The 139,228-nt window shown below is 52.5% G+C and overlaps 3 protein-coding genes and 1 non-coding gene across 5 annotated transcripts; 3 read left to right on the forward strand and 1 right to left on the reverse strand.

The window, feature by feature from the left end:
- Nucleotides 1-32,821: 32,821 nt before the first annotated feature.
- TRNAE-UUC (transfer RNA glutamic acid (anticodon UUC)) lies at nucleotides 32,822-32,893 on the reverse strand. Its single transcript has one exon. It is a non-coding gene; the product is annotated as a tRNA-Glu (tRNA).
- Nucleotides 32,894-33,505: 612 nt separating this feature from the next.
- LOC128972776 (ras-related GTP-binding protein A) lies at nucleotides 33,506-46,032 on the forward strand. The gene is made up of 10 exons (XM_054388890.1): nucleotides 33,506-33,551; nucleotides 34,143-34,176; nucleotides 36,100-36,199; nucleotides 37,165-37,231; nucleotides 37,901-38,123; nucleotides 38,922-39,017; nucleotides 40,083-40,205; nucleotides 42,350-42,441; nucleotides 43,304-43,419; nucleotides 45,502-46,032. The coding sequence occupies exons 2-10, from the start codon at nucleotides 34,150-34,152 to the stop codon at nucleotides 45,597-45,599; spliced, it is 942 nt and encodes a 313-aa protein (XP_054244865.1). The 5' UTR covers nucleotides 33,506-33,551; nucleotides 34,143-34,149; the 3' UTR covers nucleotides 45,600-46,032.
- A 7,928-nt stretch (nucleotides 46,033-53,960) lies between these two features.
- On the forward strand, nucleotides 53,961-58,347 carry KLF8 (KLF transcription factor 8). Its single transcript, XM_054388475.1, has 7 exons — nucleotides 53,961-54,033; nucleotides 54,261-54,292; nucleotides 54,549-54,552; nucleotides 54,660-55,211; nucleotides 55,955-56,057; nucleotides 56,158-56,291; nucleotides 58,166-58,347. The coding sequence occupies exons 1-7, from the start codon at nucleotides 53,961-53,963 to the stop codon at nucleotides 58,345-58,347; spliced, it is 1,080 nt and encodes a 359-aa protein (XP_054244450.1).
- A 10,829-nt stretch (nucleotides 58,348-69,176) lies between these two features.
- LOC128972469 (Krueppel-like factor 5) lies at nucleotides 69,177-100,156 on the forward strand. 2 transcript variants are annotated; one of them, XM_054388472.1, is made up of 5 exons: nucleotides 69,177-69,341; nucleotides 84,472-84,519; nucleotides 89,099-89,996; nucleotides 94,250-94,309; nucleotides 99,978-100,156. In XM_054388472.1, exons 1-5 carry the CDS (start codon nucleotides 69,177-69,179, stop codon nucleotides 100,154-100,156), a joined length of 1,350 nt encoding a protein of 449 aa, XP_054244447.1. The 2 variants fall into 2 exon arrangements, with proteins under 2 accessions (XP_054244447.1, XP_054244449.1); XM_054388474.1 differs by lacking the exon at nucleotides 84,472-84,519 and having other exon boundaries at nucleotides 89,099-89,632; nucleotides 89,690-89,996.
- The last annotated feature ends 39,072 nt before the right edge of the window (nucleotides 100,157-139,228 follow it).

Here is a 139,228-nt window from a genome sequence, read left to right on the forward strand (position 1 = left end):
TCATATTTCCCATTCTGGTTCCTCTGCAGGCCCCTTTCTGCAGTCTTGAGGGGTATGCTCTGCTCAGTAAGAGCTGGGTAATGGAGCAACCAACTTGGCTGAAGATTTTTAGATGCTTTCAATTTGTCTCTGGTAATGTCAATGGGGATTTGATTCCCATTATGGAATCATGGAATTATTTTGGTGGAAAGATACATAAGGTTCATAGATTCATAGAAAGGTTTGGGTTGAAAGGGACCTTAAAGATCATCCAGTTCCAACCACCCTGCCATGTGCAGGGCCACCACCCACTAGACCAGGTTGATCAAGGTCTTATCTAATTTGGCATCAAACATCTCTAGGGAGGAGGCATCCACAACCTCCCTGGGCAACCTGTTCCAGTCTCTCACCACCCTCACTGTAAAGAATTTCTTCCTAATCTCCAGTCTCAATCTCCCTTCTTCCAGCTCAAAGCCATTTTCTCTTGTCCTAGCATTACAAGCCCTTGCAAAGAGTCCCTCCCCAGCTTTCTTGTAGCCCCCTTCAGGTACTGGAATGCCACTCTAGAGTCTCCCTGGAACCTTCTGTTCACCAGGCTGAACAGCTCAGGATCATCAGGTCCAACACTAACCCAGCACTGCTTGGTCCTCGGAGCCCTGTGGCTGTGCTTGGCAGTTTGTAAATCACAGATGTATGTCAGTGGGCAGGAGTGGCTTCCTTCTGCCTTCATCTGCAGCCTCCTACGCTCCTGCCTCCTTTGTCTCATCCCTCTATTTCCATCAGAGGGCAAAAATGCCTTCCCTCAGTAGCTGCACGCAGACAAATGTGTTTCATTCTCAGCAAGATCCAAGGAAGGCAATTTACAAGGGTTCTGTGCACTCAGGACACAGGAGCACAGGGACTTGGGAAACATTCCTTGTGTATGATGGATGGGATGCATTATCTAAATGCTAATAAATACCCAGCCACAAATTGGCTCCATTTTTCTTCATTCCTCTGCTGCCTCTGCTTGTTGAATGACACTAAATCTAGCCTCAGACACATCACAGCACTAATTAGTTCTGATTTCTTCCTTTGTTCTTTCTTCTTTTTGGTAGGACAATATGGATGTGCTGCCTCTGGGTGTATTTATGTTACAGCCTCCTTGGCTTGGCTCCATGGAGAGCATGTAACATAGTTAGGTGTGAGACAGACAAGGTGCAAAGCTGGTGTAAATCTTATCTGGCACAGGACTCTCCAGCCTGATTTAAAGTAGTTGGTTTGTATTTATGACACAACTCTCAGGATTTTCCTATAGGGATGATCATAGAATCATAAAATGATTTGGGTTGGAAGGGATCTTAAGGGTCATCTAGTTCCAACCTCCCCTGCCATAGGCTGAGATGCCTTCCTCTAGACTAGGTTGCTCAAGGCCTCATCCAACATGGCTTGGAAAACTTCCAGGCTTGCAGCCTCCACAAGTTCTCTGGGCATCCTGTTCCAGTGCCTTGCCACTCTCATGGGGAAGAATTTTCTCCTAATGTCTGATCCAAATCCAGCTTCTTCCAGTGTAAAGCCATGATCTGCATCTGGTCCCTACCAAAACTCTCCCTGACTCCAGATGCAAGCTTGTTTGGTGTCCACTTACAGATACACAGTCACAGATTGCATTGGGTTGGAAGGGAACCTCAAAAGTCATCTTGTCCAACCCCTCTGCAGTGAGCAGGGACACCTCCAACTAGATCAGGCTGTCCAGGGCCACATCACATCTGATCTTCAGTGTCTCCAGGGAGCAGGGCCTCAACCACATCCCTGGACAACCTGTTCCAGTATCTCACCATTCTCACTGTGAAGAACTTCCTCCTTATGTCCAACCTACATCTCCCCTGCTCCAGTTTCAAACCATTGCCTCTCATCCTATCACCACAAGCTGTCCCCAGCTCTCCTGTAGCCCCCTTCAGGTGCTGGAAGGCTGCTCTAAGGTCTCCCCAGAGCCTTCTCTTCTCCAGGCTGAACAGCCCCAACTCTCTCAGCCTGTCCTCGTAGGAGAGGTGCTCCAGCCCTTACTGCCCAAATCCCTGTGTTCTTGCTGTTGTCTCTAATTATTTGCTGAGAGCTAAATCTGGACTCTCCTGATGCTGTTGATTTCTGTAGGATCAAGCTCAGGCCAACCTGGCTTTGGGTTTTTTTCCTTTTCCTTGTTCGTCTTTTCTAGGGAAAGCTGATAAAAATCAATTCAAAGGTGCCCAGTGGCTGCAGAGATGCAATCTGTCAGCACTGTCAGTGAGCAGTGATGGCACGACCTCAGCAGTCTTGAGGTTTGATCATACTCATCCAAATCCACAGATGAGACAATCTTGCTAAATAATTGAAGTGGTATGAAGTTCAGGCCTCTCACATTTAGTGCTTTTCAACTCTCTTGCCACTTATTTCATTGCTTTTTGCAGGGAAATTGCACTTTTCTACTTGTAGCATTTGCTCTCCTCTGTGCCACCGGCTCCCAGCAGCTCCTGCAGACCTCCCGACCTCCTTGTGCAGCTGTAATATCATGGCTTGTTTCCATGGAGACCAGAGGAACAGGATAGGGAAATCTGGCTCGGAATAGCAAGCTTCCCCCTTCTCTCACCAGGAGAAAACCAGGGGGGGAATGGTGGCCTGATGGTGTGGTTACACAGAGAGGACAGCAGAGTGCCCACTGCTGTCCTCTTCTCCCTGTCACCCAGAGGCAGGGTGATGTCTGCAGTGCTGAGTCTCTGGGCTTTGTGTGGCCTCAGCATCTTCAGCTGGATGGATGAGGCAGCCCCAACCCATGTTACTTGTCAAGAAACCACCATGCATCTTTTAGACTTGGTATTAGGAGGAAATTCTTTACAGCGAGGGTGGTGAGACACTGGAAGAGGTTGCCCAGGGACGTTGTGGAGGCTCCAAGCCTGGAAGTGTTCAAGGCCAGGTTGAAGCAAGTAGTAGGTGGTCTAGTAGAAGGTGTTCCTGCCCATGGCAGGGTGATTTGAACTAGATGATCCACAACATCTCTGGGCAACCTGGTCCAGGATCTCACTACCCTCACTGTAAAGAATTTCTCTCATACATCTGAGTAAGTGAACTTTGTCAGACCATTGTTTGAAGCTATGGTAGGTTCAGACCATAAATTCTAACCCCAGATGTTCCTCACTCCTGGTGCAATGAAAAGCTGAACCCAGAGCTGAGTGCTGGAGGTGGAGGGGTGTTGAAATAAGTTAAAAAATAAAATCCAGAACTTTCCAATTGGGAGTGGAAAAATTCAGCTGTATCAGACCTGAGCTGGAACCTGTTCATGTTTCCTTCACCATCAGCCCCCTTCTGCTTTGTCACATTTATTAATTAGTACAAACAGCACGTTTGTCTGTAAGCAGGCAGACTTCTGCAGGCCTTGTTACTACTCATTATTTGAATCACTCTCTCTTTATCTTGTTTCATTCTGCTGGGACACCCAAGCAATTTTCCAAGGCTGTGAGCACAGGATTGTGTAGAAATCATTCCCAACATTGATGCATCAGCTGAAGATGCTCTCTCCTGTGACTTACCAATAAACCTGCACAACACTTTGCTGCTGGCAGCCTTTTTCTGCTGAAATTTGGGTTTTACAGGTGAGCTGGTAAAGGATGGTCTTTCTCTTTCTGCAGGCATAGATGTCTGATAGAACTAGTTTTGGTGTCTCATGCCTATAGTCATACTGATAGTCCCTGTGCTTTCCCTCCCTCAGCTTCAGAAAACAGTCAGTTTGTGTTCTGTGTTTGGCTGAAGTGGTTGCATTGCCTGAGCATTTCTATGTGCAGCATGGATGGGGCATGGAGGAAATACCTTCTTTCTTCTCTTCTTGTTCCAAAGGCAGCCAGAACACCTGTGCCACTGATGTGCTGGGTACTGGAGAAGAGCAGCCCCAGAAGGGATCTGATCAATGCTCGGGAAGAGATGAAGGGTGGGGGCAAGAGGATGGGGCCAGACTCTTCTCAGAGGTGCCCAGGGACAGGACAAGAGGCACCAGGCACAAACTGGAACCCAGGAAGTTCCATTTGGAGATGAGGAGAAATTTCTTTGGTGTGAGGGTGCTAGAGGCCTGGAGCAGGCTGCCCAGAGAGGTTGTGGAGTCTCCTTCTGTGGAAAGCTTCCAAACCCAGCTGGCCATTGTGATCCTGGGCAAGCTGCTGTGGGTGCCCCTGCTTTAGTGGAGGGCTTGGACTGGATGATCTGCAGTGGTTCCTTCCAAGCCCCACCATGCTAGGATGCTGTGACTCTGTATTGTGCTACACTCACATCTAGACCTCGAAAGGCATTGCAGCCATTTATGTGGGTGCCTGTTTTCTGTAATCCAGTCTACTTCTTCTGAGGTTATGTTCTAGTGGGATACAATTCTGATGGCTTAAGGGATGGGACCATTTCTTCCATCAGCTTTTGGCCCTTTGAAGTTTCTCCTGTCACACTGCCATTAGGTCACTCATTTTGGGTTGTTTGCTGTGACTGAGTGCTTCTTTCTCTCTCTACACCCTCTGGTTCCTTCCTTCGATGTTTGCTAGATTTATCTTTAGGATTCCTCTTAATTACAAGTTCTAAAGTGGCTTCTGATCAAGCATCACCTTTGAATGCCATTAAATCAATGCCAAAATCATCTTTGGACTGTCATCCATTGTTTTTCTGCTCTGATGGGACTGAAGGGAGGTTGTGGATGTCCCTTCCCTGAAGGTGATCAGGGCCGGACTGGATGGGGCCTTTAGCAACCTGGTCTGGTGGAAGGTGTCCCTGCCCATGGCAGTGAGGTTGGAACTAGATGATCGTGAAGGTCCCTTCCAACCCAAACAAGTCTATGAATCTATGAATACCTAACTATGAAAAAGTAAGAAAAAGTAGAAGGAGCTCTTCTGTCCTTTCTAGAATCCTCTTTGACAGTCTGATTATGCTCAAGAAGAAAGGACAATTCTGGTGCAGTCCCAGGGGAGAAGGATTAACAACCCTGGAAGCAGTGAAAGAAGATTCACACTGATGCAAAGAAGACAGATGCGTGTGTAGTCCAAGTTCAGCTTGGCAGAGTCGTGCTGAAAATGCCAATCCAACAATTTTAATGCTGGCAAGAAAAAGAAATTTATGATGAGGCTGGGGAAGTGATGGCTCCTTCCAGCTCAGTGTGAGCTACAGTAGGGAGCCTGCTCTCCCAAACAGCCTCCCATGTGCCCAGGGTGGCTTTTTTCCTGCAACCACATGTCAAGGTGTCCAAGGACACCAACCCAGAGATGTTCATTCACCTTGAGATGTTACTGCTCAGTGCTGAGAGAGTTGTGGGCTGAGCTGTTTTTGCCCCAAGCAGCAAGGTGTGCCTTCAGGGAAGGCAAAGATGGAGCTATACCTGTATCTTCTGTAAACTCACCAGCATGGGTACTGTTACTGCTCTCTGCAGCTCCCTAAAAGGAGCATGGAGCCAGGTAGGGGTTGGTCCTTTCTCCCAAGTAGCAAGTGATAGGACAAGAGGAAATGGCCTGACGTAGTGCCAGGGGAGGTTTAGGTTGGACATCAATGTCTTTCCTGTAGTGAGTGGCCCAAAACTGAACCCAGTATTCAAGGTGTGGCCTCACCAGTGCTGATTACGGGGGCACAATCCCTGCTGGCCACACTATTCCTGGGTATTCCATCATTCCTTGGGTTTCAACTTTAAGAGAGGATTTTAGCAGCTGAGTAGAACCAGGTTTGGTTGGTGTTGCTTTCATTAACATCAGTCTCACTCCAATGTAACAGCTGCAGGCTGTTGGCAGCTTGGAGTCAGCCAGGACAGCTGAGCTGAGGTGGCTCCAGGTGTACCCCAGACCATCAACATCACACTCAGTATAAAGAGGGAAGTTTGCCAAGGAAATTCTTCTGCTAGACCCTCCTGCTTGGGCTCCTCTTTCTTCTGCTCTTGAGGACTGCCTTCCTGTTTGGTGTGACTGCTCTGCCTTCTCTGGGCAGATATAACTTCAAATACTTTATATTGACACTGGTTGGCTGTTTAACTAAATCTATTTTCATTTCAGCCCATGGTCTCTTCTCCTTTTTCTGATCTCCTTCCTCTCCTAGGGAGGGATCATTGGGTGATAGAGCAGCTGCTTGAGTTCAGCTCTGGATATGGGTGAAACATTCATCCAGACCGTGAGCTTGAAGAATGGCGCAGGCAGCAGAAATTCCTTGCAGATGCCACCATAACCATTCTGGCTTGGTTGTTGTTAACAAACCCTGCTCTCATAGCTTTTGATTCTTACTCTGAGTTGTTTTTCTTGCCCTATCATGGATTCACAGAGATGCTCCAGGCCCCTCAGTGTCTTTGTAGCCTCCACTGGGCTCTCTCAAGTAGTTCCCTGTCTCTCTTGAACTGGAGAGCCCAGAACTGGACCCAGGACTCCAGCTGTGGCTTCACTAGGACAGAGCAGAGGGAACTACTTCTCAGGTCAGCTGCCTGATGTCTCACATGTCATGGATGCCATGGAAGTGCAGCACCTCTGCTGGGCCAGCTCTGTCTCAAAAGACAGTGTGAAGTTTAACAAATCCAATTCATTCTCCTGATTCTCAAAAGATTCCCTTCATTAAGGCTGTGATCTTTGCTAATCTCTCACGTGGCTACTTAGCACAGGTTTGTCTGTATTGATTTTCTTCTGCAGCTCTTGAACACTTTGAACTCCTCTCGTGCTCGGTGTGCTTTGCTGCCTCTGGATATACTGCAGGATGCACAGAGTCTGAGGCCAGGAAATTCCTAGGTCTTCTCTTATCAAGAGTCTGGCAGGCAAGAGCAGCTTCTGGCTGAGGTGTTTTGTAAATTTCTGCCTGATTTCTTCCCATAGTGTCAGCAGGAAGCGGGGGGGAGGTTTAGACTGGAGATTAGGGAGAAATTCTTTACAGTTAGGGTGGGGAGACACTGAAACAGGTTGCCCAGGGAGATTGTGGATGCTCCCTCCCTGGAGGTGTTCAAAGCCATGTTGGATGACACCTTGAGCAGCCTGGTCTAGTGGGAGGTGTCCCTGCCCATGGCAGCAGTGTTGGAACTGGCTGATCTTTAAGGTTCTTTCCAACCCAAACCATAAACCACACCATGATTCTATGGTAATGAAGCATCTGTGCATGGGTCCTTTCTGAGGTGGAGTGGCATGTAGATGACTGCCACAAAAATATCTGCTCAAGTAAAAAGAGGATTTAAGTTGTGTCCTGTAGGTCAGCTCCCTTCTCTACTTCTCAAGTGTAGATCCAAAATGAACCTGGGAAGGAAGAGAGCAGAATGCTTTCCTCTCTGTCTGTGGCAAGCTTTGCTGCTATGAGATAAACTGATTGTTAATGCCATCAACAGAGCTGCAGGTGAGGATCTGACCTGCTGGAAAGCAGCTCTGTGGAGAAGGACCTGGGAGTGCTGGTAGACATCAAGTTGCCTGTGAGCCAGCAATGTCCCCTCATGACCAAGAAGGTTAATGGTCTCCTGGGCTGCAGCATATAATTTAGTTATCATAGTTCCAGGTGGAAAGCAGTAATTGGTACTAGGGGAGGTGTGTCAGGACAGGGGCACACTGCCTGCCCTGCAGTAATTGTGCAGGTGGAGAACTGATGGCATGCTCCAAGTCCCTATCATTTGAAGTTGTAGAAAACTTGGAGTCACATTATCTAAACAATAGAAATTGTTCTGTTACCTCTGTGACAAGTCAGAAAACACAAGTGATGAAGAAGCTCAATGATTGTCTTGGAGAGGTGGCTAAAATTGCTCAACAAACACCACTTGCCTTGAGGGCAAGCTGAGAGGAGGTGGCAAGGAAGGAAATAATTGGGACTCTGTGAAGGCAAAGGAGAGACAGGCTGGTGGTGGGACACATGGAGGAGCCACTGGGGTCCACAAATGAAGTAAACAGCAGGAAAAGAGACAAAGTAAAGCCTGTTGCCAGCACTGCCACTCATCTCTGGAATGATTTTCAGTGAGTTCTTTTATTTACCTGGCTGTCATTTTTTGTGCACAGCACTGAAAAGTTTTTGCTGTAAACAATTTTTAGGTGGGAGTCCTGAAACCAAGCTGTGCTCAGAGAATGTACAGCTGAGTCGTTGCTGCTCTGTCATCTTTCAATGCTAAGGCAAAAATTTAATTCAGAGGTTGTTTGTTTTTTTTTTCTTTCTCTGTACATTAAATATTACTCTGATGAAAAAAAAATGTTCTGATGATGATACATGCATGAGATGCTTTGAGCTGTCTGGATGAACAAAGATTTTTATGTGCTGGTATCGTGGTTTGAAGTTACTGGAGTGTTTGTGGTCTGAGATTGTGCCAGATGACAAACACAAGGTGTGGTGGTAAAACGTGCCTAGGTCTGAGGAGAAGGACCTGGGAGTGCTGGTGGACAAGTTCCCCATGAGCCAGCAATGTGCTATTGTGGCCAAGAAGGCAAACAGTGTCCTGAGGTGTGTGAAGAAGAGTGTGGCAAACAGATCGAAGGAGGTTCTCCTCCCCCTCTACTCTGCTCTGGTCAGGCCAAAGTTGGAGAGAGACAGGGAACTACTGCAGAGAGTCCAGGGGAGGCCACAGAGGTGCTGAGGGCCCTGGAACATCTCTGTGAGGAGCAAAGGCTGAGAGCCCTGGGGCTGTTGAGCCTGGAGAAGAGCAGCCCCAGAGGGGATCTGATCAATGCTCAGCAAGAGATAAAGGGTAGGAGGCAAGAGGATGGGGCCAGACTCCTCTCAGTGGTGCCCAGGGACAGGACAAGGGGCAATGGGCACAAACTGGAACCCAAGAGGTTCCATCTGAACAGGAGGAGAAAATTCTTTGGTGCGAGGGTGCTGGAGTGCTGGAGCAGGCTGCCCAGAGAGGTTGTGGAGTCTTCTCTGGACAGCTTCCAAACCCAGCTGGCCATTGTGATCCTGGGCAAGCTGCTGTGGGTGACCTTGCCTGAGCAGTGGGGTTGCACTGGAGAACCTCCAGAGGTCCCTTCCTACCCCCACCATGCTGGGATTCTGTGTTCATCTCCCTGCAAGGTGCTGATGCTGGGAAGCAGTTATTGGTGCAGTTGAGATTACAAGGGCAGAGAAGAATTGTGTGACAGGCAACAGCAATCCTGTTCTGTTGCTGAAACTCCTGATGGCTGGAAGAGCAGCAAATGCAGAACACCTGCCTCCCCATCCTCTCAGACTTGCTCCAGCTTCCAGTGTACTCAGCTGTTGAACTCTGCCTGGCTGCCATCTCCCTGCTTTTGAGGAATAAGTGTTTAGGCAACCCATCAGAGAAGGCAGGCAGGGTGTATGCACTGCAGGAGCTGTGATGGTCTGCTCACAGCACTCAGAGAAAAGCCTCCACAACATCCCAGAGGCTCTGCTGAGCTTAACTGGATGTTTCAAGCTGTTGCTGCAGACTTTCCAGGAGAGAATGAGTGCTATGGATTAAAATCAGCAGTTGGATGTTGCCTGCCTGTGTGACTCTCAGAGGAGCACTGCTCTCTCTTGAAGTGTAACTTTCAAACTGGCCAAGCTGGAAGGGAAGAGGTGAAGGACCATGTGTAGAGCTGCTGCCTCTGGGATTCACAGGTTCTTTAGGGTATCCTAAATGAGGCCAGCAAGCTAGGAGAGATTCCCCACAAGGTCAAGCAGCAGTCATGGGGACTTTTTTTGCAGCAGGCAAATTCAAAATCTATGACAGAGTAATCAGAGGTGGTGGCAGATAGGTCAGAATATAAAATAGCAAATTATTTCATATTTACAACTGTTTGGTGATAGAACACATGGAAATAGCCTGAAATTGCCCCAGGGGATGTTTAGGTTGGAGATTAGGAACAATTTCTTTGCTGCAAGAGTGGTCAGGCACTAGAACAGGCTGCCCAGGGCAGCGGTGGAGTCACCACCCCTGGAGATATTCCAGAAACATGTGGCCATGGCACCTGGGGACATGGGTTAATGTCCATGGTGGTGTTAGATTGATGGTTTGACTTGGTGATATTGGAGGTCTTTTCCAACCATAACAATTCTCTGCTTCCATGAAGTTGCCCCTGAGGAAAGGCCATTTTCTGAGCTGCCCAGCCAAGATACAGGACTGTCAGACCCACCAGAGAAGCTTACAAGCCCGGGCAGCCCAGCGCTGCCGTGTGCTTGCAGGCACAGACACCCATGCCTCTGCTTTGTGTCTGGCAGGCACAGAACTGCTCTGAGCAGGCTTTGTGACAGAGCCTGCTGTTGTGTAAGGCTGGAGAGAGACATCTGCAAACAAAGTGCACCCCAGGGGAGCTCGTGCTGCCGAAGCCTCAGAGATGAGCTGGCGGTGCTCCAGGCCCTGGAATAAGGAGATGGAAAACCAGCTCTGACAGGTTGGGTGGAACACTGCAGGGCTGCCTGTGCCAGCCACCAGTCTGGGCGCTGCTGTGCAGAGGGATTACAGCTGCAATGCCCTGCCCAGGGAGAAACACTCATCCCACTGCAGGATGGGGAGAAGGACAGCACAGGTCACTGCCCAGCGAGGTGGTGGAGTCCTCATCCCCGGAGGGCTTTCAAAGCCACAGAGATGTGGTGCTGAGGGACATCTTAGGAAGAACAGCTGAGGGAACTGGGGTTGTAAAGTCTTCAGAAGAGGAGGCTGAGGGGAGATCTCATCATCCTCAAAGGAGGTTGGAGTCAGATGGGTTATGAAGCATTGGAACAGGCTGTCCAGGGAGGTGGTGGAGTCACCATCCCTGGAGGTATTTAAAAGATGTGGATGTGGTGCTGAGGGACATGGTTTAGTGGTAGTGGTGGGATTGTGAGCTCTGGGCACGTGGTTGGACTTGATGATCTCAAAGGTCTCTGCCAACCCCAATGATTTTATGGTTCTATGGAAGTAACAGCCTCTTTGGGTGCTGGGACCTCTTTGAGGGCTGGATCCATACAGAATCACAGAATGGTAGGGGTTGGAAAGAGACCTCTGGTGATCAAGTCCACCCCCCTGCTAAAGCAGGATTACCTAGGGCAGAAATTCTTCCTGATATCCAACCTGAACCTCCCCTGGCACAGTTTGTCCTGTCTCTTGTTACTAGGGAGAAGAGACCAACCCCCACACAGCTCCAACCACCTCTCAGGGAGTTGTAGACAGCAATGAGGTCTCCCCTCAGCCTAGTAAATTTTCATATGCCCTCTCTAGTGGAAGCTGAGAAGATGGAAAACTGATCCCTGATTTCTGTGCTAGTGTATTTCTCACTCAGGACTTCAGAGAAGACTTCTAGCCCTTCCCAGGTCTCTTCTAAACTTGAGAAGAATTTAAATAGATCACCCAAACACAGCTTGGTTCCAAGCAAACTTGTGATTTAGCTTGTGAAGTGTGGTGGCAGTGTTTGGTACCATCCAGGAGCAGGAATGCTGTGGTGTGGGTCCAGCTTGGCTGTGCTGTCAGGCACTGGCTTTTAGCAGAGGGGAGGTGAAGAGAAATCCTGCCATCCCCTGTGAAGACTTCTGCCTGCATGCAGGCGGGAGAAATAAATCAAAGGTTGGAGCTGGTGCAGTGGTGGAGTGCTTGTAGACTGTGCTATGTGTGGATGTGCTCCAAGGGGGAATGAGGGACCATGAGTGATTTTGTTGTGCTCTGTTGGGGAGAAAACAGAAGATGTGAGAAGGGCCTTGAGCAACCTGGTCTAGTGGAGGGTGTCCCTGCCAATGTCAGGGGGCTTGGAACTAGATGATCTTCAAGGTCTCTTCCATTCCAAACCGTTCTGTGAGTTTGCAAATTTCCACAGCACCAGTGCAGATCTGTAATCCAAGTCTGGATAAACCAAGACCCAGGTGGAGGGTTCTGAGCCTTGTTTTTAATGGCTTCTATCCTACTCAGCCCTCTGACAATCATCTTGAGCTTGAGCTTTGTGACACTTGCCAAGAGAAACTGAATTTACAGCTAGTTCTTAGTGTTTGGTGATGGTGGCTGTGAGTATGGTTTGCATTCCTCATTTGTAAAGTGCTGTGAAGACAGATTTGGTTCATCTTCACCATCCCTGGAACTGCCTGATTGCTCATGCCAGCTTCTAGCCTCAAAATAATTTATAAGTTCTTCTGTATCCTGCTCTCAACACCCTCTACGTGGATTAATCAACTTTTCTAAATTGATTAATGCACGTAGAGGGTGTTGAAAGCTTGAGGGTGTTGAAATCAACTTTTCTAAGTTAATTAATCAATAGTTTGGCAGGCAGCAGGTAAAATAACTCCATGGAAACCAGCTCTTATTCTCACATCACAACTCCAAACTGAGGACAGTGACCTTGAGTTCCTCTCTTTTCTCTAAAATAAGGGAATTCTGTCCTGCTGGCCCCATGAAAACAACAGCTTCAAAGGAACTCTTCCTTTCCTTGCCACCAGATTCAAACCACTCAGGAGAAATGGATAAAAAAAAAAGTACTCCCCCACCACCCCAAAATCCTGAACAAGATTTTAGTCAAACCAGCCCTGCAGATAATCTTGCACTGAGTCTTTCAGCCTTTCTTTGTGTTATTCATGATGCAACTAAAGCAGGTTTGCAGCTCAAGGAAATTTGGCTTTTGATGTGGGCACAAAGGGAGCTTTTCCTGACTTTTTAGAGCTGTTTTTCTCTAAGAAAATGGATTCAAGTGCCTATCCATCTTCCCTCAGAAGGTGTCATTGTAGTTACATCAAAAAAATAAAGGGAAAAAACCAAACAAACAACAAGTAAACCCAAGACTTGCAGCACCCTGTGAAAAAGAGCTGATGCTTATCTCACAGATTGGGAAGAGGAAATAATAAAAATGAAAGGGATTTGCTAGCACTGACGAAGAAAATCCATAAATCCATGAGGAAGCTGAGATTAGAATCTTAATCTGGTTCGTTCTTTACACCTTGCTACAGATTTAGGTCAGCTGTTGCTGGGCTGAACACTAGGAGCACTGAAAGTAGTGGCAAACCTTCCAGGAACTTCAAGCAAAACAAAAATCATCCTCAAATCCATCTGAAATAGTCACAGAGAAGTTTCATGATCCTCCTTCTGCCTGGTGAGTGCTGGCCACCACTAACTGGTGTAGGATTTCCCCATGGCATTTCTCTTAATGCAGTTTTCAGCATGGCAGAGGTTGAGTGGGAAGGGACCTTCAGAGGTCATCCAGTCCAACCCCCTGCAGTCAGCAGGGACAGCTGCAACTAGAGCAGGTTGCTCAGAGCCCCAAACAACCTGACCTGCAATGGTTCCAGGGATGGGACATCTCCCACCTCTCTGGGCAGCCTGGGCCAGGCTCTCACCACCCTCAGTGCCAAACATTTCTCCCTCCTCTCCAGTCTGACTCTTATTCTTTTAGTTCAGACCATCACCCCTTATCCTGTCACAACAGGTCCTGCTCAAAAGTCTGTCCCCAGCTTTCCTGTACGTCCTCTGGAAGTCCTGAAAGGCCATCAGAAGGTGTCCCTGGAGCCTTCTCTTCTGCATGCTGAGCAACCCCACCTCTCAGCCTGGCCTCACAGCAGAGGACTTCCACCCCTTCCATCACTGCTGTGGCCTCCTCTGGCCCTGCTCCAACAGCTCCATGTCTCTGCTGTGCTGAGGACTCCAGAGCTGGCCCCAGCACTGCAGGTGGGGGCTCAGCAGAGAGGGGCAGGAACCCCTCCCTCCACCTGCTGGCCTGGGATAATTTTTCATCATTTTGGGCACAACCTGATATTGTGTGAAGGGAGAACAGGAGAAAGGTGCAGAACATGGAGTGGGGGGAAACTGCAGAAGAGCAGGAGGAGAGAGCAAGGGGGGACAGTGGATGTGCAGAGCAATAGAAGAGAGGTCGAGAAGAAGCGGAAGCAAAGTGTCTGTGCAAGCAGATGACAGAAGTATGATCAAAGCCAGGGCAGCTTGGCCGAGCTGGATGGGTAACAGGAGGAAGGAGTTAACAGCACTTGCTGCAGCACTTCTGCTGTTGGCCTCTCATGATGATCCTACAACGACTTGGTCCATGTCAGCCTTCAAAACACGCTGAGAAAATTGCAGTTCAGCCTTCAGTGATTTCGTCTGTTTCCCTGCTTCTGACTCTGAAGTCTCCAGGGGGACCAGAGGGCAGGAAAGGGCTTAAACAACAACTTTCTTTTGGATTTTTTTTTTTTTTCTTTTTAAACTTTCTCTTCACCAAAACACAGGGGCTCGTCCAGCATTAGTCTGAAGCCTCATTTAGGAGAGGAAACTTTGCATTTAATCCACAGGGCTATTAGGGCAAGAGCACAGCAGGAGACTAGTTAGGCTGTTGAGTAGAAAATGGACTTGCTAATAAACCTCTTGTTCTCATTACAGTCCCAAGATGCTGAATGCTTTTTGTTTTAATCAACAGAAGCTGGTGAGTTTGGATGACATCTCTTTAAATTAATGCCTTGCAGTCTGGTTTAAAAGCCTGAGAATGGAGCATTTCAGGCAGAATTGGGTATTTCTTGTTTGCAGCTCATCTTTTTCTTGGCACTCTAATCACAAAGAAAACAGAAAAAATTTTTTTTTTCTCTTTTTGAATTTTTTTTCCTTTTTTATTTTTTTTGTATCAGTGTAACTTTGTCTGGTCTGTCTTTGTGGGGCATAACTAAAAGGAGGACAAGGCCCTGTGATTCTGTGAATGGTAGGGGTTGGAAGGGACCTCTGGAGATCGAGTACAACGCCCCTGCCAAGGCAGAGTCACCTAGAGAAGGTCACACAGGAACACATCCAGGTGGCTTTTAAAAGTTTCCAGAGGTGGAGACTCTACCACCTCTCTAGACAGCCTGCTCCAGGGTTCCATCACCCTTAAGTTAAAGAAGCTCCTCCTGGTGTTTCGCTGGAGCTTATGTTCACATTTGTGCTCCTTACTCCTTATCCTGTCACTGAGCACCACTAGACAAAGACTGGTCCCATCCTCCTGACACCCACCCTTTAAGTATTCATCAGCACTAGTAAGCTCCCCCCTCATTCTTCTCATTCCCAGACTAAAAAGCCCCATTTCTCTCAGTCTTTCCTCATCAGAGAGGTTTTCCAGTCCCCTCAGCATCTTTGTAGCCCTTTGCTGTGCCCTCTCCAGCCAGTCCCTGTCCTTCTTGAACTGGGGAGCCCAGAACTGGACCCAGTACTCCAGATGTGACCTCACCAGGGCAGAGCAGAGTGGAAGGAGAACCTCTCTTTACCTGCTGGCCACACTCTTCCTGATGCACCCCAGGATGCTCTTGGCCTTCTTCCTCCACTGATTCTGCTCCAGTCCTCCTGTTCTGCCCTTTCATCTTGTCACCCCTAGTTTTAGTGTGTCTGTCCAGAGCCAACTTCCAGCTTGTCTCTGCTGTTTGTTTTTTTTAGAGACCTGGGAGCATCTCTGTGACTGTTGGTGCTTTCCTTTGGCAGGAGTTGTTCATCTCCTTTCAGAGCTGCCATGAAAGGGCAGAGAGTAACACACCTAGGAAAATTGCATGGAGCTTTCTGCAATATCAAGGCCAAGAGGTAAAACCACAAACACCACAACCAAACCACAATCGATCAAACAAACAAAAAAACCCCTAAACTCCCAAAATGTACTTACAAATTATTTCATCTGCACACTGCTGTGAACTGGTATCTGTGGGAGCAAGAGGAGCTTGGCCATAGGAGCTGTTACAAGTGGTAGTAAAGCCCTGACAAACATCTCTTTGTGCTTGAAAATTGCACAGGTTTGAAAGTCCTCCAGATGTTTTATCCCTCTCCCAAGGACATGGTAAAGTCTGTGTCCAGTTTGGGTTTGGAACCTGGCTACCCTCATCCTCAGATCTCAGCTTAGTTTCTTTCCATGCTTTTCCTCCAATATATGTTGGATGTAGCTGCAATAAGTGGGAAAACTCTTCATACACATTGAAAAGTAAAGGCTAGGGTAAAGCTATTGAGTTCATAACTCATCCCTCAGACCTGTGTCAGGGGCTTGAGGGCACTAGCAGCATGTCAAAAAAGGGCAGCAAAGCTGGTGAAGGGTCTAGAGCACAGGTCTTGTGAGGAGCAACAGGAGTTGTTTACTTTGGAAAGATGCTGAGTGGAGACCTTCTGGCTCTCTACAACTCTCTGAAAGGAGGTTGGAGACAGCTGAAGGTCAGAACAAGTGATAGAACAAGAGGAAATGGCCTCAGGTTGCCCCAAGGAAGGTTTAGGCTGGACGTGAGGAACAATTTCTTCCCCTTGAGGGTTGTCAAGGCATGGCTCAGGCTGCCCTGGGCAGTGGTGGACTCCCTGTCCCTGGAAGGCTTTCAAAGCCCTGGAGATGTGGTGCTGAGGGCCATGGTTTGGTGGTGACCTGGCAATGCTGGTTAAGGGTTGGTCTTGATCTGAAAGGTCTCTTCCAACCAAAACAATCCTATGATTCAGCCCGTAGAGGAATTTTCTCTTCTACAGTGTTGCAGCCCAAACTTTCTTTTGAAGCCCAAGGATGTGACTGCTTAGGCTGGAGAATGTGAAAGTCTGAGGAGAAAAGGAGGCCTGCTTTGTACTGCTGAGGGTAAATGAATCTCTGGTGATCAATAATGAACTGTGTCATTTGTCGGACAGGCTCTGTCTCGGGGGGCACTGGGGTAAAGGCTTTGGCAACAGCAAGGCAGAGACAAGCACATTTATATAACTTAGGGAAGGGAGTTCTCCAAGGAGACATAACCAGAGGCTCTAACTGTCTTCAAGGTAACCTAGACTATATCCCTTACTGTGTTAATTCCTTTCCTGTGGGACTGGATAATCCATTTCATATGGTGATAGGACAGAAAATGATGACCTGAAGCTAAGGCAGGAGAAATTTCAGCTAAACATCAGTCAAATTATTCAGAAGCTCTGAAAGTTAGCACCAAGAGGAAAAAAGGATAAATGGGAGTGGGATTAAGTACAGCTTCTGAAGGGAACAATTAAGGAGGGCACTATCACAGCAGTGTTGTTTGGAGCACATTTAGCATATTAGAGAGCTTGTCTAGTTTAGAGCCAAAGGCCTCTGTGCATTTGCTGGGATGGAGAAAGCATTACCTATCTGGGGGGTGTGAAGAGTGTGGCCAGCAGGTCAAGGGAGGTTCTCCTCCTCCTCTACTCTGCACTACTCAAGCCAAATTTGGAGTCCTGGACACAGTTCTGGGCTCCCCAGTTCAAGAGAGACAGGGAACTCCTGGAGAGAGTCCGAGGGAGGCCACAGAAATGCAGAGGGCCCTGGAACATCTTTGTGAGGAACAAGGCTGAGAGCCCTGGGGCTGTGGAGCCTGGAGAGGAGCAGCCTGAGAGGGGATCTGATCAGTGCTCAGCAAGAGATAAAAAGTGGGGGGCAAGAGGATGGGGCCAGAATCTTCTCAGTGGTGTCCAGGGACAAGACAAGGGGTGCTGGGAACAAACTGGAACCCAGGAGGTTCCATCTAGAGATGAGGAGAAACTTGTTTGGTGTGAGGGTGCTGGAGCCCTGGAGCAGGCTGCCCAGAGAGGTGGTGGAGTGTCCTCCTCTGGAGAGCTTCCAAACCCAGCTGGACATAGTGACCCTGGGCAAGCTTCTGTAGATGCCCTTGCTTTAGCAGAGATGTTGGACTGGATGATCTCCAGAGGTCCCTTCCAACCCTCACCATGCTGGGATTCTGGGACTCTGCAATAAATTCTTTGATAGAGCTAGGTTAGAAAGTTAACTTGACTTCTTCGGCCCTGCTCCAACAGCTCCATGTCTCTCCTGTGCTGAGGACTCCAGCACTGCAGGTGTGGTCTCAGCAGAGCTGAGCAGAGGGGCAGGATCCCCTCCCTCCACCTGCTGCCCAAGCTGCTGGGGATCAGCCCAGGACACAGCTGGCTCTGTGCTGTGAGTGCAAGGCACCAACTCATCTCCAGTTTTTCACTCCTCAAATCCTCCACAGGGCTGCTCTGAATGGTGACTCCTGGCAATCTTTCCTTGGGAATACCTGGGAAGAGGATACCTGGACCTTGATGGTAATCCCTTTCCTTTGGAGACCTTGTCAAGCCCTTGCTGCTGAGCAGCAGAAGCAGAAAGAAGCACCACAAGGTTTGCCACCACACTTTGCTGTCCTTTGTTGGTTGCACAGATCCATTTACCACCAGCTTCAGTATTTTCCACTGGACCATCCTTAGCCAGTCAAGTCCCAGAGTCTGCTGAGGGACTTTTAGCACCCCTGCCTTGCAGTTATTAATTTATTGGCTGCATTAGGGAAGGTGGCAGCTGTTGTTTTTAATTTGAGCACAGAGCTGAATTCTCTCAAGGAGTCTTTGTCCCCACGTTAGGAGGGAACAAAGAATGCTGCACTGCAACCATCTCCTGATATTTTTACTACGTCCTACTCATCTCTTTTTTCCTGACAGAGGGTTATATATCTTAATTATCTTTTGGCAAATTGTTATTTTTCCCAGTTTATCATTCAATATGTTAGAAACTGAAGCTATTCATAGCCTTCCCTTTTGCTTGCTTCTGTCTAAATCTATTTTGGGGTTGCTTGCAGGGGTTAAGGACACACACACAGAGAGCCCCTTTTGGGAAAAATGGGGCAAGACATCCCAGACTCCTCTTTTATTCTTTCCTCTCAGCTGTAGTCACACACATCTTACCATTAGCTGTTGCAAGGACATGGCTGGTTTGGTTTATGTTCTTGAGATGTTTTGTGAGCCAAGGTTGGACAAGTCCCACTGAAGCTCAGAATTAGCAGGAGGGGAATGAAGTGAGTCTGAATTCTCCACCAAAGGCGAGGAGCCAGACCCTGGGCTCTGCTTCACCAGAGTCAAACATGCAGGGATTTCAGTGCCATCAGCAGCCTTGTTCTACTTTTGCACTCAGGTAATAGACTTGGGCCCAAAGAGAGTGCAAAGAACTGATCTATCACTTTGATTTAGTTGAATATAGCTGTGGTGCTCTGCTCAGGAGAATATTTAATCAGGCCCCACATAATATTGCCTGTGCTCTGTGACTGATTCCTACTACAATGCCAATTTAATTCTGTAGCAATTTATTGACTTAAAGAACTAAAGTGCTTGGCAGGATAAGGGAGAGAAGCAAGAACCTGGCAGGAGGGTTAAGTATGGCAGATGTCACTGACCACAGCAGTAACTTGATGAACCCTGGGGAATCAAGGGCACCCCTCAGTGAGTTTGCAGATGACACCACATTGGGTGGGACTGTTGATCTGCTGGAGGGTAGGAAGGCTCTGCAGAGGAATTTGGACAGGCTGGATCAATGGGCTGAAGTCATTTGTATGAGCATTAACAAAGTCAAGTGCTGGGTCCTGCACTTGGGTCACAACAACCCCATGAAACCTGCAGGCTTGGGGTGGAGTGGCTGGAAAGTCACCCAGCAGAAAAGGACCTGGGGCTGCTGGTTGACAGCCATCTAAGCATGAGCCAGGGTGTGCCCAGCTGGCCAAGAAGGCCAACAGCATCCTGGTCTGGATCAGTAATAGTGTAGCAAGCAGGACCAAGGCAGGGATAACCCGCCCTGGTGAGGCCACACCTTGAATCCTGGATTCGGTTTTGAGCCCCTCACTCCAAGGACATTGAGGAGCTGGAGCAGGTCCAGAGGAGGGCAATGAAGCTGGTGAAGGGTCTGGAGAACAGGGCTGGTGAGGAGCAGCTGAGGGACCTGGGGTTATTCAGCCTGGAGAAAAGGAGGCTGAGGGGAGACCTTCTGGCTCTCTACAACTCCCTGAAAGGAGGTTGGAATGAGGTGGGAGTTGGGCTCTTCTCCTTAGTATCAGGTGATAAAAAAGAGAGGAAATGGTCTGGAATTGTGCCAGGGGAGAGTTAGGTTGAATATTAGGAAAAATATCTTTCCTGCAAGAGTGCTCAGGCATCGGAACAGGCTGCCCAGGGAGGTGGTGGAGTCACCATCCCTGGAAGCATTCAAGAAATGTGTGGACATGGCACTTGGGGACATAGTTTAATGGCCATGTGGTGTTGGGTTGATGGCTGGACTCAATGATCTTAGAAGTGTTTTCCAGCTGGAACAATTCTATGGTTCTATGAAAATGTCCTGTAAGAGCATTAAGAAGCTTAATATCTCACCAGCAGGTAGGAGCTGCTTAATCAGCTGGAAAACATTGGGCTTTTGCCTTCTTGGAAGCCAAGCTCCATCTCGCCTATCATAATAGTTTCAGAGCCTCAAGCCATTAGCTCATAATAAAGAGCACAGAAAATAATGTTGTTATTGTGGTGCTTTGGCTAATTTCATCTCATATCATTGCCTTCTGAAGTCAGAAAGAGGATGTAGATTGCTCTTAAGATCAAGGGAGAAGAGTTTGTCTGGTTTTATTGGTGTTGGGGGTTTTCTAAAGGTTATGGATGATGTTGGTAAACTCATATTAAGTGGCAAGTGGTTTGCTCCTTCCCCTGCAGGTTGTACAGTTATTAAAATCCAGAGGTTATCATCTAATTTATTTAAATCTGCTCTGAGCAATAAAATACTCCAGGTGACTCAGACCTGCTGAGTTTTTTTTTGGAGGATCCTTTCAGAAAGATTTCTAAGTGTCTGAATGAAGCCAGGAAGATTAAGCATCAGAAATCCTCTGCTTAAATAATGAGCTTGTAATTGCAGCTTTTATGTACTAGGCACAGGCATCGTGGTCATTTGCTCTCCTTGGCTGAGATGGAAACTACCTCCTCTTAATTCACTTCCACTCTACCATGGAAAAAGTTTACACAGAGCACTGAAGCTCTGCTTGCTTAAATGATGAAGCTGGAATATCAGCCTGGATCAACAACCACTTTGGTTTGCATTAGGATCATTCTGATTTCACATCTTAATTTGCCAAAGGAGAGAACAAGACCAGTGTGCTCAGGTGGCCAGGAAGGCCACCAGCATCCTGGCCTGGATCAGGAATAGTGCAGCCAGCAGCACCAGGGAAATGACTGTCCTCCTGGACTGGGCACTGGTGAGGCTGCACCTTGAATCCTGGGTCCAGGTTTGGGCTCCTCACTCCAAGAAGGACACTGAGGGGTTGGAGCAGGTCCAGAGAAGGGCAGCAAAGCTGGTGGTGTCTGGAGAACAGGGCTGGGGAGGAGCAGCCGAGGAAGTGGAGCTGTTTAGTCTGGAGAAAAGGAGGCTGGCAGGGAGCCCCAGCACCTTTCTGGGTCTATAAGAAGCTGAAAATTTGTCTCAGTGTAGATGAAAATAGTGGTTCCATTTCACCTGTGGGCTCCATCCTGTGACTGGAAGAAAGAAAGAAGGTTTCTCAGAGCTTGCCTGGTTGTTGGAGGGGACAAAGAGCTAACAGCTCATTACCTGGCCATAAGAATGCACTTCCTGTACAGAATGTGCCAGATCCTTTCCCTGGGGTGACAGTGACTGCTAAGGGGATTGTCAGCCTGGGATAAACAACCTTGAGGTGCTTGAATGCAGCAGCATTCAGCTGAGGTTTTACCTTTGCTTTTAAGCTGGAAATGGAAGCTGCTTTGCACCTTGGGATGTTGCAGCTCCATTAATCAAGGGAGAAGCTCTGCCAGCAGCCTTGGGAAATCAAACTTCTTTTTGTGATCTCATCTCAGTGTGCCTTAGCCCCAAGCTGGGGAAAAATCTAATGGTGCCAAAGAAGCAGAAAGTGACTTTTAAGCTGTTCAACTCCCTCAGCCTCTGCCATCCCCAGAGATGATCCCAAGAGCCCGTTCCAGGGCTGTCTGATGCTGACATGCACGAAGAAACTCCTGTTTGATTCCTATCACCCAAGGACACGTTTGCTTCTTCTGCAGCAAAAAGGGCTGACAGGAAAAGCTTTGGTTTTGTTTCTTATTTCTAAATATCATTTCCAGTCCTCTCAGCCTTAGCTGTCAGCATCTTGCTTCAGTCCTGGAGTGTTTATTTAGATCATGTTTATTCTTTTCAGCTCTTGGCAGCACCAGCACTCATCTGTAGCAGCTTCCTCCTCTTAACTCACCTGGAGTCAAGCATGGAGTGAACCTGGTGCAGTTCTCAAATTGAGAAAGGGCAACAAAGCTGATGAAGGGTCTAGAGAACAAGACCTATGAGGAACAGCTGAGGGACCTGGGGTTGTTCAGCCTGGAGAAAAGGAGGCTGAGGGGGGAGACCTCATTGCTCTCTACAACTCCCTGAAAGGAAGTTGGAGCCAGGTGGGGGTTGGGCTCTTCTCCCTAGCATTAGGTAATAGAAGAGGAAATGGCCAGAAATTGTGCCAGGGGAGGGTTAGGTTGGCTAATAGGAAAAATTTGTTTCCTGCAAGAGTGGTCAGGCACTGGAACAGGCTGCCCAGGGAGCTGGTGGAGTCACCATCCCTAGAAGTGCTCAAGAAACGTGTGGACATGGCACTTGGGGATATGGTTTAATGGCCATGGTGGTGTTGGGTTGATGGTTGGACTCAATGACCTTAGAGGTCTTTTCCAACCAAACAATTCCATGATCCTGTGATTACATAAAGGAGTAGGAGAGGGGCTGCTGTTACTGATGTTCCAGGCTCATCCTGTATGTGTGAAGTGCTGGATGAAAACTGTGGTGTAGAAGCAGGCTGCTGATAGGGTCTGTGGTGCAGCACATAAGAAACTGAGCAGGCAGGGTTTAGAAGCAGGTCCTGAGTGTCACACAGAACTTCTGCAGAACACAGCCAGCCAGGATCTATCAAAGGGTGGAGGAAGGAAAATGTTAGTACTAGGAAGATGTTTCAGTTGGAGAAGACTTCTAGATCATTGAGTCCAACCTTCAACCCAACACCACCATGGCCATCAAACCATGTCCCAAAGTCCCATGGCCACACACTTCTTGAACACCTCCAGGGATGGTGACTCCTTCACCTCCCTGGGCAGCCTGTTCCAGTGCCTGACCACTCTTGCAGGAAAGAAATTGTTCTTAATCTCCAACCTAAACCTCCCTGGCACAATTTCAGGCCATTTCCTTTTGTTCCATCACCTGATACCAGGGAGAAGAGACTGACCCCTGCCTCACTCCAGCCTCCTTTCAGGGAGCTGGTGAGAGGGAATAATGGACCCAGGAGACAAAACTTGTCCACGCTGCTGGTGGTGCATGAGAAAAAACAATACCTTGTGTCCTTCCTGCCTGTTTTAATGCTGCCATCCCAGAAACCTGTTTACAACCAAACCATCCCTAAAGAAAAGGCAGGAGCTTGGTTAATTCTGCTTGGCAAACAGCATGGCCGGAGCGTCCACATCATGGTCTGATCTCTAGGCAACAGCTTCTCCATGCTGCTTCTCTTTCTGAAGTGGGAGGGCTAAAGAGCATTAATAAGAAGCCCAGCAGGCTGTGAAGACAGCACATGGCTCAGGGAGAGGGTGCTGCTGGATCTCCACTCATAAATCAGAATCATTATCACACCAGGGGAGAGAAAGAGAACCCAGAGCAAAGGCATCTGGGGTGAGTTATGTCTAGGAGCCTGCTGGAGCTCTCCATCTTCCCCAAGCACTTGCCTCAGTGAAGCCATGCAGCCTGCCAGAAGCCATTAATCCCAGCCACACTGCCAGCGAGCTGATACTGGGCTGAGGGAAATATTTCTTGTCTGACAGTTTAGGTTTGGGGTTTTTTGTCTTTTTTTATACTTGCTGTAAGGAACAAGAGAACAAGTCTAGAGAACAAGCCTTATGAGGAGCAGCTGAGGGTCTGGAGAAAAGGAGGCTGAGGAGAGATCTTCTGGCTCTCTACAACTCCCTAAAAGGAGGTTGGAGTAAGGTGGGGTTGGGGCTCTTCTCCCTAGTACCAGGTGATAGGAAAAGAGAAAATGTCCTGAAACTGTGCCAGGGGAGGTTTAGGTTGGATATTAGGACCAAACTCTTTGCTGCAAGGGTGGTCAGGCACTGGAACAGGCTGCCCAGGGAGGTGGTGGAGTCCACATCCCTGGAGGTGTTCAAGAAATGTGTGGGCATGGCACTTGGGGACATGATTTAATGGCCATGGTGGTGTTGGGTTGAAGGTTGGACATAATGATCTTGGGGGTCTTTTCTAACCAAAACAATTCTATGGTTCTATGTCCTGTGTGTTGCTGCACCTCTGCTGCAAGTCTGGAACCACAAGAGGGGATTCCTGACAATCATCACCAGGAGCTGGGTCTCCTCCAGTTGTTTGTTTGGAGGGAGCCTGACAACTTGGCAGAGCAAGGGTAGGTCTCAGCACCACTTTGTCTCCTCTGTGGAGACTCTGTGAGACTAATTGTTTCCAAATGAACACAGCCAGCAGCTGGGCAGGATCTGAAGCTCTGTCTCTCAAGCTGCTCTGGCTCTCGAGCTGCTCTGCCTTGCATGAAGCACGTTTCCATCACCGGGGGTGGGCAGAGTGAATGAAATTCTCATCCCCAAAATGTTGCTTTGCAGTATCTCATGCCAGTGCTCTTGAGAAGCTGGGGTAGAGCTGTGAGCTGGATGTTTACCAAGTACTGAATTATGCATCCTGGTGAATCACACAGACCTCCCTTCCTTCCTACTGAAATTATTGGAAGCAATAATACAATTGACCCAGGACAAAAGTAAGTCCAGTTCTGGGCTCCCCAATTCAAGACAGGGAACTACTGAAGAGAGTCCAGTGGAGGCTGCTCATGAAGATGCTGAGGGGCCTGAAGCATCTCTGTGAGGAGCAAAGGCTGAGAGCCCTGGGGCTGTTGAACCTGGAGAAGAGCAACCTGAGAAGGGATCTGATCAATGCTCAGCTAAAGGGTAGAGGGCAAGAGGATGGGGCCTGACTCTTCTCAGTGGTGCCCAGGGACAGGACAAGGGGCAATGGGCACAAAGGGGAACCCAGGAGGTTCCACCTGAACAGGAGGAGAAACTTCTTTGGCATAGGGCCTGGAGTGGGCTGCAGCAGAGGGGTTGTGGAGTCTCCTTCTCTGAAGAGTCCTAACCCACCTGGATGCAGATTAGGGGACCCTTGATGTCAGCAGAAGCTCCTCCAGAATACCAGCATGCTGGGGGTTGGAAGGCACCTCTGGAGATCATCCAGCCCCAGCTCAAGCAGGGGCACCCAAAGCAGCTTGCCCAGGATCACAATGTCCAGGTGAGTTTGGAAGCTCTCCAGACAAGAAGGTTGTTCATACTCCTACTTTTAGTGGCCAGGGTAACTGGTCAACAATATTTCTTTCTTTCCTGCTACTCTGGTCCCTCCAAACAGTTTCTGTCTCCACCTTTACTAACATTAGGCTGTATATCTTGACAGAGGTTTCATTGAAGTCAGCAGGTCTGGGATTATTTGTACTTTCTGGGCAAAGCACCATCACAACTGCTGTGTTTTGTGCTTGTTGCATCTGGGTTTTGCTCTCACAGGTTACAACTGATCCAAACAGAAAAATAGCTGTGTGCCAGCTGAGCCTTGGCATTGCCCCTACAGCAGCAGCAGTGTGGTGGCACACAGCAATCTAGCAGCCTGCAGCACTCACAGCACAGTGATTGGACAGAAGCAGCCTTCCACCACCCGATCTGTTACTGAAAAGTTGTTGTTCTCACTTTAAAAGCCCCCAAATGCCACTTTTGATGTGCTGCTGTTATGCACCTGAGCCCTTTCCTGAGCAGCTGTATGGAACAGCAAGCTCCTTTGTCTGGAGCAGGGGTTTCAGCTTCAAAGCACTATCCTCTCTCTGTGAAGCTGCTCTTGGTGTTTGTTCCTGGCTCAGGAAAATGCTTCTCAGATCAACAGATCTTCCTCACCAGGACAGAGAGCTGCTGCTGCTGCTACTGCTGTTGTCCCCAAGACAAGAATGCTGTGGCTGCACATCTTTGCTATTTACTCATCACCTCGATAACAAAAGTCTTTGTCATCAGCTTGGTGAGTAGGTATCAAACCACAGCTCCTCGCAATGCCAATAGTTGAGGGACCTCTGGCTTCCACTGAGTGTAATTTTCTCTCTTCCAAGGCAAGGATGGGTGCAGGTGCCATCCTCCTGCTTCCCAGGCTGGAGAACTGCACCCAGGGTGCTACAGAATCACAGAAAGGTAGAGGTTAGAAGGGACTTAAAGAGATCATCTAGTCCAACCCCTCTGGTAAAGCAGTTTGCACAGAAACACGTCCAGGTGTGTTTTGAACGTCTCCAGAGGAGACTTTACAACCTCTCTGGGCAGCCTGTTTGTTAGATTGCTTCTGTACTCAGATGCCTGCCTCAAAGAAAATGACTAAAATGAGCCAAACTCTACTGCTGGGACCAGCAGCTTCTCTCTGAGTTGTCCTTCCTCAGGGAGTCACCCATCGAGGAGGAGCACTGAGGCTGATACCATGTCAAAAGGCACAGCTCCAACCCTCAAGGTGCCACTGCACCCTACTCAGAGATGCATCACCCTCATGTTTACTTTACATCGGTTCTCAGGCCTTCTTTTGTTCACCTTTTTGTGTTTCAACTTTACACATGCTCCACAGTGTGTCTCTGTTGCAGGACCCCAAGTCCCTGTCAGCTTTTACAGCACTTTTGGTAATAAAAATTGGTAATTAGAAGCGTAATTCTCCTAGGGGCTGGAGTAGCATTTTTGTCCCCGCTGCCATCGCAAAAGCCAGGTCGTTACTTACAGCCCTCAGCCTCCTCTGGAGGCTGGATTTTTTTTTTTTTCCCCTTAGGCTATTGCTGAAATTTGGTATTTGTGCCCCATTTTTGCACCGCTCAGGGCGCTGGCACCGCCACGTTTCAGAGCAGCACCTTCCCCCTACGGCGGCTGGCTGCCATCCATGCCTCGCCTCATCCCCTTTGTCATCCGAAAGTTTACCCTTTTTTTGTTAACATTGACCAAATTTCGCGACGCAGGGCGCTCCGCCTGCGCCCTGGGGGCTGCGGTGCGGGGAATCACCCAGCAGAGGGCGCCAGGCATACGTGCATGCGCCGATCTGACCCGCCGTGTCTGACGGCCCAGGGCTCTCACACACGGCTCCGATCCCTGCGAGACCCCACAGCCTGCTTTAGTGATACTGCTGGCCTCGAAGAGGCAGCGCCGAAGGTCTGGGAGTACCGGGAGAGCGGCTGCCCCGCACTCGTGAGCCCGGAACCGGCGCTGGCCGTGGCTGGCAGCAGTGCGCATGCGACAGCGCGTGCGGCCAATCGCGGCCGGGGCGTGTTGCGTCACAGGTGTACGCCGTGCGCGCGGAGGCGCGCGGCTGGCGGTAGCACCGGAAGTGCTGCGCTGCCATTTCCGGCAAGGGGCTCCTAATAGAGTCGCAGGGTAGCGGTGAGCGGCTGGGATGTGCTGGGTGGAGCCTGAGCGAAGGACTCGGAGCTGGCGAGGGTTTTGGGGAGGCCGAGAGGCGGGAGCTGTTGAGTACCGGGCGTTAGGGATGCTGTGGTGCCGGCCCAATGGGGAGTGCGGCCCGCAGTAGCTCTGGGCAAGGCTGGGGCTTCGCTGTGTGTGTTGGGGCAGGTGAGGTGTGCAGTGTCCCTGTGTGCGTGGGAGCTGGAGACGCTTTGCTTGGCTCTGAGATGTCTCGCCGAAGGGTCAGTGTGTCAGAATCCAGCTCTCTTGAGTATGAGGCTGGCCGGCTTGTGCAGCCCTGAATCATCCACAGGGAGATTGTCTTCCCTGTGAAGAGACCTCAGACCCCGTCCGCAGTGCTGGGGCTAGTTCTGGCAAGGGCGATGGATTGAACTCGAGGAGGGAGATTCAGGCTAAAGAGAAGGGTGAAATTTTCGATACTGAGGGTGGTAAGACCCTGATCCAGGTTGCCCAGAGAGGTGGGAGATGTCCCATCCCTGGAACCACTGCAGGTCAGGTTGTGGCTCTGAGCACCCTGCTCTAGTTGCAGCTGTCCCTGCTGACTGCAGGGGGTTGGACTGGATGACCTTTAAAGCTGCCTTCCAACCCAAACCATTTAATGGTTTGATGATTTTAAGAGTAGTATGAAGTTTTGTTTTGCTTTTCAAACACCTTTACCTCCTTACTATAAAGCATAGCAAGAAGTTTTCAGGTGGTTTCTGAGATGGAGGGCAATGTTGAGTCTTTTTTTTTGTGGGAAGATGAAGTCTCAAAGATCAAAGCTTGGGTTGTCACTGACTATGAGAAAACCAGTTGGGTGAACATCTATCAGTGCTGAGCTTGAGCTGATGACAAAATTCAGCCCTCAAGCCCAGCTGAATGTTCTTAAGAGGCTAACATTGTGCTGGTGCCAGTTGTGGCTTTAGCAGAGATGATCTAGTTGAGGAGCATGGGAGAGGTGGCTGCTGAGGGGGTTCTGGGCTATGGTTCAGTTTATGGTCAGACCTTAGATGCAGCTGCAGAAGAAGGGAGACAACACAAATGGCCACAATTACTTTTAACAGGCAAAGTTGGAGGTGTGTCAAAGTGGGACTGTGATAATCCTGGATGAATTGCTCTGCAGAAGCTACACTGACTTAGGTGGCTGAAGGAAAAGAACTGTTTCAAGGTGTGGTTTTATCCAGAAGGTCATCAACAGAGGAGCTTCCTTAAGTCACAGCATCATAGAATGACTTTGATTGGAAGAGACCTGTTCCAGTGCTGCTATTTGTACTCTTACTGTCTTTTCCTGCTGTCTGGCATGTCCTATTGGACTGATCAGACTTCCCAGGACAGTTACATGGTGAGAGGAAGAAAACTCCTGTTCCTACCCATGAGTTAGAGTCTGAGCATTGTGTTGATGGAAAGCTAATTGGACATCTCTCAGCTGAAGCAGGGATACTTGCTGTCCCAGTTTGCATTCTCAGCCCTACAAGCTCATTACCAGCTTTGCTGCTTGCTCTGTGTAATCCTGACAGGTTCTAGAAGGGATTTTACCCTCAAAGCCGTGGCAGCAGACAGCAGTGTGACAACAGCAGGAGTCTGAGAGCAGCAAAGCCTTCAGACAGGCTGCACAACTTCAAAAGCAAGGGCAGCTTCTGGCTCTCAAATGAAGATGAGATCAGAAGAGGGAAGCTCAGTGTGAAGCTGGAGGATGCATGATACTGGGCTCTTCTGGGCAAACATGTCTGAGCAGTCATGGCTTCTTTTCTCTACATGATCATTTTAAGTGATCACAGATGAGGCAGAAAACAACTAAGCTGGGAAGTTGATAACTCAGAGGCTACAGGGCCTCTGTGATAGGTGCTGCAGCAGGTGTGCATAGGGCAATAAAGCTGGCGAAGGACCTGGAGAACAGGCCTTGTGAGGAGCAGCTGAGGGACCTGGGGGTCTTCAGCCTGGACAAAAGGAGACTGAGGGGAGAGCTTCTGGCTCTCTACAACTACCTGAAAGGAGGTTGGGGCCAGCTGGGGGTCAGTCTCTTCTTCCAAAAAGCAAGTGAGAGAACAAGAGGAAAAGGCCTCAAGTTGTGCCAGGAGGTTTAGGTTAGACAGGAGAAGAAACTTCTTACTGAAAGGTTTCTGAAACACTGGAGCTGGCTCCCCAGAGAGGTGGTTGAATCCCCATTCCTGCAGGTGTTTAAAAGCCATGTAGATGTGGTGCTGAGGGACATGGTTTAGCACCAGCCTTGACACAGGTGCAGAATGGTTAAATTGGATGATCTGAAAGGTTCTTTTCCGACCAAGAAGATTCTGTCATTCTATGGCAAGTGACGGAGCAGTTCTCAGGAAGGAGTTGTCCTTTTTTGTCAGCTAGAGTTACATGCACAGCTCTGTGACGTCCAGATGTCCTTAGAAAATACTAAAGTGGGCTGTTAACCTTGCCCCCCCAGGCTGAGGGGTGACCAGCCTTGAGCCCAGGTGTGACCTGACCCTAACCGAGGTGGGTTCCAGTAGGGAGCTGAGCGCAGCCTTGCCTTAGTCCGAGCACAGAATTAGGATGAGCTATGGCAGCAAGCTGTTGTTGGAAGCTTTCACGACCTTTGGGAAGTATTTTGCTTCTCCTTTCTTGCTTTATCCTAAAAATCTATGTGGCAAATCCCTCTGGGACTCTTGAACTTCTGTGTTGTGATTTCATTCCAGTTTCATTCCATGGCATGTGGCCAGAGAACTGTGGGTACTTGGAGACATGCTCCTCAGCGTGGTGGAGGAGAGGTCACTGAATCTCTGTGAGACTCTCCCAAGTCATTTTTTCCAAGTGTTGTATATTTGCTTTATTTTTTTTTCCTTACAGGGTGGCTGCCACCTGAAGAAGATGGAACAGCCTGTTCAGAGCAAACCTAGCAAGTGCTCTAGATCTCCACTGCCTTCATGGAGTTTTGGTTGAAGCATTTGGTTGAAGATGTGGGTTCAGGTGTCTCTTCCCTGGCAGAGAATAAGTTATTACCTCCATAGAATGATAGAATTGTTTTGGTTGAAAGAGACCTCTAAGATCATCGAGTCCAACCATTGACCTAACACCACCATGGCCATTAAACCATGTCCCAGAGTGCCATGTCCATATGTTTCTTCCACACCTCCTGGGACAGTGACCACCACCTCTCTGGGCAGCCTGTTCCAATGCCTGACCACATTTCATCCCTACTCAACTCCTCCATGTTGTAGGGAAGCCCCTGTACACCTCCTGATCCTCCTGTGGGTTGTCAGCTGTATCTCAGCTCACAGATGTCCTCTTGATGTCTGCTTCCAGAATGAGGAGCTGCTGAGTTGTGCTGCTCTGGTGCTTCAATGTTGCTCTGAGTGGACCTGCCAACACCATAGCTCCCAGCTGAGCACCAGTAGCTCCCAGGCTGAGGTGGTTTTGTGGTACTTTGTGGTGCAGCCTCACATCAGGCTTCTGGGAAAACAAACACAGATTTCTGTGTGCTTCGTGCGCAGTAAATCAAGAAGAAGAGTCACAGAGCACTGGAACAGGCTCCCCAGAGAGGTTGTGGAGTCTCCTTCTCTGGAGGCTTTCAAGACCCATCTGGATGCATTCCTGTGCAACCTGTGCTGGATTCCATGGTCCTGCTCTGGCAGGGGGAGCTGGACTTGATGGTCTCCAGAGGTCCCTTCCAACCCCTAACATCCTGTGAGCCTGTGAATGGCTGAGTGGCTCAGTTCCAATTTTGTCTTCCCTGCATTTCTTTTTCTTACTCCAGGCTCACCCTGGAAAGAAAAGTCTTCCTGTGGTGTACTGCAGGCTAGGAAGGTGCTGAGGGGCCTGGAACATCTCTGTGAGGAAGAAAAGCTGAGAGCCCTGGGGCTGTTGAGACTGAAGAAGAGCAGCCCCAGAGGGGATCTGACCAATGCTCAGCTAAAGGGTAGAGGGCAAGAGGATGGAGCCAGACTCTTCTCAGTGGTGCCCAGGGACAGGACAAGGGGCAATGGGCACAAACTGGAGCCCAGGAGGTTCCATCTGAACATGAGCAGAAAGTTCTTTGGTGTGAGGGTGCTGGAGCCCCAGAACAGGCTGCCCAGAGAGGTTAGGGAGTCTCCTTCTCTGGAAAGCTTCCAAACCCAGCTGGACATTTTGATCCCAGACAACCTGCTGTGGGTGCCCCTGCTTTAGCAGAGATGTTGAACTGGATGATCTCCAGAGGTCCCTTCCAACCCCCACCATGCTGGGATTCTGTGATTGTGTGCTCACAAGCTGCTTTTTCACCCTGGGGAGCAGGGAGTTCTCAATTTTAGACAAAACATTTTAAAGTTTTGGCAGCTCAGTCTGAAGAAGGTGGGAAATGATTGACAACCAGCATCTTGTGGAGTCACTGATTTATTTGTGCTACAGCTGCAGCGACCAAGCCAGCTGCACAACACATGAGTCATGAAGCATTTTAGTCTTTTTTTCTAATGGTAATACAATGAGAAAAGTCCAGATACTGAAAGTACAGAGTAAGATTAGTACCACAAAAACACAAGTAAATTATCTCACAAAGGAGTGCTGCTATTTCTATATTATCCCCAAGCTGCTATTTTTTACAGTTTTGGAGCCTTTTTGGATTGTTCAAGTGAAAGTTTTGTCCATAAAGCTTCTGGGCCTCATGATTTGAGTGTACAATGAACAAAATCTGCGTGGCAGAGGACACTTGAAGGCTCAGTTTGAGTGCTGATAGTGAGTGAACATTGGCATTGTGCAGTTAAATGATAATCTGTTTCAAAGTTTGATACAACTTTCTCTCCTGTAAGAATATTGGGGAATAAACAGGACTTCAGCAGAATAATCTGATTTGGTCTATTTTTCTTTGGAAGTGTGCTTTAAAAAGGGGAGGTATATGGGTGACTTATTTAAATAGCATCAAATCCCAGCAGCAGGAACTTGCCACCTTTATAGATGTTCCCTGGGCAGCACGCACCACACCCACACAATCTCCACAGTCCTCAAGAGGAGGCACACAGAATCCTTTCATGGGACACCCCAAGGACACCCAGCCATGGACCCCCTGCCCTGTTCATCCCATGGGGCTGCCATGAGTGCTCTCCATACCCAGCCCCCATTTCCCCCTGACAGCTGCCCTGCTGAGGTGTCGGGCATCCCCCAGGAAACACCAAACAGAACCCTTCCTGCAAGGCTGGTAGCAGCCCTCAGGTGTGGAGGTTTTGAGAGGAGAGGTAGATGAGGTGACAAGGCTTTAGAGGGTGGTACATGAGGTGACGAAGCTCGGGGAGGGAATGTGAAGTGGCAAGGTTCTGAGGATGGGGTATGTGAGGGGATGAGGCTCTGGGTGGCCAATGTGTGGTGGCAAAGCTCTGGGGGATGGGTGTGAGGCGATGAGGTTCTGAGGAGGGGGATATATGAGGTGGCAAGTCTCTCACTTTGTGCGGGCTGCCCCAAAACCTGCTGAAACCACCACCTCTGATACCCCAGAAGCCACAGCAGATGGGCAATGGGCCCCTCTGAGTCCTTCAGCTTCGGGTGGTGGGGTGGCAGGAGGAGCCCAGCTTCCCCATGCAGACAAGGGCAAGAGAGCTGCGTGCTCTCGCTGGGACACAAGCAGGGTTTTTCTCCCCTGGATTAGCGAAAGAGGTGATTAACTCCGTGTTACCAGGTTCTGTGTTGTCAAATTGACTTGGACCTTTTAAACCCAGGAGGCAAATATGGACTGGCAGGGCGCTTGCTGCTGAGAAACGGTGAAAAAATGCGGTCCCAAAGAGTCAGAAGAGGACTGTGGAACCAAAAGGCGTGCGGAGGGCCGCGATTCTCCCTCCCAGGCACGAAAGAGGGAAGAAAAAACCAAGCTTCCCATACCGGGAGTCGAACCCGGGCCGCCTGGGTGAAAACCAGGAATCCTAACCGCTAGACCATATGGGAGGCACTGAAAACTGTTTTCTCGGCTCGCCTCATATTACCAGTGACGCATCTATGTCAAGCTCTTCCGTAGCTTGCTTTACCAGGAACCCCCTGCTAGGCCAAAACCGCCGCTCAGGGCCGTACGAATCTCCGGCGCGCTCCTGTCGCCCGCCTCACCAGGAGCCCCAGCCCCAGACGCCGCTCAGAGCGCTGTGAGGCTCTGCCAGGCCTCGCCCCCCTTTTCCCGTCTCCATAAATCCCGCCCTGCCAGTCAGCGCCTTGCCCACACCTAAGATGGCGGTGGAGACCTCCTTGCCGTCGCGCACCGCGTCCTTCCCCCTCCTCACTCCGCCTTCCTCGCCGCATCATGTGACGGGAGGGGACGCGCGGGAGAGGGCGGGGTGAGCGCTCACGTGACCGGCGGCGGCCGTCGAGCCCTGGGTCTCGTGAGCGCCGCTGGGGGGGGGGGCGGGGCGGGGGGTCCCGGGCGGCGGCAGCGAGTGGGACCCTGGCGGGGTGGCGGTGTCACGCCAGCCCCAGGCTTTAAGGCCTACCCCGGAGCTCCGGCGGCTGGGTAGGCCGGCAGCACACACTCACACCCTATCCCCACCCCGAGCCCTGCTGCCGCCGCCCGTGGGCACTGCCGAGCCGGCCCAGGAGGTGTCTGTCGCGGCTAGAGGTAGTGGGAAGCGGTGGGGCTCGGCGGCGTTGGCTGAGCCGGGGAAGGGGCGTGGGGTCTGAAGCTGCTGTCGGGCCCCGTGGCTCTGAGGAGAGCTGGTGGAGGACCGAGCTGGGGACTGTCCGAGCCTGGGGCGGGGGGTATGGAAGCGGGGTGTGGGGACGTGAATGCTGCGATCACGGGTTGCGTGGTGCGGGCTCCGGAGCGTTCTGGCGGGGAAGGGGTGGGAGCGAGGCCAGTCCTGCATGCCGTATGTTGGGAGAGCCCCTGTTGCCGGTGTCTCCCGCTGTCTTCCAGCGCTGACCGCGTTCATCCTGCTCAGGCCTGTTTTGGCCGGGTGATCACGGAGCGTTGCTCATCACGGGCCTGTTGGAGGGGTTTCTAGCAGGAAGAAGCTTCTGCTAAAGTTTCCCCTTTTGCCGTCTGGCGCAGGAGCTGTCAAGTGCCTGCTGAGGTGGAGACTGGGGGGAATCGTGTTGGTGCGGGAGTGTTTCCCCTTTTGCAGGATACTTCTGTGGGTGGGATTTGGGTGTTGAAGTGAAGCTTGTGAGGCAAGTAGAGCAGTGTAAGAAGATGCTCTTCTCTCTGTAGGTGGGTGATGCCAAGCACAGCCATGAAGAAAAAGGTAAGAACCATAGGGAGAGTCCTTTGTGGTTGGATTTTCCTTCCCCCTCTGCTTTTGCTGATGTCGTTGTGTGTTTGTCTGTACCTCGCTGTGTTCTTTGGCTGTCAGGTGCCTCTTCAGACTCCCAGAGTGAGCAGACACATCCTTTGCTTAAAGAGATGGGAAGTAAAATTGTGTTTGGGTTTATTTGCTGGCAAGAGCAGTGGGGCAGGCTCACTGCAGAGCTTTCCACCCTTACTGCTGTGTGTTTCTGGTACGTGTTGCAAAACGCTTTGCTTGCTGCATGCCTCCTGCAGCAGGAGGGAAGAGGATGTGCTCTGAACTACTTCATTGGCTGGTGAAGGCTGATGGGTCACAGAAACTTGTGAGGGGTGCCTGTAATTCACAGGTGGCTGCTGGGAGGGTGGAATTTAACTCACAGGAAAGGAGCAGCACTTTTACTGAGAACTGGAAGGGTTACACCATCAGGAATTTGGGGGCTATTCCAGCAATAAGCATATTCTAAGCCATTATAGTGGCTTTATAGAGAATATGCTGCTGTGTTGGTTGTGTTTTTGTGGTGTACTAGGTTTAGGGTTTCCTGCCTGGCCCTTTGTGCTGGTGTCTGACCCCTTTGAAAGGCCTCTGCAGCCTAAACCTTGGGCTTGCCTTGGAGCTGGGTTGGGTTTCTGCCTGTGTTTTTTCTGCAGGTGGTATGAAATAAGAGATGCTGCTGTTCTCTTTCTACTCTGTGTGTGCTGAGGGAAGAAGACAGCGTAGCTCTGTGGGGCTTTGCTCCAGAAGGTGTGACTTGAGCAGTCTCCTGTTAGAGGGACAGGCCTTGTTACAAATCCTGGGGTCAGCCCCTCTTTGGAAAGGGCTCTTGCCAGCCTCTGAAGTTTTCAGTTGCTCTCAGAAAGAGATGGTGCACTCCTGCCTCTCGTGTTTTGCTCTGAGATTCTGCTAGCCATTGCCATGCAATTGCAGAGCAAGGATGGGAATGGAGCAAACACCTTCCCAGCAAGTGTCTGGCACTGGTGTGGGCTGGGCAAGCAGACTGGGGCCAGTTGCATTCTTGTTAAACCTAACCTTGATGATGAGTTTTCAGAGCTGTTGCCAAAGGCTGAGTTTGTAACTGCAACTCATTTGACAGCTGCTTTTGTGAGCCAGTTCCTGCTGGATGTCACTGTTGGGGCTTTAATTTCTGTTTTCAGATCACAGTGCAGACTCTTTTCTTGAGTGACCATCTCCCCTTTTTCCCACCACAATCATCCCCTAGTCTTTGGCTTCCAAAGGTTCTGGTTCTCCTTCAACCTGATGTTCTACAAAAAGGAATCTGGAGTCAGGTGTCTTCACCTGCACAACAGCCTGGTGTGCTTGGTCTGGGCTGTCCCATCTGCTTTTCACTTTGTGCTGATCTTCTGACACCTGAAACATAACTTGTATTTCACTTCTATCAGGGAAGAAAAAAACAGGTGAAGAAGGAGAAAGGCATGAAGGAATACAGGAGGAATGGGTGGACAAGATGAGTATGAGTGCTGATAGAGCCAGGGGTTGTTTCCAGCCTGGTCTTAAAGGCTTGAGATAAAGCTGTTCCTTTTGTCATGGAAAAGTCCTTTGCTGTCATCAGAACCATCAAGTCTTTGCTTCTTTCTGGGTTGAAGGAAGAGGAGTGTGGTGTCTGGAAGGGCAGAGATCCCTGAGAGGATGGGAGGATAGTTTAAGGATACAAATGACATGGAAAGGTTTTCAGCCAGGCCAGGATGGGTATCAAGGAGGTGAGGACATCTGCCTTCTGCTTTCCCAGGCACATTGTCCTTCGTTGCCACTCCTGATGCATTCACATCTGCAATATATTGCTCCTGTGTTCTGGTGACTTGGGCAGCAACTCGTTAAGCCCAGGGGCTTTGTAGGAGCTAATTCTTTCTTCATTTTCCTGGCCAGGTGCTGCTGATGGGTAAAAGTGGGTCTGGGAAGACCAGCATGAGGTCCATTATCTTTGCCAACTACATCGCCAGGGACACACGGCGCCTGGGTGCCACAAGTAAGGCTTGGCTTATTTGAACTGCCAATTCTCAGGGCTCAGCCCCCTTCATTAAAGGGGTGAGGCCATTCCCTCCAGCAATCCCTGCCTCTCCTTTGCTCTGGAGCAGGTAGGTGGCTGCAGATCCTCCCAGCCACCACACCTCCCAGGGAGCATCACTCCTGAGTTCAGCTGAGGGCAGGTAGGAAGCTAGAGTGAGAGGGGAGGCACCGGAGTCCAGTTTTGCTGCTAAATTGTTGTTGGACTTTTCTCCTTCACTGTGGTTTTGACACAGGAAGCAGCCTTTGCTGCAGCTACATTTGTTACTGGAGGAGCATTCGGAGCCCTCCTCATGGTCCACTTTGCTGGAGAAGCTTTCCCATTGTTGGCCAGCTAATGGGTTACCAGAGCTGGACACCCAGAAATCTTCCTGTCTCCTGTGGCTTTGACAGGGTAGTGCACAAGACTTAACTAATATCTTGTGCCCCTTTTTTTCCCCTTCTGCCCTCTTTTTCCCCCTGATCTGCCAAAGCAATAAAAAAATTCTTTTAACACAGGGATATGAACTGTTGGCATCTAATGCCCCTCACTAGGAAGCACCTATGAGCACTTAATGTCATGGATTTGTGCACTCTTTCTCTTGGCTGTAAATTTGGCCTGCTCGTGAAGTTTCCATTCTTTGTCCTGCTGATTTATTTTTTTAAGTCCTTGCAGAGTGTGCTTGGAGCCACAGCAATTCCTAAAATCCCACAGAGAGCAGAGATGTTAAAGGGAACCACTTGAGCTTCTCAGGAGAACAGTATCCTCAGTGGAGAGTAGTAAAGCTGGAATTACACTGGGAACTGTCTTTCCTTGGTGCCTTCAGCTACAGATGTACCCACAGGGGTGTTGTTTAGATGGGATTTAACAAATTATGGGGTTCCTGGAGCGAGAGCTCTAATCTGGGAGTGTGGGATGACAACTAAACTCCTGCTGTCTCTTTCCAGTTGATGTGGAGCACTCCCATGTTAGATTCCTAGGAAACCTGGTGTTAAACCTCTGGGACTGCGGAGGGTAGGTGCTCTTTGTTTGCTTCTAAGACTGTTGGGGGTTAGCTCTGGGGAGGTGACAAAGCAGAGGCCTTCCTGCCCAGGAGGGATGAGGAACCTGCTTGTGTCTGAAGGGAACAGAGCAAGCTTCATGGAAACAGAATTGTTTTGGTTGGCAAAAACCTCTAAGATCATCAAGTCCAAACTTCAACTTAAGACAACCATGTCCATCATCTGTGTACTCACACTGGTGAGACAGCTCTGGGAAGAGTGGATGCCACATCTTAAGTCTGTGCATGGAGATGGATGGAAGAGGTTGGCACAATTATGTTGTCTCTTGAGCTAATGCTTTGTAAAGCTGCAGTGTGTCTACCCTTCCCTTGTGGGCAGAAAGCTGAGCCTTTCACCTGGAATTTCTTCTGAGGTGGTGGGAGGTGGCACTGGTTTCAGAATTGCTCCTCACCAGTTTGATCCAAATGGAGTGATGCTGAAGGTTGGGAGCAATCCTGGGGCTGTTGGAAGAGGCGTCCTGATGAACACTCTCTCACTGATGAGCCTCAGCAGAGCTGTCCAACTTTGCTCAGCCTCAGCTCAAAATTCAAACCTTGCCTTTCTGGCAGGAGGTAGTGATGCTAAGCAAGACCTGGTTGCTCTAACAGGAGGCTCCTTGCTTTGTTGCTCTGCTCCTCCTCAGCCAGGACACCTTTATGGAGAACTACTTCACCAGTCAGCGGGACAACATCTTCCGCAACGTAGAAGTGCTCATCTATGTCTTTGATGTAGAGAGCCGAGAACTGGAGAAGGACATGCACTACTACCAGTCCTGTTTGGAGGCAATTCTGCAGAACTCTCCTGATGCAAAGATCTTCTGTCTGGTGCACAAGATGGACTTGGTGCAGGAGGATCAGCGGGATTTGGTGAGAAGCTGATGGTTGCCATAGAAAGGGTTCCAAATAGAGCGTCTTTGGACTCCACTAGTGCATTGTGAGTGGAGCCCCATCAGAGCTGTTTCTCAAAGGCTTTCTCAGATGTTGAGAGTTCTCAGAGCCCTCTGAGCTTTCTCAGCCTTCCCTGTATTGTATTTCATCTCTGTCTCTAATCTAGCGGGGAACAGAAGGAGTGGTATGTAGTGACAATTGCTCCAAAGCTTTCCTTTCATAGCTCTGATCATAGAATTACAGAACAGTTTTGGTTGGGAAGGACCTTTTAAGATTGAGTCCAACTGTTACCTAACCATACCAGGTCTGGTGCTAAATGTATGATTCTAGGGCTTTTACCAGAGCTTGGCTTCCAAAGGGAGGTAGGACTGGAGGTGAGGAAATGACCTTGAACTTGCTGCTCACCATCCAAGGGGCAACAGCCACAAACTGGAACCCAGGTGGTTCCACCTGAGCATGAGGAGAAACTTCTGAGAGTGGTCTGAGAGTGCTGGAGCCCTGGAGCAGGCTGCCCAGAGAGGTTGTGGAGTCTCCTCTGGAGAGCTTCCAAACCCTTCTGGACATTTGAGTAGGTGCCACTGCTTCAGGGGGTCTGGACTGGATGATCTCCAGAGGTCCCTTCCAAACCCCACCATGCTGGGATTGTGTTTCCAGGAATGGGGCACCTACCAGAGTCCTAGAATGGTTTGTGTTGGAAGGGACCTTTAAGATCACCTTCCACTAGATCATGTTGCTCAAATATTTACACTGCACTGCTGATCTTTTTTTATTCCCCAGATTTTTAAGGAGCGTGAGGAAGACTTGAAGCGCCTTTCCCGTCCCTTGGAATGTGTTTGTTTTAGAACTTCCATCTGGGATGAAACGCTTTACAAGGTTTGTGCATCTTCTTTTTCTTGTCTGGCTTCCCTTCACACACTGGAAAGCAAGAGCATGAGGAAGGAGAGTGGATAGTTAGAATCACAAAGTGTTTGGGTTGGAAAAGACCTCCAAGACCATCGAGTCCAATCCTTAACCCAGTGCTGCCAGGTCAGCACTAACCATGTCCCTCAGCACCACATCTCCATGGCTTTGAAAGCCTTTCAGGGATGGGGAGGAGCAGCCCCCTGCACCAATAATGGTGAGGAGCTGACCTGCTGCAAAGCAGCTCTGTAGAGAAGGATGTGGGAGTGCTGGTGGGCAATAAACTGAAGTTATCTGTGGGATAGCAATGTGCCCTTGTGGCCAAGAAGGCCAGTGGTCTCCTGGGGTGCGTGAGGATGAGTGTGGCCAGCAAGTCAAAGGAGGTTCTCCTCTCCCTCTACTCTGCCCTAGCAAGGCCACATCTGAAGTACTGGATTTGGTTCTGGGCTTCCCACTTCAAGTGGAACAGGGAGCTGCTGGACAGAGTCCAGCAGAGGCAACCAATATGCTGAGGGGCCTGGAGCATCTCTGTGAGGAAGAAAGGCTGAGAGCCCTGGGGCTGTTGAGCCTGGAGAGGAGCAGCCCCAGAGGGGATCTGAGCAATGCTCAGCAAGAGATAAAGGGTGGGGTGACAAGAGGATGGGGCCAGACTCTTCTCAGTGGTGCCCAGGGACAGGACAAGGGGCAGTGGGCACAAACTGGAACCCAGGGGGTTCCATCTGGAAATGATGTGAGGGTGCTGGAGCAGGCTGCTCAGAGAGGTTGTGGAGTGTCCTTCCCTGGAGAAATTGCAACCCACTTGGACACTTTTCTGTGAGGCCTGCCCTGAGAGATCCTGCTTTAGCAGAGGGCTTCGCCTCCATCTCCAGCTGGGCAAGCTGCTGTGGGTGCTCCCACAGCAGAGGTGTTGGACTGGGTGTTGGACCTCCAGTCTGTGATCAACACCCAGAACTGCAATTAATCTATTTTTGCACAACAAGAGGACAAGGCAGAGTCATACTAACACAGCCCTTCTGTTGTGTCTTTCTTTGTTGGCAGGCTTGGTCCAGTATAGTCTATCAGCTGATCCCCAATGTCCAGCAGCTGGAAATGAACCTGAGGAACTTTGCTCAGATCATCGAGGCAGATGAAGTGCTTCTGTTTGAGAGAGCCACATTCCTGGTGAATACAGCAGCTCTGCCCTTTGGGGTTCCTCTGCCCTTTGGGGTTCCTCTGCCCTTTGGGGTTCCTCTGCCCTTTGGGGTTCCTCTGCCCTTTGGGGTTCCTCTGCCTGGCCTAGGACCCGGTTCCCGGGATGCGAAGTGCTGATGTGGCAGTGGCCCAACGAGAGGTGCTGGTGCCAGATGGCAGAATGCCACCATCCAGGCTGTCTGATACTGAAAGTAGCTGACATGACTCTCTGGCTCACAGGACCTTCCCAAAATTTCCACTCCTAGCAGCTGAGCTGAGGGCTTGATTGGTGTTTCCCTCTCCCAGGCACAGAGGAGGTTTCAGATCCCATTCTGTTGTTGGCCGTGTTTTGAGAGTCTGTTTTTGCACAGGGGGCAAAAAACCACCTTCTTCAGCTTGAAATGAGCCTTTTCAGTTCCTCCTGCCCTGCTGTTTTTACTGGCCTGGATTTTTGGTGGGGTTGGTTTTTGTCTGATGCTCTACAGATTCAGAGCATGGATGGAGGATCACAAGCAGTTGGATTGCAACAGTGTTTGGAGTTAGCACCTGTGTGGTAACTCTGCTTCCAATCTGTTGTCTCTGTGAAGTAAAAGGTGTTGGTTAAAACCACCATTTGCTGCTTGTCCATCCATACTCTGGGCTTCTGGTTTCTCATCAGCCTTTGCACCAAACTTGAAGGAATGGGTTTGAGTTTTGAGTGCATTCCTTGACAGCCAAATCTCTGATTTGGACGTGAAGGAAGGAATGTGGAACAGGAGTCATCACTTTTCTCAGAGGTTTCTTCTTAACCTCTGAGGAGTAGACACTCACCATTTCTCCAGATTCTGCTTTTTGACCTTTTGTAGGTGATAAATAGTTCCACCTTGGTGGTATCTAACAGCACTTTCATTGTAAGTATATTTTTACTGAGGATAATCTTGATGATGACTAAAAGGCTCTTCTCTTTTTTCATGTGTTTAAGCTTCCCCCAGGACTCCTTTTTTTTTTTTTTTTTTGACTCCTGGAGTGAAATGTTCTTTTGAAATTGTATCCAAATCACAGTAACAGAAAATCCTACCTGACAAGTTAAGGAATGAACTTGCAACTGGTGAAGGTTTTGGTATAAATGTGGGCCCTGACCTCAATTCCTAGGAAGAGTTGGGCAGGTTTAAAAAGTAGGATGTAGATGATCATTTGAAGGTGCTCAAGGGTGGGGGGTGGAAAACAAGCCAAACAAAAATCTTAGTTCTCACAAGGCTGTGACTCCACAGGTGGAAAGTGAAGTGTTTAAGATCCTGGGGAGAGAGCATCTGACACTTCCAGCAGAAGTTGGTTTCATGGCTCTTAAGAGCTTAAAGCTCTCAGCATAAGGTAGTTAAAATACTTGGGTTGGTTTGCTGTGGGAACAAGAGGTGATAGAACTGTTTGTGTGGTAAAAGCAGTTCTTGGCCCAGCTGGGCCAAGGAGTGAAGGTCTGAGGCTGTGATAGAACTGATTGATTGTGCAGTCAAGGCAGTTCTTGGCCCAACTGGATTAAGGAGTGAAGGTCTTGGAGCTACCAACCTGGTGAAGATGGTCAGGGAGAGCAAGCTGTGGATGCTGCTGCAAGGATTCCTCAAAACTCTGAATCCTCTGAAGCTTTGCCTCCAGGCACTAAGTTCTGTTTGCTGCTGGATCACTCTTGGAGAGGCAGGAGGAGTTGATCTCAATACAAGAAGCTTGCACATCTTGAGCTGACTGAGTGAACTGGTGGAGAGAGAACTCTCTGGGAAACCCTTCTGCTTTCCTTGAGGAGGAAAAGGCTTGTGTTGCCTTGGAGAGCAGGCTTTGTGTATCCTACCTCTTGAGAAGCAGGGACTTCCTCAAGTTCAGCCCTTGGGAATCTGTAGCACAATAGACTGAGGCAGGAAAACTTCTAGCACTTGTCAAGTGTCTTTCCTTTCCCTTGCACTTTTTTCTTTAAATCAAGATCTAAATTGCTGCTGAATGGGGAGATGGACACCTCACAAGGCCAAATAGTTTCCAAGTTTCAATCAATAGAAGACACAAGGAATCACTGTCCCAGTCCCAACCCATTTACCATCATTTCTATGGAGCCTGGGCAGCCTGTAGGGAAATAAATGACTAACCCTGCCCTCTCTCCTTGTGCCTTGCAGGTCATTTCTCACTATCAATGCAAAGAGCAGCGAGATGTCCACAGGTTTGAGAAAATCAGCAACATTATTAAGCAATTCAAGCTCAGCTGCAGGTGAGCTGGCTGGGGATACACCTCAGCAGGTATTTTGGCATCATTCTCCAGGTCAGTGCTAGTTGTAGGGCTCCTCAGCAAGCTTCAGATGGTGTAGTAGAGTTGCACCATGCTTAAAGACAACTGAGTTAATTGTTATAGAATCAGTTGGATTGGAAAAGACCTTTAGGTTCATCCAGTCCAACCACTAACTGCCAGGCCACCACTAACCCATGTCCCTCAAGACCACATCTTCTGTAACTTCCTCCTTTGCTGATGGTTCAAAGAGGTTTATTTGGAAACCACCATTTTCTTCTAAGCCCTATTCTCCTGGGCAAGGTAGGGAAGTTCTAGGATTGAGCTGAGAAATCAGTGAGATTGTTGAGGTGTCCAGCAAATCACAGAATCATGGAGTGGTTTGGGCTGGAAGGGATCTTAAAGATCATCTAGATACCAATCCCCCTGCCATGAGCAGGGACACCTCCCATGGCCAAGCTGTTACACCTGTGGGGTGAGTGATGTCTGCTGCTTGGCCATGGCTGTGGTGGGGTTGTAGATCTTGAGATACCTTCACCGTTCACTACACAAATCATTTCCTAGTCTCATTTAGCCTAAACCTAGAGAGTTTTCCTTAAAAAAGAAAAGACACCAAACAAAACCCAACTGATCCTGGGTCACACAACAGAAAAAAGAACACAACCTGGTGTTACCTGCCCTGCCCACCAGGGTCTCAGACACTTCTTTGTTGCTCAAACAATGGTCTGTAGGCTACCTGGGCACAAAAGCTGTTGGAGCAAGGTTACAGTAATGGTTCATTTAGGGTTTTTTTTCTGACTTCTTCTTTATTTTCATCCTTCCTTTATTTTTATTTCTCCCCTCTTAGTAAGCTGGCAGCTTCTTTCCAGAGCATGGAAGTGAGGAACTCTAACTTTGCTGCTTTCATTGACATCTTCACATCAAACACATATGTGATGGTGGTGATGTCAGACCCTTCAATACGTAAGTTGGAGCAAAGACAATCTGCTTTTGCAGGGAGAAAATGCTGAAGGAATCATAGGATGCCAGGTTGGAAGGGACCCCAAGGATCATCTGGTCCCAACCTTTCTGGGAGCCTAGTTTAAGCTCTGTTTCTCATGAAAATGAAGGCAAAGTGGTAAAAACTGATTGTAATGAAAAGCCAGAGAGGGATCTGCTGTCCTGCTGGTTTGCCCTGTCTGAGCAAGAGGGTGGGGAAGGTGGCTCAGAAATGACTTGCCTTGCAGAGGATGACTGTACCTTCAGCAGCTCAGATGCTTCATGGATTCATAGGATGGTTTGGATTGGAAGGGACCTTGAAGATTCCCAACCCCCTTCCCATGAGCAGGGACATCTACTAGACCAGGTTGCTCAATTTTTTTTGCTGTTGAGTGCAAGGTCACAGAAGTGGTGGGGAACCACTACAACAGATGTGACCTGATTTAGGAGGTCACTTCTAATAACCTATTTTGGGCTGTTCTGCTCTGGCAGCCCCAGTGATGTTTTTGGAGAGGAAGCAGAGATGGATCATGTTTGAATGTTTTTGCTCTTGCTGCCTGAGCTGGCTTTGGTGGCCCAGGACTCTAATTATAGCAGCATCTATTTATCTTAAAGCAGAAGCTGCAGCCAGCCCTTGGAGGCACAGTGTGACACAGCTCCAACCCAAACTGCTTCTCTTCAGGGTTGAGGTGCTTAGGAGACACTGTCCAGGACAACCTCGTGCTTTAGTGTTGATGCTTCCTGTCCTGCTCTTCTCAAAGGCTTTACTGAATTAGGGAAAACCCGTGGGAAGCTTGTGACTGGATTACAGCCCTGAGACTGCTGTGCTGCAGGACAAGCTGTGGTGACTTGTGCAGCCACCCCTGGGGCAGCCTGACCACAGCTCACTCTGACTTGTCCTCCAGAATGCCAGCATAGTGGGCGTTGGAAAGGACCTCTGGAGATCATCCAGTCCAACCCCACTGCTAATGCAGGATCACCCAGAGGTGACCCACTGTGACCAGGATCACAATGTCCAGGCAGGTTTGGAAAGAGACTCCACAGCCTCTCTGGGCAGCCTGCTCCAGGGCTCCAGCACCCTTACAGCAAAGGAATTTCTCCTCCTCCATTTCCAGATGGAACCTCCTGGGTTCCAATATGTGCCCCTTGCTCCTTGTCCTGTCCCTGGGCACCAGTGAGAAGAGTCAGGCCCCATCCTCTCACCCCCCACAGGTCCTTTAGCTCTTGCTGAGCATTGATCAGATCTCCTCTGGGGCTGCTCTTCTCCAGGCTCAACAGCCCCAGGGCTCTCAGCCTTTCCTCCTCAGAGATGTTCCAGGCCCCTCAGCATCTTTATAGCCTACTCTGGACTCTCTCCAGTAGTTCCCTGTCCCTCTTGAACTGGGGAGCCCAGGACCAGATCCAGTATTCCAAATGTGGCCTTGCTAGGTCAGAGTCAAGAGGGAGGAGAACCCCCCTTGACCTGCTGGCCACACTCTTCTGGCACCCCAGGAGACCATTGACCTTCTTGGCCACAAGGACACATTGCTATCCCATGGATAACTTAAGTTTATTGTCCACCAGCACTCCCAAGTCAGCCCCTCCTGGGATGGTGCAGGATGTTGTTCCTCCCCAGGTGCAGGACCCTATTTTTTCCTTATTTTGGACTTGCATGAGTTCTCCTACCCAGGCTGCAGGCTTGGGGGAAGGTCTCACTGAATGGCAGCACAGCCTGATGGTGTTTTACTGGGATCAGCGACAACTCAGAGCTGAGCTGGAACAGCCTGCTCGAGGAGGTTGTGGAGCCTCCTTCTCTGGAGGCTTTCCAGACCCATCTGGATGCATCCCTGTGTGACCTGTGCTGGATTCCATGTCCTGCTCTGGCAGGGGGGCTGGACTCAACCACCAGAGGTCCCTTCCAACCCCTAACATCCTGTGAGTTTTGCACAGTGAAGGATGAGTGGGGTTGAAATAAGAGTGGGTTGGTGAGGACCCTGCTTTAGGGCAGCAGCTGGGTTGTGAGAAGTCAGTGACTGTCATCCCCTTTTAACTTTGTGTTTTATCTCCCCTGTCCCATTTCCCTCCCAGCCTCTGCGGCCACGCTGATCAACATCCGCAACGCCAGGAAACACTTTGAGAAGCTGGAGAGAGTGGATGGACCAAAGCACAGCCTGCTGATGCGTTGAACCTCAGCCCTGAGGGCACCACGGGGCTCCTAGGGGGGAGAAAAAATGAATTGGAACTACTTATTTTTTAGGAGAATCTAACAATGTTTGATGTCTTTGTTGGGCTTTGAAATGAGTGTTGCTGCTTTATTTTTTCTCCTGTTAACGCTGGACACTAGTCACTGGGAGGATGTCTGGATCCATGTTGGACCTTCTCAAAGAGACTTCCCTGGCAGCCTGTGGGGTTGGGAAGATGGAAGGACAAGGTGACGTGCATGTGCTCTCATACTCCTGGCTGTCCTGGTGGCACACAGCAGAGCCAGTTTGGCTGTTTTGCTCCTGGGTGATGATGGCAAAAGTGACAGGAATGGAATATTTGCTGTTTTCTTGGTGGGTTGCTAGAATCCATTTATAAATTTCTCCTTGTCTTCAGTTACGGAAATAAATTTTTGCTACCAGGGATTTGAGATCCTAGAGCTTTGGACAGCAGGTTCTCTTCCTTCTCAAACCAGCTGTGGTGAGTGGATCTGTAACACAGACGCATGGAATCCCAGCAGGGTGGGGGTTGGAAGGGAACCTCTGGAGGTTCTCCAGTGCACCCACAGCAGCTTGCCCAGGATCACAATGGCCAGCTGGGTTTGGAAGCTCTCCAGAGAAGGAGACTCCACAACCTCTCTGGGCAGCCTGCTCCAGCACCCTCACACCAAACAAGTTTCTCCTCCTGTTCAGATGGAACCTCCTGGGTTCCAGTTTGTGCCCATTGCCCCTTGTCCTGTCCCTAGGCATCTCTGATAAGAGTCTGGCCCCATCCTCTTGCCCCTTAGCTCTTGCTGAGCATTGAGAAGATACCCTCTCACTCTTCTCCAGGCTAAAGAGCTTCTCTTTCTCCTTCCATGTTTTCGGAGACTGTTGACTGAAACAATCCCAGAATTCCATTTAAGAGCATTTTTTTCCCACATGGAGGCAAAACTGAGTCCTCAGGTGAAGCATTTGGGCTGGACATGGCCTCTTTCCACTCACCAAAGTGGTAGGTAAAAGTGGCCAAAGCCCTTGATAGCAGGACTAGCTCACTGCTTGGTCTATGTCTGATCTTCATTCTGGTGAGTCAGGAGGAACTGTAGGATGTGTGGTGGGTGCAGGAGCTGCAGGAAGTGTTTGTGATGAGCTGGTTGGACATTACTTGACATGAGTGTCTTATTTTTTACTGGATTTTCAGTGTGGTTTCCATTAAACAGGACCAGCAGTGCAATGAGTTGGGGCATCTCTGGCTTGCTGGATGAGAACTGATGGTTGTCACCATCCCTCCTCCCTCCCCCCCCCCCCCATCCTGCTTCAAATTGCTCTGTGAAGGGTATGGTGACTCTGAGCCCAGCTCTCTACTTTGTGTTCCCCAAATCCTGCTTTTTCCCCCTGACTCCCTGTCCAGGCACATGCTGGGAAGGTCTGTCAGGAAGAAGGAGCTGAAGGGCACGTCTGAAGCAGAGAGCTGAGGGCTCCTCACAGAACTTCCATCCCTTCTTGCTCTTCATGGCACTGAGCACCCGTGTCTCACACCGCCTCCTCAGCAGATGTTGGTGCTCTCACAGGCTGGGTGTGGAGGAGGAGGAGGATCCTCGAGGCAGTGTCCTCATGGGAGAAGAGCAAACTCAGATTCCTGTTAACAATTCAGGTGCTGGAGGTTCTGGAGAGCTTAGAAACCTTTTGTTGTATCTCCAGCCTGTTTCCCATTTGTCTTCAGTGCTGGAGAGGGAACAGCAAGTCTCACCCATGGTTGCTTTTGCCCTGATGTTGAGGTAGGGCAAGCAAAGACACAGCTACAGTCACCTCTTGCAGATGCTGCCTCACCACACAGACATGGGCAATCCCTGCTCTTCTGGCCTGTGGAGGAACTTCAGGGCTTTCTGTGCCCAAACCTGCCCTCAGTGCTGTTGAGGAGGGCAGGAGGATGAGTTACTGCTGATCCATGTTGCTGCTAGGTGTTCAAGAAATGTGTGGACATGGTGCTTTGGGACATGGTTTGATGGCCGTGGTGGTCTTAGGTTGATGGTTGGACTCAATCTTAGAGGTCTTTTCCAATCCAAACAATTCTATGATTCCAAATGTCATGGAATACCTTGTGTCATGCCTCAGGTGTTCCTCTGAAGGAACATCAGGAAGGGCTTCACTTGCAGGAGACAGGTGTCACAGCTTCAGGAGAGCAGAAGGTGGCTTATGGCCACAGTTCCAGCACAGACTGAGGCACCTTCTGCTGCAAGGCCCTTTTCATAGCAGGCAGCTGGAGATGGAGGGAAGGATGGTGGGAACTGCTGCCTGATTTCCATGGTTACATTGAGCTGGGTTTCCATAGGGAATAAACTTCAGCAGTGGAAGTGGGATGATGGCAAGAGAGAGGAAATATGGGGTGGGGTGAGGGTGGTGACAAACTGTGGTCCTAGAGCTGATGAGCAGGCTGTCCAGTGCCTACCCATGGTGTGGACATACACATGGGTGGCTTTAGCTGAAGACCACCCCCTTAACTCTTTCAGCAGTCAAAGGGTGCATTTGTTTGTCTCTGCCCAAATCAAACCTTGGGGTGTCCTTCAGAGGCTGGTGGACAGTTGCCTGAGGCAGGGTCCTTCCAGCTCCCCTGACATAGTTGAGCAGCAAGGTGTGGTAGAAGGGGCTCCAGCACCCTCACCCTACTTCTAGAAGACTCTTCCTTTTTAGTCTGGCAGCTCTTGTTCTCAAAAAAGTTGATGCCTGCTCCGGATGTTGCTCTTGTGGCTTGTAGGCACTTCATGAGTAGCATCTGTGCTGTCCCTAGGGGCCTGGAGGTCAAGAAGCTTTTCTGTGTTAATCACATATGGTCTCTGTGACCTTCTGGGAAATGGCTTTGGGCCAGAAGAATTATCTTCTCTGGCTGTGACATGGGGAAGGGACAGTTTTTTGTGGTTAAGACCATGTGATGCTGTATCTCAAACAGTTGCAGTTTGACACAATGAGGTAGGCAAGGCCCCATGTCCATCCTCCTGCTCTGTGCAGATAGCTCAGGGCTTGGACTAGCTGAGACTCGAGTGTCTCCAAGAAGGAAGTTCCCTAACCAAGAGCTGGGCCCCATGGTGTGGTCACCCTCATGGTTTTAAGAGCATTAATCCATGTATTGGAGCTCTTCGTGTTGCCTTTTGTCACCACCATCTCCATGAAGAGCCTGGCTCTTTCCTGTGGCTCCTGGTAGCACTTGCAGGTAGCAGCAAGAGCCTCTGAGCTGACCCAGTGCCCTCAGCCTCTCCTTGTACCTCCTGGACATTGCATGGCATCTCCTTTCCTGCTTCTGAGGGAGACACAGGGTGCAGCTGTGGTCTCCAAAGTGCTAAAGAGAGAGGAATAGTCACTGCCCCCATGACCAGTGCTCATTGGGACTGCCTAATGCTCACCACAACACTTTGAATCCAATGGTTCCTTCCAGTCTCCACCTTTCCATGTGTTTCTCAGGAAGATTAAGTTGGTGTTTGGGGTTCAGCACATCAAAAACAAAGCAGTGCCCACTTCATTGGGGTTGAAACCTGCACTTGGAGGCCTCCAGCTGAAGCATCTGATGAAACCCCAGCTGTGAGGAGCAGGCTGCAGCACTGTTTCTGGTGGAGGGACTCTGCTCCACAGAAGGGTGGTGGGAAGGGACCATCTCCCTGCACAGCCACTGCTGTTTGCTTAAACATCTTGGCACAGCTGGACCTTGAAGATGCCCATGGTGGTGGACCAGGCCCATTGAGGAGGAGAGGAATGGGATGGGGTATTGCCAAGATCCATGTGGGTTCCACATGGTCAAATATGACATCTTTTGTTCATCTTGAGAGCAGAGGTGTGGAGCTTCTGCTTTCACTGGCTGAATGGAGGTCTAGACTTCTTCAGCAGCACGCTCCTCACCTCAGGGTGGGAGGTGGACAGCAGAGCACCCCCTTTCTGGGATGCTTTATTTTTTTTAGCTGTTCCCAGGCCAGGGAAGAAGGATGCCCACCACTCTGTACCCAAGCAGATCATGGCTGCTGCTTGAGGGCTGCTGGTGGCCTTCACTTGTCCTTTTCCATCTCCTTTGTGACCTGCCCTCTTCTGTCCTGTGGTGTCAAATCATCAAGAGGAGCCCAGTGGCAGGGGACTGTGTCCCTCACCTTCAGCCCAGCTCCAGTGGTGACCACCCTCATGGACCTGCTGAGACCTGCCATGCTGCTTCTTGGAGCTAGGAGGTTGGTGGTGTTGGACCTTCTTCTTGGGGCTCCAAAAAGGAGTTGTAGGAAGGGGAAGTGGGAGCCACCACCTTTCTCTTGAGTTTTATTGGGGGGGGGGTGCTTGGCCTTGTGGGGCTTGCAGCTGGAGGTCCTGCAGCTGGAGGTCCATCCAGGCACTGTGTCCACTCTCTGTCCCCCAAAAGCTTTTCTGGTCCTCAGACCTTCACAGCTCTGTAGAAGGCAAGAGGAGGAGGTTGGCCAGTGGGAGGGGCTGTACCCATAGGGGTTGGGTGGGGGGATCCCTATGAGGGTAGAGTTGCTGCTGGGACCTGTGTCTCTCTGGGGTAGGCTGGACAAAATTCTCCACCCCAGGAGCAGGTGGGGAGGGGGGGGGGCCTTCATTTTTCTGGGGAGGGGGTCACAGGGTGCTCACCCCCACCTTAGGTCTACCTATGGCCTTATGCAGGGTGGGGGAGACCCCTAAGGATACCAAGATTCCCCTACCACCACATGGCAGCCCCTCAGAGAGGCTCTGCCATGACCTTGCCCCCACCCGGGGGGGTGTCAACCTGCCCCCTGAGTGGGGTCCTGGGGCAGAGGGGCAAATACTTTTTGTGGGGAGGACACAGGACAGCTGGCAGGAGCATGGGGACAGCATCAAGCCTCCCCTAGGAGCACCCCCTGGTGCTCCTCCAGGATTTGGTGGGGGGAGGTTTCCATGCCTCATTATGGGGGTGGGGGTGAGCGCAGGGGACTGATGACCTTAACCAGGGGAAGAGGAGGGGGCAAAGCCATCACTGCCATGAGTTTGCCAGATCTCAGCCCCCACCATCACCAGATTCAGGGGGGATCCTGGAGAGGGGGGGTGCAGATGTGATGGGAGCAAAGTAGGGGGAGCCTCCCCCCCAGTCCCTGCATCTGTTTCCATAGCAACGCAGGATGCAAAATGGGGGGGGGGGGAAGCCACCCATTGGCTGCTGGTGATGTCACCACAGGGCGGGGCACCTTACTTTTGGATTGGGGGGGGGAAAGAGATGTGCCCCCCACCCTCACCCCCAAAAATAGGGAGATGGAAAATCTCCCCCCAGCCAGGGGACAGCGGCAGCACTGCAGGGGGGATGTGCTCGAAGGAGGCAGCTGGGCACTGAAGGTGGTTTTTTTTTTGGGGGGGAAGCACTTTTAACCAGGTTGGACCCCCCCCAGGGGGTGTGGATGTGGCGTGCATTTTGCTGGGGGGGGTGGGGGGGGGTGTCTTAAAGGGGCAACACCCGGATATGGAGGGGGAAATTTGGAAAAGCAGGGAAAGGGGAGGGAAGGCAGGGTTGCGGGGGGCGGCGGTCCCTCCCCCTCTCCCCCCCACCATTCCCTCCCCCGCTATAGGCTTTGCGTCGTGTGTATGTGTTCCACCCCCCCCCGCATCGTGGTGGCTTCCGGGGCGGGCACCAGGAGAGGTCACACCAAGGGGGGGAAACATAAATCGAGCCCCTCCCTTCCCTTCCCTCCCCCCCCCATCCCACGCCCTTTGCTCTTAAAGGGCCAGCCCCACCTCCTGCCTTTTTTTTTTTTTTTTTTGCCCCGGCAGCGGGGGGGTGCCCCTAAAAATCTATCATATGCTCTTCTCTCTCAGGCTTCAGCAGCCCCCACGCCCTTTAAGCGGTGTCACCCTCCCTTCTCGGTTTGTGTGCCCCCCCCCCCCCATCCCAGTGGCTGCTGCCAGAGGGTGGAGCAGAGAGGAAATTCCACGGGGGGGTGTGACCCTCCTCCCCCACGCCCATGGGTGGGGGTGGGGGGGGGGAGCAGGCAGGGAGGGGTTGGAAACAGCACACCCCCCACTCCAAGGTCACCTCATGGTGACCCCACCTCCGCCCTTGAGCTACTTTAGGGTAAAAAAAGAAGGGGGGGAGGGGGGAGAACACCACACACAAAAAAAGGAGAGCTCCCCCCACCTATTGTTGGAGGAGGGGGGCGCTTGAGTGTCCTCTCTTGTGTGTGTGTCCCCCCGCCCCCCACGTCCTGGCTGTGTTTTGGGCTGAGGATGGAAGAATTCAGTTCACTGGGGGGGGGGGACACGGACACACAGCAAAACCCCTCCCCTCCTTGCCCACTCACCACCACATCTCCCAACAGCGCCCCCCCAGCCCCCAAGGGGCTTTGGAGTGCAAGAGCTGGGGGGGCGGTCCCCACTTTGTGACCCCCCTCAAAATAGGTTTGAATGTGGGGATCCCCGCACCAGGGGATGAGGGGATGGGAGTCCTGTGGGGGCTTTGAGGTGGGGGGATGCTGGGGTTGGGGGTCCCCAGCTTTGAGGTATGTGGGGGAGTACTTGAATATGGGTTTTTTTTTGGGGGGGGGGCAAAGCTAGGACAGGGTGTTTTGGGGGTCCCGGTGATGTGTGAGTTGGGGGGGTCCCTGGCTGAGTTTGGGGGTGGGGGAGTCTTTTGCAGAGTACTTCAGGGGTGCTGGTGATTTGTGTGTTCATAGAGGGTGATGGTTTTGGGGGGTCGCTGGGTTGTGTGAGAGGGTATTGGGGGGGTCCCCAGTTGACTACGTGGGTACTGGAGTGGGGGAGATCTCGGTGTGGCTTTGGGGGTCCTGGTGGTGTGTGAGTGGGGGAAGGGGTGTGTTGGGGGGGGAGGGGTGTCCCTGGATGAATGCTGGAGGAGCAGCCTTGGGGGTCCCTAGCTGAAAGTGGGGGTATTGGAGGGGTGGTGGTCGTGTTTATTTGTTTAAGCGTGGTGGTATTTTTTTTTTTTTGGGGGGGGGGGAGTGTCCTGGTAATTTTTAATTTGAGGGGAGCTGTTTTGGAGGTCTCTGTTTTTGTGGGGGGTGTTTTTTTGGTCTGGGATTGGGGGTGTTTTGGTGGGGGGATGTCTCTGGCTCCGTGTGTGTGTTAGGGGGGCGTCCCAGCTGAATTTTTGGGTACTTGGAGGGGGTCTTTGGCTAAGAGTGGAGGTGTTTTGGGGGAGACCCCACTGATTTGTGGGTGGGTGTAGGTGTGTTGGGGGGGGTCCCTGGCTTGGGTTTTTTGGGGGGGATGTCCCTGGCTGATTCTGTGTTGGGGGAGTCCCAGGTGAATATGTGAATACTGCGGGGGGGTGGGGGTGTCTCTGACTGAGAGTGGGGGTGTTTGGGGGGGTCCCAGCCTGTGGGTGTGGGTGTTTAGGGGGTTCTGGTGATTTCTGAGTGAGTGTGGACATGTTGGGGGGAGAATGAGGCGGGGGGGGGGGGAGTGTCTTGGACTGAATGTGGAGATGTTGGAGGGGGTTCTTGGCTGAATGTGGAGATTTTGTTGGGGGGGTTCCTGGCTAAGAGTGGAGGTGTTTGGGGGGGGTCTGATGATTTGTGAGTGTGTGTGTGTGTGTGTGCTGCGGGGGTCCCTGGCTGAACGTGGAGATATTGTGGGGGTCCCTGGCTGAATGTGAAGCTTTTCGGGGGATCCCTGGCTGAGAGTGGAGGTGTTTGGAGAGTGATCCGTGAGCGGGGATGTTTTGAGGGGGGGCGGGTATCTTGCTGAGTGAGGGTCTGCATTGCTTTTGGGGGGGGAGTATTCCGCCCGTGTGCGTTCCAGGGGTGCCCACCCCCCCGCACCGGCCGCGGGCGGGGTGTGTGTGCGCGCAGGGTGTGTGCGCTGGGTGTGCCCCGGGGCGGGGCCGGGCGGGGCCGCGCCTGTGCCCGTGTGTGAGGAGTGAGGGTGCGTGGGGGGCTCGGGGTGCCTGGCGTGGGGGGGCAAGGGCTCTGCTTGCAGGCAGGTACGTGCTGGGGGGGTCCTTGATTTTGGGGTCGGGGGTCGTGGGAGGGCTGTGTGTGTGCGGGGAGTCGGGGGGGAAGCAGTGCTGGGGTACTGAAGTGTCGCTCTGGGGGGTACCCACGCGTGCCCATGTACCCGGGGACCCCCGGCCAGGAGGGGGGTGTGGGGGGGTGCTGCTGGGTGTGTGCGGGTCCTTCGGTTCCGCGCGTGTGCGCAGCGTTCCGGGATGGGGTTATGAGGGGGTAGGGGGTGTTGGGTTGTCCCGGGTGGGGCCCTTCCTCGGGCACCTCCCGCAGGGGGGGGCCCCTCCCTGCTGTGGCCGGGCCCCTTTTAAGGAGCTCCACCCCGGGCCGGGCCGAGCCAGGGTGGAGCCGCGGGGCCGTTCACACCTCGGTACGGCCCGGCACGGCACGGCTCGGCTCGGCCGGGAGCATGATCCTGCCCGCGGAGGGGATGAGCACCGCGCACCCGCGGAGGAGCCCCTCCCGCGCTGCCGGGGCGGTGAGTGGTGGCCCCCCCCATCCCCATTTTTACCCTCTGTTGGGACTCAGTGGGGGGGAGCGGATTGCGCGTAATGGTAGCGCGGCCCCTTTAAGACGCGGGGGAGGGGAGCGTGGCGGGGCCGCCACCGCCCCTCGCCGGCCCTGCCCACTCCGCCCCTCGTCGGCCCCGCCTACTCCTCCCCTTGGACCCACCCTCTCTCGGCACCGCCCACGTCTCGCCCCGCCCCAGGGCGCGCGGGGGGGAAGGGGCGTGGCCGGCGCGCGGCACAAAGCCCCGCGCGGGGGTGTGGGGAGGGGGCGGTTTTTTCCCTTTCCCGCCTTCGGCGCGGGCCGCGGCCCTCCTGAGGGAACGGTCGGGCCGGGGCTGCGTGGACCCGCCCGGCCTTACAGGGGGCCCGCCCGGTGCTCAAGGGAACCCGCCCGCGCCTGCGGGGACACCACCCGATCTCTGCCGCCGTGCACGGCCCAGAGATCCTCACAGGCTCCTCTGTCGGCTGGCCCCGAGCTCACCCCCGAGGCTCGTCCCGCAGGCTGGGGTTAAAAGCAGTCGAAGCCCTTAACTGCCCTGCCTCCGTTTCCCGCAGTTCCTCCTCACAGGCTGCGTGTCTCTCGCAGGGGAAGGTGACAGCCGCCATGAGTTCGTCGGCACTGCTGGCGGAGGGTCCTCTCGACCCCCCGGTGCTGCTGGCAGACATCAAGACGGAGCCCCCCGAGGAGCTTCTGGCCAGCGACTGCGGCCAGCCCCAGGCTGAGCCTGTGGACCTCTCCCTCAACAAATCCAAAGTGACAGCAACCTCAGCCCCACCACCACCACCACCGCCGCCGCCACCACCCCCCACCACCACCTCGGTCCAGTCCTCCCCCGTGCTGGTGGCTCCTCCGCTGCCTGTTCCCACCACGGTTTCTATCTCGCCCTCTGGCCTCGGCTCCACCTCGGCCATCCCTGCTGTCCTCTCGCCCGGCTCCATCCTGGCCTCCACGCAGGGCAGTGGTGGGCAGCAGATCCTCCATGTCATCCACACCATCCCTTCTGTCAACCTGCCCAGCAAGATGGGCAACCTGCAGACCATCCCCGTGGTGGTGCAGTCCCTCCCTGTCGTTTACACCACCATGCCCACGGACAGCGTTGCTGCCATCACCGTGCCCCTCATCGGGGGGGACGGCAAGAACGCCGGGTCTGGTAAGGGCGTGCTGGGGGGGATGCTGTTGAGGGGGGTCCCACCTTGTGAGTGGCACCTCTGCAGGGCATCCAATTTTTCCATCTGGGAGTGCCCCTCTCCTCCCGCCATCTGTCCCCACCGCCTTCACCCAAAGGCCCCTCACCCTCCCCTGGGGCTGTGGGGAGGGCAGGGCAGGGCACACACACAGCATGGCACTGCCTGCCCATCCTGCTGCTGGCAGCCTGCCTGCCCTTTCCACTGGCTCCCTGCTGCTAGCAGCTCTGGTTTCAATTCAGCTGCCCCCACCCCCTTCCCGTTCCCTTCCCCAGGACATTCCCAGCTTCCCACCATATCCAGGGTGGAGGGCCTGGATCTCCTCTCCTCTGGGCAGGAGCAGGCAGCTGAAGGGGTGACAACTCTGCAAGTTGTGCCCTTCATATCTCATACTCCACAGTGTGGAGGCTCTTCTGGGCAGGAACAGGCAGCTGGAAAAGGGGTACCCCTCCCTCCCCCGGTTGTGTCCCCCCGTGTCTCATACCCCACAGTGTTGAGCCTCTTTCATCCCCCTAATTTGACTTTTTTTGTGGGGTTGAGATTATTGTGTAGGTCAGAAGCAGCATTTGGGGCACTGCAGCGGCAGGGGGAGGGCTGTCCCTGTGGTGCAGGGGTGGATTTTTTAGGGGGTGTCTCTTGTTCTTTGCTCACAAGCCTCACCCCCTCCCTCCTTGTTTCTCAATAGCTTTTCTTTCCCGCCCCCCACCAGTGAAAGTCGACCCTAGCTCCATGTACCCCATGGACATGAACAGTGACAGCGAGGATAGTGCCTCTGAGAGCGGCCCAGCGCCTTTCCAGGACCTCCAGAGAGAGTGAGTCTCATGTTCCCCCCAGCTCAGCCTGTCCCCAGGCACCCCAGGGGATGCTGTGGCTGCGGGGACCATGCCCTTCATCCTTCCCTCCTCCCGGCAGGCCGGCGGCGCGGGGGCAACGAGCTGAATCCCCTGACCTAAAGAAGAGAAGAATCCACCAGTGTGACTTCGAGGGCTGCAACAAGGTCTACACCAAAAGCTCCCACCTCAAAGCTCACCGACGGATACACACAGGTAGGACCGCAGCACCACAGCCTGCTTCTGCCCAGGGAGGGTCAGGATCAGTGCCCTCCTGCTTCTCATTGGTTGAGAGCATCCAAGGATAGGCTGTGGGGGTGGTGGTGGTTTTTCACTGTGATCTGAGGTAGCTCTTTCTGGGCGCCAGTTCCCTGTAGTAGAGCCAGGTGGCACTCTGGGGGCTTGGGAAGGCTCTTCAGGGCTGCTGGCATACTCTGCAAAAAAAAAAAAATGGGGAACCTTTGGGCATTCAGGGATGTTTGGGGGGTGTTGGCACCCTCTGATGGATATTGGAGAGTCCCTTTTAGGGGCTCAGGGTGCTGGCACCCTCTACCAGGGGCTTGTGGGCAGTTATTTAGGGGTGCTGGCACCCTGTCTAGAGTTTTGGTATGGCCTTTTGTGGGTGCTGGTACCCTCTGCTAGTGGGTGGGAGGTCATTTAGGGGTACTGGTGCCCTGTGCTAGAGACTGGGGGTAGCCCTCGGAGTCTCGAGGTGGCTCTTTAGGTGTACTAGCACCCTTTGCCACAGATTGGGGGAGTCCTTTGGGGAGCTCAGGGAGGCACTTTGGGAGCCACCAGCACCCTCTGCAGGGAAGGGGTAGAATTTTTGGGGGTGCTGGTACCCTCTTCCAGGGTTTGATGGGGAGTGCTGCAGGCCTTGGGGGGCACTTGGGCTCTGGGGTATTGGTATCCAGGGCCACGTCCTGTGGAGCCCCCTGCCCCCAGGTCTGCTTCTGGGGCTGGGTCCCTGCTGGGGTTCTCCCCTTCTGGCCACCCCCAGCTCTCTGGGGCAGGGCACTCTCAGTGCCCTCCCTCATTACGTGCTCAGCACCCTGTGTGCTGGCACCACGGGGTGCTGCTGTGTCAGGCCCTGGGCAGGGCAGTGGGTGTTGTCCGTGGGAGGGTGCCACAGGCAGAGGCACCCTGAGGGGTAACACAATGAACCCTGTGGGGTGCCTCTTAGGGGTTGATGGGGCAATGCTGCAGGTGTGCACACCCCAAAATGCCATCTGGGGTGTTGGTGGCATGGACACAGTGCTGTGACACCAAAAAGCAGCAGCATGTGCCCAGAGGTGCCCGTGGACTGTGCTGGGCAAGACGTGGGCTAGCAGAGGGATACAAAGGAGCAAGTGCAAGGTCCTGCAGCTGGGTTGGGGCAATCCAAAGCACAAATCCAGGCTGGGTGAGGAGTGGCTTGAGAGCAGCCTTGAGGAGAAGAACTTGGGGTGTCAGTCGATGGAAAACTCACCATAAGCCAGCAATGGTTGCCCAGAAGCCAACCATGTCCTGGGCTTGCGTGAGCAGCAGGGCAAGGGAGGTGATTCTGCCCCTCTACACTGCTCTGCTGAGACCCCACCTGTAGCACTGCATCCAGTTCTAGAGCCCCCAGCACAAGAGGGACATGGAGCTGCTGAAGTGGGTCTAGAGGAGGCCACAAAGAGGGCTTGAGCAGCTCCCCTATGGGGACAGGCTGAGAGAGTTGGGGCTGTTCAGACTGGCGAAGAGAAGGCTTGCAGGGAGACCTACCTGAAGGGGGCTACAGGAGAGCTGGGGAGGAACTTTACAAGGCCTTGTAGGACAAGGGACAATGGTTTGAAGCTTGAGAAGGGGAGGGGACATTTCTGGTGAGGGTGGTGAGACACTGAAACAGGTTACCCAGGGAGGTTGTGGATGTGTTCAAAGAGGTGTTCATGGCCAGGATGGATGAGGCCTTGAGCAGCCGTCTCTAGTGGAAAGTGTCCCCTCCCGCAGGGGCAGGGAGGTTGGAACTAGCTGAGCTTTAAGGTCCTTTCCAAGCTGAGCCATTCTAGGATTCCTCTCCCAGGCTGACCCCAGCACACAGGCTATGGTGATGTTCCTCTCTGCCCCAGGAGAGAAGCCCTACAAATGCACCTGGGAAGGCTGCACCTGGAAGTTCGCCCGCTCGGACGAGCTGACGCGGCACTTCCGCAAGCACACCGGCATCAAACCCTTCCGCTGCTCGGACTGCGACCGCAGCTTCTCCCGCTCCGACCACCTGGCCCTGCACCGCCGCCGCCACATCATGATGTGAGCAGCAGCCCTGCCTCCGCCTGCACGGCGGCCGGGAACTGGGGGGGGCTCATCTCCCACCCCCGCCCCCCTGCGCCTCCAGCCGGGGTGGAAGGGACTGGTGGGAGTGGAGAGGCCGAGCTCTGCGTGGCGGCGAGCGGACCGCGGCCCTGCTGGCACGAGATGGTTTCCAGACTGCTTCTCCTCCTCCTTTGCTCGTTTCTTGGTTTTCTTGAGCTTCTCCTTCACGCCCACAACATCCAGAGGCTCCTTCTTGACTCCTCACCCAGACCTCCAGGCCTCCTGTTCCATCTCCGACTTGTGTGCTCGCTGTCCCCCTCCCAGTCCCCGTGGGCAAAACGTGGGAGCCACGGTGAGGATGGAGGTGAGGAGGGGGCTCTGCCATTGCCCCCCTGCAGTACCTGTTGGTCTCCTTCCTCTCCATCCCCGTGCACTGCCTGTTCCCGAGGGAGAAGTGACCTTGGCATGACACCTCTTCCTGCCTTCTTGACCTTCATGGGAGGTGCTGGGGGCATGTAGAAGTAAAAGGCAAGAAAGGGTAGGGGAGAAACCCCCAAGAACCCAACATCAACCCACCCATGAACCCATCAGGAACCCACCCAGGAACCCAACAGCAACCCACCAAGGTGACCACCACCACCACTTCCACCACTGAGGAAAAAGGGAAACTGTAGCGGAACGTGGAACTGTGATTTTATGGAATTTTAAGGGGGGGTGGGATGGGGTGGGGAGGGTGGGGACCACTAGCTCTTGGGGTTTTTTTTTGAAGGCTATGGGACAACGGAACCATTTCTAACTTAAAATGGCAGATTGTGGCCACATCCTTTCCTTTTTAATTGTAATCCTTGTTTCTGTGGGCTGTTCCTACCCCTCCCTAGCCAACCCTCCCCACCAGTTGCAGTGGGGGCAGCCCCAGTCTTGTAGTGGGAAGGTGGCAAGAATTGGGGTTGGAGCCTTAGGGCTGTTGGGTGGTGAGAAAGGTGGTGAGGGGGGCTGTGACACCCCCCACCCAGTACTTGAGGGGCTGTTTGGGGTGGGGAGAGCTTCCGAAAAGGTCTCTCTGAGCCTGTAGCTGTGGCTTAGAGGTTGCTGGGCTGCTTGCAGAGGGGGGAACTGGTATGGGGAGGGCCTGGCTGGAAAGCTGCTTGATGGAGAAGGCCCTGGGGTGCTGGGCAGCCACTGGTTGAAGATGAGCCAGCATGTGCCCACGTGGCCAAGAAGGCCAACAGCATCCTGACTTGGATCAGCAATTGTGTGGCCAGCAGGGCCAAGGCAGGGATTGTCCCCATGTATTGGTGGCACTGGTGAGGCCACACCTCAAATCCTGGGTTCAGTTTTGGACTCCTTATTCCAAGAAGGACATTGAGGGGCTGGGCCAGGCCCAGAGAAGGGTAACAAAGCTGGGGAAGGGTCTGGAGAACAGGTCTGATGAGGAGCAGCTGAGGGACCTGGGGTTGTTCAGGCTGGAGAAAGGAGACTGAGGGGAGAAAACCTGTCTCTACAACTCCCTGAAAGGAGGTTGGAGTGAGGGGGGTGTTGGTCCCCTCTCCCAAGGAACAAGTGACAGGATGAGAGGAAATGGCCTGAAATTGCCCCCGGGGAGGTTCGTGTTGGACATGAGGAGCAATTTCTTGGCCTTGAGGGCTGCAAGCCCTGGCCCAGGCTGCCCAGGGCAGTGGTGGAGTCCCCATCTCTGGAGGGGTTTCAGAGCTGTGGAGATGTGGTACTGAGTGGTGACCTGGCAGTGATTTCCCCTCAGTGATCTCAAGGGTCTTTTCCACCCTAAGTGATGTGGTGCTTCAGTGATTCTGGTGAGGTCTGTGTGTGTCCCTGCCCCACCACATGTCCCTTCTCCCAAAGCTCTCCTCTGCAGCTGGTCCAGGGATGCACCCCCATGTCCTTCCTTCCTTTACCCAGCACAGCCCCAACTCCTCCTGGGCATCCCTGGCCTAAAAAGAAAAGAAAAGAAACCCCCAAGGAGAGGGTCAAGGTTTGGGGGGGCTGCTCTGTTGCCCTGAGGCTTTGGGACCCTCAGCATACCCCTGCAGCCATCTTGTCCTCTTGCTGTGTTCCAGCCTGGGGGCAGAGCAGGGACAGAGTGTTTGTGTTTTGTTGTTAAGCAGCCAAGCTGCAATCTGCGCCCCTGGAGCTGTAATATTTATACCAAACTGATGGTTTTCTATGCAGGAATAAGATTTAAAGTCGAGTTTCCTCCCTGTGTCTCTTGCTGTGTGGCAGTGACGGGGCAGGGTCCAGGGTCAAGCTTGGAGCCCTCCTGTGTCATGAGGAGATGGGCTGAGATGGGCCAAAGGATGGTTTTGGCTTTAATCATCTCCCCTTTCCCAGGAATTGCAGATAGTTCAGGAAAAATGGGGGGCGTGGGGTGTTTCCTTCCTTGTAAACATGTCCAGCAGGATGCTCACTGATGCCTTTACCTTCAGCAAGTGACCTGTGCAATGGAGGGGGCTGCCCTCAAGGTGAGTCTCTTGCCCACCACTGCAGGACCTCCCAACCCACCTCCCCAGTCCCTCAGGGTGGAGAGCAGGGGTGAAAAAATCCCTCTGAGGTGGCAGTGAGGGGGGCTGGTGGTGCCTGACTGCACCCCAGGCATGGAGAGGTGCTAAAACCAGCCCCCACATCCTGCTGCCATGGCTCCTGCTGGGAGCTTTAGGCTCCATGGCTGGTGGAAAAAAAAGGTGACCTTTTAAGGGAAAAAAATGACCACCCTGACCTCCACGCAGGGCAGCAGTGGACAGCAGCTCCTCCATGTCATCCAGACCACCATGGTGGTCCCATTCCTGCCCCTCGTCCATACCACTGTGCCTACCAACAGTGTCACCACCATCCCTGTACCCCTCATCAGGTGCCTGGTAGGGGCACCTAGAGGGGAAACCCTGAAATTTTTTGGGGGGTTGTGTCCCTCATGGTACACCCCACCTTCCTACAAAGTCCCTCCAGTGCATTCAGCCCCCAAGGGGGACATGGAGAAGACAGGAGACACACTGGGCATGGCCCATACCAACCCCTGGCCCTTTGGGGGTTCCAGCACCTTGTGCCAGGGCTGGGGTGAACTTCATGCTCTTTGAGGGTGCTTCCAGGACTTGGAGACTGGCTCTTGGGGGGGGGGAGGGGGGTGTTCAGGAGATGTCAGGGGTTGGGGGGGGCCCTTTGGGGGTGCTGGCAGCCTATGCTAGAGACTGGAGGTGCACCATGGAGTCTCATGGTGGCCCTCTGGAGTGCTCACACCTTGGGCAAAAAATGGGGGTGGCCCTTTGGTGGGGGCTCTGGTGGCATTTTGGGGTGCTGGCACCCTCTGCCAGGAGCTGGGGAAGCTCTGGGGGGCATTTGGGGAGTACTGCAGGCCTTGGTGGGGTGCTTGAGCTTTGTGCTGCTTCTTTAGGGGTGCTGGCACCAAGGGCCATGTCCTGGGGGTGCTTCTACCCCCAGGCCTGATTCTGGGGTTCTCTCTTGTGTTGCCCAGTTGGGGGGTACTCCCTCCCCCCCAACTCCCCCGGCCACCCCCAGCTCCCTGGGAACCCTGTGCCCATTCCTTAGGTGCTCAGCACCCCCCTGAGCTCGCACCATGGGGTACTGCTGCTGTGGCAGGTCCTGGGCAGGATGGGGGTGCTGGCCATGGGAGGGTGCCACAGGCAGAGGCACCCCAAAGGGTGACACAATGAACCCTTTGGGGGTCGACGGGGCAGTGGTGCGGGTGTAGGGGGGTGCACATCCCAAAATACCTGTGCTGGGGTGTTGCCGCTGGCACGGGTACGGTGCCGTGACACCAAAAAGCAGCAGCATGCACCCGGTGGCGCCCATGGACCGCGCTGGGCGAGCTCGGAGGAGGGTGGGGAGCTGGGATGGGGCTGGAGGAGCTGGGGTGGGGCTGGAGGAGCTGGGGTGGACCTGAAGGTTACACCCAGAGGAGCTGTTGTGATGACAGGAACACAGAGCACCTCTGTGCTCCCACGTCACCCCTCCCAGCTGCCCACCGCGGCTCTCTTGTACCCCCAGAGAGGACGAGCCCTGCGTTGCCGAGCTCCTGCTGGCGGGAATGCTGTTTTTCTGGAGATAAAATTCCCCTTTTCCCTGATCTTTCTCCCATCCGGCCCCATTTCCCCTCTTTCCCCAACATTGAGTTTGGTGCTGGGGGGGCTCATGGGGTGATGAAGCTCGCCGGGAGTCAGAAGGACGAGAGGAGGAGGAAGATAAGGACAAGGAAGGGGGTCCAGAACTTCACGGTCGTGCTCTGGGTTTTGCAATGTCCCCATGCCAAGGAGCTGCTGCTACCACACCCCAGCAGCCCTGGTGACAGGGGGACACGGGACAAGATGGGGGTTCCTTACATGTCTCTGCAGGCAGCACCCTCAGCCCCCACCCCAATTCACGCAGAGCAGCTTCCCCCACCCCGTTGTTGTCTGAGGACACCCTGCAATATCCGGGGTGAAGTTTTGAACCCCTCCAAGCCAGCCCTGCTCTTGGATTACCATCAGCAAATGTGCCATCAGCTGCCCCCCGCTCTGCCCGTCTGTCTGTCTGTCTGCCCTGCTTTGCCTCTCCCGGGGAGCTGGCTGGAGTGTGACAGCCCAAGTGTCACTATGCAGGTGAGGCAAACATCTCTCCAGCCCAGCTCCTCTCACCTCACCACTGCTGATGGAGCAGCTTGGCAAACCCTCAGCCCACCCCACACTGGCACCCCTTCACAGGACCCCCGTGCTCTGCCTACCTCCAATTTCACCCCCTTCCTCCTTTCTCCTGCCTCTGGGAGTTGGTGCTGGACCTCAGCATCTCCTGTCCCCCAGAAGGATATGGCCATATAGGTGGGTGAGTTGTGTCTGTAGGCTGGAGTAGGTGGTGGGAAGGTGGTGTGAAGCCTCCAGATCTTGGGAAGGGACAGAGAACTGTGGGGGGACAAAGAGTCCTGTGGCAAAGGGACATCAATGCTCCCCCCAGCTTGGGCATTGCCCTGTGGATGAAGAAGACTCTGAGGTGCTGTTAAAAAGGTGTTAACCATCATCTCACACAGCCCAGGCTCTGCTTCCTCCCAGCCTGGGGCCACTAATTGGTCTTAGTTGCTCTAAGCAGTCTCAAGTGAGACCTCCAACCTACATCCCTGGGCCCAGGAGACCATTTAAGCTCAGCCTGGGGCTTTCAGCTCTACCCTGAGCTGTGTTGTAGCTGCCTCAGCCCCTCTGCACCTGAAGACACTGCTGGATCTCCAGCTTGGTCTTGGACCTGCCTCATCCTTGTGACCCTGGCTGCTGTCCTGGGCCTCCTGGCTGGATGCATCTTGGGATCTCCTCAGTAAGGCTACAGGCAGCAGCTGTCAAAGCTTCTTGAACCTGCTTTGGAGACAGTAGGGCTAAATCTTGACCCTGTGACACCCCCAGGTGACTTTTCCACATGTCTGAGAGCCTTCAGTACCTTCTTGATGCCTGACCATCACCATCAGGAAGTGTCTCCTTCAGCCTCTGCTTGTGCCCAGACCAAGAGCAAGGTGAACCCCAGGAAAGTAAGTGCCCCCTCTTTTCCTGGGCCATGCAGTGCCTGAGCTTCAGCAAAGCCTTTCAGTGGCTCCAGGGTCACCAGACCCTGGGTATGAGGGTGGGCACCCAGCACTATGTCATGTGGGTGGCTTCCCCAGTGCTGGGTGGGGTTGTGATCATAGCTTGGTCTTTCCCAGTGCTTTTGGGGTGCCACTCTTCTGGGTGTGTGGTTAAACCCCTCTGTGTATGTGGAGGAGTCTCCTTTGTGCTGGGTTTCTGCTGGCTTTGTGTGGGGCTGGGGGGATAGATCCTTGTGCAGGAAACCCCCCTGTGTTCACCCCTGTAGCTCAGGTGGGAGCATTGGGAAAACCCCCAGCTGTTTTCCACGGTTGGTAAAGGTCCAGAGAGGGGTTCTGGTGGGGAGGGAGGCAGATGAAGAATCATAGAGTGGCTTGGGTTGAAGGGGCCTTCAAAGGTCATCTAGTTCAACTCCACTGCAGTCAGCAGGGACATCCCCAACTAGAGTAAGTTGCTCAATCTGATCTGGAATGGTTCCAGGGAGGGAGCATCTCCCACCTCTCCGGGCAGCCAGGGCCATTGTCTCTCCCAGGAAGTCCTGTGGGAGCTGCTGAACTTCTCTGCCTGGGGCTGTGATACCTCCCTGGTGCCCCAACACCACCCAATTTGGGACACTGGGGATTTCCCCAGCTTCTCAGGGCTCTTTTCCCATCACCCAGCAGTCCTTTTCCTTGGCCTCTCCTTACATCATAGCTAGGCTAAAAATCTGGGAAGCCTTAAATTGCTTCCCTGTGAATGAGTAGTGGCTGGGGGTTCCCCAGGTGGCTGGTGGCATCTACACCTCCCCGGGGCACGCAGTGGGGTGGTGATGCTCATCCACCTCCTTGCTCCAAGGTCACCTGAGGTCTCTCTAGCTGCTTTCTCGGCTCTTTCCCAGTTTACAGCAGGCAGAGGGGTGCTGGGGGCCTCTCCCTCCTGCCAGCCCAGCACTGCTCAGACTGGTTTAGCAAGTGGTGGGGCGGCTGCTTCTCTTTTGAAGGGCTCCCAGGAAGGATTTGATGGCTGGAAACCTCCTGATGAGGAGAAAGGAAAAGACAAAAATAGGTGGTTTAGGGTTTCGGTGGGGGAGGCCAGGCAGTGGGTTTGCTCCAGCAGCTTTGCAGATATTTGTCTCCTGGTAGTGGTGAAAAGCAAGCTGGGCTGGGGGTGTCCCCTGTCTTTCCTGACCCTTGTGTGTCTTCCACAAGGCTCCCGACCAGCACCAAGGCTGAACCAGAAGCTCCAGGGCCAAACCTCGTGTGGCTGTGCCCCAGGGAGGCAGATTCAGAGGACTTGGGGATGTCCAGCACGGTGCAGTGAGAGGTGGGTGCTTCAGCCAGCGCTTTGGAGGTGGATGGGTGAGTTTAGGGGCTGCAGCAGGCTGAGGAAAAGCTGCTGCAGGGCCACCACCTCCCTGGTGGCATATGGCATGGGACCAGTGCTGGTGGTGATGCTGGGCTGTCACCAATGCTGGGGGGGTTTCCTTGTGACCCAACTCAGTGGTCTCCAGCTGGTGAGGTCTGAGGGTGGGTTTGAGCTCCTGGGGCTCAGCCAGTGCTGCTGGGGACGCCTGGGGGTGCCTCTGGCTGCCAGCAGTGTGTGGGATGGGTTGGGAGGTGGGAGTTGGGCTGTACATCTCAGCCTGACCCAGGTATCCTCCAGGTTTGGACTCTTCTTTGCCTTTTAGCTCAAGTCTCTGTAACTCTGCCCAGGGCTTCACCTCCTGGCTTCTGCACCTGTGAGAGGTGGACCTGTGTCTTCTTTCTCACTTTACCCACGAACCCTGAGTGCTTGACCTCACTCAGTGCCAGGCAGGAGGAGCTTAAGGTCTGGCTCTCCAGTTCTCCAACCACCAGCAAGCCTCATCCCCTCTTTCCCTTGTAAAGAGGAGACTTCAGCTATGGTCCATGGTTTGAGAGCCCTTTTCAGCTCCACCACAGACCCTCCTTCCCTGCCTTCATGGGGTCCTCTTTCCCCAAGTGCCCTTCACTACCTTGATGACTCCTTTCTTCTGCAGAAGTGCTTTCTGTCCCTGAGGAGCACTGTGAGGAGTGTATCTTCTGTATCTGAGTCATAGGAGAGCTGCTGTTATCACTGTACCTTGCTCAAGCAACACATGATGTCCTCAGTGCTGTGTGGCATGTGGGGATGAAACAGGGACCTTAGCCCAACACTGACTGGGGTGCACCTGACTCTGGTTGCAGCAGGATGAGGCCTTCTGCATGGACACACTGGAGTGTGTCTGGAGAATGGCCACCAGGATGATCAGAGGGCTGGAGCACCTCTCCTGTGAGGACAGACTGAGAGAGTTGGGGCTGTTCAGTCTGGAGAAGAGAAGGCTCCGAGGTGACCTTCTTGTGGCCTTCTTCCACTATCTGAAGGGGGTAAAAGAAAGCTGGGGAGGGACTTTTTAGGAAGTCAGGTAGTGACAGGACCAGGGGGAATGGAATGAAGCTGGAAGTGGGGAGATTCAGACTGGATGTGAGGAAGAAGTTCTTTACCATGAAGGTGGTGAGACACTGGAACAGGTTGCCCAGGGAGGTGGTGGAAGGTTTTTAAGGCCAGGCTGGATGTGGCTGTGAGCAATCTGCTCTAGTGTGAGGTGTCCCTGCCCATGGCAGGGGGGTTGGAATTAGATAATCCTTGAGGTCCCTTCCAACTCTAGCAATTCTATGGTTCTTGGAGACAGTGGTGGGGGTGGATGGAGCAAAGTGCCCATTGGTGTTGATGGACTCAAGGTTGTTTGCCTTCCAGCAGGGCTGGCAGCAGATAAGGGCTTTGAGGGTGGCTTTGGCCCACCTCTGAAGTGAGAAGCTGCTGACCATCATGGTGTCTGCTAAAGGTTGGCCTCTGTGGTTACCACCTCCTCCAAAGATGGAAAGATGGCTTTATAGAGCCAGCCTCTGGTTGGTGTACCCTGCAGCCTGTGCCCCTTGCATTCCCAGACCCCCAGCCTCAAGCTTTGGCTGCATGGTGGGTTCTGGTTTCCATCTCCAAGCTTAGTTCTGCATGACTTGGTGGAGGTGTTCTCCATCTCCCTGGCATCACTTAGGAGCACATCCTGTCCCTAGTATCTGCTCCAGAGGCAAAGCCATGAGGGAAGATGCTCCTGGCAAGGCCTGAGCTGCTCTCCCTTGTTTGCTTTTCCAAGGGCTCAGCACTTCTGATTGCCATGAGAGCTGAGCTTGCCCCTGCTCAGCATGAGTTGCTCCTCAGGAGGACCTGGACATTGGTCCAAAGTCTCACATCGACTGAGGCCGTCTGTGTTTGTTGTGTGTTTATGCTGGTGGCAGCTGGAGGTTGATAAAATCTGGCTGATCTCCATCCTGTGCTGTTCTCCCTGTGTTTGAGGGCCTCATCCTGCTCAGGGCCAGGCTGTCTCCCAACTGGAGGATGTTCTATGCCAGCTCTGCAGACCTGGTGCCCTCAGAGAATCAGCATTTTGCATCCATCCCTCCTCACCCTGCTCTCTGGGGTGTTCCGCTCCCCCCAGCTGATGCTTTTTAGACTTGGATGTGGCATGGAGGAACTCCAGCTGTGAGGCACCAAAATTCACTGTCTGCAATTCTAGCGTAATTGGAACCATCATGGACCTTGACCACCTGTGTGGCTGGTGTGAAGACCCCAGGGTGGCAGCAACTCCAAGTGATCAGGCGTCCCCCCTCCCAACTTTTCTTCTGCCCAGGGTGGGGTAGAGCAGCCTTAGTTCCCCTCCACACCCTGTTCTGTGGCCTTCAAGTCTCCTGAAGGTGCTGGGGTTGGCCCTGGAGTAGGTGACAGAAGCAGACCCCTGTGATCCTACCCAGGAGGCACCTGGAAGTGGGGAAGGGAGGTCTCAGGGCTGATTATTTGGGGTGGGTAAGGATGGAGGGGAGGGGGTGAGAAGGTGCTGTGACCAGGCTGTCTGTTGGCCTGACACAGCTCCTCAGGAAGGTGTTGGGGCCATTTGGGGTTGGAGGTGTCTGGAAATGAACTTTTTTTTTTTTTTTTGGGGGGGGGAGGTTGTTTTGTGGTATGTGTGGTGTTTCTTTTCTTTTCTTTTTATTTCTCTCTCCTCTCTCTCCTCTCTCTCCTCTCTCTCCTCTCTCTCCTCTCTCTCTCCTCTCTCTCCGCTCTCTCCTCTCTCTCCTCTCTCTCCTCTCTCTCCTCTCTCTCCTCTCTCTCCTCTCTCTCTCCTCTCTCTCCTCTCTCTCCTCTCTCTCCTCTCTCTCCTCTCTCTCCTCTCTCTCCTCTCTCTCCTCTCTTTTTCCTCTCTTCTCTCTTTTCTCTTCTCCATTCAGAAAGGTGATTTTTAGCTTCATGTTATCATAGAAACGTCATTCAGGTTGGAACAGACCTTTAAGATCATTCAGTCCAACCGTTTTCTAACTCTGCCAAGTCTGGTGCCAAACCATGCCCCTCAGCACCACATCTCTGTGGCTCATGTACTGAAGTCTCGAGTAGAGGGAAACAGTCAAAATGCAAATCTAGAGTCACAGAATGGTTTGGGTTGGAAGGGACCTTAAAGACCATCCAGTTCCAACCCCCCTGCCATGAGCAGGGACACCTCCCACTAGTCCAGGTTGCTCAATGTCTCATCCAGCCTGGCCTTGAACACCTGCAGGGAGGAGGCATCCACAGCCTCCCTGGGCAACTTCTTCACTGTGAAGATTTTGCTCCTAATATCCAGTCTGGATCTATGGTGGCTCAGTTTTCACTAAGAATAAAATCACCTCTGAGAGTGAACTACAAGGGCTGGAGAAGGACCCTCTACCACTCCAGATCCAGTGAAAGGTACCCTGCCCATGGCAGGGGTGGGGGGGTTGGATTAGGTGATCTTTGAAGGTCCCTTCCAGCTCCAAGCATTCTATGAGTGATTGTCTGGGTGGTGAAGCTCCCGGCCTCCCGCTCGCTCTTTATCTGCCGGTGGCCCGGTGGAGCTGCCGCCGGTGAGGCCAGCGGCAGGAGCCTGATTGGCTCCGAGCAGCTTCTCCACCACTTCCAGGTTGGTGTTCCTCCTCCTGCACCCAGGTAAAGCCTTCCTGCGACCCGGCACCTGGCCTCCCAGGATTAGCAACTCGCTCCAGCTCGCCTCTGCCTGTTTTGTTGGTGGTTTGTTTTTTTTTTTTTTTTTTTTCCTTCTATTTATTCCCCTCCCTCCTTTTTTTTTTTTTTCTTTTATTTTTTCCCTCCTCTTTTTTTTTTTTTCCCCTTTCTTTTTCTTTTTTTTTTTTTTTCTTTAATTACTATTTTGAAACCAGGTTTGTTTTCCACCCCCGGGGCAGCGGGCGTGAGGGGTGCGGGAGGAATGAGCAGCGGGCTGGTGCTCCGCACCCCGCTCCCCGAGGACCCCTCGGCCTTTACGCCGCTGAAGCCTGTCAGCATGTCAGGGGAAGCTGGAGAAGACCCCCCAGTCTTTGAGGACATCAAAGCCCCCGGCCGGCCCCTGGAAAACCCACCCGACCTGGCGCAGGTAAGGCGAGCGGCTGGCGTTTTGCTGCGGGGCGGTGGGAAGGGGACCCTCTCCCGCCCGCTCGGGGCAGATCCCCCTCCTCTCCTGCAGACCTGGAGGTTCTGGACTTCATTTTGCTGCTGCCTCCTGCAAAAGTGGAATTTTGGCCTTCATTCTGCTTTGTTTTCCTGCTCCCTGCTCAAACACCTCCCTGGCTTTGTACGCTCGTGCTTCCCCCTCCGCCGGATTTTCTCTTGGGCGTGTTGGGTTTCAGAGTTGTTGGGTTTGTTTTTTTTGCCTTTAATCTTTCCTTTCCCCCTCCTGCCTTACTCCCAGACCTCCTGTTTGCCCCTTTTGGAGCAGATCCTGGTGGGATTTGCTCGCTCCCTACAGCCAGGTCTTGATCCTTCTCTCCTGGGGCTGGCAGGTGAGGGGGTGCTGAGAGGGGCTCTGTGCCACCACCATCACCTGGCTGGGAAAGATGAGGGCCAGAGGATTGCTGTGCCTGTGCTTGACAGGGGGGGGGCAGGAGGTTATTTTTACTTTTCTTTTATGATATCTTGGTGGTTTTGCCACCACATCGGGGAGGGAACGCTCCTTACCATTCCCCAGCAGCGTCCTCACCACGCACGCTGCAGATAAAGCCTCAGATAAGCAGCTTTGGGGTGTTGCTGCACCCACACCCCTCTTGCACACTTGTCCCTCTGGCGTGCCCACCCCTGCCCTGGGCCATGGCAGCAGCAGGCTCAAGCTCTGCTGCCCGTCCCGAGCAAGGGGAACAAAGCTCCTCGCCAGCGCTTTGGGTGACGAAGCCCTTGTCCCACCATGAAGAGCCTTCAGCTGCTCTTCCTGAGCGAGGGGGTGAGGCAGGCCTTGTGCCGACCTTGCTGCCATGGCTTTGACTCCTTTCCCCCGGAGGAGTGGGGCGAGCCGGGGTGCCCAGCGCTGCCGGTGGGTAATGATTAACCCTGCGCCCCACGGCCCCAGCGCCATCTTGACTGGGGTGGGAGGGTGGCTCCGGCCCCTCGCTCCCTGGCCACTCCATGGGGACCCCCTGGGCCTGGGCCACCATCCTTCTGGGGACCCCCAGGAGGGCATCCCCGTGGTGGGTGGCTGAGTTTTGGTGGTGGGCAGGGGTTGGGGCTGGGTATGTGCTGCTTGCTTCCCTTCTCCCGGTGGCTCTGGTGGCCCAAGGGCAGGATTTGGGGCTTGGCCTTCAGAGGGAGGTGGTGGCACTGTCTCTGTTGTCAATGTGGCAGTCATGCTGGCCATGAGTGGGGGTTGAAATGCGGGGAGAGGGCTGTGCAGCCCCCTTCTTCCCCTGGTGGTCCTGGCTTGGTGCTTCTCCCCATAACCCTTGGGTTACTGGAGCCCCAGCCCCTCCATGCTGGGTTTGGTGTGTGTTGTCTGCACTTGGAGGGTCAGGTGGTGGCTCTTCAGAACGGTGTGGGTCATCTCTGGGACCTGCTCCTGGTGGGAAAGGACAGCAGCTCCCTCTTTGGTCTAGGGGGAAGGTGAAGTTTGTTTTCTCTCCACCTTTGTAGCCCTGTGGGATTAGGCAGCAAGGCTGGTGTTTGCCCTGCACCTCAGCCGTGGCTCTGGGGGTAGGTGGGCTGTGGTGTTTCGTGGCGTTGGTCAGCCCTGAGCCACCTCTTACCCTTCTCATGGAGGTCATGGGGATGACGAGCCCCACCTATAGCTGGAAACAGCTTCATCCCATGACACCTTCCTTGCTGCCCTTCAACGGGGAGAGGGGCTTCTCACCCTGGTTTGGTCCCTGGGGCAGGGCCACCCCACCACAGGCTTGCTCAGAGGGTGGGTGGCTGGCAGGAGACATCATGAGACCAGCTTGTGTCCATCTGGGGGACAACAAGAGCCCAGGGCTGGAGGCTGGCAAGCTGCAGGCCTGGAGCTGAGCACCAGCTCACCCACTCTCAACCCCCACCAGCCACATCAGGATGACTTTGGAAACCCACCACCCAGGGTGAAGCCTTATGGGTGGCAAACCCCCTGACAGCCCAGGGCTGGGACCACCCCCTCGTCTCCTGGGAAGGAGTTTTCCAGCTGCTGGCCCCCTTTCTCTTAACAAATGCCAAAGGTTGTGATGGTTGTGGATGCAGAAGAAGCTGCCGTAGCTGGAGGGTGGAAAAGCTGGATGTGGCTGCATGTCTGGGAAACCCTTTGCTCCAGGAGGGTGTTTATCAGAGCAGCTTGACAGGGCTCACTGAAAAGGCTGCGACCTGTCAGAGCTCCTGCACTGCCTGTGCCCCCACGGGGCATTTCCAGCTGCTCCAGCTCTTGCCCACTTCTGGATCCAGCCAAGAAAGGAGCAAACTGGCAGCTAATCTTTTATCTGGCTTGGCTGCAAAGTGCCCCTTGTCCCAGCCCCTCCACAAATCGCTTTGCAAACAAAGCTGGAGGGTGGGAGCTGTTTGCTGTCGAAATTTTCATTCGATCCGAGTCAGGTGGAAATGGATCCTTTGTGGAGTTCATGATCAGAGTGGTGTGCTGCTTTTTTACCTTTTTTTCTTCTTCTTTTTATCCTCTTTTTCAGCTCACCCCAGCCCCAAATGAAAACAACAACCAAAAAGAGTGCAGAGGAGGGAAAAAGGCTTGTGAGAGAAAAATACACTTTTTTTTTTTTTTCCTTTTTCCTTTCTGATTTGTGTCAGATCAGCCAAAAGGGTCTGCTCCCGAGCAGACAGCTGTGGTGCTGGGCAGTGAGATGGGGAGAACATCTGGTGAGACATGGAAATCGAAGTTTCCATGATCCTGGAGCTTTTTCTAGGAGGTTGACAAGCATGATCAGGAAGGAGATGGCACTTCCCCTGCCCAGTACATGCAGGACAGGAGCTGGCTCCTAATAAGCTCTCCTGTAGTTTTGAGGAGCATGAAGGTGCTGGTGAGGTGGAAGGGGTGGCCCACACTTGTCTCCATGGTTGGGTTTACCACAATTAAGAGGTGGGGAGAATGGAGGCCACTAAGGTGTCAGCTCTAGTTTCACCTACTGGGTGCAATCACCTGCCCTTGAGGATTCAGGGAAAGCAGAGCTTCTCAATGGGTCGTACCAGCCATGAATTCAGAGCTGCTGTCTGGTGTTGGAGGGTCACTTGGGTTTGCAGCAGTGTTGAGTGGTCAGGGTCTGGTGAAGAAGCTGCTGGAAAGAGATGGACAAAAACTCCCTCATCCCCAGGGGCAGTTGTATCGCCACTGGTGAGCAGCCAGTGGGGACAGCAGCTGTCGTGGATGAGGAGGAAAGTCCTGGAGAGCCCCAAACCAGCTTGTCCTTCCTTGTCTGGCTTCCCTTGGGTGGGCTGTGCTGCTGCAAGCTGAGGAATGGTCACAGATGACTCCTTTTGTGTCCTGCAAGTCCAATTCCTACCCCACAGGCTGTGTCTCAGCCCTGAGTGCGGTGCACCTCCCTTCTGCCCTGCCCTGGGCTGGGTGGGGGGCTCCAGCACCTGGGAGGTGCTTCACAGATTGGATTAGATGGTATCAGGATGGTGCTGTTCCCTGAGGGCTCTTCTTGGCTCTTCAGATCCTCAGTGCTGTCACTTTTGTGCCGTGGTGTCCCTCTGACTTTATTCTGGCTGGGACTTTGCTTCTGGTATCAGAGGAGAAGCCAGGCCAAGCACTTTCAGGTGTGCTCCAGCCTTCTGGACAGCACAGGAGCTGTTTCAATCCTGCTTGGTCCCTGTGTGCTGTGTCCTGCATCCCCTTTGGCCACCTGCTTATCGTGACCGTGGGGTGGTGCCTGGATGGTGGCTCTCTCTTGGACCAGGGATGGACTGTCCTGCTCTGTGGTGGTCCAACATCTTGGAACCAGGGTGATGGGTCTTGGTGATGGAGATGTGGTTTGCAACAGGGTCAGGAAGGAGTCCTGCCCCACTTATCAGTAGGGATGTAGAAGTCCAGAGCACAGCTATCAGGAGTGATTCATTTCCGTCAGCAGTTGCACGCAGTGGATGAATTCAGCTTTTCTGCAGGGAAAGGGGAAATGTGACCTTTGGAATCCTGATCTGGGCCTTTAACAAGATGTTGACAGCTTGATTCAGGAATCTTTCTGCAGTTTGGTGTCGCTCTGTGGGTGCTCAGAGGGGACTGAAAGCGTTGGGTCCTCTCCTGAGGTCCTCCTCATGCCCAGCACAGTTGGGACACTGCTGAATGTGGCCTCAGGTATGGAGGCACCACAGACACAGGCTCAGGAGGGTGGTGGCTGCTGTCAAGGCTGCACCCATGTTTGAGGAGGGGCTTTGGGCTCTTGGTGTGGCAATGTGAAGGTGTTCCCCTGCCTGTCTGCTGGATCAGGACGACGCAAGGGGACTCCAAAGGCTTTGCTCAGCCACATGTGGGACAAGCAGCAATTCAAAGCCCTGGCAGGAGTCATGGGTGACCCTCAGTCCTCACCCATCCTCTGCTCCAGCTGAACAAAGCGCTGGGCTCAGGCCTCTGCAGGGTCCCATGTCCACAACTGCAGACAGGAGTGGAAATGGAACAAGCTGGTGGAATGTGCTTGAGGGCTCAGCAGCTTGGTCCCTTCCTCTTTCTGAGCTGCTTGGTCCATGTAATGTGCTTCTGTGGGTCGGATGATGTGGTGGTTCTTCACTCCCTCTTTGCAGAAAGGTTCAAATGTGTCCAAAATTAGTTTTCAAAGAGTGACCTGGGCAGGCTCAAGGGGTGTGCAGGAACAGACTGCTGATGCAGAGGTGTCAAGTTAAAGTCTGGGCAAGGAGGAATGGGCTCACTTATAGAATCACAGAGTGGTTTGGGTGGGAAGGGAGCTTTAAATGCTGTCACCTTGCTCAGAGCCCCAAACAACACCACCTGTAATGGTTCCAGGGATGGGACATCTCCCACCTCTCTGGGCAGCCTTAGCCAGGCTCTCACCACCCTCAGTGTCAAGCATTCCTCCCTTCTCTCCAGTCTGAATCTCCCTCTTTGAGTTCAAACCATCAGCTCTTGTCCTGTCACTACAGGCCCTGCTCAAAAGTCAGTCCCCAGCTTTCTGATTAGCCCCTTGAAGTCCTGAAGGGCAGCTCTTGATCCCTCTCAGCTCAAGCCAAGATGGTGGGTTGGCAGCTGGTGCAGCTGAGCTGCTGGCCAGAGGGATCTCAGGATCTTTTCAGGCTGTTTTGCTGTTTTGCTTTGGGCTCAGCTGGGGCTTGGTGCTTTCAAGACCAGCCCACGGATTTGCAAGTCAGATGGGCTTTCTGCCTGGCAGGTCTCAGCTGGGCCACAGGGAATGAAGTGAGAGTCCCTAGAAAGGATGTTTACAAATATCTGAAGGGTGAGTGCCAAGAAGATGGTGCCAGTCTCTTTCTGGTGGTGTCCTGTGATAGGACAAGGGGCAACGCATACAAACTGGGACACAGGAGGTTCCATCCCAACATGAGGAGAAACTTCTTTGCAGAGAGGGTGCTGGAGCCCTGGAGCAGGCTGCCCAGAGAGGTTGTGGAGCTTTCTCCTCTGGAGACTTTCAAGACCCATGTTTCTGTGTGACCTGCCCTAGGTGAGCCTGCTCTTGGCAGGGGTGTTGGACTCAACCATCTCCAGAGGTCCCTTCCAACCCCTACCATTCTGTGATTCTATGAGTTGGTCCCTCCAGTCTTGCAGGAAGACCCTCAGGGACAATGCCTAGGCAGGAAGCCCACCCACCATAGCCCTGTGTCAGGGTGGAGGTCTCACTGCAGATCAGATCTTCTTGTGGGAGCAGGTCCAGAGGCAGCGGAGGGCTGAGGAGGCTTTGGACCAAACTGGTGTAACCAGTGAGGCAAAGAATGGGAAATTTGGGGGATCTCAGCCACCACAGTTGTGTTTTGATCCCTCTTAATCCCCCAAACCCTGAGACTTCCCCGGGATGCGCACGCAGGTGCTGCTGGAAGCAGCTGAGGTGTAGGATGGAACAGTTTGGCTGAACTTTGAGCTCTCTAGAGCACAGTGGCTTTGTCTGCCTGGTACAAAGGCTGATTGTTCTGCTTAGGGGGAAGTTTGGATCAGAAGGTGGGGAGCCAGGGAAAGGGACAACACTGAGAGAGGAAAAGAAAAGGTGGCTCTGGGGAGACCCTAGAGCAGCCTTCTGGTACCTGAAGGGGGCTACAGGAGAGCTGGGGAGGGACTTTTTACAAGGGCTTGGAGTGACAGGATGAGGGGCAAGGATTTTGAGCTGGAATATTGAAACTGGAGATTAGGAAGAAATTCTTTACAGTGAGGGTGGTGAGACACTGGAACAGGTTGTCCATGGAGGTCATGGATGCCCCCTCCCTGGAGGTGTTCAAGGCCAGGTTGGATGAGCCCTTAAGCAACCTGGGCTAGTGGGAGGTGTTGCTGCCCATGGCAGGGGGGTTGGAACTGGATGATCTTTAATGTCTGTTCCAACTCAACCCATTCTATGAATCTATGATTTCTGGGTATGCTGCTCCTCTTCCTCCTGCTCAGCTCTGTTTACTGGTCGCTGATGTGGGAAGAAGTTGCAAATCAGCCAGGAGAACGTGTTGTGGGGTTGGGGTTGGGTTTTGGAAGGCTGCAAGGACAGATATTGGAGGGAGGAAGCGAGCAGGGGACTCCAACTCCATCATAAATGCAACGGGTTTCCCTTTATCCTTCTTCCTGAACGGTGTGTGGGAAGCAAACAGCCAGCCCAAGTTACTCACCAAGGTCTAGGGTAAGGCATTGCTGGCTGGTGCATCATCAACTGTGAATTTTCCCCTCTCAAACCTGTTTGGTCAGCTACCTACGCTATTTTGTTCTCCTTCCCTGGTCCAGTGAGTTCTTTTATTTAAGCCATCCACTGCAAATAATCACGCTTTAGGACCTTGTCTTGTTGGCTGAGCTCCTTGATTAGAATATTTGCTTTTCTTGTGCTCCATTGGTGAATGACATGAGTCACAGGGTACAGCTGGTGTTTGGGGATTGGCTCACTGCTGTTTACAATTCAGATGTTCTCAGAACTTGAGCTAGCATGAAAACTCTCCAAAATACAAACCCCCCCCCTCGCCATGGGCTGTTTACCACATCAAAGAGGTTCAGCCCCTTCCAAGCTCAGGTTGAAACTCAAACAAAGAATCTTTCATTCAGCTCAGAAAGGCTGGGAGAAGTCTTTGAAAGTTATTATTTTTTAATCTTTTTCTAATGTGATGGGGGCCTTCAGGTTTCCACCAAGGACAGGATTTGCAAGTATTAAAATGCAGTTAGTGACCTCACTCTTTGTAGCATTTGCAGTATGAGCAGGAGAAGAGAATGGCACCAAACTGGTCCCAGTATAACTGCTCTGAAAACACAAGAACCTGTCACTGTTCTGCCCCAGTGAGGCCACAGCTGGAGTACTGGATCCAGTTCTGGGCTCCTCAGTTCCAGAGAGACAGGCAATTACTGGAGAAAGTCCAGTGGGGGCTCCAAAGATGCTGAGGGGCCTGGAGCATCTCTGTGAGGAGGAAAGGCTGAGAGCCCTGGGGCTGATGAGCCTGGAGAAGAGCAGCCCCAGAGGGGATCTGATCAATGCTCAGCAAGAGCTAAAGGGTGGGGTGCAAGAAGATGGGGCCCAGGGATAGGACACAGGGCAACAGACACACACTGGAAGCCAGGAGGAGAAACTTCTTCGGTGTGAGGGTGCTGGAGCAGGCTGCCCAGAGAGGTTGTGGAGTCTCCCTTTCTGGAGAGCTTCCAACCCCCCCCGGCCATCGTGATCCTGGGCAAGACGCTGCAGGTGGCTCTGCTTTAGCAGCGGGGTTGGACTGGATGATCTCCAGAGGTCCCTTCCAACTCCTACCATGCTGAGGTTCTGTGCTCTGTAGGTATCTGCTCACCAGGCAATTCAGCCCGGTTTGCTGATGTTCTCTAAGATGTGCCAATAACTCCATTTTGTTAAACTGAATGGAAAAATTGGAGCATCTCCCCTTCCCCAGCTGATGAGTCAAAAATGCTGGTGGTTTAGGACATCATGTTTCATTCTGGACCCACTGTGGATGCCCCCTCCCTACAGGCGTTCAAGGCCAGCTTGGATATGTGAGCAGCCTGCTCTAGCTGAAGATGTTCTGGCCCATGGCAGGGGGGTTGGAACTAGATGATCTTGAAGGTCCCTTCCAATCCAAACCGTTCTGTGATTCTCTGATTCTGAGCAATTTTCAGTGTTTGGTGGTTTGGTGCTTCTGGGCCATGCTTTTGGGAGAACTCAAGTTCAGTAGCTTGGCTGTTTGACATCACCTCTGGGACATGATGAGTGTCACAGCCCTCATGTTTCCCAGGGCTTGGCAAACCCCAAAATGCTCTCCTTGGAGCTTCTCCAGGGCTTGGTGCCTTCTCCACAGGAACTGTTGGTTGCCTGTTATCTGCCTGTGTCCTAATCCTCTAATTACCAGCAGTTAGCAATTAATTTTCATACAGGGAAACCATGGGTTCAAGGTGACAGGAATGGATCCTGAGGAGACTTTTGGAGACTTCTTCCTACCAGAAGGACTCTCCTAGCAGCATAGATGGTAGGAGATACCTGGATGTGTGGCAGAAGGGGCTGCAGTAGGTGGACCTGCTCCAGTGTCCCCGATTCTGGCAGTGTCTTCTTGGCCTTGTAGAGTGCAAGCTTGGAAGAAAGAAGTTGGCCCAAGGATCTCCTGGTGGAAAGACAGGGTTTTCACCTGCCTTGGGGTTTGTTTTGTTTTGTTCTGCTAACTGGCTGGGCGAGGAAGTCGAGGGCCAGAAGGACTTTGGGATTCGCTGTTTGTGCATGAAACCTGCCCTGGTTTTTCCCAGAGGTGCAGGGGGTGTTGGGTCTGCCCTGTGCCTCAGCCTGGGAAGAAGGAGCTTTGGGGCCTGTCTGAGGGCTTGCTGAATGCCAGGGAGGCTTCACAAGCCCCAGCAAGCAGCGTGATGACTCACTCTGCCTTTGTCAGACCCTGCCCTGGGAATGTGCTGCTTTTCTTCTGATTGGAGGTGATGAGTGGGAGCTTTTAGAGGGCTTGGGTGAGCTGGAATGAATCCCACCCATAACCCAGAGCTCCCTTTGAGCTCTAACAGCATCTCCCGTGGCGTGCTTGGTTCGGGACCCACCATGCAGATGTGCAAGCAAAGAGGAGCTGGAAGGTTGAAGGGCAAGCCCAGTGTCCTGTGGCCATGCAAAAGCTAGAAACAGTGCTGAGGTTGTCCTTGGCAGTTCCACAAATGGGGAAACCCGTGTGGGAGCTACTCTGATGCCAACCTGGGACCCACCACCTTCACCTAGACCTGCCTAAAGCCAGGTGGGCTGAAGGGTCATTGTGTTCAGTAAGACCTAGAGATGGTGCAGCTGGGCCAGAGCTTCCTCCAGGCTCCACATCTCCAAGGTCTACCCTGCTAGTTTTCAGTCTATTTATGGCTTTATTTTTGATAGGTTCCTTCTTGTTCCCTTGGAGCCTGGCTGCTCCAAATTGCTCCTATTCCAGGCACTTGACCTTGGAGTTGGCTTTTCCTGGTTTCTTTGGCCTTTGGGATTGCTGACTGTGGTGGCATGACTTGTGTGATAACAGCCCAGGGAGATTGCCTTTGAGTGAGCCTTTATCAGTTGCCTGAGGAAAGGAATAGCAAACAGAGTCAGCAAGTCTGTTGGAAATGTTGCTGCCTGCTGGCTCAGCCAGAGGCCAGCCAACCTCCCAGCTCCCCACATCTGCCTTGGTGGTGACTCTTGGCCTCCAGGAAATTCCTTGTTTCTGGAAAGGTGATAATAACTACCTTGGGTAGCTCAAACACCAGAGAAGAGCTTACCACAATAACCCTGCTAAGAACTCAAGCTGAGGGATTTGGGGCTGTTCAGCCTGGAGAAGGCTCTGGGGAGACCTTAAAGTTGCACTTCAATATCTGAAGGTGACCTACAGGAAGGCTGGGGAGGGACTGTTTGGAAGGGCTTGTGGTGATAGGACAAGTGACAATGGTTTGAAACTAGAGGAGGGTTGATTTAGGTTGGACATTAGGAGGAAGCTCTTCACAATGAGAGTGGTGAAATATTGGAACAGGTTGCCCAGAGATGTGGTTGAGGCCCCATCCCTGGAGACATTCATGGTCAAACTTGATGGGGCCCTGCACAACCTGATCTAGTTGGAGATGTCCCTGCTGATTGCAGGGGGGTTGGACAAGATGACCTTCAAGAGGGTCCCTTCCAACCCAATGCACTCTGTGAGTCTGTGTGGTTTTGCTCTGGAGCCATCCATGAGCTCCTGGCAGAAACCTGGAGAAAGGTTTCTTTGTCCTGCTCTTGGAGGTGATAAGGTGTGAGAGGGGCAGGGAGATGGAGTCACCATCCATGGAGGTGTTTGAGAAATGTGTGAACATGGCACATTGGAACATGGTTTAATGGCCATGGTGGTGGTGGGTTGATGGTTGGACTTGATCTCAGAGGTCTTTTCCAACCAAAACAATTCTTTCCAGGTGGAAAGCTGGTGGGATGGATCACCCTCTGGCAGTCTTCTCAATGGACTCCAGAGAGAGCTTGCATGGAAACCCAACTTAAATGTCCACTTTACAGGTGGCTGAAGGTAGTGAAGAGGGCTCTTGCCCCACTGCATGTAGCACAGAGCCAGCTGAATGCTTGGAGGTCAGCACAAGTTTCCTGGAGCTGCTCCTAACCTCTGTGAGATAGATCAAGCAGAGAAGCCCATCTGGGGTCTTCTGCAACCTACCTGAGCAGAGAGGTTGGTCCTGCTGCCCGTGATGTGCTTTGTGATCTCCAGCAGCTGACCGTTTGTGTGTGCACTTGGAGAGTCCTGAGGCTTTCTTTGCTAATCCCAACTTGTGGAGAGTTCCAGAAGACTGGAGGAACAAACAGAAAATAACGTTGATCGAGGTCAATATCAAACCCAAATGATCACAGAAACAAATATTTACCCAGGTCAATATTTAACTAGGAGACAATAAATGCTGATATTGAACCAAATCTGGATATAAACACAGGCTATTTATAATGTGGGCCTCTGAAGGGGCACTGCCAGGGACTTGCCATGGCTCTTGATGGATGATTGTCCTCTCCATTGTTTGCTGATTCCCTTGGAAGCTGGAGGTTCGTGCAGGTGCATCTATGAGAAAGAGGCTGTGCTACGTCATCCCAGGGCCTGGCCAGCAGGCTCAGCTCTTGTCCCACTCATGTCTGTGCCTCCCTCATCTCAAAGTGGGACCTCAGTTGTTGTCCCACTCATGCCTGTGCTTCCCTCACCCTAAGAAGGGACCTCCCCACCTTGCACCCGGAGTGTGTGTCCCATCCCTTTGACCCTCATTGAATCTGGAATTGTTCTGGTTGGGAAAGACCTCTAAGATCATTGAGTCCGTCACCACCATGGCCACTAAGCTATGTCCTGGTGTGACTTGAGGCTGTTTCCTCAAGTTCAGCCCTTTTGCTTGCACCCCTTGCCCAAAGCTCTTGGCATCACCCCTGTCAGGAGAGCCCTGGGGCTGTTGAGGCTGGAGAAGAGCAGCCCCAGAGGGGATCTAATAAATGCTCATCAAGAGATAAAGGGTGGGGGGCAAGAGGATGTGGCCAGACTCTTCTCAATGGTGCCCAGGTACAGAACATGGGGCAAGGGACACAAACTGGAACCCAGGAGGTTCCATCTGAACAGGAGGAGAAACTTCTTTGGTGTGAGTGTGCTGGAGCCCTGGAGCAGGCTGCCCAGAGAGGTTGTGGAGTCTCCTTGTGTGGAGAGCTTCCAAACCCAGCTGGCCATTGTGATCCTGGGCAAGCTGCTGTGGGTGCCCCTGCTTGAGCAGGGGGGTTGGACTGGATGATCTCCAGAGGCTCCTTCCAGCCCCCACCCTGCTGGGATTCTGTGATCATTGACCATGGGGCTGGCTGTGAGCAAGAGCCTGAGACACCGCTGGAAAGCTACGAGCTGGACTCAAAGGCTCCAGCACTGCTGAGCAGGATGGGCTGGATGCAACCAGGCAGGGGCTAGGGCAGGGCTTGAAGCTGCCAAGAGCCTCCTTCCTCCCTCCCCTTCCCAAGCTCTCTCCTCCCCCAACCTTTCCCCTGCCAACTTTACGAGCTCATTGCCTGTTTAGCAAACATTGATTTCTCTCCTTGTTTTCTGCTGCTGCTCTTGTGGTGACAACATCTGATGTTTCTATGGTGGCTTGTTATTTATCAACTTCAGATTAGAAAGCATTTAATCATGGGGCAGACGTGTCCCACCTCCTGCCTCGACAGCCTGCAGTGCCATGAGAGCTCTTCTAGCCATGGCCATGGTTAAGTGCTGGCAAAGGGGCATGGTTGACTCAAGTGCTGTTTGTTTTCCTCTGTCCTCCTAAGAAATGTTTGCCTTGGCCTCTGCATCTGCTGATTGATGTCCTGATAGCAGCTCACCCTGCCTCTGACAATGGCTGAAGGAGGGATTGAGGTTCCTGCAGGATGTATGAAAGTTGGCCAGCTGGTGGAGGTGTGGGGGGAGAGTTATGTCAGCAGCCATTAGCCACAGGAGAATCCACACTGGAAGAAGCTGGAGAAAGCTCAGAGGAGACTTTCTCACCTTCTACAGCTCCCTGAAAGGAGGATACAGCCAGCTGGGGGTTGGTCTCTTCTCCCAAAGGACAAGTGATAGGACAATAGGGAATGGCCTCAACAGTGAGGAGCTGGAGCACGTTCAGATAAGAGCAAAGAAGATGGGGAGGGTCTGGTGAACAGGGCTAGTGAGGAGCAGCTGAGGGAACTGGGGATGTTCAGCCTGGAGAAAAGGAGGCTGAGGGGAGACCTTGTGGCTCTCTACAACTCCCTGAAAGGAGGTTGGAGTGAGGTGGGAGTTGGTCCCTTCTCCCAAGGGACAAGTGACAGGACAAGAGGAAATGGCCTCAGGCTATGCCAGGGGAGGTTTAGGTTGGACATGAGGAACAATTTCTTCCCCTTGAGGGTTCTCAAGGTCTGGCCCAGGCTGCCCAGGGCAGTGGTGGAGTCCTCATCCTTGGAGGGGTTTCAAAGCTGTGGAGATGTGGTGAGGGGCAGTGCTGGGCTGACAGCTGAACTTGATGATCTTAGAGGTCTCTTCCAAGCAAGATGATCCTAGGCAGGGCTTCATTGTCCATTGTCTTCACCAGCAAGACACAACCTCTCAGGGCTGGGTTTTCTTGATCTCACAGTGCTGGCTGCTTCTTGCAGAGGCTGCTGAGGTCATCTTGCCCTCCAGGGAATTTGGGTTGTCTGATCCCAGGTTTGAATGTGCCAGTGCTGAGTGTAACATGGTCTTACTGGTCCAGTAACCTTACCTGTAAAGGCTAAATGCTTGCTCTAACCCCTTTCCTTTTCTTCCTTGGGTTTTGGGTTTGGTTGTTTGTATGGTTTTTGAGTTGGTTTGTGGGTTTGTTTGGTGTGGGGTTTTTTTTTGGGGGGGGGGGGGGTGTTTGGTTGGGTTTTTTTGTGTTTTTTTTCTTTTTTGTGGTTGGTTGGCTTCTTTTTCTCTGAGGAGTTGGAAGGACCCTCCTCTGTGGTGAGAAGTAGATCTTATGACTTTGAGGGGAGTTCAGAGCTGTTCATACTGGCTTTCTCTTCTTGGCCAAACCCAAGATCCCAGTTGAAACACTCCTGAACTCCTGGAAGTTTGGTCCATTTGTGCTTTGCCTGGATTTCCCCTTTGCTCACTTTTTGCACAAGCTGTTGACCTATGATGATCCCTGGAGCCCCTGTAGATGAGGTTGGTGGAGTCTGGGGCATGTCCACCTCCAGACCTTGTATCCCACCCTCCTCTCCAATGACTGCAGTGATGGCATTGCTCATGCCTATAGGGGAAACTAAAGACCTGGTGGTTCTTCAGGTAGAAGGCCCTGGAGGCTTTCTCCATCAAGTCATGGTGACTATCTCTTGTAGTAGCGAGATGAGCTCAGCTCCCTGGCTATGGGACATGTTAGGTCCCATATGGCAAGAAAATGGTTAACACCTTGCCTGTGGCTGGCAGACAGGAGGAAGGGATGGGCTGATCTTCCAGGTTATTTGTCCTCAGCTGCCCTCTCCCAGAGCCACCCTAGGCAGGGCTGCAGCTTGCTGCCAGGACTTGCTTGGGGTTGGCCAAGGAGTCTGCAGAGATGAGTGTCTACAAGGTTTACGCCTGGCTGGCTTCTTGTCCTCAATAGCTTCCTTTGTATTTGTGCTGCTTCCAGGGATGGGACATCTCCCACCTCCCTGGGCAGCCTGGGCCAGATTCTCACCACCCTCAGTGTCAAACATTTCTCCCTTCCCTCCAATCTGAATCTCTCTCTTCGAGTTCAAACCATCACCCCTTGTCCTGTCACAATAGACTCTGATCCATAGTCTGTCCCCAGCTTTCTTCTGGACCCTTGAAGTCCTGAGAGGCCACCAGAAGGTCTCCCTCAGGCTTCTCCAGGCTGAGCAAGCCCACCTTTCTCAGCCTGGCCTCACAGCAGAGGGCTTCCAGCCCTCCCATCACTGCTGTGGCCTCCTCTGGCCCTGCTCCAACAGCTCCATGTCTGTGCTGTGCTGAGGACTCCAGAGCTGGCCCCAGCACTGCAGGTGGGGTCTCAGCAGAGGGGCAGGATCCCCTCCCTCCAGCTGCTGCCCACACTGCTGGGGGTCAGCCCAGGACACAGCTGGCTCTAGGCTGAGAGTGCACAGTGCTGGCTCATGTCCAGCTTTTCACTCCCCAGCACCCCAAGCCCTTCTCCATAGCACTGCTCTCCAGCCCTTCCTCTGCAGCCTGGATTGACGCTGGGGGGGGTTGCCCTGACCCAAGGGCAGGACCTTGCCCTTGGCTTGGTTGATCCTCATGAGTTTCACACACATGGGTGGTTTCTGCTTGGTTTGGGAGCCTATGGGGGTTGGTGGTGTTCCACTGTTTCACATCCCAGGGATGGGGGGCTGAGGGCACCACCCATCATCCTAGGGGCTCATGCCTGGCACAAGCATGGCCCCATGTTGGGGTTGCCTCCACCCACTGTAGGGGGTGCCCCAGAGGCAGGAGGTCACTCTGGTCACACACTGCTCCTCACCCCATGGTAACCACCATCTGAGCACCATGCTGGGAAGTTGTTGGTGACAGTGGTGGGGACGTGCCCGCTGATGGGGTGAGCACCTTGAGACCATGGATGCTGTGAGGGGCTGAGGAGATGGTGGGTGAGGTGGTCCCTGGCCCAGGGGTTGGCTGGGGAGGGCTGTGGGGGTGGTGGCTGCCCCACTAACCCTGCCCTGTCTGCCCCACAGCTGCACCCCATGAGGATGGAAGGACGGATGCCGCCGCTCATTCTCGAGGTGACTCTTCCTCATCCCTCCCTCTGCATGCTCCTGTCCCTGTGGTGAGAGGTACTGCTAAAACCCTGAAGAGATGCAGCTGGGACTTCCCCCCAGCCCAGCCAGCCCCCCTGCAGGTCCACTGGCCCTCATGGTGGTACCTCTGCTCCCTCCTTCCAACCCCACAATGCTCCTCCTGCTCATGGTGTCTCCATCAGTGCAAGTCACCCAGGTGGCTCCATAGCCATCTCCTTCATGGCTTGTGTGTCTCCATCAGTTGTTCAGCCTGGAGAAAAGAAGGTTCCAGGGAGACTTTGTTGAAATGTGTAGACATGGCACTTCAGGACATGCTTTAATGGCTGTGGTGGTCTTAGGTTGACAGCTGGACTTGATCATCTTATAGGGCTTTTCCAACCAAACTATTCTGTGATTCTGTTGTGGTCTTGCAAGACTTCAAGGAGCTGACCAGAAAGCTTGGGACAGACTTTTGAGCAGGACCTGCTGTGACAGGACAAGGAGTGATGGGAGATTTAGGCTAGAGAGGAGGAAGAAATGTTTGACACTGAGGGTGGTGAGACCATGTCCCAGGTTTCCCAGAGACGGGAGATGCTCCATCCCTGGCACCATTGCAGGTCAGGTTGTTTGGGACTCTGAGCAAGCTGCTGAAGTTGCAGCTGTCCCTGCTGACTGCAGGGAGTTGGACTGGATGAGCTTTAAAGGGATCTTCCAACCCAAACCATTCTATGCTTCTAATTGGATCCCCATCATTAGTTGAATCTTCACTAACTGTGAAAGGAGCCATGAGTGGCAGCCAGATAGAGACACCTGCAATCAGGACACTTGAGTTGGGTCCCACACAGACATGTCAATGCTGGTCAGCCCAGGTGTGCTGACCATGGGCCAAGGAGCTGGTGTTGGGTCAAGCATTGGCTGGGAAGTGCTTAAGGAAATGGTTTGTGCCCCTCAGTTCAAGAAAGATGTTGAGTTGCTTGAGCATGTCCAGAGAAAGGCAACAAAGGTGGTGAGGGGTCTGGAGCACTATGAGCAGCTGCTGAGGGAACTGGGGTTGTTTAGCCTGGAGAAGAGGAGGCTCAGGGGTGACCTTATTGCTGTCTACAACTACCTGAAGGGAGGTTGTAGCCAGGTGGGGGTTGGTCTCCAGTGACAGAAGGAGAGGACAGTCTCAAGCTGTGCCAGGGGAGGTTTAAGCTGGATGGTAGGAAGAAACTCTTCACAGAAAGAGAAATTGGCCATTGGGATGGGCTGCCTAGGGAGGTGGTGGGGTCACCATCCCTGGAAGTGTTCAAAATAAAACTGGATGAGGCATTGGTGCCATGATTTAGTTGATTGGGTGGTGTTGGGTGATAGGTTGGACTGGATGACCTCAAGGGTCTTTTCCAACCTGGTTAATTCTGTGTTGGGTGTCAGCACCTAGCATGAGCAGTGCTGGAGGGGGCTAGGCTTGCTGAGCATTTCTGGGCCACAAATAGAACACCCCTTCCTGCCTCTTGGAGTGCCCCTTCCTGCCTCTTGGAGTGCCCCTTCCTGCCTCTTGGAGGGCCACTGGTGTTGTCAGGGTGACGTGGGGATGTGTGACACATCAGCGTGTCACAGAAGCCTGGATGCCAGTGGGACGGGGCCCTCCTTGCCCCACTCCTGCACACCCCAGTGTGGCTGCAGCTATGGCCAGGGCTGGTGTCTATCCCTTTTGGGTGAAAGTCTGTCGCCCTTGCTCTGCTGACCAGCTGCCCCCCAGCACCCCCACTGCCCAGAGCCATGAGGCTGCTCAGGATCAGAAGTGGATTCGTCAGGCTCTAGTGGACTGGCAGGAAGAAGACTTTGCTCTGCAGGTAGGGGTGGTGAGGAGAGAAAAGGAGGCTGGGAGACACCAAACACAGGGACAGGCAGCAAACAAGGGGACCCTGGCTCAGAATCCAAGGTTTGGATTTAGAATTCTGGCTGAGATTGCAGGTTGTGGATCCGAATTTAGGGTCTCCATGCCTTCCTACATTTAATACAGATAGATACCAAAAAGAAATTCTTTACAGTGAAGGTGGTGAGACACTGGAACAGGTTGCCCAGGGAGGTTGTGGATGCCCTCTCCCTGGAGGTGTTCAGTGCCAGGCTGGACAAGGCTTTGAGCAACCTGCTCTAGTGGAAGGTGTCCCTGCCCATGGCAGAGGGTTGGCACCAGATGATCTTTGAGGTCCCTTCCAACCCAACCCATTCTATGAGTCTATGAATAATGTACCTGCCTGGTCACCTGACACAGAAGGACCCACTGGAGTCGTGTGTTGGGGTGAGACCTTCCCCTGGGAACTGAAGGTGAGAAAGTGAAATGCCAGAGATAAGGGAAGTGTAGAAGTCGAAGTCATCCAGCACCTTCCCCCTGCCCCCACTCCTGGCAAGTGGGACCTTTCACTGCTCAGGTATGTCTGGCATTCGGGGCCTCTGGTACTGCCTAGAGCAAGCTGACTCGCAAGGGTAGCAGCAGTGTGCCAGTGTGGGTAAGAAGGGCTCAGCTCCAAGGCTTTGGCATGGTTCCTCTGTGGGCAGAAACCCAAGATGGACATTGCAGAGGGGAACTATAGAATGGTTTTGGTTGGAAAAGGCCTTTAAGAGCACTGAACTCTACCAAGTCTGGTGCTAAACCATGTCACTCAGCACCACATTTCTGTGTCTTTTAAACCCTTGCAGGGATGGGGATACAATCACCTCCCCGGGGAGCCTGGGCCAGTGTTTGAGAACCTTTTCAGTGAAGAAGTTTCTTCGAATGTCCAACCTAAACCTTCCCTGGTGCACCTTGAGGCCATTTCCTCTTGTCCCATCACTTTTTACAAGGGAGAAGAGACTGTCCCCGCCTGGCTCCAGCCTACTTTCAGGGAGTTGTAGAGAGCCAGAAGGTCTCCCCCTGAGCCTCCTCTTCTCCAGGCTGAACAACCTCAGGTCCCTCAGCTGCTCCTCACAAGGAGGGAGGAGAGAGAAAAATTAAAAGTTTGTACCAGTCTCCAAGAACTCAGTTGAGGGTCTCTGGGTCTCTCCCCTGCCTCTCCTGATGCCTCTGCTTCAGGGTGTGCCTGAAGAAGGTTTTCCTCCCTGGGGCATGGTGGAGGGGATGTGTGCTGCCGTGAGCAGAGGTGGTTGGTTGAGGATGTGACACAAAGTGAGCTTGTAGTGCCAACATGTGGCTTCCTTTCATGAGGACGGGCACTTTGCAGGACCTACACGTTCAATGAGGACAAAGAGGGTGGAGGACACACCAGTGGAGTCCCAGTGCTGTGTGGCACTCCCCAGGCCTGCTGCTCTGGGCTTGTAGCTGTGTAGTGAGGGTGTATTTGTGGCACGTCCCCATGCTTGGGAGGGAGCCAGCTTACCCATGCGTTGCCCTCACGGCTTGCAGAGGTGCAAAGGTTCTCTGAATTGGCTGGAAGCACAGGTGATAGGTTTCACTGGAAAGGGGCAGGAAGTCTCTTGGGCCCTGGCCAGCTTTGTTAAGAGCAATGAAGTTGCAGTAGGGATGACTTTGGCCCTGTTGCACTCCAGTGACATAGTTCAGAGCTGTGAAAGCCTGGGCTGAAGCGTGCAGGGTGTGGGCTGAGATCAGCTTGCTCTCCTCAAGCGGGCTGAAGGCTCTGCCAGGGAAACCTTGGTGGTTTTGCCAGCTCCTCTACATATGAATGAGGCTAGGAGGGCTTTGCAATGAGCTTGACACATGGATAACCACGTAATTAAAGGCTGTAGCTTTCTGGAAGAGCATTAGTGCTGGTATCTTTAACCACAGAGAGCAGAACTTGAGTCATCAAATGCCAGGGGATGAATTTCCTAGCGGATTGCTCCACTGGGTTGCTGAATTTTTGGGCCTGGATCCAGTGGGATGAACCAGGAGGGGAAGAAACCTGCCAAGTGGTGACTGTCTGAGCTAGAGGTCCTGTTAGCTTGGAGGACCCAGACTTATACAAACAGCTCTACAAAACTAGAATCAAACCAAAGGTTAGGTGAGGGCTGAGTCACTTGACCCAGACAAGAGAGGGGCTGGCCTAGCAGTTTCCATTTTTGGCTTCCAGACCACTGAACCAATGGCCACATCCCCTAGATTTCTAGGGCTGAGCCCAAATGATTCTCAGTGAATTGGAGACATCATCCTAAACTGTTCTCAGTTAATTAAAGGACAAAATGCAGCACAGCTTAGCCTGTTGAGTTCAGAGCACATCTAAGGCTTCAGATCCAGCATGCCCCAAGCAGGAGGCCAAGTGGAACAGAGTTCCTGATTTCATCCCACATCTAGTGTTAAATTCTCCTGCCTGTGACCACAGCTCTGTACCCAAAGCTTGGCTCCTCTTTACCAGGCTCTGTATCTCTCCTGACTGCATCCTGTGCCCGGCTTACCCCTTGCTAGCAGTGCAGAGAGCGGGGCAGCAGGGCAGAGGACAGTGATTCACTCCTGGGGGGAGGTTCTGGTTGAGTCCCAGGCTGAAGCTAAAGCACCACAGCCCGGGACCCCTGGGCCGTTCTTGCCGCTCTCCGTTTCTCAGCGCTTGCGGAGGGTCGGGGCGGCAGCAGCGGCGCAGGGGGCTCACTCCTGTGGGTGCTTCTGCCGCAGGCACGGTCTGAGATGGACAAGTACCTTTCCAACGAGGTGCCAGCCATGCCCATGGGCCCGGACAAGAAGTACCGGCGGGAGAGCGCCTCGGTGGTGGACGAGTTCTTCTCCACAGAGAAGCCCAGCTCCACGCCCTACAGCGTGAACATCAACGTCATCCTGCCCGACACCACCCACCTGCGCACGGGACTCTACCGCCCGCCCAAGCCCATCGGCCCCTTCCCGCAGATCAAAACAGAGCCTGGCACCAGCTTCGCCCAGCCCTGCTCCTCTGCCTCTGCCCCCACGCAGACCCTGCCCGACTTCACCAGCGTCTTCAGCATGCCCCAGTCGGTGGCGGTGAACAACATCTTCATCAAGCAGGAGATGCCCTCCGAGATCCCCTTATCCGGCACCCCCCAGCAGTCCCACCTTTACCAGATGCCTCTGGGCAGCGCTGACATTACCACCTTGACGTCCTCCTCCCACAGCACCACGGCCATCAGCAGCCTCAGTGGGGTTACCATGTCCACGGGCAACGCCATGGCCAGCGTGGTCCACAGACCTGCCCAGCCAGGAGGGCTGGTTAAGCAGTACCCTCATGTCTCCCAGGGACAGGGAAATTTCAACATCTCGGGGCAGTTCTACCCTGCTCCAGGAGTGAGCCTGCCCCCTTCACCTCCCAACTCACAGCCTGGCAGCCCAGAAAATCAACCTGAGCTCATCAACACCATCTCTCCCCCACCATCCTATGAAGCCACTTTTGGACTGAAGTTGGTCCAGTCATCCCAGGTCCCCCCGGTCCCCAACGGCCTTGGAACCCTCTCCCAAGGGCACATTGTCATGCAGCCCCCCAAATACAACAGACGCAACAACCCTGAGCTGGAGAAGAGGAGAATCCACCACTGTGACTTCCCAGGTATGCTCCTGGGTGACGTGGGACGATTTGGGGTGGATTTTTGGAGGATTTGTGCTCACTGGATTTGGGACCAGGGGTCTTCTTGACACACTGAAGCTGGGGGCTGCTTTTGGACCCCCACCATAGTTCAATCTGAAATAATTTTTTCTTCATCATGAATCCCAGAATGGTGAGGGTTGGAAGGGACCTCAGGGAATCATCCAGTCCAGCCCCAAGGGAACCATGGAGCTGAGTGAGAGTCCCAGGGAGGTGGTGTTCCTACCACCACCAAGGCAGCAGAAGAGGTTGATCATGCCAGGGCTAGCTGATGCCTTTGTCCTCCCCTTCCCTTTCCTCTTTGGGGAAAAGCAAGCCTGACTCTGAGAGGCAGAGGAGCTCCTGCAAAGCCCAGGACCTCCTGGAAATCTGCCTTAGCTGCCTGTCTCACTCTGCCTTTGTCTAACCCTGAGCAGCCTCATCCTCTCTGCAGCTGAAACCTCACTGATGTTCCTTCTAACCTTTTCCCTCCCATGCTCCCATAATGGGTGGCAAACCACCAAGTAATCTCCACAAGCAGCCTTTATGGTCTCTCTAGAGCCCCAAGTTCTCTTCTTCCAATGAGGCAATGAGCTGACTATCTCTGTGTCATGCCCTTCAGTGGCTTCATGTACTGCATCAGAATGGTTTGGAAAGGCATTTCAGGGTCAGGATCAGCCCAGAGCTGAACCTGTTCCCTCTGGGTCACTTCCAGGCATGAGCATGTCCATCTAAAGACCTGCCATGCCTTGGCAGGAGAAATCTTGCAGGCTTTCCTGCAGAGAGCTTGTGTGACCCACAGCTGCAAACTTTTATTCACAGAATAGAATCACAGAACTGTTTTGGTTGGAAGAGACCTTTAAGATCATCAAGTCCAACCAGGAACCCAGCACTGCCAGGGCACCACTAAACCATGGCCCTCAGCACCACATCTCCATGGCTTTGAAACCTCTCTAGGGATGGGGAGTCCACCACTGGGCAGCCTGGGCCAGGGCTTGACAACCCTTAAGGGGAAGAAATGGTTCTTCATGTCCAACCTAAACCTCCCCTGGCACAACATGAAGTGATTTCCTCTTGTCCTATAAGAGGAAACCCTACAACCATCATCGTAGGCTCCCCTCAGCTACCAAAATCTTAGCACACAAACCCACTACACAAGCCTGGGATGTTCTCATGTTTTTCAGCAGAAGGTAGCTGCTCTGAACACCAGATTTGCAATCTGTCCTTCCTCAAGCAATGTCCAAAAGCAATGCATTTCAAGCTTTATGGAATGCTAATGCATACAGAACATGTCACACAATCACAGAATGGTTTGGCTCGGAACATGCTTTAAAGACCTTCTCTTTCCAACCCCCCTGCCATGGGCAGGGACACCTCCCACTAGTCCAGATTGCTGAAGGCCTCATCCAACCTGGCTTTGAACACCTCCAGGGAGGGGGTATCCACAGCCTCCCTGGGCAACCTGTTCCAGTGTCTCCCCACCCTCACTGGAAAGAATTTCTTCCTAATCTCCAGCCTAAATTCCCTCTTTCAGCTCAAAGCCACTGCCCCTCGTCCTAGCACTGCAAGCCCTTATATAAAATCCCTGCCCAGCTTTCTTGTAGTCCACTTCAGGTACTGAAAGGCTGCTCCAAGGTCTCCCTGAAGCCTTCTCCAAGCTGAGTAGCCCCAACTCTCTCAGTCTGTCCCCACAGAGGAGGTGCTCCAGCCATCTGATCATCTTCAATCTTGTTCTCTCTGAGAGAGAAGAAGAAACCCCTGTGAGGGCAAGGTGAGGGCTTGGAAATCACCCATCCTTGTGCAGGACCTCCCACCTCCTGGGCACAGCCCCAGCTGTGGAGCTGCTGGGGATCAGCAAACAGCTTTCCCATGGGGGTGTGTGACTGAGGAAAGTCATTTCCTAGCTGTCTCCAGCATGATTTATGTGCTGCTTCCGTGGCTGTAGGAGGGCAGCCCAGAGCCCTGTCTAGCCCAGATCCTGTCCCCGGCAGTGACCCGGCAGAGTAGATAAGAACAGGACACGTTCAGAGAGATCTTTCTGTGCTGCCACCTTCCCAACCCTCTGGCAACCTGCAGGTTAGGGACTTTCTGAGCCAGGAGCTGCACCCATGTTCTTGTGGTTAAGAGGTTGTCCTGGATTGTTTACCTTCTGTTGGCCATGGTGGGAGGTGGATTAAGAGTGTAAGTGGAGCTCTTCTCTGAGACAGACCCCTCTGAACCAGTCAGAGCAAGAGTCTCGTCCTGCAGGTTGCTTTACTGAGGCAAATCTTGGCTCTTCTCAGCAGGATTTTTGGTCTGCCTGGGAAGGCAGGGACACACCTGCAGAAAACCCCTCAACCTGCACTGAGTAAACACTGGGTGGCTCGGTTGTGTGTACGTGCAGAGACACAGCAGAGCTTCTTCTAATCCTTCACAGCCAGGTTCAGCTGGAGGTGAAACCAGTCAGGAGTGATGGCAGGGGCAGCAGGTCTCACTGGCATGGCTGAAGTGACAGGAGCCATCTCCCATCCACCCCGCTGACTGGAGGGACTGGGGAGATCTGTTTGCAGAGCTCCAGTCCAGGTTCCAGGTGGTGGCCCCAGCACCTTTTCTTCAGCATGGTCACAGGGGAGTGAAGCTCAGCCATGATGTACTCTGGCTTCTCTGTGCTGCTCCCTCTGGGTTTGGAATCTGCTCTGAGTGCTTGGCTGGCTTTGCTTTGATGTCCAGCAGGGAGGCAGTCCTTGGTCTCACCCATACTCAGCTCTCTTCTGAATGTCAGAGACCTCAAGAAGCTTCAGAGCATCAGTACAAAATTGAATTGGATCACCAACCCTTAACTCTCCTACCAAGGAGGGTCAAGGTCAGGTTGTTTGGGGCTCTGAGCAGCCTGCTCTTGTCACAGATGTCCTTACTGACTGCAAGGGGGTTGGGCTGGATGACTTGTAAAGATCCCTTCCTACCCAAACCAGTCTGAGATGCTATGATTCTAGACCATGGGGAGGGGAAAGGCAGCTTGGCTGCTCAGGAGGAGGACAGGACAGAGAGCTGATCTCCTTCCAGAGGCTTCTTTAGGCTGTGTGGAAACACTGGAACAAAAGCTATGACAGTGTTGTTTAGGTAGGAGATAAAAATTCAAATTTTAACAGACTGGTCAAAGCACACCAAAGCAGGACCACAGAGGCAGCAGAACCTTCTCTAAGCTTTATCTCACTGACATAAGGAGCCAGCAATGATTCATTTTGAGGTGCCTGGTCAAACTTTCACTGAAGTCACAGTGTCTCTCTTAAGAACCTTGCTGTTGTTGCTCATTTTCTTGAAAACCCTTCCCTCTGGCTTATTCTGGAGCCTGAAAGCCAGGCTGTGGCTCCACGCTGTGCCTGGGGTTTCCTGCTTCCTGGAGCATTTTTACCACAGCTGCTGGGGCTGGGACTGTTACAGAATACATCTTAGAATCAGAATGGTTTGGGTGGGAAGGGACATTTGAAGGTCATCCAGTCCAACCCACTGCAGTCAGCAGGGACATCTGCAACTGGAGCAGGTTGCTCAGAGCCCCAAACAACCTGACCTGCAATGGTTCCAGGGATGGGGCATCTCCCACCCCTCTGGGCAACCTGGGCCAGGCTCTCACCACACTCAGTGTCAAACATTTCTCCCTTCTCTCCAGTCTGAATCTCCCTCTTTGAGTTCAGGCCCTGCTCAAAAGTCTGTCTTCAGCTTTCTGATTGGTCCCTTGAAATCCTGAAGGTCTCCCTGGAGCCTTCTCTTCTCCAGGCTGAACAACTCCAACTCTCCCCACCCTGGAACTATTGCAGGTCAGGTTGTTTGGGGCTCTGAGCAACCTGCTCTAGCTGCAGATGTCCCTGCAGACTGCAGGGGAGTTGGACTAAATGACCTTGAAAGGTCCTTCCAACCTAAACCATTCTATGATGCTATGATTCTCTCAGCCTTTCTTCATAGAAAAGCCCATAGAAAAGGCCTCTTGTGGACCCACTCCAACAGGTCCAACAGGATCTGAAAGTCTGTGCCCAACTCTTCCCCCCAGTTAATTCCCAGCACAATGTCCAAAGGTGTCAAGGTGGTGTAGTGAAAGCTGATGTGCTGCCAAGGTGTAACTGCTGGAGAGCAAATGCTCTTTAGCTACTGCTGAAACAAAATGGGTAGGGCCAGGCTCATTTGCATTCACCTCAACTCTCCCTCTTCTGGGTTGGTTTGCTCCCCTTGCTCAGAGGGAAATTGTCTCTTTTCTCTTTTTGCAGGTTGCTCCAAAGTTTATACCAAGAGCTCCCACCTGAAGGCACATCAGAGGACCCACACAGGTAAGAGCAGCACACAGCAGGAAACTCTGCCAGCCTGCACTTCTCATGCTGTGCCTGTTAATGGTGATGATCATCTAACTGAGTTAATTACCTTCATCCACAGTGGTTATTTGGATCAGGGGTTCAGCTATTGATCTTCCTGTTAAAAGAAGTGCAATGGTTTATACTGACTGCACTCTGCTGTGTGCACTTGCTTGCCTTCTGGAGGGATTGTCCAGGATTTAGAGGAACTCTTGGAGGCTCTTTAGTTGATGGATTGGAAGGAGGAAGTGCCCACAAAGCTTGTCCCACTCTGAGCTCTCTCCTTGGAGCTCTCTAGAATCTTCCTCACTCTCAGCTCTTCCATCGAGCTCTCCCTCACCCTAGCCAGGTCTGGTCCTCCTTAGCCTACAGAAAGGTTGTGTAAAAGCCTTGTGTCAGGCAGCCCTGTGGTTCCCAAGGAGAGGGCAGAACCACTCATATCTCCTTATGTACCATCCACACAGGCCTCTGATGCCCAGTGCTTGTCCTCTTAGCAGCTGCCAGTGGGGTAACACTGGAGCTACCAGGTACAGAAGGACTCCAAACATGCAGAGAAGGGCTCCAAATGTTCAGAAGGGCTCCAAACATCCAGAAGAGCTCTAAACAGATGTGCAGAAGGGTTGTGCCCTCATTTCAGAGGGCAAAGTTGCCCATGAGCTACCTTGGCTGATGTAATCAGGGTCACTAGCACAGAGAAGCTCCCACCACAGCCAACTTCTCTGGGCGAAGCTGAGCTCAGTGGCACTTGTGCATTCAAGCACAGGTCTTCTCATTAAGGTATTTATTATACCTGAAACTTTATCAGATCCTCAGGTAGTGCAGGAACCATCAGTGCCCTCATAAATCTCTTTTATAGAAGGGCTGATCTTTACTGAAAGCAATTAAGCTGGCCCAGAGTTCACTTCTCTCTTTTATTAACAACGAACAAACCCCATCGTGGGGCTGGGAATGGGTCCTTGCACTTGGCTCTGTTCCCTTTCCCTCTTATCAGCCCTTGGAGCAAGCCAGTGAAGAATTTCTCTTTGTGTGTGAGGTACAATATTTTTTGGCAGGGTCCTGGGGTAGGAGCAGGCTGGAGAACAACACGGAAGGGGTGGAGGAAAGAGACAGGAAGGACATTGTCCTGGCTCCGAGAGCTGGGTGGTGACAAGCATTGGTCACAGCAGCAGCCTGTGTTCAAGGCTACTGGCTTTAGGATGAACTCTCTCTTTTTAGGATGAACTCTCTCTTTTTAGGATGAACTCTCTCTTTTCTCCTTCTGTCTGAGCACAGGTCTGAGCTCTGTGCCCAGCACCACCCTTCCCAGTCATGCTATAACGATGTAGAACATCCTCCCCAGGGGGGTGGTTGAATCTCCATCCCTGGAGTTGTTTCAAAGAGGCAGAGATGTTGGTGCTGAGGGACATGGTTTAGCACCTGACTTGGTAGAGTTAGAGAATGGTTGGACTCAATGATCTTTTCCAGCCAAAACGGTTCTGTGATTCTATGAGCTAAATCACATCACAGTTATCTTTAAACTGTAGGACACCCAAACTGGAACTCAGGAGGTTACATCTGAACAGGAGGAGAAAATTCCTTGTTGTGAGAGTGCTGGAGCCCTGGAGGCTGCCCAGAGAGGTGGTAGTCTCCTTCTCTGGAGAGGTTCCATTGTTATCCTGGGCAAGCTGCTGTGGGTCCCCCTGCTTTAGCAGAGGGGTTGGACTGGATGATCTGCAGAGGTCCCTTCCAACCCCCACCTGGGATCCTGTGTGATTCTGTGTATCTAGGCAAATTTTGGGCTCTTCTGGAACCCAATAAACCACATTTTCCCAGGTTTCCCTGTAGCTGGCTTGGAAATCCAAGTGTGTTTGTCATCTCCTTCTTCACTTGCTGTAAGAGGTGAAGCAGGATGTGACCTGACTAGTCAGGAAAACTGGTGGGCATGTGTTTGGGCTGAAAAAGAAGGGGATCCAAACCAGAGAGTCATTCACAGGCAGCTTAACTCTGTCTATATCCATGTTTTATTTCTGAGGCTGCAGCACCAGAGCTGAGTCTCTGTCTCTAGAGCTCCTCAAATCACAGGCTCACAGGATGTTAGGGGTTGGAAGGGACCTCTGAAGATCATGAAGTCCAACCCCCCTGCCAGAGCAGGACCGTAGAACCCAGCACAGGTCGCACAGGAATGCATCCAGACGGGTCTTGAAACTCTCCAGAGGAGACTCCACAACCCCTCTGGGGAGCCTGTTCCAGTGCTCTGTGACCCTCACAGTGAAATTCTTCCACATGTTGAGGTGGAACCTCCTGTGCTGTAGTTTACATCCATTGGCCCATGTCCTATCCCAGGGCACAAGTGAGCAGAAGCTGTCCCTTCCTTCTTGACACCCAGCCCTCAGATATTTATTAACATTTTTTGAATCCCCTCTCAGTCTTCTTCAATTCTATATTCATAACATGTAAACACAAAATAGTTTAAGTGAAGGTTGGATGCCTTGGAGGCTTTGCTGTGTGACCTGCCCTAAGTAGTCCTGCTTTGCAGGACTGGATGATCTCTGGAGGTCCCTTCCAACCCCTAGCATTCTGTGATTCTGTGATCCCATCTCTTGCCAGCCACCAGAGTGATTCCTCATCTCCATCACTTGCAGGGTTAAAGCACCCTTTTTTCTCCATTCCTCCCCTGATGGCAGGCAGGCTCAGCAGTAGATGATCTCCAAGATCTTTCCTTGTGGTTTGCCTGTTGCTATGGGCTGGGCTGTATTCCTCTCCTGGAGACACCATTCATTTCCTGGGTGCCATTGTCAGATTAAATATCTAACCCGGTGGCTGCTCCCCCACCTCCTGGGGGCTGGGAATGCCAGTTTGGGTCCTTTGTTTGAGCTTGCCCTGCCGTGCTGTCCTGGGAGATGGAGCCAGCTTGGGGGACAATGGAAAGCAGTTTGTTTCTCTCCTGGAAATCTACCTGTTATTGTTTGAAACTAAAAGGCCTTGGTAGGGGTGACCCAGCCAGGTGACCTGCGGCTTGCGTGGTGCAAATCCTGCCTTTGTCTCAGCAGCTAACACACACCCTGAGATCCCAGACTCACCTGCTTGGAAAAGACCTTCAGATCAGCCAGCCCAGTCATAGCTCAGCATCTCTCTGTACACAGCTGTTAGACCATGACCCTGAGCTCCTCATCCAAGTGTCTTTTAAACACCTCCAGGAATGGGCACTCCACCACCTCCCTGAGCAGCATGGGCCAGTGCCTGATGATCCTTTCAGTGAAGAAATTATTCCTCATGTCCCACCTAAACCTCCCCTGGTGCAACTTGAGGCTGTTTGCTCTTGTCGTATGGCTTGTTCCTTGGGAGAAGAGACCAGCCCCTATCTGTCTCCACCCTTCTTTCAGGGAGCTGGAGAGAGCCAGAAGGTCTCCCCTCAGCCTCCTCTTCTCCAGGCTGAACAACCCCAGGTCCCTCAGCTGTTCCTCACCAGCCCTGTTCTCCAGATGCTTCACCAGCTTCAGAACTTTTTGAGGGAGCCTTGGGAGATGGTTGAGGAGTGGGATGCAGCCTTAGCACCCTGTCTTACAGATGATAGGGATTGGAAGGAACCTCTGGAAATCATCAAGTCCAGTCTCCCTGCCAAGCCACACAGGAACACATCCAGGGTGGGTTTTGAATGTTTCCAGAGGAGATTCCACCATCTCTCTGGGAAACCTGCTCCAGGGCTCCTGCACCCTGACACCAAAGACTTCTCCTGTTCAGATGGAACTTCCTGGGTTCCAGTTTGGGTGTTCTACATCTCTAAACAGTGATGTGATATAGCTCATAGAATCACAGAACCATTTTGGTTGGAAAAGCCCTTTAAGATCATCGAGTCCAACCATTCTCTAACTCTGCCAAGTCAGGTGCTAAACCATGTCCCTCAGCACCAGCATCTCTGCCTCTTTTAACCAACTCCAGGGATGGAGATTCAACCACTTCCCTGGGGAGAATGTTTCACTTTGAATCATTTTGGTTGCAAAAGACCTTTAAGATCATCATTAAATGAAGATCATCATCATTAAGTGAAAGAAGTTCCTCCTCACGTTTAGATTGGAACTTCTTGCGGTCGAGCGTGTGCCTGTTCGTCTCCTCCAGGTTCACGTGTCTGTGCTTTCAGAGTCTATCCCAAGAGACTGGTAGATCTTCCCACGTCCTCAGTATTTGCTGTTTCCTGGCCAAACCTACCTTCCTGCTTAGCAGCCAGGCTGGGGAACATGTTGGAGCAGGGCACACATGCCTGTGCACGCGTGTTTGCGTGTCTACGTGCGTTGATGCCGCCGCGGTGCGCTCAGCAGTTGGCCCAGGGAAGGGTAAATATTTGAGGTCGGGAAAGTCAGCACATTCCCTGAACTCTGCCTGCTTGTTCAGGGCTGTTAAGAGCGAGGACTAATATTTGAGAGCACCACACCCATGTGAGGAGAAGGCTGTGGCCAGGCTTTTCAGCTCCACAACCCCCCCCACCCCTCCACCCCCGGCACGCAGGGAGCTGGAAGCAAGCAAAAGCTTTTCCAGCCCAGTTCCCAAGCTGGCTGAGAAATTGCACAATGGAAGGGATTTCGGTTTGGGAATAGGTGTGGAAAGGCAGGAGGAGGGGAGAGGGCAGAGGGCTTACGTCACCATGAGTGCTCTGAGGGAAACGCAACGTTTGTGTGTGGAGAGCTGCTGCAGGGCTGAGGCAGAGAGTGTCGGATGGCGGCTTCAAAGATGTGAGGTAGAATGTGCTGGATTCACAGAATCCTAGAATGGTTTGGGTTGGAAGGCACCTTAAAGATCATCTGGTTCCAACTGCCCTGCCATGGTAGGGACACGCTTCCCTAGACCAGCTTGCTCAAAGACTTGTCCAGCCTGGTCTTGAACACCTGCAGGGAGCAGGAATCCCTCCAGGGATGGTGGCTTCAAAGATGTGAGGCTCTGAGTATGGTACAAGCAGAGTGTTCAAAACTGGGGGTCTTGGACTTGATGGTCTCCAGAGGTCACTTCCAACCCCCCTACCTTTGTGATTCTGTGTGTCTTATGGAGGTTGTGAAGAACCACAAGTGAACTCTGGTAGTGTATGCATGCATCAGCATGGCCACAAGTCAGGGTCAGCCCTGGCTCCTTCAGGGTCATCCAGTGTAGATGGACATAAAACTGCTAGAGCAGGTCTAGAGGAGGCCACAAAGATGATTAGATGGCTGGAGCACTTGCCCTGTGGGGACAGGCTGAGAGAACTGGAGAAGAGAAGGCTCTGAGGAGAATTTAGACCAGCCTTCCAGTACTTGGAAGGGGCTACAGGAAAGCTGGGGAGGGACATTTTACAAGGGCTTGTTGACATAGGATGAGAGGCAACGGATTGAACCTTGAGGAGGAGAGATTTAGAGTGGAGATTAGGAAGAAATTCTTGACAGTGACACTGGAACAAGTCACTCAGGCAAGGTTGTGGATGCCCCCTCCCTGGAGGTGTTCAAGGCCAGGTTAGATGAGCTCTTGAGCAACCTGGGCTAGTGGGAGGTGTCCCTGCCCATGGCAGGAGGGGTTGGAACTGGATGATCTTTACAATTCCTCCAACCCAACCTGTTCTGTGAATCTCTGGGCATCTCCGAGAGGAGGAGGTGGGTGGTGGGAGCTGGGCTTTGCCGTGCCCGTGACCTGTGGCTCTCCCTGGCAGGTGAGAAGCCCTACAAGTGCACGTGGGAAGGCTGTGACTGGCGCTTTGCCCGCTCCGACGAGCTGACCCGGCACTATCGGAAGCACACAGGAGCCAAACCCTTCAAGTGCCTCGCCTGCGGCCGCTGCTTCTCCCGCTCCGACCATCTGGCTCTCCACATGAAGAGGCACCAGAACTAGGAGCCACCTACCTTCACCACTCCTCCAAGAGCAGCTCAAACTCGTGGTTTTTTTTTTTTTTTTTTTTTTCCCCCCTTTTCATTTTTTCCCTTCCCAAGGAGGCATCTCCTTTTCTCCTAACACAGGAACAAACCCATGCTGTGATCAACCGGGGGAGCAAGACCCCTGCCTCTGCAAGCCCTCTCCCCAGCTATTCTGGTTTTAAGAGAAATGTCATTAAAACCCAGTTTTAATTACAGACTGATCTCATGATGAGGCTCCTGGCAGCACTGGGGTGCTGGACCTTGGACTCCAAAGGCTGTTCTTCCAGCAAACCTGCTATTTATTTGTCACTCAGGAGCAACTGTCCTTTGTGTCTCAAGCTCTTTAGGATTATTTTAACTCCCTTTTCAGGGTGGTGCCTGAGGAAGGTTGTGATGGGTTGGTAGCTTGGCTCTGCATGGGAGGTCTCCCTCCAAACTGTCCTTTTGGACTGCCCCAGGGTGTGGCCACCTCATCCCATGGTGTGGCTGTGGGTATGCCCCCTTGTCCCATGGCAAGGCCATGGATGTTCCATCTTGCCCCATGGTGCAGCCATGGATGTGCCACCTCTGAGGGGTGAGAGCAGAAGCACATGCCCAGGGCTGTTTGGTTTGACAATCCCAATTTCTGTGGGGGCATAGAAGAAAAGGCCTGTGACATACTCACCTGATGTGCCTTCAAGCAAGGAACAGCACAAAAGCAGATGACAAAAGCCATCATCTGTGTGCCACAGAGCCCATCTGTGGCTTCCTGGCAGCTGACTCACTCAGGGCTGTCAATATCTGCCCTGCTTGACCAGGTTTTTTTGGTTGTGTCCTTAGCATTTCCGCTTCCAAGATGAATTTGACTTCAGATGTCTCTGGGAGGGCCAGCACAGATCTTGAAGCCACCCAGGGGACTGAAAAACAAGCCACCAGCTTGACAGTGGAAGCCAGACTGCATTTTCCCAGTAGAAATAGCCAGAACACAGTGTGCCTTTTTTTTTGGAAAGCCACCAGTCAGGCTGTGTTCATGCCTTGGCCAGGAGCAGAAGGGATCAGTCCTCACCAATCTCACCCCTCTTCTGCTGTTGCCACTTCACCACCTCCAGACAGAAAAGCGAAACAAAATCCCAATCAATCCTGCTGTTCAGATTGTGATCACCTTACCTACCTCACCTTGGGCTGCACCACCTTGGGCTTCCCTCCTCTTCCGTGGGGTGCCTCACGTGGGGCACATCAACCATTCTTCAAAGCCTGCTGAGGGTTGAACTGAGGTAGGACAAGAGCCAGGCCAGGCTGGTTTAAAGAGCTGCCCTGCAGGTGATCAATAAATCAGGGACAAATCATGTGCCTGGTGTGTCCAACAGGGTAGTGACGTCCTCCTCTTTTGTTCTTCCTCCGCTCCACATTGGAGCGGCTGCAGCAGGCACTGGAAGGGCCACCCTGAATTTTGGCATCTTCAGGTGGTGGAAATTTGAAGGCCACCCCTCCCTTCTCTTACCCAACCTACCCCTTGGCCAAAGATGGGTCCTGGTTGTCCTGGATAAATTAAAACTGGTCCCACGCTGGTCTGGAGAGACAGGAGGAATGATTTGGGGTGGAGTGTTCATGCTGTAGGCTTTGGGATGGATGATGTGCCCAGGGCTGGTGGTGCAGCGCTGTAATGAGCCTTTCATGTGGCTCTTTGACAAGGAGCCACCTCCTTTCTTCATGCCACCAAGGAGGGTGGGAATGGAGAGGTGAAATCAGACCAACAAGTGGCTGGAAGCTGGTTTAGGTGACTTTCCCTGATGGTGCATGGGAAGAGCTTTCCAGACCACTGCACTAGGGCCTTTGCCTGCCTGGCACCTTCTTGACATGGTCAGGTGAGGCTTGGGAAGCCTGGCTCATAAATCATCTTTTGCTGACCACGTGTATGTCCTCCACATCCCCTTCCCCACTCCTTCCTTGCTTGTCACAGGGCACTGGGGCCTGGCAGGTGCTGGAACAAAGCAGCTTGTTTACCATCAGCCTTACTGGCTGTGGGCTCTGGCTCCACTTCAGGGCACAGAGCAGGACCTTGCCAATGCCACTGTCTTGACCTAGGCCCCTTCTTTTTTCCCACCTCGCTTTGGAGGCTGGGTTGAGCTATAGGAGCAAGGAGGGTGTGCAGTGCCTTCTACCCCCAAAAATAGAGGGGCAGGAGGGGTGTGCAACCTGAAGCCTCCATGCAAGGGGCTTCTGCTCAGAGATGGATCTGGAGAAGCCTCAGGGAAAGTCTCTGATGATGGAAAAACCCCTGGGAGAACGGTGGTGGTGCAGGAGCACGTCTGCCAGCACAGGCAGGTTGAGCTCACACCAAAGGAATGTCAGGGTAGAATGGAAGTGCCTCAGCCAGTCCTTGCCAGTGCCTCCAGGAAGCTCAGGCAGCCTTGGTGGGGCTGGGGGGGGGCCTAAGGCAGCCGTGTTGGGACCTGCTGTGCCCCACCCAGCTCAGCTGGCACCCCTTCAGCACCTGGAAAGGTGAGTCCTGCCATGCTGAGCTTGTGACAGCACAGTGGAGGGGCTGACAGCTCCCACACTTGTAACCACAACCTCCCTGGGGGAAGACCTTCGAGTCTGGTCCATCTGTTGTGGTTGAACCTCCTAATGTGTGAGCCAAGGGCACAGGATCAACCCAGCCACCACGTGGGCCACCAGGCTAGTTGTGGGGTTAGCCCTTACCCTCTCAGAGGGGTCTTATTGTCCCCTCTTCTTTATTTTGGAGAAGGAAACCTCCCCTTCACCCCACATTTCCTTATTTTCTTCCCTTGTTGTGCTGATGGAGCCCCAAACCAGCACAAAGCCAAAACAACCAGCAGGCAGCTCTGAAATAATTCTCCTGTTGTTCTTGATGTGCAGGAAAAAAACATCTGAGCATCTGCTCAGCCTCAGGTGGACTCCATGTGTGTGCAGATAGATTTTTTTTAAAATTATTTCTTTGTACCTTCATGAGGGAGGAGCAGAAGAAGCAGCCTCTTAAAACCCAAAACGGTCCAAGGCAAAACCATGGCAAGTCTGGGCGTTGGTTTCTCTCCTGTTGTGTGTATAGAAGGGGACAACCTCCAGCCTCATGTTTCATTGCAGCTCCTGGTGAAAGCTGGGGGAGATAAGGAGGGATGTTGATGATTCTCTTTTCCTGCTGACCAGGTTCCCTCAGCTCCAACTTCATCACAATGAAGTTGGTTTACATCCCTCTAGACCCTGCTGATGGTCCCCAGGTGTTGCTCTGTTCTACTTCCTACGTCCTTCTCCTCTCTCAATTGTTTCCAGGTTTCATCTTCATTTAGGGGACTGAGGTCTGAGAAATCCCAGCTGGGTTTGTTCAGTCTGGAGAAGGCTCCAGGGAGACCTCATCACCATGTTCTAATGTTTAAGGAGTGAAAGCTGAGAGAGATGAGAAGTGATGCTGATGATCCTCTTTCCATACTGATCAGGTTTCCTCAACTCAAATTTATCACAATGAAGTTGGTTTACATCTTTCTAGCCCCTGTTGATGGTCCCCAGGTGTTGCTGTGCTCTGCTTCCCAGGTCCTTCTGCTCCCTCAGTTGTTTCCAGGTTTCTCCATCACTTGGGGAGCGTAGATCTGGGACATCTCATCTGGGTTTGTTCACCACCACTTGGAAAATCAACTGGGGAATGGGATCTGAGAGATCTCAGCTGGGTTTGTTCAAGCCTGGAGAAGAGAAGGCTCAGGGGAGGCCTTTTCCCCATGTTCTAGTGTTTGAGGAGTGGAAGCTGGGGGAGATGAGGAGTGATGCTGATGGAGCGAAAGTCCCTCTTTGCTACAGGGGCTGGTGTGTGAACTCCAGCTCAGTGAAAGTCCCTCCATCCTCTGGGACACTTTGGTGATGGGGACATTGGAGAAGGTTTCCAAGCCAGGGAAGTCTCTGCTGCACCTTTATCATAGTGAGGGTGGGAAATAAATGGCTGTAAATAGGAGCAGAGCAGCGAGTGGCTTGGTGGCTCTGTGTGGATCGAAGGTGATCATTGATTGTTTACTGTCCAAGATGAACACAATGTGAAAATTGGGACCTGGAGAACTTGGGTGGAAGGTTTATTTTTCTGGTGATGCTTTTGTTTGTTACGGATCCCCTCTTCTCCCCCTCCCCCCCACAAAGCCTCTCCCCCAACTATTAATCCAGCTCATGTTTTGTAATAAAATTCTATCATGTGGAGACGTTGTCTTTCTTCTGTTCCCACACACACCTCAGCTGCTCTTTGGGCCTTTACCTCCTTGGATGGCTGTGGTAGACTTAAGAAAAGGAAGAAAAAGCTTAAAAGGTTCTTTACTGAAGGTAGTGAGACCCTGGCCCAGGTTGCCTGGAGAGATGATAGATGTTCCATCCCTGGAACCATTCAAAGTCAGCTTGTTCAGGACTCTGAGCCCCAAGTAGCTGCTCTAGTTGCAGATGTCTCTGGTTGGACTAGATGACTTTAAAGGTTCTTCCAACCCACCTCAATGATGCTATGATTAGGCTGGGCTGAGAAATTTGACATGTGAGCAGGGAAGGGACCTGTGCATGGTGTAACCATGGAGCGCTCGGCCATACTGTTGGCATTTGGTGTGGTCTGAGCTTTGAAGAAACATCCAGCCCTGTCCCACAAGGGCCAAGAAAAAGGGCAGGCAGGACACCTTTTTTCTCTCTCCACCTTTACTATGTGCTCTGTGAGGGGAGAAGACACCCATGGGTCAGAGAGAGCAGGATAGGAGCAGTGCCAGGCAGTGGGGAAGGGAGAAGAGCTAGGGGGATACATGAGGAAGTTCTGGGCTGGGGCTGGGCCTTCAAATTCCCCATTTGTACTCCTATGTGTACATATCCACAGAGTTGTAGCTGTGCAAACAGGCAGCAGGGCTTCAGAGGTGCTGGGGCTGCTGAGGTCACACACACCTGCACACACATCTATAGCTCTTTATAAGCCCTTCCTGGCAGGATCCCATCTTCTCCTTTGTGTTTGCTTCCTGTAGCCACCTCTTGATCTGGCCATGCTTTGCAGGATCCTGAGTCTTACTCCATGCTGAAACCAGCATCTCCCTGTTGCTTTCCAAAACTTGCATTTCAGCTCCATTTTCATGAAGAAAATTCACTGTCCCTACTGCTCGGGTTCCCTCAGCTCCAGCTTTGTTGCAATGAAGTTGGTTTACATCCTTCTAGTCCCTGTTGATGGTCTCCAGGTGTTGCTCTGTTCTACTTCCCAAGTCCTCCTTCTCTCTCAGTTGTTTCCAGGTTTCACCATCACTTGGGGAGTGAGACCTGAGAGATCTCAGGTGGGTTTGTTCAGCCTGGAGAAGAGAAGGCTCAGGGGAGACCTTGTCACCATGTTCTGGTGTTTGAAGAGTGAAAGCTGGGGGAGATGAGGAGTGATGCTGATGATGCTCTTTCCATACTGATCAGGTTCTCTCAGCAAAAACTTCCATCACAATGAAGTTGGTTTACATCTTTCTAGCCCCTGTTGATGGTCCCCAGGTGTTGCTGTGCTCCGCTTCCCAGGTCCTTCTGCTCCCTCAGTTGTTTCCAGGTTTCTCCATCACTTGGGGAGTGTAGATCTGGGATATCTCATCTGGGTTTGTTCACCACCACTTGGAAAATAACTTGGAGATTGAGATTTGAGAGATCTCAGCTGGGTTTGTTCAGCCTGGAGAAGAGAAGGCACAGGGGAGACCTTACCAACATGTCCAGGGTGCCCACAAAGAAGGTGAAGAAACCAGCATGAGGAACTGCTCCTTCACCACACAGCTGGCAGAAGAGAGAAGAAACCCATGGTGGTTTGCTGACTTCAAATACTGAACCACCTCATTTCTACCTTTTCAATGTCTTCCACCTGCAAATGTGGAAGTGGGGTAGGAGGAAGAAGACACTGTCAGGGACCTCTGTCCTCAAACATGAGGCCATCAGAGCCTCCTGTGGCACTGGGGTGGAGGTCTGGGGCTAGAAAGGAGAGGCTTTCTGTGGAGAGAGGTGTTGGAAAGACATGGGCTGATCTTAGGAAGACCATGAGCTGATGGCTGGAGCCTCTGGGGAGATCTGAGGAAAACCTGGTGGAGATCACCATGGACCCATCATGAACCAACACATCTCCTCTGAAGCCATCTCCTGCTCTGCAAGTATTCATGGAAGCTCCTTTGTGATGCGTGGCCTCATGCTGGTCACTATGGACAGAGCTGGGATGCTGTTCTTCTGCTAAACACATCTCCAAGGCAAGAGGCATCACATGGCCAGGCACCCAAACACCTCCTCCAACCCCTCCTCCTTCCACCCAGCACGTCCTTCAGCAGGGACTTTGCTCTGGCTGTGCCTCCAAGCTGTTGCTGGTGAGATCACCTGGAGAGCAAATACTGGGGAGGATGTGCCATGACGTCAGGCAAGGCCAGAGGGCGGCTGGTTCATGGCATGCAAAGCTCCACTCTCCTTCCTCCATGGAGCTGCAGTGGGGAAAACCCCAGAGAAGACAGCAGAGGAGAGGATGCCTGGAGCTGTCACATCAGTGGCACTGCTGTCCTGTGGGATGGGGACCCTCCTGCCCCAGAAAGGCCTCTCATAGCCATGGGGCACAACTGGGAGGGGGACAACTCAGGAGTTTGTGAGAAGAGCTCAGGTTTTGTGTCTCTCAAGCCAAAATGTCCCTGTCAGCCCCACCTACAGCTGTCTCTGCTCACCCATCTCTACCTCCATTGCCAAAAATGGTTTCCACCACCCTCAGTTTTGAGGGAGCACGTTGGTGGTGTTGAGGTGCTCACGGACTGTCCCTGCTGGAGCACAGGGTTGTGTATGCCATCTCTCTCCCTCCTGGCACTTTCCCTGCCCAGGCTCCCAGCCTGGTCCTTTGCCCTAGAGGTGGTGATGCTCTGCTTCACCCATGTGACATCAGGGACCTGAGAAGGTCCTACTCCAGTCTGAAGGTCAGCTGCTGGCTGTCTCAAACTTAGGATGGGATGGCCCAGGAAGGTACAGTCCCTCTGGATGCTGGAGAGCCATTCTGTGTTGGACATCGGGGGGGGGAGATGCAACACCCTGCTGAAGTCCATCTGGGTCACCTCTCTCCCTGAACCAGAGGAGGGGACAACTCAAAACATTCTTTCTCCAAATCGTGGGAAACCTGGGAGGCAGCTCAAAGTGGAGCTGGAAGTTCAGATTCATCCCACAAAGGGTCCTCAGCAGAGCAAGACTTCATCCTGCCCAAAGCCCTTCACCTTGCAGACCCAAATAGTGAGAGGAGCCCTTGCTCTCCACCCAGCGACTTTCACTGCCCGCAGTGTCCCCCCAGCCACCAGCACCCTCTGCTCCTTGTTTGTGCTCCAGTGATGAAGCAATGCTGCTATAAAACCCAGGTTGGATCCCATCTGCTGTTCCTGAGCAGTTATGGGCCTGTTAAAGCTGAAGGAATGCCAAGATTGTGGCTGGTCAAGGACAGGGAGGGAAGGAGGAGGTAGAAGGGGGGGGAGAGGAAAACAGAGGTGAAAGCCTGGAGGAGGAGGTCCTGCTGCATGGTTTTGCATGGCATGGCCAGGAGGTGAAGACACCAAGTGGGGAGGACCAAGTGTCCACTTGGGTTTTTTGCTTGGCATCCAGAAGGAAGGAACACTGATGCCACCATCTTATGCCTAGCAACAGATGGGAGTCACTGTGGCAGGAGGGTTGGGTGGGCTGGGCACCTTGGCTGGGGAGGTTCAGCAAGGCTCTGGTCTCTTTCTGCCCTCCCGGGGTGATTTCAGAGGGGAAGGCTGGAAGGTCCTACCCCTATGAAACAGCAAAGTGCCCTCACAGCAGCACCCTATACCCAAGGTCCAGTGGGATGGGACAGGAGCAAACCTACCCCAGCCTGTGGGATCTGGAGATGACGCTATGGAAACTCACCTGACATCTCCAGCCTGGCCCAGCAGCACTGGTGTTGGAGCAGGTCCAGTGCTGACCTCTGCCCACAGCCATGACTTTCCAGATGGTTTCTGTTTGAACTTTGCTGTGCCTTGGCCCTGGTGACAAGTGTGGTGTGTCTCCAGAGGGCTGCCTCCTCAAGGTCGTTCTGTTTGAAGTTGTCATGGCCTGAGCTGTAAAGTTATCCATTGACCTGGGACAACACAATGAAGAGAGGAAGAGCTGCTGGGTGGTTTCATCAGCTCTCTCCAGAGCTCACCAAAGGATCGTGGTGTGGGCTACACAGAAGCATAGAATGGCCTGAGTTGGAAGGGACCTCAAAGCTCATCCAGTTCCAACCCCCCCCACCATGGGCAGGGACACCTCCCACTAGACCAGGCTGGTCAAAGCCTCATCCAGCCTGGTCTCAAACACTGCCAGGGAAGAGGCATCAACTCCTCTGGGCAACCTGTTCCAGTGTCTCACCACCTTCACCCTAAAGAAGTTCCTAATGGCCAATGAAAATCTGCCCTGCTCTGGGTTCAAATCATAAACAGGAAAAGCCCCCAAAGGGCTGAGGTGATGCCTGCCAGTTGAGGGACAGCTCCCAGCTCACCTGGAAGACACAAGGGTGGGAATGGGAGTGCCAAAAGTAGGCTGAATATTGGAGTGGGCAGCTGGGGGCTGCTCCCACCCTGGTGGGAAGAGCCATGCTTGCTGTGAGAGCAGCCCCAAGTGCTGTCCTTCCAACCCAGCCCTTATCTCCTTATCCTGAGGACTATCAACCCCTGGAGCCTCCCCGTGGTGCTCCATCACGTGGCTGAAGCAGGGCCTGGGCCATTAAAGTTAACCTTTACCCAGGGGAGCATTGACTTGGGGTAGTCCAGGCTGGGGAAAGTGAGGGAGGGCAGGGGCAGGCTCTGGTTCCTTCGAAGTGCAAGGTCCTGCACCTCGGCTGGGGCAATCCTGGAGATCCCCACAGGCTGGCAAAGGAACCAGGCAGTTCCCAGGAGTAACCCAACCGTGTGCAGGAGGCTCTCCTGACCCTCTAATCCCATAATCCATCACCAAAGAGACCTGAGCACTACCTGGCAGAGTGGGAAGCAGAGGGGCCCTGGAGTGAGACAACTGGTTCCCAACTGCCCTGCCAAGTCCCATCACTTTTTGGCTCATCTTGATGTTCCCTCCAGGCAGAGCAGGGCCTGGGGAAGCAGCAGAGAGGTGGTTGTTCTCTGCTTCTCCAAGCCAACAGCTCCAGCACCCCCCTTGCAACCCATCCCATCCTCCTGCTTTGCAGCCCATTCCCATATGGATTCCCCTAGTCTGGGCATTGCTCAACCATCACAGAACCATCAAATGGTTTGGGTTGGAAGAGACCTCTAGTTCATCTAGAGTGCAGCTAGGCAAACCCCCTGCAGTCAGCAGAGACATCTCCAACTAGATCAGGTTGCTACCGTAGAACCATTTAGGCTAGAAAAGACCTTTAAGAACGTTTGGTCCAACCATCCTCACTTCCCAAAGTGCCTTTTTCTGGAGTGTCTTCCTGGCACCTTCAGGGTGGGAGGTGCCCCTGGGGCTGGAGAAAATGGGGACCTCAAACTGCCAGGGTTGGGGGTCTGGACTCAATGATCACCAGAGGTCCCTTTCAACCCCTACTACTCTGTGATGAAATGAGGAAGGATGAATCCCACTCTGCACAGGACCCTCCTTTCTGCTCCTGCCATCTCCTCTGACTCACCATGGCCATAGGGCACTTCAGCCCATCCTGGACACCTTTAGAGATGTTCAGTGAAGCTTCCACCACCTCCTGCTGGACACCAGTTCACCTGAGCCAGCGCAGAGACCTTGCAACTCATTGCAGTGCTGAATGGAATTTTTCCAGAGGTGAGTTCTGTGGCTGCTGCTCCTTCCTTCTGCACTGGGGCCACCACATCAGGTTTGGGCCAGGAGCATTCAGAAGAGCCAAGGGATGGCTGTGAGAGCAGGGAGGTTGGCACAGCTCCTGGGGCTGCCCTCGCTGTGAGCTGAAAGATGGATGGCCCAGGCATGGCGGTGCCAGGGAGGTGCCACGCAGGTGGAGGCCCTGTGCCAACAGGAGATGGTGGCCTCATGGGAGAGGACACAGGGCCAGATATGTCCTGAGCAAACCAACCAACCACAAGGCTGCAGGCCCTGGTGCAATGGAGCCTGGGCACTGCAGTGGCATGGTGCTGGAGCGAGGGGACACAGCCTTGCTTGCTGGCTCTGTGTTTGGGAAGGGGGCTGCTTGAGGGGGGATGACACCTGCTTTGCTCAGGACAGGTCTTCATGCTGAGGAGGAGCCAATACATCTGGTGTGAAGAGTGGAGGACATCTGCCTGCCTGTCTCCCACATCGCCACCACCTTCTGGGTGAGTCTAAAGCCAGATCTTCATCCCTGGCTCTTTCACCTTCCCCAACCTCATCTGCTTGGTGAGGCCAGAGTGGGAGAGTTGGGGTTGTTCAGCCTGGAGAAGAGAAGGCTCCAGGGAGACCTTCTGGCAGACCTTCAGGATTTCAAGGGACGAATCAGAAAGCTGGAGACAGACTTTTGAGCAGGCCTGAACTAAAAGAGGGAGATTCAGATGGGAGAGAAGGGAGAAATGTTTGACACTGAGGGTGGGGAGAGCCTGGCCCAGGTTGCCCAGAAAGATGGTGGATGCCTCATCCCTGGCACCATAGCAGGTCAGGTTATTTGTGGCTCTGAGCAAGCTGCTGTAGTCGCAGATGTCCCTGCTGACTGCAGGGGGTTGGACTAGGGGAGCTTTAAGGGTCCCTTCCCACCCTAGCCAGTCGGATTCCGTCATTGTCTCCCCTGCCAGCTCTCCAGGCTCAGGCTGCCGATGCCATTCTTCTGCACAGCACTTGGGGCAGCAGAGCCCTGCTCTAGGCTTGGAGCTTCAAGCCACATGTTCTGGGAGCTGAGCCAGCTCCAGACAGTCAGCTTTGGCAGTGAGGGCAGCAGAGGTTCCTCTTCCTCTCCTCCAGCGAGGGCATGGCAAGCTGCGGGAGGGTGGCCAGTGGATGTTCTGCAGTTTGGTCTGTTCATGGCAGAGCTCTCCAGGAAGACTCTTGGGCAAGTGTTGGAGCAGAAAGCACTGTAAGAGTTGCAGCCTGAGGAGAAAGGAAGGTCCTCAGGAAGATCCGGGACTGAGCTGAATCGTCTCAGCTTGCACCACAGCTGCTCCAGGCGGATAGAGCAGGCAGAAGTCTCAATTGCTGAAGCACACAGTGCTTCAAAGGGAAGAGTATGAAGTGCAGAGAGGCCCTGGCTCTGCCAGGGCATCAGCCACAGTCGAGGCTGGCATTTAAAATATCACCAACCCTGGGGCAACTTGAAGCCATTTCCTCTCATCCTGTCACTTGCTCCTTGGGAGAAGGGACTGACCCTCACCTAGCTGCAGCCTCCTTTCAGGGAGTTGTAGAGAGCCAGAAGGTCTCCCCTCAGCCTCCTTTTCTCCAGGAAGAACACCCCCAGGTCCCTCACTGCTCCTCACCAGCCCTGTTCTCCAGACCTTCACCAGCTTCTTTGCCCTTCTCTGGACATGCTCCAGCCCTTCAATGTCCTTCTTGGAGTGAGGGGCCCAGAACTGATGAGTTTTAAAACAGGTAGCACTGCAGTCCTGCCAAGCCCAGCACTAGGAGAAAGCAACAGCAGCTTGAGATGTGCTGCTAGAGAAGACTTTGGAGATAAGTTCACTCTCCCCAGAGTGATGCAGTCCACATGCACCCTACCTTTCAGCTGCTTTAAAGCCTTCTTGGAGCACCCAAAGCTTGTGTCTCTACCCTGGTCCCACCCTGCTGCTGTAAGGTTCTGCCAAGGCTGCAGGAGGTTCTGCAAAGCATCCTGAAGTTTTTGTTGAAGCTCATTTGGTTTCCTGGTCCTCAAAGGCTTTCCCATTCCTCTGTTAAGAAGATTCCTGAGCCCTGCCATGGAGTGAAGGGCACAGCCACCCTCACTGGATGATCAAGAAGCACAGAATTGTTTGGGTTGGAAGAGACCTCCAAGATCATTGAGTCCAACCATCGAATTAACACCATCCTGGCCATCAAACCATGCCCCCAAGTGCCATGGCCACAGGTTTCTTGAACACCTCCAGGGATGGGGACTCCACCACCTCCCTGGGCAGCCTGTGATGCCCACAGAGAGGGCAGGCTCCAATTACTAACCCTCATCAGCAAGGACCAAAGCAGGGGCTGGGGAAGGGATCAGTGAGGCTGTGTCTTAGCTGGGTGGCATTTAGGGGAGGACATGGACAGCTTTGAAATATGGCCAAGGAGTTCCTGCAGCAGCTGGTTGCTGTTAACCCCTTCTGGGCCAAGCTGCAATGGTGTAAGGGGGGGAACTGCCTGCAGAAGCTCCTATCCCAAGTGTGAGAAGGTCATTTCTGGAGCTGATGTGTCCACATTGCTCTTGAAGAGCTCAGGAGGAGCCAGCTGATGCTTTTGGGATGAATACTGCAGAACACAAACAGCAACAGGAATTGAAGGTGAGAGCAGCAGGAAACACGGGAAGGGACCTTTGAAGATCATCTAATCCAACCCCTCCCACCCCCCACAGCCAGCAGGGACACCTGCAACTACAGCAGGTTGCTCAGAGCCCCAAACAACCTGACCTGGAATGGCTCCAAGCTGGGGAGAGCTGGTGATTTTCAGCCTGAAGAAGAAAAGCCTCCAGGGACACCTTCTGGTGGCCTTCCAGGACAGCTCTGGGCAGCATTTACTGCAGAGCTCTTGATCCAGGTTGGTCTTTCTGCACAGAGCATCCAGTTCCCACTTCCCAAGATGCTCTCCAGGAGCTTCAGCAGGAGGTGTTTGGCACTGCAATGCTGCTGTGCAGACACAGACTCCCACACAGCCCTGCTTCCAGCTTGGGTGGTGTTTAGCAGAGCCCAGCCCCTGCCAGGAGCCTCACACAGCCCAGAGAGATGCATTAAATGAGCTGTTTTACTTGCAGCAGGTGATCACCTCCAGCAGAGGAATTAGAGCTGCTGAGCAGAGCAGCCCTGCTGCTGCCACACTGCTGAAGAGTCACAGTGGGGATTTGCTGAGGACTTCATGTTCAGAATTAGCAGCTATGGGAAAATTACATCAACATCTGCTTTGGTGAAGAGCCTCAGAGCTTCAGAGGATCCTGGAATGGTTTGGGTGGGAAGGGACCTTTTAAAGATCACCTAATGCAGCCCTCCTGCAGGGACATCTGCAACTGGAGCAGGTTGCTCAGAGCCCCAAACAACCTGACCTGCAATGGTGCCAGGGATGGGACATCTCCCACCTCTCTGGGCAGCCTGGGCCAGGCTCTCACCACTCTCAGGGTCAAACTTTTCTCCCTTCTCTCCAGTCTGAATCTCCCTCTTCAAGTTCAAACCATCACCCCTTGTCCTGTCACAGCAGGCCCTGCTCAGAAATCTGTCCCCAGCTTTCTTCTGGCCCCTTGAAGGTTTCCCTGGAGCCTTCTCCTCTCCAGGCTGAAGAACCCCAACTCTCCCAGCCTGGCCTCACAGCAGAGGGCTCCCAGCTCTCCCCTCACTGCTGTGGCTTCTTCTGGCCCTGCTCCAACAGGTGCATGTCTCTGCTGTGCTGGAATCCATGGCTTTATTCCAACAGCTCTTTTTCTTCCAGTTCTCAAACGAAGAAACTTGGAGTCAAACAGGTTCATTAACTTTCCAGCTGCATCACAGCTTTGGAGAAGGCTGGTTTGTAGACATGGCTTCACAGACACCCTTTGGTCCTCTGACCTCAGGAGGACAAGTTCTGCTCACATCCAAGCTGTGATTTGGCTGTGCAGCCACCCCACCATCCTCCTGGGGCATCCCCAGCACCATCTCAGCCACAAGATCATCTGGTGGGGAGGAGAATTTCACAGGAGCCTTGGCACTGGCTGCAATTCCCTGCTGATGTATTTAAGGCAAAAGGAGCATCAGTGTTTAAATGTCACAGAGCTGTGGCACGAGGAGCACACTTAGCACCAGCCCATCAGAAGATGCTTTGCTGTTTATAGAGGAGACACTGACCTCCTGCAGAGGGACCAAGACCCTTCCTTCAGCAGTGGGAAAGTGGCAGGAAGACTCTTAGTTTCACTTGCCATCAGTCCAGCCTCAGATCTCAGACTAAGTCCCAGGATTTTTGGTCTCCAAGGGCTGGTGCTGTCCCTAAAACTCTTCTTGACCTTGCCAGAGGAGGCACCACCCAGGGTTTGTCACACCACTGCCTGGAGACAGCTATAGTCCAGGGATCTCTGCTGACAGGATCACATCCCTGGCTCTGAGCAGAGGAAGAAGAACAGTAGAGTCATGCAAAGCCTTTTAGGAGCTGTAGGTGGATGTACCAGCCTGGAGACACTGTTCCATCAAACTCTGAAGTGCAAATTCTTCTCCAAAATCCCAGCAAGGTTCAGCTTTCAGTGCAGTGAAGGAGAAAGGACAATATCCTGACTTCCTCCTTTCCCTGAGCTCCAGATCCATCACAAGCCTTGCTGCAATGGCTCATGGGTGAGTTTATCTCTGGGGGGTTTCCTTGAGGAGCTGGGTGGGAAGGAGGAGGCTGGGGACCCTTGGCATGCAAGTACTCCAGCTCCTGGGGTGACCACAGCACCAGGAATGGGTGAGGGCCTTTGGGAAAGGCCTGGGAATGATGTAGACACCTCCCCATGACAAGGGTGCTGCTGGGAGGACTTCAGGGGTGCTGATGGCAGCATCTTCGGGATGCAGGAATCTCCAGCATGAGGGTGCCTGCAGCAGCTCTGTCCCCAGGAGGGGTTCATATCCCAGAGGAGACACTTGAGGTTGCAGCTTGCAGTGGTTAAAGATCAAAGCCTGCCTGCAAGCCTTCATCCCAGCAGGAGAGGGGGGAAGAGGGAGGTGGGCAGACAAAGCAGCAGCAGATGTGGTGACCTTCCCATCCTGGGGTAAGTTGGAAGTGAAATGCCAACCCCATCAGGCTGCTTTGTCCATTCCAACCTGCAGCTCACTCCTGCTGCTTTTCAGAGGTGCCAAGAGCCTGTGCTGGCCTTCATCTGCTCCTGCTCCTTCTTCCTCCTGATTTATTTAGATCCATGTAAGGGAAGTGAGCAATAAATAAACAAACAGCCACCCATCCCTACCCACAGCATCTCGTGAGCTCCTCACAGGCTGCCAACACTTCAGGGTGATGAAAATCATCTCTCCACCCTTCCCCCACCCCCTGCCTCTCCCCATCCATCACTCACCACACTCAGCCTTCAGAGCAGAAGGTCTGTGGGGTCAGCAGCTGTCCCCCCTGCTTTGCTTTCTGCTGAACTCAGTCACCCTTGGGTTTGGCATCTGTGCTGCTTGGGGAGCCCTCTTCCATGGAGCTGTACTGCTTCAGGGATGGTGCTTCAGAAAGCAGCTGGTGTGGAAGACCTGCTGGTTGAGATGGAGAGTGCAAGGTGCCCCCATGTTCCCCCTGATTGCCCCCCTCCTGCCCTGTCCTCCCCTTTCCTACAGCCCTGAGAGCTACCTGGCAGGGTGATGGGACAGGGAGCTGCTTGTGCTGGCCCCAGGAAGATCTGCAAGGAGAAGCATTTGCCTGCCATCAAAGAGTGGTGGGAGCAGGAAGGGAGGACTCCTGGCTCTCTACAGCTCCCTGAAAGGAGGTTGGAGTGAGGTAGGAGCTGGTCCCTTCTCCCAAGGGACAAGTGACAGTACAAGAGGAAATGGCCTCAGGCTATGCCAGGGGAGGTTTAGGTTGGACATGAAGAACAATTTCCTTCCCCAAAGGGTTGTTAACCCTGGCTCAGGCTGCCCAGGGCAGTGGTGGACTCCCCATCCCTGGAGGGGTTTCAAAGCCCTGGAGATGTGGTGCTGAGGGCCATGGTTCAGTGGTGCCCTGGCAGTGCTGGGTTAAGGGTTGGGCTTGATGAGCCTAAAGGTATCCTGTAACAAAACTGACTCAGTGATTCCTCCCAACATTTCCCCCTCTCCAGCTCCCTCCTGCCCTTGCACCACAGACCTGGGGGTCACACAAGGGTCACAGCAGGACTCATGCAGCTCCCTGCTGAGCCATTGTGTCCTCCCGGCAGCGGTTAGAACCCTTCGCTCTCTCTACACCGAATCACAGCCACTGCTATCCATCACCACAGAAAAAACACAACAAGAAAAGGGGGTAAGAAAAGCCTGCCTGAAGGAGATGAAGGGCGTGAAGAAGACGAAGGAGCTAGATGAAGAAGCTGGAGGGCAGAGTCCCCTGTGCAGCTCTCCGGTAGCTCTCTCCCCTCTGCACTGCAGCCCTTGTGCTGCTCTCTGCGCTCGCTCGGAAGACACCACAGCGTTTCCCGCAGGATTAGTCAGCAGGAACAGCCCCGGAGCAAGGGCAAGCCCGGGATGGTCCTCATCAAACAGGGACAAATTAACTGCCCCGGGAGCAGACATCAATCAGCCTCCCCCAGTCAGCAGGGCTGAGATGGTTTGTGTAGGAACCAGAGCTCACCGGTGCAATCTCAGCTGGCTTTGTGTCCAGAGCACAGCGAGGGACAGCTGGGTGTGATAATTAGTTATTTTTTTGATGGGAGCAGTAATTAGGGCTGGGGGTGAGGCAGGGGATGGTTGGGAGGTTGGGAGATGAGAAAGGTCAGTTTGGGTACCCATCAGCCTCTGCTTAAATGGCTGATGTGTCTGGGATGCAGCAAAGAGCAGACTTGCTGCTTGTGGATGCTGGAGTGAGGGTCCCGGCTTGGAGGAATGCTCTGGGTGTGGGTCCCCTGAGTCAAGCTGGTGGGAGTGGTGGCACCCAGCCACTGCTTTCCCTGGTGGCTGCATCCATGAGCAGAAAGGGAATTCTCTGGCAAGCAGGGAGCTGAGGATCATAAATCAGGGACTGCAGATGGCACTGGTGGCATTTATGGCTCCCCCAGCACCAGTGTGCTGCTGGGGATGATGAAGAGCCCTCATCCACCTTGGCTTTGCTCCTGGAGTGTTCCAGCACCTCCTGTTTCCTACCTGCTACTGCTCTCCATCCAAAAATCTCTATTTCAACAAAGGGAAATGTCACCTTGTGCTGTGCTCTCAGCCTTCTGCCTGGCACTGAAAGTTGTGCCCAGCTCCCTTCCCTTATTCACTTGCACCTCTACATCTGGTGGAGCTGAGGGAGATGGCTCATGCAGGTGGATCTATACGTGGTTGCTTCAAACTGAAGCAGAAGAAGCTCTTGAATGTACAAGACCAACACCCACCCAGCTCCAACCTCCTTTCAGGGAGTTGTAGAGGACAATGAGGTCTCCCCTCAGCCACCTTTCCTTTTTTCCTGGGTGAACCACCCCAGGTCCCTCAGCTGCTCCTCACCAGACCCATTCTCCAGACTCTTCACCAGCTTCTTTGCCCTTCACCAGACCTGCTCCAGTCCTTCTTGGAGTGAGGGGCCCAAAACTGACCCCAGGATTCAAGGTGTGCCCTCGTCAATGCCCAGTACAAGGGGACAATCCCTGCCCTGTTCCTGCTGGCCACACTATTGCTGATCCAAGCCAGGATGCTGGTGGCCTTCTTGGCCATCTGGGCACACTGCTGCCTCATCTTCAGCCACTGTTGACCAACACTCCCAGGTCCTTTTCCACAGGGCAGTTTCCAGCCACTCTGCGCCAAGCCTGAAGCATTGCAAGGGGTTGTTGTGACCCAAGTGCAGGACCCAGCACTTGGCCTTGTTCAGCCTCATCCCATTGGCCTTGGCCCATTGATCCAGCCTGACCAGGTCCCTCTGTAGAGACTTCCTACCTTGACCCACCCACCTAACTTGTCATCTGCAAGCTTACTAAGGGTGCCCTCCATTCACTCATCCATGTCATTGATGAAGACACTAGAGAGACCAAGCATCTTCCATGGGCAGAAAGAAGAGAAGCAGACAGGAAAACAATTTAGGAGATAAGATAAAGCTGAGTCGGTTGGGGACCCTCTTGGTGCTGAGCCAAGATGCATTTGGGAGGAGGAGATGTTTTCTAGATGGCCTGAGGCTGGCTCAGGGATGGTTCACTCTGTGTCACCACAGCTCCCACGACCTCCAGCGAAGCCAGTGGCTGCATCCCAGGCATCAATCATTTAGTGCCATTAGGCAAGAAGCTCTGTCACAAGATGAGCCTCTCCTGCTTGGAAAAGAAGAGTACCATCTTTGACTTGGTGCTGATGCATCAACAGGGACCAATTATCCTGTGCCCATGGTCTCTAGCTGGCCACACTTTGGCCTCCAGAAAACCAGGACCACCAGAACCCTCTTTGCTACCCAGATGTGCTTGTGCAGAGGGTGTTTAATTGTTGAATTTGGATGTGGGGGGGCAATTTCTTTGCTGCAAGAGTGGTCAGACATTGGAACAGGCTGCCCAGGGTGGAGTCACCATCCCTGGAGGTGTTCAAGAAACACATGGAAATGGCACTTTGGGACATGGTTTAGTGGCCATGGTGCTCTTAGGTTGATAGTTGGACTTAGAGGTCTTTTCTTAGAAGTCTTTTCTAACTGAAACAACTCTATGACTCTATGTGGCAGGTGCCACATGGCCCAACAATTTGTCCCCATACCCCAGGAATAGCCAAATTTCTCCTGTGCTCTGAGACTGCTTACAAGGCTCCTGCTGGGAGCTGGTGTCTGGGCAAAATGGAGCTCAGGGAGACAAGTCTCAGTCTACAATGGATGTGGTTTAGCACCAGAGACTTGGTGGAGTTAGAGAATGGTTGGGCCAGATGAGCTTAAAGCTCTTTTCCAACCAAAATGATTTTCTGGCTCTATGACAATGAGGGGATGGAGAACAGCAGAACACCCCTGATCATGCCTGGTGTTCCCCAGGCAGAGGGATTACACTCTCTGCATTTGTGAGCAGCAAGTGATCCATGTTGCTTGGGTTGATCCACTCAGCTGAGTCCCCAGCCAGAAACTTCTCTCTAGTTACACCAGTTGCCAAAGGAGGTCAATCATTATTCACAGCCCTGAAATAATACATAGGACCTCTCTCCTGAGGTTACAGATGCCCTCAGTCACAGGGACGAGGGGCCAGTAGCCATCACCTCCACATGGGACAAGAGAACATGGTTTTGAATTGCGGGTCTTGGCACACAAGGAATAAGAGCCACAATGCTGAGATACTTCCTAGGCTTGGAGAATGGTTTGGGTTGGAAGGGACCTCAAAGATCACCCAGTTCCAACCCTCTGCCATGGGGCAGGGACACCTCCCACTTAGACCACACTGCTCAAGGCCTTGAACACCTCCAGGGAGGGGGAAATCCACAACCTCCCTGGGCAACCTGTTCCAGCATCTCCCCACCCTCACCATAAAGAATTTCTTCCTAATCTAGGAAATCTGCCCTCTTCCAGCTTACATACCCTTGACCAGGCAGTCACCATCCATAAAGGCATGGTCAAAGGCATGAGCTATGATCCAAACATTTGGTCTCCTTGGGAGGCTCATTTCCATCCAGACCTGCACCTCAGGCAATACATCTCGAGGAGTGATCACTTAATGCCTCAGGCTTCAGGGAACAGGACCAAGAAAGTGAATGAGAACTATTGATCTGGCCTTAAGTGGAGCTATATCTATTAATCTGGGAACACTAATCACTGAGGGGTTGACAAGAACATGAGGTTTCCACCACAACCTTAACACACTCCTGGGCAAAGCCTGAGGAAGACAGAGCTGCTGCCAAGGTTTGTCCTAATGTCATGCAGGGAGCAGTCCCAGAGGCATCAAGCAGCAGGGAAGTCCTGCAAGATGCACCTCTCCCAGCACACACACACACACACATTATTCCTGCTCTCTGACAGCTTCTTTGACCTGATGGATTACATGGAAGAGATGCTCCTGGCAAGTCTCAAGGACAATCTTTTCATCTTGGTGTTATCCCCATCAGCCTGGACTGGCTGTGGCATGATGAAGGTGGGAGCATGGTGGCTTCTTGGCTCTGCAGGGATTTCTCACTTTGTTATTCTCATCTTTCAGCAGGCCAAAAAGTGACACCATGAAGATTAAGATCAACCAGGCTGAGGGGTTTTGCAGGGAGGTGAACGTGCCATAGCAAGGGGGTTGGACTAGATGATCTCCAGAGGTCCCTTCCAACCCCCACCATGCTGGGATTCTGGGATGCTGTGAAACTCCTTGCTGGTTGAACTGATTTCCCACCTTTTGTTTTTTTCTCAGAGAGGATGGGATGTAAAAGTCTTGGCAACAGGAAGGGGTATGGATGAGGAAGACACAGACTGGGAGGAGAGGTAATTGCTCTTCCCTTGGAGGGCCATTGCTTGTCACCACTCTTCTGCCCCTGCTGCCAGCCTGGGTCATGTCTTTCCTCTCTCATTCTCAAACTCAGGTTCTCAGTCTTCCCTCTTGAGAGCCTCATAAGCACAAATACCTCTTGGCCAGCCTCTTGTTGAATGCATGAGTGAAGCCTTTGGAGGGAAGGAGAAGCCATTTCAGTACATTGTGCAAGCTGAGGTCGCTCCAAGCTCTCCCTGCTTTGGCTCCCTTGTCTGTTGTGGCCTCAAACACCACCAGCTCTAGGACTGTCATAGAATCACAGAATGGTTTGGATTGGAAGAGACCTTAAAGATCATCTCATTCCAACTCCCCTGCCATGGCAGGGACACCTTTCACCTTTCACAACACCAGGTTGTTCAAGGCCTTGCACACCTCTAGGGAGGGGACTTCCACAACCTTCCTGGACAACTGGTTCCAATGTCTCACCACCTGTCCTGTTGGCCTCACCAACAGCTTTTCTTCTGAGAGCTGCAACCTGCCAAAACTGGTGGCCAGCAGAGGAGACCCTAGAGTGAATCCTCAATGCTGAGCCTTCAGACCAAGTCCTGTGTTCTCCAGGCAGATGTGTCCAATCTGCTGACCCAGACTGAACTCCTTGGGGCTTTTGCAGTTACCAAGTTAAATCTTCACCACTTTATGGTCTGGAAAACCAGATCACTGGCTGTTGGTTACAAGGGTTCAATAATTACATGTTTGGCTCCACTTCTTATGGTGGAAGGTACTGGCAGGGACCACAGTCCCACCCACACCCAGATGGGAGCAGATGGCTCAGAATGGTTTGGGTGGGAAGGGACCTTTAAGGGTCATCTAGTCCAACTGCCCTACAGTCAGCAGGGACATCTGCAACTAGAGCAGGTTGCTCAGAACCCCAAACAGCCTGACCTGCAATGGTTCCAGGGATGGGGCATCTCCCACCTCTCTGGACAACCTGGGCCACGATCTCATCACCCTCACAGTTAAACATTTCTTCCTTCTCTGCAGTCTGAATCTTCCTCTTCTAGTTTAAACCATCATCCCTTGAGAGGAGCAAGTGGTTTCTGGCATGGGCTGAGAGCAGATGAGTTATTCATGAGCAAAGCCCAGAGCCTGTGTCCTGCTGATTTGAATTTTGCCCAGGGCATGGCTGCAGGGCTTGGTTCTCAGGCTGGAGGCAGGTCCAGATTGCTATAGGCTGTGGGATCCTATCACACTTCATTACTAACTGATGGCTGCTACTAAAAGGTGGAGTTGATGGACACTTCAGCAGAGGGGATTCATTCACATGTGCTCAGAGACACTCCTGAGATGGCAGAGCTGCTCACACCAATCTTCTCTCCACACCTTCCTGTCCCTTGGCTGCTGTTGTGACTCTTGGACCAGTGTCCCGACTGGGATGGAGCAGAGAGGGAGGGAAGCTCCTGTGACACCCACCCTCTGGCCCCTCTGGTCACCACAGCTTCATGAGGATGTGTGCTTCCTGTCACCAGTTACTGCTCAGGAGCTGCTTGTCTCATGCTTTTGCAAGCATGAAATCAAGGTGACAGCTTGACATGAGGCAGCAGCAAGGAAGAAACTCCCTCCCTCCCTTCCTCCTTGTCTCACTCCTTCCCTCCCTCTTCATGTCTCCTCTTCCAGGAGGCCTGAAGACTCATCTCTAGTCCTGCTCAAAGCTGCAAGCACCCTAAATCTGACTTCTACTGTCCCAAACCCAAATATTCACCTTCAGGACCCCCACACCTCTCACTGTAACCCTTGCCAATGGGGTGTCAAAGGCCTGACCTTGCTCCAGTCCAAGCAGACCTGGCCATCTGTGGCTGGAGCACATTCAAAACACAAGCAGTGCTTGATTTTCCAAGGTGGCCTCAGAGAGCCCCAAGGTCTTGATGTTATTGGGCAGTAATTGCTGCTTCTGTCCAGAAATGGATTTTTCCAAGAAGCATCATGGAAATTCTCACATCTCTGGCACAGGTGGCAACAGCAATATCATGGCCAGAGGTGAGATCACACAGGAGCTGATCATGCTGGAGGTGTGATAAGTGACAGAGGAACTCCTAGACCAGCTCCTGAGAGCAAGGTGATGCTGCCCACCTCACCTACAGCCTGGTTCAGAGCCTTGCCTGGAACAGGAGAGACATGGACCTGTGGGAGCAGGGTCCTGAGCTGTTAAGGCAGTTGGATGGGTGGAGTTACCTGTCTCCTGATGAAGTTTCCAGCTGGGCTGAAGATCCTCTCTTCCTGGCTGTGCACTGGTGGCAGCACAGTCCAGACTGTCCTACTGTTGCCCCATGGCTCCAGAAGCCCCCCAGACAGCCCTCCTGCCCAGCTCTACTCCCTCAACTCCCTGTTGACCCTGTGGTGAGAGTCCTTGAGTGCCTCTGCTGAGATCATCCACGTAAGTCCTCCTGAAGCTCAAGTTTGGTCCCACCCTGATCACTTTCACATCTTCACAGCTTTACAGATTGCAGTGGTTGGAAGGGACTCTCAAAGGTCATCTTTGCAACCCCCCTGCAGTGATCAGAGACATCTCCAACCAGATCAGGCTGCCCAGGGCTGCATCAAGTCTGATCTTGAATGTCTCTCAGATTCCTGTCTGCATGAAACCCTCCTCTCTCCTCCTACAAACCCCACTGTGTGTCATTTCCCCGTCTGCCCAAAGGTTTCTCTGTGGGATTCCTCTTTCATTCCTGCTTCCACCATCTGCTCTGTCCCTTTGCCATGGCCTTCTCCCACCAGAAAGCTGAAAGCAAACCCAGGGCTTCTGGCTCCTGCCTCCCTCCCTGGCACACTCAGGGTATCTCTGAGCGTCTGTCTGCAGGACTCGAGGTCAGAGATTCTCAGCTGCAGCATTTCCCAAAGAGCTTTGGAGGTTGGTTTGCAAAAAGTTCTGATTTTATCTTTAACCCCCCCCCCACCCCCAAAATAAATAAAAATATCATTATTTCCCAGGAAACAGAAATTCCATCTTCTACCCATTGTTGAGCCTGATGGCTCCAGAGCTTCTCAAGCAGAGCTTGGAGGGTTTGTGTCAGGGAGCAGGGACTTCTGCTCTCTGCTTCCCTGCTTTTGTCTGCCTTCTGGGTTCTCCTTTTTGGAGAGCTGTCACCCTGAGAGGTTGCCACCAAAGCCTGGGTGGCTATGGGTTCTTCACCCACCAACATCTGTGTGCAGCTGGAGACTGAAGGTAAAGGCATGAGCCGAGGCTGGTGCCCAAAGTGATTGAAACTAGAAAGCAGAGGTACAAAGAATAAATCCTGCTCTACTTGAGAAGGAAATATGCAATCATGGACTGGTTTGGGTGGAAGGGACCGTTAAAGGTCATCCAGTTCAACCCCCCTGCAGTCAGCAGGTTGCTCAGAGCCCCAGGCAACCTCACCTGATCTCTCTGGGCAACCTGGGCCAGGCTCTCGCCCTCAGTATCAAACATTTCTCCCTTCTCTCCAGTCTGAATCTCCCTCTGTTAGTCCAAACCATCACCCCTTGTCCTGTCACATCAGGCCTTGCTCAAAAGTCTGTCCCCAGCTTTCTTCTGGCCCCTTGAAGTCCTTCAAGGCCACAAGAAATTCTTCCTGGAGCCTTCTCTTCTCCAGGCTGAACAATCCCAACTCTCTCAGCCTGGCCTCACAGCAGAGGGCTTCCAGCCCTCCCATCATTGCTGTGGCCTGACCCCACTCCAACAGGTCCCTGTCCTTGTGTCATGAACTGTTAAAAGATCCTTTAATGGATGGAATTATCTCTATCCTGATGAAGTTACCAGCTGGGCTGAAGGTTCTGGCTGTGCATCTTGTCCTTCCCACACTATGGCTTTGCCCAAGACCTCTTGGTGGTGGGAACCAAGACAATTTTAAGACAGTTTTTATTGTCTTAAAAATCAACAAAATCCAAGAGAATACCTGCTCGGATTCTGAACTTTCATACAATGTGACTATTACATTTAGGCTTTTGAAGGCATCTCAGGAATCACAAAATCAGAGACTCACAGAATGGTTTGGATTGGCAGGGACCTTGAAGATCATCTAGCTCCAAACCCCTCCCGTGGGCAGGGACATCCCTCACTAGGTCAGGTTGCTCATGGCTCCATCCAACCTGACTTTGAACCTCCCTGGGCAACCTGTTCCAGTGTCTCCCCACCCTCACTGGAAAGAATTTCTTCCTAATCTCCAGTCTCAATCTCCCCTCTTCCAGCCCAAAGTCATTGCCCCTCATCCTCTCTCTTGTAAAAAGTCCCTCCCCAGCTTTCCTGTAGCCTCCTTCAGGTACTGGAAGGCTGCTCTAAAGTCTCCCTAAAGCCTTTCCTTCTCCAGTACGGTTTTGAGGCTCTGTTAAGTTACCACCACACAACTCACTGGAACTGGGAACTTCTCCCCCAGGAAGAAAAGAAGGAAGCAGAAATAGGAACAGCAGCTGAGCCTCTCTGCCTTCCCTGGAAGTGATTATCAGGATCGACTGAGCCACGAAGTAAATATTGATTGAGGTGAAGCCACAGCCAATATTTACTTGTAAGAAAAATAAATTTGTTTTCAGCAGACAAGAAGCTGATACACTTGGACTGGGACCTGCTTCCCTCCCAGCACATCCTGGCCTGGCTTGCCCCCACACTTGAGCTCTTGCTGAGCATCGATCAGATCCTCTCTGGGGCTGCCCTTCTCCAGGCTCAACAGCCCCAGGGCTCTCAGCCTTTCCATCTCACAGAGATGCTCCAGGCCCCTCAGTGTCTTTGCAGCTTCCACTGGACTCTCTCCAGTAGTTCCCTGTCTCTCTTGGACTGGAGAGCCCAGAACTGGGCACAATACTCCAGATGTGGCCTGACTACGGCAGAGTAGACAGGGAGGAGAACCTCTCTTGACCTCATGGATCACCCTGTCACGTCCAGGACACCCTTTCAGCCCAGCTTCTGCCCGTAATGAAGTTTTGAGGTAGATCATGTCACTCCAACTCTGGGGCCAGAGATGCTGCCAAGGTTTTTGGAAGACGTGGGGCTGAGAGCTCTGCTCGATTGCTCTTGGGCTGTACTTAGGCAGGGGAATGGTCAAATGAGCCAAGCACCTCTCCATGCTGCCACTGACAGTCACATCGCTGTGGTGGGCTGATGAGCAGACTCCATGGCACAAGGAAGCCCTCAGGGCACTGGGTTCACTATCTTTTTTCTTCATGCACTGGGTGTGGTCCATGCTCAAAGCTCTCAGAGGCACTGGTGGGCAGCAAGTTCTCCATGGAACAACAAAGTGCTCTTGTGGCCAAGAGAGCCAATGGGATCCTGGGATGTATCAAGAAAGGTGTCCAGAAGGTCGAGGGAAGTTTTTCTACCTCTCTGCTCTGCCCTGGTGAGACCACACCTGCAATACTGTGTCCAATTTTGGGCTCCCCAGTTCAAGAGAGTCAGAGACCTGCTGGAGAGAATCCAAGGGAGAGCCACAAGGATGCTTAGGGGACTTGAGCATCTCCCCTGTGAAGAGAGACTGAGAGCCCTGGGGCTGTTTAGTGTGGAGAAGATGAGACTGAGTGGGATCTGATCAATGTCTATCAATATCTGAGGGGTGGGTGTCAGGAGGAGGGGGCCAGGCTCTTTTTGGTGGTTCACAGTGATAGGACAAGGAACAGTGGGCTCAAACTAGAACATAGAAGATTTCAGCTCAACATGAAGAGAAACTTCTTTACAGTGAAGGTGACAGAGCCCTGGAACAGGCTGCCCAGGGGGGTTGTGGAGTCTCCTTCTCTGGAGACTTTCCAAACCCACCTGGATGCATTCCTGTGCAGACTGCCCTGGGTGGTCCTGCTCTGGCAGGGGGGTTGGACCTGATGATCTCTTGAGGTCCCTTCCAACCTCTGATATACTGTGATACTGTGAGACTGTGATACCTGACTGTGGTGTGGGCTGTAGGGCATTCAGCCTGCCCACGTTTCACCCATCCAAACCCTGGAAACCACAATGAGTTAAGCATCCTTTGGTTTGTCTTTTTGTAGGGTGTTTGGAAGTGTGCCTAGGATCAAGCTGAAGGTGTGCAAGGTGGGAGATGTGAGGATGGGGCTCTGGGTGCTCAGTAAGACCTCATTCTCTCCTGCTCTACACCTCAGCTACCCAACTCCTGCTGCACAACCTCCCAGTAGTCACTCCTCACACAGAAGAGAAGAAACTAGGTCAACTCCCCACCTCCCAAGATGTGTTTTCCCTACAGACCTTGAATTGTCCCTTGCTCCCAGTCGCTTCCTTGAGAAAATTGCATTTCCTATGGAGAAACAAAAAGGGGGAGGGAAAAGGGATTCTTGGTGACAACCACCCCCCTGTGCTCAACACCAGCACATCAGCTGGTGACACAGGCATTCCCATAAACACTCTTTATTAACAGGGGAGAAGTTCTTTACAGTGAGGGTGGTGAGACACTGGAACAGGTTGCCCAAGGAGGCTGTGGATGCCCTCTCCCTGGGGGTTTTCAAGGCCAGGTTGGATGAGGCCTTGAGCAACCTGCTCTAGTGGGAGGTGTCCCTGCCCATGGCGGGGGGGTTGGAACTGGATGATCTTTAAGGTCCCTCTGCACCATTCTGTGATTCTATGATTTAAAGCCTCTCTCAGCTCTCTGGGGCAGCTGTTAAAGGGATGATGCCTGTTGGGTTGATGTGGTCCCACCGTGCTGTAACCCTTCAAGGGAGATGGTTGGGATGTGCAGTGTTTGATGGACTCATGAAACAAGTCAGGCAGGAGGCTCTGCATCACTGTGCAAGCTGCTGCCAGCCCCACTGCACATTCCAGCTCCAGCCTCCCTCCTCCTCCCCTCCATGGGCTTTTGAAATCTGATTCTGCAGGCAGCCTGCTCTGTTGAGATTTACGAGCTCCTGCCTTTCTCCTGGCTGCTCAGTGGAGAAAATGCCTGTGCCATCAATTTTTAACACCCCCTTCCCTGCCTGTAGAGCTCTTAATGGCCACTGCTGCATGGAGATGCTTTGATCACAGAATCATAGAATGGTGGGGGTTGGAAGGGACCTCATTCAGTCTAACCCCCCTGCTCAAGCAGGGGCACCCGCAGCAGCTTGCCCAGGATCACAATGGTCAACTGGGCTTGGAAGCTCTCCAGAGAAGGAGACTCCACAACCTCTCTGGGCAGCCTGCTCCAGGGCTCCAGCACCCTCACAACAAAGAATTTTTACCTTGTGTTCAGGTGGAACCTCCTGGGTTCCAGTTTGTGCCCTTTGCCCCTTGTCCTGTCCCTGGGCACCACTGAGAAGAGTCTGGCCCCATCCTCTTGCTCCCTACCCTTTATCTCTTGCTGAGCATTGCTCAGATCCCCTCTGGGGCTGCTCTTCTTCGGGCTTAACAGCCCCAGGGCTCTCAGCCTTTGCTCCTCACAGAGATGCTCCAGGCCACTCAGCAGCTTTGTAGCCTCTGCAGGACTCTCTCCAGTAGTTCCCTCTCTCTCTTGAACTGTGGAGCCTGGAACTGGATCCAGTACTCCAGCTGTGGCCTCACTAGGGCAGAGTAGAAGGGAAGGAGAATCTCTCTGGACCTGCTGGTCACACTCTTCTTCATGCACCCCAGAACACTTTTGCCTTCTTGTGCATGAGGCCACATTGCTGGCTCATGGGGGACTTGTTTGATGAATAACTCAATGGCTTTGCTTCTTTTCACTCATCTTTTTGTCTTCTGAGGGCTTCAGAGCAAGCCTGTGGGCCACAGACAGGGGCAGGCAGTGACCACAAGATGGGAGCATAAAGCTCCAGCCAGAGGTTAGAGGAGAAGGGAGGAAGAGATGTGGTGGTGTGGAGCTACTGTAGCAGGTCCCCATTCATCTGCTCTGCAGAGGAGGGAAGGTCTTTCTGCTGGGATACTACAACCAGACCCCTCAGAATAAGGGGATTTTGCTCCCATAAATCCTACAGCAGAGGATTATTTATGAGATGATGTGCTCCTGAAGGACATCCAGCCCTCTGTGCCTGGGGGCTTGTTGTGGAGTCATCTTCCCTCTATTTGCAGGAGGCACCTGGAACAAGATTTTCATCTGCAGTGGGTCCTGAGCTTTCAAGCAGCCCTGACAGGACATTTCATTTAAACCTCTTCTGTGCTGACCCCAAATTCAATTATTTATCACTTCCCAAAGGAAATTATTCATCACTTCCCAGCTTCCTTGTGGCTTTCTCAGCCTCAAGCAATTCCACATATAAAACCTTGCAGGGTGGCCAGAAAACCACCAAGAACCCCTCCATGTGCTTTGGATGAGCTCTTGTCACAAATGTTGCTGAGGACCCTTGCCCATGGAGGCTCCACCTGCACACACCTGCCCTTTATGTCCATCACCATTCGTGCTCATGACACCTGCCAGCAGGGATGTGTCTGGATTTACAGGAGCCAGCAGCAGCAGCTGAGGCATCTGCAGTAAATTTTAGTGATGAATCCTTCTCTGGGATGCCTGGAGAGTCCCTCTGCTGCCACCAGCCTTGACTTTGTGCACAGGGCTTTGTGCTGTGACATTTCCCCCCCCTACCCCCAGCTGCTGGCTGGCACAGTCCCCGATGCAGACTGCAGCTTTACTGCTGTCATTTGACCTACAATCATAGAATTATGGAAGACTTTGGTTGGACAAGACCTCCAAGATCATCAAGTCCAACCCTTCACCCAGCACTGCCAGGTCACCACTAAATCCTGGCCCTCAGCACCACATCTCCACAGCTTAAAAACCCCTCCAGGGATGGAGCCTCCACCGCTGCCCTGGGTAAACTGGGCTAGGCATCAATTAGCCTTTAGTGAAGAAGTTTCTCCTAATTCCCAGCCAAAATTATTTTGGTACCTGGAGAAGGTCTGGACCAAGCTGTGTAGTGACACAGGTCACTGGAGAGGCACCAGAGTGGTTTGAAGATCTTCTTGGTGGTTTCAAAACAAAGAAATAATGCCTGAGCAAACCTGTACTCTGGAAAGGGATTTTTTAGAGTGGGTCTACACCACTGTGCTGCTCCTCTCAAACTGGGCAGCACACCAAATATCTCAGGTGGACCCAGATGTGATGGGGACTTAGCAAGAGTGGATGTTGCAGGAGTGTGGAATACTGGAATGGTTTGGGTTGGAAGGGACCTTAGATCATTCAGTTCCAACCCCCCTGCCACGGGCAGGGACACCTTCCACCAGAGCAGGTTGCTCAAGGCCTCATCCAACTTTGTCCTGAACATCTCCAGAGAGGGGGCATCCACAACCTTCCTGGGCAGCCTGGGCAATGCAAGGAAACAATCAGGCCAAACCCAGCTGAGCTGATTTTCCATGTTGGAAGCTGTATGTGGCACCCCCAGAAGAGGAATGTCGGAAGCTTTGCTTTGGTTTTCATCTCTCTCAGGGGATTTCTGCCAGATGTTTCAATGCCATGCCCTCCTGTCCCTGCAGCAGAAAACCCTGCTGTGGAAAACTTCTGGGTGAGTTCTTCTGAGGGGACGTAGCTGCTCAAGGAAGATGTTCTCATCTGCTGAGCAGGTTGGAGTTAACTACCCAGTGGCTGCAGCGTGGGGCTGCTCCTGCATTTTAAACAGCAAGGGGGTCCCACGGCACCTCCTCATCATAATTGGCTTTTTGTGTTCCTCTGGGTAATGAATAATTGCTGTGGAATTACACAGCATCAGCCAGCAAAATCCAGGAGCCAGGATCTCTGGTGGTCCTTGATGTGTCCACTGCCCATGAGGTCTGTGGCCAAACCTGCTTTGCTTTGTAGAATCACAGAACCACTAAGGTTGGAAAAGACCTCTAAGGTCATCAAGTTCAGCCTGCTACCCAACACCTCCGTGACCACTAGCCCACGTCCTGAAGTGCTACATCTACTTGTTCTTTGAACACCTCTAGGGATGGTGACTCCACCACCTTCCTGGGCAGCCTCTTCCAGTGCCTGACCACTCTTGCAGGAAAGAAATTCTTCCTAATACCAAACCTAAATCTCTCCTGGTGCAACTTGAGGCCATTTCCTCTTGTCTTGTCATTAGTTTCTTGGGAGAAGGGGCCACCCACCCCACCCCCCCCCCCCCAATTCCAACCTCCTTTCAGGGAGCTGTAGAGAGTAATAAGGTCTCCTCTCAGCCTCCTCTTCTTCAGGCTAAACAGTCTCACCTCTCTCAGCCTCTCCAAACCCCTCACCAGCTTCGTTGTCCTTAGAGGGTCTTGAAGAGGTGGGAAGGGGACTCCTGAGGAGCTGGCACAAGCAGCATCATAGCATCATAGACTCATGGACTGATCTGGGTAGGAAGGGAGCTTTAAATGTCATCTAGTCTGACCTCACTGCAGTCATCAGGGATGCAGAACCATAGCATCACAGAATCATTAAAACCTCTAAGAGCATCAAGTCCAACCTTCTACCCAACACCTCCATGACCACTACATCATGTCAGGAAGTGCCACATCTACATCTGCAATGAGAGCAGCTTGCTCAGAGCCCCATCTAGCCTGACCTTGAATATCTCCAGGGGTGGGGAGTCATTCTGCTTAGGAGACACTCAGGAGGAGACATTCTTCTCAGAAGAAAAGTTGAGATGATGCTCCAAGGCTGAGCACCACCCTCCACATTGCACCAGCACATCACACCCTGGCAGTGCTGGTTCTGGGGGGAAATGGGGAGAGTGGAGATGAGCCAGAACAAGAGATGAGGATGAAACCCTCTGTAGAACCAGATAAAAGCATTGGCCTTGGCCTGGTGAGGAGAGTCCCAGGAGATCAAAGCTGTTTATCTCTAACGAGGGAGCGTGGAAAAGGCATTAAACAAAGAGCTTAATTCCGCTGCAGCCTCCGGGCTGTAACCAATGGGGGCTAGCTACAGCCCATAATAAGCTTTCCTTCCGCAGGCAAAGTCCCATTGGGCTTTCTGGGTGTTAGTATAAAAGGGAACTCAGTGATTTAGTCTTTTCCAAGCAGAAGATGATATCTCTCTTTCCTCCTTACTTAGGAGACCCATCCATCATTCCTGAAGCTGCCCCAGTTCCTGCTGGGGCTTCCCCAGTTCCTGCCTTCAAGGGGGCATCAAAACCAAAGAGAACTTCATAGATTGGAGGGGAAAGAACCAGAGAATCATAGAATTGCTTTGGCTGGAAAAGACCCTTAAGATCATTGAGTCCAGCTGCTGACCCACCACCACCATGGCCATTAAACCATGCCCTGAAGTGCCACATCTACACAGTTTTTGAACACCTCCAGCATGGTGACTCCACACAGCTTCTGTCCCCCTTCCACCCACTTTGCCCAAGCCCAAGATCCCCACTGAGCTCTTCCTTTCTTGCAGCAGTCCTCTTGAAGACCCTCTGTTACAGCTTCAGAGCCTCTTTGCCTGCCTGGGTCACCTACCAGTGGGTCAAATTTGAGCTTTTCCTTTGAACCCAAAATTCTTCTCTGATTTATAGTTTCTGGAAAGTTCCTTGGTCGTGATTTTAATCTCCCAGCACTTGGACAAATGAGCATAAATCAAATTAATTGCAGAAGAGGGAATAAAAACCCAAACAAAGCCACAAAAAAAACCAGCCCACCAAGTTTATTTGACACAAGTCAGGCTGCAACATCCCCTTGGCAGAGCATCAGGACTGTTATATCAGTTAAAGCACTGCAGCTCCTCTCCTTGCTGCTTGCACAGCAAAGGGGGTTGATGGTTTGATCAGATTCTCTGGGGTTTTGAAACCAAAAGAAAGAGTTTCAAGTTTCCTGACTCCCTAATGTGTCAGTCAGCTCCCCTTTAAAATGTGCCTGCTGTGGCTGTGGCTCAGGCAGCACTCCCGAGGGTCACAATCCCTCAGGGGCTTTTGGGTACCTTTGGGATGGGAAGAAGATCTGGGAAGGTGCTGGCATGAGCTTGTAGAAGCAGAGAATCACAGAATTGTTTTGGCTGGAAAAGACCTCTAAGATCCTGGAGTCCAACCACCAACCCAACACCACCATGGCCATTAAAGCATGTCCCCAGGTGCCATGCCCACATGTTTCTTGAACACCTCCAAGGGTGGTGACTCCACCACCTACTTGGGCAGCCTGTTCTGCTAAAGCCCTGCAAGTGTTTACAACCACATTTGCCCACCAATGTTCCTTGGCTGTGCTGGGCAGCTTGGTACATTATCTCCACCTCTGTGGGCCATGGACCCCATTGACTGCATCCTTGGTGTGTATGAGGTTTACTGGGGAGCCTGGGAAGATGCCCATCTACTGTGAAAGGTGTGCAAGTGTTGTGAGGAGCAGCTGAGGGAACTGGAGTTTAGTCTGGAGAGCAGGAGGCTAAGGGAAGACCTTCTGGCTCTCTACAACTCCCTGAAAGGAGGTTGGAGCCAAGTGGGAGTTGGTCTCTTCTCCCAAAGAACAAGTGGCAGGATGAGAGGAAATGGCCTCAAGTTGCCCCAGGGGAGGTTTAGATTGAATATGAGGAACAATTTTTGCCCCTTCAGGGTTGTCAGGGCCTGGCCCAGTCTGCCAGAGCAGTGCTGGACTCCAAATCCCTGGAGGGGTTTCAAAGCCCTGGAGATGTGGTGCTGAGGGCCATGGTTCAGTGGTGCCCTGGCAGTGCTGGGTTAAGGGTGGACTTGATGATCCTAAAGGTGCCTTCCAACCTAAATGACTCTATGATTCCACAATTCAATGCATTTCAGAGGCAGCCTGGAACACCTCTGCATCACTTTTGCAAAGCCAAGTGGCTCACTGCACCATTCTCTGAAGGACATTCCCCAGCCTGCTGTGCTAAAATGAATCTAATGCTGCTGCAGCTGGATTTCCTTCTCACATCTGGAAGGGTTGCCTTGCCCAATCTCTGGAACCATTCCAAGTGATGTTGTTTGTGGCTCTGAGCAACCTGCTGTAGCTGCAGATGTCCCTGCTGACTGTAGGGGGTTGGGCTGGATGAGTTTTAAGGATCTGTTCCCATCCAGAATACTCCATGGTTCCATGAAAGGTTTTTGATGGCCACCTTTACAAACAGAGGTCTCTACACAGAGGTGCTTCTGGAAGGCTGCTTGAGGCTGATTTCTGCCTTTTGCATCCATGGGTGTGTCTTTGTCTCCCCTCCCTGGATCTGCTCCCAGCTTTCCTGCTGGTTTAAAATACAAATATAATCCATCTCCAATCCTCCCCTCCAGCCATTAAGCGCTCCTCTGAGCAAGGCTATTATCTCTGCTTGGCTGCTGGAGGATTCAGAGCTGCTCCAGGCTTTAACTCCTGCCTGACTGTGTGGCAGGGTCATCCCTCTTGCCAGGTTCTTGGGGATGTGGGAAGCTGGCATGTCCCTGGTTTGCTGCCTTTCCAAGCAGCCAAAAGCTGCAAGACCTTGCAGAACTCTCCTGAACCCTCTTCCAGGCTTTGTCCCATTGCTGCCAGGAGCAGAGGAGCTGCACATCTGCTCACCTCAAAGCAGCAAGGAGGTTTTGTCCCTACATGGCCAAGAGGAGGGGAGATGTAGACTGGAGATTAGGAAGAAATTCTTTCCAGTGAGGGTGGTGAGACACTGGAAGAGGTTGCCCAGGGAGGTTGTGGATGCCTCCTCCCTGGAGGTGTTCAAGGCTGGGTTGGATGGAGCCATGAGCAACCTGGTCTAGTCCCTTCCCATGGGAGGGGTTTGGAACTGGATGATCTTGAAGGTCCCTTCCAATTTCCACTCCAAACCATTCTGTGAATCTGTGAATAAGACAGCAGCAAAGAATTTGGCTCATCACACAAGTCACTGCTCCAGCCATGAACTCAGGGTTGCTGAAGGGAGCAGAGGACCCAAACCCATGAAGGGGGGTGGCCCTAAAATAAAGCTCAAAGCTCAGATCTGCTCCTTTCCTTGTTCCCTGGGCTAAGGAGGAGAACCTTGATGTCTTCACCCTGTAAATGACAATAATCTGTGCCTCACAGCCTGTGTCCCATGTCCCCTTGCTCAGGAAGCTCTCTGGGACAGGTCTGTCCCCAGTGGTGCTGTGTGCAGAAGAGGCAACCACTTCCTTCACTGCTGTGTGCCCATGGAAGATGTCAATTACTTTAACCCCATCCCTGGCACCATTGCAGGTCAGGTTGTTTGGGGCTCTGAGCAACCTGCTGTAGCTGCAGATGTCCCTGCTGACTGCAGAGGGGTTGTACTAAATGACTTTTAAAGGTCCCTTCCAACCCAAACCTTTTGAGATTCTCTGATTCTGTGATTTCAAGATTGTAACTCAACATCAGTGGCAGGAGACCAGAGCTGCTGGAACCTTTTGGACCAGCTTTGAATGCATGGATGGTGCCAGAGCAAACCAGCTGAGACCATGCCTGCTGGGCCTTCTGCCTGCTTGAAAAGCTAAAGCTCCTTCAGCTTTCTTGGAGAGGTGTGAGTCACAGAATCAAAGAATCACTAAGGTTGGAAAAGACCTCTAAGATCATTGGGGGGGGTTGGACTAGATGGTCCTGAAGGTCCCTTCCAACCCAAACCATCAAGTCCAACTGTTGGCCCAACACCACCTTGGCCACTAAACCACTTTAGCCCAAAGTCTGAAGGGAGGTTTTCCCCCCAAGAGCATCCCAACCTGCCTCAAGGGAAAGGTCACCAAGATGCTTATTGGTTCCTTTGGTGGGCAATTCCTGATCATTAGTATTTGGGCCATGCTCACCAAGTTTTAAATTATTCTGTCTCAACTAGCTGATGGCATTTGTTACATGTCATGCAATGTTCCTGGTAATTAATTGGTATTTAATTAATTAAGGGATAATGGCATTCAATTAAGGGACGCTTGTGGAATGCTGTCACTGGGTAATTAATGGCTTCCTGCTGCTCAAGCAAAGCTGAGGCATTTGTGGGGAATAAATAGAGAGGAGAAGCTGAGATGTTTATTCCTTTGGCAGGAGATGCGTCCCAGCAAGCCCTGATCCTCCTGCACCACCACCACCAAGATGGGCAGAGCCTGCACTGCTGCAGGCAAGAAGCATTGTGTGACCTTGCAGCAGTTGGGCACCCTCCCAGCTGACAGCAAACTTGATGTGCAGGCACTGGTGAGGAGGAGAACTGCTCCAAGAGTGGGCACCTGATGTTTCCAGTATCACACAGTGGGTCAACAGCAGAAACAAGAGCTGATTTCCAGACCCTGTGGCCAAGGCTCTGATCAGGGTGAGGTCAGGTTCTGCCTGGCATGGGTACACTTGAGATTGCTCTCACTGATGTCAAGGACCAAAGTATCTTGGAGAGAATGGACCTTGTGTCTTATCAGCTGTGGAAGGAGGAAAAAAAAGATGAAATTCCTGGGACAGGAAGATAAAATGAAAGTAAATTCTCCAAATCAAACAGAGCAGAGCATGATTTTGGATAAAAAAGGACAAATGTCGAAGGATAAACAGGAATGAGTCAGTTGAAACAAAGCCAGGGAGTCCTCAGCACAGCAGGGACATGGACCTGCTGGAGCAGGGCCAGAGGAGTCCACAGAAATGATAGGAGGGCTGGAAGCTCTCTGCTGTGAGGTCAGGCTGAGAGAGCTGGGGTTGTTCAGCCTGGAGAAGAAAAGGCTCCAGGGAAACCTTCTGGGCTTCAAAGGGGCCAAGAAGAAAGCTGGGGACAAACATTTCCCTGTTGTGACAGGACAAGAAGTGATAGCTTGAACTATTAGAGGGAGATTGGGACTAGAGAGAAGGAAGATATTCTTCACTGAGTATGGTGAGACCTTGTCCCTGGTTGCCCAGAGGGGTGGGAGATGCATCACCCCTGGCACCAGTGCAGGTCAGGTTGGTTGTGGCTCTGAGCAACCTGCTCCAGCTGCAGATGTCCCTGCTGACTGCAGGGGGCTGGCCTGGATGAGCTTGAAAGGTCCCTTCCCACCCAAACCATTCCATGGCTCTATCCATCCAGCCAAACTGTGGACACTAACTGTTTCTTTGTGGTTCTGAGCATGTCAGGAGCATGCATGTCTTTGAGGACATGTGTGACCACACCAGCATGTGTAAGATGTACCTGGAGCAGCTGATCTCTCAAAGCTCCTCAGCACTGTGTTGGTGACCACTGCTTTTTCCTGGTGTAGGTGTCTGGGATGGGCACAGTTTCCTGAGACCTTGGGATTGGAAGGCAGTGTGGAAATGTAAACTCTAATTACAGCTCCAGTAAGCTCCAGTTTCTAATTAACTGCAGATTAAGTTAAAAATAGAGTTGGTTATATAAAATATATATCTTGAGAGCCCCAGCCTACCTGGTTACACAATGCCCAGGACAATGATCTCTAGACAGGGGTGAAAATGCTCCCAGTATGACACTTGCAGAGCAAAATGATTGGGAGCCATCTTCATTCTCCTGCTGTCACCCCCAGCTTGCTACCCAGCCACCACAAGCAAGCTTGGAGGACCCAAAAATGTCTTTAAACCTCAAGGCAAATCCCACTAGGGGCTGAGGACACAGTTGTTCCCTTCCAGTGGTCCAAGCCATGCTGGTGAATCTTCATTGATGTTCTTCATGGCTGCTGTGGCCCCTCAGCCTGATGAACCACTCCATGAGTCCTGCTCAAATGTCATTTGTGTTGGGCAAAGCACTTAGTTTATCTTGTCTGTGTCTGCAGAACTGGCTGGCTCCCAGATGGGCAAAGTCCTGTGCTGCATGGTGGTCACAGCCAGAGCAGTGACCCACAGTAGGTGCCGTAGGAGCTCCAGGAGTGATGCAGAAGGACATCCAAGAGTTTCTTCTAGGAAAAAAAGCCTCCTCTCCCTTCTCAAAAGCCACTCAGCTCCTGCCACCAAGGAACTACTTCTAGGGCAGGGTTGGAACTTCTAGCTGATGAAAGCTGGCTGGAGCATGTCTTTGGGTGGGGATAAAGCTGTGAGCCCCAAGGCACAAGTCTTGGGGAAATTAGACTGAGACAGAGCTGCCAGATCAGCTGCAGGGACATTTGGCAGCTGCTTTTTGGCACCAGCGCTGCCTTCTGCAGCTCTCTCTACTGAAGTGCCTCCAGTGAAGTCAGGGACAGGCTCCAGATCTGATGGCCTCTGCCTCAGCCCTCTCCCCTGACACTTTTGCTCTTAGAAGCTCCATGCCTGTCTGTCTTCTGGGAATTGAAAGTCCCATGCAGGGGATGATGTGGTTCCTGCCCCTTTGTGGAGCCTCTTGCTGGCTTCCAGCCCTGCCCTGGTGTTATCTCCTTATCTTGCACTGCTCCAGCTCTCCACAGTCTTGTAAACACTTCCCTAGGCTGGCTGCATGTAAAAGGAAGAAGAATGTGGATGCAGTCTCCTGGTCCTCCCCCCAGGGGGCCAAGCAATTCCTCACTCCTGGCACAGCCTCACCACAGCCACAGAGTTTTGCATTTCATTTTGTTTTCATTTCATCTGAAAGGAGTTCATCTGCCATCTGAGGAGCTGCTTGGAGATCACAGCCAGAGCATGAGGTGGTTCCTCTGTGTCATGCAGAGGGTTTCCTAAGTCATCCCCAGGATCCCTAAGTCATCCACAGCCAGGAATTAGGGGTGAGGGAAGTTGCTGTCTGCAGAGTAATGGACTTCTTGGACTTGTTGAGGGACAAGGGGGAGGTAGGATGCAGGATGTGGGGGGACTATCTCATGGGGCTCTGATGTGGTCACAGCTTGGGTCAGACAAGGTCTATACTCTGCTGCTCACCTTCCTTGCCCCTCCCAGGACCTTGAAAACCACCTGGGACTAAGCTGCCATTGACTGTCACAGCCCCAACCAGATCTTCTCCATTATCCAGCTGTGTGTTCCCCAGCTGGTCCATCCAGCACCTCTGATGTGAAGTCACCATGAAACTCCCCAGAAATCTCTGGGACCATTTGTATCCTGACCCACTGTCCTTCCAGCAGGAATCAGGGAGCTTGAAGCCTCCTCTGAGAGCAAAGTTCATCACTCAGAGGCTTCTTCAAGTTGCTTAAAGGCTTTGTGAGCTTCCTCATCCTGATAGGGTGATGTGGAACCAAAGTCACCCTCTGACCCCCTTCTCTGATCCTGACCCAGAGGATCACTCATCCTGATAGGGTGATGTGGAACCAAAGTCACCCTCTGACCCCCTTCTCTGATCCTGACCCAGAGGATCACCCATCCTGTGGAGGATGAGCTGCTCCCCTTCCGTCCTCCCTGGAACAAGTGTAGATGTTCAAGCCAGGTTGGATGAGGCCTTGAGCAACCTGGTCTAGAGGAACGTGTCCCTGCCTATGGTGGGAGGGGAATTAGATGATCTTTGAGGTCTTTTCTAAGCCAGACCATTCTATGATCCTGTGATTTCTCTTCTCCCTTCAAGGTGGAGCTCTTTGGTCATTGGGGGTAGCATTGGCCAGCTTGGCCATAGCTCTTGAGGCAGCACCCTCCTCCCTCTCATCAGCTCCTTTCTGGCTGGAGGCCCAAACACAAGGTTGGGCAATGTTCAAGTGTTTGTGTAAGAAAAAGAACATCTCTGCAAAACATCATGACCTCTCCTGGAAAGAAGGTTTTGCTGAAGCCAGCTGTTGACATTACCGAGGGGGAAGTTTTGGCAGGCAGATGGATGAGTCACGGATGCAACTTCCATTAATTTCAGCAAAACTTCAACATCCAAACCACTTGGACACTTCTGAGCAGCTAAGCTCAAACATCTGTTCCAAAGAGATGAGGAGACTGGAATTCGTTTTCCACAGCAACTATGTTTTATTATTTGAAAAGCCAGGAAAATTCGGTCTCATACATGTGGGAACTTGGTAGTTGGATGGTAGCTCTGGTCTTGAGCGTCCCCCCTGGACCTCCTTCCTTTTTCTGTGCCCCTCCACTTACACTTATACCACTTAGGAGATGATGCTCCCTTCCTGATGCCCATGGTAAGGAGCTCTCTGCTCTGGGTGCAGGCTTGCCACCCTTTTCACCTCTGGATGGGCTTAATGAGCAACCTACACTCTTCACTTTGGGAGTGTGGACAGCCTCTGCCACCTGCTACCCCAGGAACACTGGTGGAGATGCTCCATGTGTGGGAGGACCTCCTCCCCCAGGATGAAGGGCAAGGTCTCCCCTCACAGCTGGTATTTCTTCAGCAGCTCACTCTGCCACTGCCTCTTCTTGTTGGGGAAGACCAGGGG

The sequence above is a fragment of the Indicator indicator genome, chromosome 17, assembly GCF_027791375.1.
Source record: "Indicator indicator isolate 239-I01 chromosome 17, UM_Iind_1.1, whole genome shotgun sequence".
Classification (NCBI taxonomy): domain Eukaryota; kingdom Metazoa; phylum Chordata; class Aves; order Piciformes; family Indicatoridae; genus Indicator; species Indicator indicator.

Coding starts and splice junctions, on each gene's coding strand:
- LOC128972776 (XM_054388890.1), top strand. CDS start 34,150: ATGCCAAGCACAGCCATGAAGAAAAAG. Junction 37,232..37,900: donor AACCTCTGGGACTGCGGAGG/GTAGGTGCTCTT, acceptor GCTCCTCCTCAG/CCAGGACACCTTTATGGAGA. Junction 43,420..45,501: donor GATGTCAGACCCTTCAATAC/GTAAGTTGGAGC, acceptor TTTCCCTCCCAG/CCTCTGCGGCCACGCTGATC.
- KLF8 (XM_054388475.1), top strand. CDS start 53,961: ATGATCCTGCCCGCGGAGGGGATGAGCACCGCGCACCCGCGGAGGAGC. Junction 54,034..54,260: donor CCGCGCTGCCGGGGCGGTGA/GTGGTGGCCCCC, acceptor GCCCCGCCCCAG/GGCGCGCGGGGGGGAAGGGG. Junction 55,212..55,954: donor CGGCAAGAACGCCGGGTCTG/GTAAGGGCGTGC, acceptor GCCCCCCACCAG/TGAAAGTCGACCCTAGCTCC.
- LOC128972469 (XM_054388472.1), top strand. CDS start 69,177: ATGAGCAGCGGGCTGGTGCTCCGCACCCCGCTCCCCGAGGACCCCTCG. Junction 84,520..89,098: donor TGCCGCCGCTCATTCTCGAG/GTGACTCTTCCT, acceptor CTTCTGCCGCAG/GCACGGTCTGAGATGGACAA. Junction 89,997..94,249: donor CCACCACTGTGACTTCCCAG/GTATGCTCCTGG, acceptor CTCTTTTTGCAG/GTTGCTCCAAAGTTTATACC.